We start from the raw sequence: 109025 nt of genomic DNA, 5'->3' as shown, positions 1-109025 counted from the left end.
AGAAACAGCAAACGGGACGGAAAGGAGAAGGCATTAAAAGAAGAGAAGAAGTGGAACTTGGAGACCAGGAGAGCTGCTGCTGCTGCGTGGAAAAAAACGCCCATGCGTAATGCGACTATTCTTTAAAAAATCCTGGACGCCGTTGGCTCTGGTGTGCGTATTGTTTTTCATATTGATGCATATTCAGTGCTTAGATTTGCATAGCATACATATGACGAACCTATTGTGCATGAATTGGGCTATTCCGTATTACATATCGTAATTGCACTTAATTTTATTTGATTAATTTGAGTTATCTTTGTAAATATGGTAAAATTGCTGGTGTGTGGTCCACCAATTTAAAAGCGTGTCAGTTGAAATTGGCGATCCATATCCAGCATGCATGAACAAAGAGCTCCCTGGTGGCTGCATAAACAATAGGACTGCGCTTCTTTTTTTTTCAGACAAACGCGGAAAACATCACACTCTGTGAAAAACTAATAACCTACAAAGTCTCGTGGTCGGACTTTAAAAAACAAAAAAACAAAAACAAAAAAAAAACACCAGTGACGCAGCGTTGACATTTACTATCCAATTGCTCCGACTCTAAGCGTTGCACATGCACGCGCGCAAGGATGCAAGGGAGAGCGCGCAAGTGCAAGCCTGGTACAGTATTGTGGGAAAATATCTAAAATAGGAAATGTGTGAGCAATATAACGTTTAATGTAACTTTTTTTTTCCATACTTTTCTTTTTCCTCTATCTCTCTGATGATTTATTTTTGGTCCTCTATCCAAACTTTGTCCAATTCTGCAGTTTTCCAAAATGATCCAGATTTACAAATGCTGCGTCTTACCTCCAGTTAACACACATCCGATGCTCCTACAGCTCTGCACCATAGATCAACTTGATATATAGGCCGCTTTTTGCTTGATGGAGTGAAAACTTTCCCTCCTGTAGCCAAAAGCAGATGCAGTGTCCTATAGGCTACTCCCCTTCGTCACTGAACCTTGTTCTCCAACTGCTGGCAGTGGCCAGACAGACTGGCTCACGTAAACACAATCAGAGCCACGGGGATGTCTAACTCCACCTGTGCGTGGAAAAAAAAAGGCGTTTGTTTCTTGTAGTTGAAAATGATGGGAGCAGGTGACTCAAAAGCCACATTTAAGTAAATCCTATATGCTGCATTTGAAAGATAAAAAAAAACTTTTTTTTCTTTTATTTTATTTTTTTACGTCTTATACAGTAAGTCGTCATTACCAAGCTTCATTAAACAAAAGCAACCAAATTATGGTTAAAAATAAACAAACACGTTGCTTTTCCCTATTGTCTTGTACCTCCAAACTCTGCAGTGGGAGCTGTCACTCCAACTTAAAGGAGTTACACAACCTATTGCTCGAACCAAGATTAACAGTTTCTGAAAAGATAAGGGGGTTTCATTGCATAAAGAAAAAACAATGCACTCCTTGGACGGATAGACACTTTTTTTCAAATTAATTAAAATAAACAGATGCGTTGAGAACGTCTAGAGTCCCTTAAAACAACAGTTCGTGCGGATATTTTACATGTTTTATTTCTTTTAACAATTCATTAGCCGTTAGGGCTGTATGTAACAAAGAAGAGTTTGTGGCTCAAAAATGTGTATTTTGTTTAAACTGTCTAGTCAAACAGTCTTAGGCAGCAACCTCGAATTTAATAGAATATCTAAGCTTGTGTTGCGGCGCATTTAGACGCACCTAACTTGCAGACCCTGCCACACATAAACAGACACCTTTAGGATAACAGCCCAGAATATAAGATTATTATTATTATTATTATTATTATTATTATTATTATTATTATTATTATTATTATTATTATTATTATTATTATTATTATTATTATTATTATTCAGAGCAGAATGGAGTTTAGGTTTTTAACACTTCTTCAGTTGTCTCTTCTTAATCTCTGCCTATATTTTGCTCAGAAGTTCGCCTGTAAGACGCACGTCTTGCTTTTATATTTGAAGATGCATAAAAAAAGAAAGAAAAAAAATCTTTAAGAGGTTTTGTGAAAACGCAGCGGCTGCAGAGGATGAGGATGACGGCAGATCGCTCGGATGTCAACAACGTGGTTAAATGATGACATCTAGTGGTCAATTTGAAGAATGCACACAGCGGGGAGAAATAGAGGTCACGAGTTTCCAAGACATTTAGAGCTTAAAAATAAAATCCGGATTGTGGATTGAAGACATTGTTTTCATGCATGCATGCAAAATACGTTCTAGTTATAGTCCGTTAAATTTTTTCAGTTTAGAAATGTTGACCTTTTCTCTGCAAATGCGGCAAAACTGCAGGAAATGAGTGGCGGGGTGGGCAAATAAATTATATGGCTCTTTTATCCACTTAGACTTTTTTGTTTTAAAAATATTTTGTTATTTATGAAATTATTCTTAAACTATTCTCGGTGTTTATTTTTGTTTATTGCTCATGTGATCGGTTTGATAGATTCACTTATTCATTTTCTCCATGAGTGGCGATTTCATTCATTTAAATATTTCTCAGCTGACATCGCAAAAAGTTAACATAAATTCAAGTGAAAATCTGCTCACGTCAAATAATAACCTGTCCGTTTAGATGCCATACGTTCTTCTTTAAATGCTAAAGATATTGTGATAACAATTGAAGGTGAGGCCTATTGCCGATCGCATTTTCATCTAACAATCCCATAAAATCTTTGGATTAATATTTTTATTTTTTCTAATTAAAACACATTTTCCATGTTTAGATTATTCAAATTGATACGAAATTAGCTGTTTTTCCCATATCAGATTAAAAACACATTTAGGCCACCTGCTATTTTTTATTTCTTTCATTATTTGCTGGACCACATCAATTATTTATGTTGACTTAAAATGATTAGCACTCATGGAGTTAAAAAATGCGATTTTGAAATAATTACTGCGCAGCAATGTGACCAATAGAAACTGAAGACAGTTCGGATACAATAATAAAACTGAATCTATGTTGTTCTGTATTACTTTTCTCTGGGAAAATAGAAATATTTGTGTAACAAGAGAATGTGAGCTCAGAAAACTGAAAGGCCTATCCTAAAAAATGACAGTTTAACATTAAAGCCACTAATCCGATATACCTGAGACGACATGAAATAAAGGGGATCGAAACTGACACTTTTGTACGTTGTGTTTTGTCTTTATTAACACTTAATTACTCTTTTTTTCCACAAATGTTCAAGCAGAAGGTCTCATTTTAGCGCAGAGAGAATTAAGAGAAAAGCACCTGGAACGAAAGAACACTTTAACGCATCTTGTTTTCTGTGGTTTGTCTCCATATGTGTTGTTTCCTTTTTTGTTTATTTCGTTTTTCGTTATAGAAGTATTTGCTACGTCATCTCACCAATGTTCAAGCAGTTTCCCTTGAAAGCTCCTTATATTGGAACAATGCAAATGCGCCATCCAGTGACGTCAACATTACATGATTTCCATAATGAAGCTACGATTCAGCCTCATTATTTATTTATCTAACAAAAATAAACCATAAAAAGGCAGGACCACCATCGGTACAAAATAATAAAAATAAAAACATCTAAACAAAAAAAAAATATATATATACATTTTTTTCAACTAAACCGACAATGGGATGAATAAGAATATGCGGTTGGTGGATCATTTGTGAGATATAAAAAAAAAATCTAAAATGCCAAAAAAAAGTCCTTTCATATTTTACTGTTATTTATGAGAAATGGAGGGCAGATCGATCATATCGCCTTTTTCTAATTGGCTATATTTCAGCGTCAGCAGAGCAATAATAACCATATTAGGCCTATACTGTAAACTTACAGACGCGTCATCAAAGGAAGGAGGTCAGAAGGACGAGTTTAATGATGAGGGAAATAAAGCTCAGCTACACTGTTGCATGGATTCATTTTATACAACACAATAAATTGATAGTCGCTAAATGAATATCGGCTTTTGACTATATTTGAGGATCAAATGGGCTACATTTAGAGTTTCCATGTTGTATGAAAATAATTATGAATATAGAAATAAAGCTTATCTAAAAATATAGAATATAGAAATGAAACAATCAGCACTCTCTTAACACGAACGATGAAATCTTAACACCAAAATCCAACTAGAAGATGGGATATTGGAGCCTTTAATTATTTTGAAAAAAAAAAAAAGAGAACTGAAGGCTAAAATGTAATTCTTCTTTATGTTTTTTTTTTTTTTTTTTTTTTTTTTTTTATAAATGTCCTTTAACGTCATCATATCAATGAACGCTTCTCCTGATAAGGCCGGTTGAAATGGAAGCACACATTCACCATTAGAGTCAGAATTGTGTATTCTCCTAATAAAACCAGATTTAGCTAGCATGGTTTTCTGTATATATATATATATATAAATATATATATATATATATATATATATATATATATATATATATATATATATATATATATATATATATATATATATATATATATATATATATATATATATATACATACAAGTTTGGCATTTAGTTATTTATCTATAGAAAAACCTGATGCAGTCACAGAAAACACCCAACCAAAACACTGCATAATTGCACCATATATATATATATGCTCTGAGCTTCCATATCAATGTGTTGTTTTTTTTTTTTGCACCAGGTTTTTTTTTTTCTCCCACACTGTTTACGTTTGATCACTGCTGCACTTTAAGAAATGGGAATGTCATGATAGCTGTACGAAATGAAATTTCGTCTTGTATTCACTCTGTGTACAAAATGACAATATAAGTCTGAGTTATGTGTATCTATCTTCACTTAGCCAATCATTTGTGTCACAGCCTGTACATTCAGGTTTCTCTATGTATGGTTTTCTGTTGCTGCTGATGAACAAGTGTGTTTTCTTTAATTTGCAATAAATACGTTTTTCTATCAATTTAACATGAATAATAAATCTTTCCTGTAATTATAACTGAGATAGAAAAGTTACACATTTAATGCTTTTATCAAAGTAGTATGTTAGTGTTAAAAAGAGGAAAATCTTTGTTTTAGTGGGTGTTAAATATTTGAAATTATTATTTTTATATCAATATGCTTTTTCTGAATGAGGAATAAAAATACTGTTTAAGGAAGCATGTATAGAAACAACTCCAACACAATAAAAACACACCAAGTCACATCAGGATAACTAAGAAAGCCAGTAACTTTACTGAAATCTCTGCAAAATACAAATAGCCTTTCCCCCCAGCAGAGGAGACTTGGACTCCATTCCCACACAATTTTTTTTTTAAACTACATACAGCTGAAACAAATCCCTTGAGTTACAGAGATGTGATTTACTTTAAAACCATCTTAGTCTCAAGTGGCGACAAAGGCCAGCTTATGCCGCTGAAAGCCGCTTCCTTGAAAAAAACAAACATTACTTCCAACTTTTCTCCCATTTTTTAAGGTTTATACAAGCTACATTGATACTAAAGACTGACTTTGAAGTATTTTTTTTAACCATATTACACTTTAAAAAAATGTTTTTTTTTTCCAGATTTTTGACCACAAATTAAATAAACCACAAACACAGTGGACCAACAAAGAGTCCCATGTAAATTCCAGGACATTTAGCAATGTATTTTATTACACATGGCTGTACAGGTATGGTCTCCCCGTTTGTACTGCAGGTTATTTATCAAAAATCAACTGAGGTACTGTTTGGGTCAATTTTGAGGTACCAACATCTACACCAGATGTGTTTAAATTAAAAAAACACTATAAATTTACCCCGTGTCTTTGGTTAGCATAATTTAAACTATGAAGTAGTGACAGGCCTGGATGGATTTCTTGATTTAAGTGCAAAAAAATATTCAGATTTTTGTTGTTGTTGCTAATGACACATTTTGCAATGTGATGCACAGGGAGAGAAAAAATAAAAGAGTGATCAAACAGTTTATCTGTTAATGCAGAGTGAAAAACCGAAAATACAACCAACTAACTGTGACGGAAATGTAAAAAAAAAAAAAAAAACAGTTGTACATTTGAGCAGATTCTTTTATTATCCTTTTTTCAATTCTTGCAAAAATCAAATAAAATAAAAACATAAATGGATGTGAAAATAAAAGTTGATTTTACAACATAGACATGCCACTGGCTTTGGTTTCTCCACACTTTTATGCTGCCTGAAACATCATATTTATTTATTTTTCCCGACAGTTTTTTTTTGTTTGTTTTTATTTTGTATTGAAGTCTTAGAAAATAAAGAAAGAACACCGTTACAGAGGCTCTGCCTCGTTTGACTACACAGACTGTATACAGTAACAACATTGTGAACCTGCATGAAATATAGACACAAAAATAGTATTACACTTAAGTGACAGCAGATACGGAGTGGGAGGCAGAGAAAGATATGTGGCTAGTTTCATTGTTTAAAAAAGAAGAAAGAATATGATAAATCCAAAACAACTATTTACCTAAAATCAATAAATTGTGCTTCTCCCATATACCAGCATGATCAGTTTCTGCCTTTCGGAGGTAAAGCTGAAGGATCAGTGGCGTCGTGTGGAAATTTGTTTCCAAGACTGAAACATGAGGAAAGAGCGCGTGATGCAGAATCAAATTAGGTTGGCAAATGATCAGGATAACCAATGGGATTTCATCATGATGCATTTGCAAAATTGCATTAGTTAAATATGATTTGAAAGAAACCATTGCATTTTGTGTGAGCTTGTCAAACATGTAGAGCGGCCATTTAAGATTGGATAAGACCTGAGATTTTACAATAATGTCAGGAAAAACTGCTTGATGCAATAAACTGGGTGAAATTGAATCATTTTAAAATCATAATGACTCAACTAAATCATAAAATGCATCAACGTTTGGGTTGTTTTTTCTTCATGAGTGAGAGGGGCAGTCTAGATGAAGCAATCTATGTTATTCCTGATATCTCCACCTTCAGCCATGTGACATTTTCCACAAGAACGCTGTTTTCATGTTAACTTTTTTTTCAGCATTCAGGTCCCATCTCCACCGAGTTGCACAAATCCAGCTGGTTTTTTTTTAAGTTACCCTAAATACAAACCCCTTAAACAGCACTGTTCAGAGTTCAAATGAAACAAAAAAAAACCAGACATGTGCAACTGCACATAGAAACTCCACTAAGAAACCAACAAAAGAAAAACATTATTATATATATTCATATATTAGAAAGCTATACACAAGCATGTTAATTTCACAGATTTTTTTTTTAAAGATTCTTAATATTACCATTATTATATATAATAATTAGAAATACACATTTAAAAACAAACCTCTACAAAGATAAAACAGTTCAGCAAAGCATTGGATCTCAGTCTGTTTTTCATGGCTTAGGGCATTGAAGCCCAGTCATCCCACAACCCACTCCCACTTTCTGGGTGAACTATCAATCTGTCATTAGCAAAGCTATCAAAAACACATTCTGGCTTATAGAAACTACAAAAAGCCACAAAATGCTTTGCATTGTATTCCTTTCATATGAAAATATAAGCAAGTGTATCGTACATTTTTTTTTTGTAAGTTTTTAGATTTTTTTTGTTTGTTAATCAATACTGAGTAGTTAATACTAGAACCCGAGTTTTTCTTGATTACAACAAAGCAGCTCTTAGGCTGAAGGCTCCATTTTCTTAGCGGAGCGCTAAAAAAATCAACACTTAGCATTGGGTTTCTGCGTGTTTACCTGTACAATCCTTCAAAGTTGCATATTAACTTTTACATTTATTGAGTTATTGAATCTTGAAATGTCTGGCAACATTTTAGGCCCCTTCCTGCAGCACCATACCCCCCAACCCTCTGAATTTACCCACTATTTACATAAATACGTTGAACCTGCAACATGACATCATCTAATGTTTACAAACGTTTTTGCAAGAGAGGACTGCGCAGAAGGTTTATAAGCAATGAAAGTGATACTGTACAGACGTACTTTTTGTCCAACTCAAGTGCAAGATGTTTTTTTCCCCTGTAGGACACACTCACTCTCATGTTGGTGGTTTTTTTTTTTTTATCAAATTTTCTTTCTATCTAATAATACATTGCTGAGGCAAATTGTAAGTACGTTTTATGAGACGGAGTACCTGACTACTTCTTTTTAATTGCTGAAATGCATATATGTACACATAAATACGTGTAGAGATATACGCATGTGATTCTTTTTTATCCAGATACAATACCATTTATGCATAGTTCCCCAGCAAAAAAACAAACAAACAATCCAAACCAAAACCTGCCCCCCTCCGCAAAGAAAAGCCCATAACAACACCCCACTGGTTTATATAATTTCAATATGTAAAGTATACACACACACACACACACTCAACAAAAAAAGGAAATAATAATTAAAATGAAATTATAAAGAAAAACAAAATATTTTTTGAAAAGAGTTGTCCCTTTTCCTTCCTTCATCGTTACAGAGATACAAGGAGAGAGGCTGTGGGGTTGAGCGATGTGTCACAACGAGATGGGAGCTGACTTTCGGGGCATCAAAATGCTGCATTGTCTTGGGCTCCGAGCAACATGGGGCACAGCCGGGGGCGTTGACAAAGTTATCATGTCGCCCAGCCTTCTGACAGGCGCACCCGTTTGATGGAGGGGCTCTCTCGCTCATCCAGGGCAGGCCGGGCCAGTCCTAGGGGCGAGTGGAACTCGTTCCTGTGCTCGTCGCGGTCGCTGCCCTCGTGGGAGCTGCTACAACTGCTCAGGCTATCAACAGGGGAGCGTCCCGAGTCCTGGCGGGACAGGGGATTCTGGCTGGGTGGCAGCCCGCCGCCGTAGCCCCCTGGTGTGCTGCTGGTGTGATCTCTAGGAGGAGAAACAGGTTCGGACTTGATGTGCAGGCTTTGAGCAGAAGGCAGGGACAAATTTGAACCCTGACATAAGTGAGAGCTAGAGCAATTTCTGTTGGAAGGAAAAAGGAAAGGCAAAGGGGTTACAGAGTTACAGAGCAAGAGACAAGGTGATTGTAAAGTCAAGTCATCCACACAAGCATGCAGGCAGGCACACTCGCTCACACACATGTGAAAACACTAAGGTGTCATTTAATTTATGACCTATCAAGTGAAGATGTAGAACAGTGAAAAAGTATATGGGTGGCATTTAAAACAAAAATCTGTTAATAATCTATGTGTTATCATGCATTCCCCAAACACAAACAGAGTAAGTTTCCAGCACTCACCCGAGCTGGCTGAGGGCGGAATGCTGCATGTTTTGCAGATGTTGCTGCTGCCAGCCACTCATGGAGCCAAGGTGCAGCGAGCTGCCGCTGTTGAAGCCAGACAATGAAGACAGGTCTGCACTGTTCAGAGAATACTCTGCATATAAGCACACCAAAGGACAGAAATGTTAGGAGAGATCCCAAGTTTCAAGTGTCAAAGAGTGAGATACATTGGTAAACTGTTTGAATCCTGATCTCTGATGATCAGTAATGCTACAGCACCATCTGCTGTTAAAAGGTTGTATAACAACTGAAAATTTTGAAAGGTTGAAATTGAAACTTAAAAGAAATCTTCACAAAACTACACTTATTAGACTAATTTAATTTAAAATGTAAAAATGAAAAGTTACAGGAATTTATTTCACATAGTTATATATGTGAAAAAGTTATGTATTTCCGTTTAGTTAAGAAAAGCTAAAATGTTTTCTTTTTTTTTTTTTTACAGAAAACTTCAATATTATGTAAAAAACAAAAGTACAAAAAGTATATTCTGTTATCATAAAATGATATGTAATAATGGTCTAAAATGTTCTTGGAAAGACTGCTGACTTAAAGTTGGCCGAAAAAATTTCACTCATGAAGGTAAAATAGGAAATTAAATCATGCAATTTGTAAAATTAGGGTTTCTCCAAGAAGGAGAGAGCCACAGATTACAAAATGTTTGAGATCCATGGTGAAATTTTTCTAAATCAACTATTAGTTAAGGAGCCATGTCTTTAATTGCTGTATGTCCACTGGCTTTTAAGAATGGAAAAGTAAATACAGAAATCTCCAAACAAGTTTAAGAGCACTTTTCCATCTATCAAGATGCCGATTTCACTTTCAAGCAGGATTTGGCACCTTAATATTACTGCCCATGACTGTGCATGAGCATTCTAGATTTCCCCTCAAGCGAAACTTCATCTATCTATCTATCTATCTATCTATCTATCTATCTATCTATCTATCTATCTATCTATCTATCTATCTGTCTGTCTGTCTGTCTGTCTGTCTGTCTGTCTGTCTGTCTGTCTGTCTGTCTGTCTGTCTGTCTGTCTGTCTGTCTGTCTGTCTGTCTGCATTCTTCAATTACATATTATTGGTTAAAATGTGCCCATATACAATAAAAACTATTTTTATTGTATCCTGATTAATTTGAGTTATATTAATACAGAGTCAGAAAATAAATAAGGATTATTAGGTATTGTTAAGGGTAAAAAATAAGGGAAGAGACAGAGCACTGTATGGTACATACCGGTACCATAAGAGGTAGAGATGGCAGATGGGTAGCCGCCCATGCCTTGTCCAGGTAGCGTGGGAGTTGCTACTGAAACCACGGGAGTGGCCAGCGACTGAGCAGACTGGGAGTTGTTTATTCTCTGGTTCTGTGATAGGAAGGAAAGACAAACAAGACACAAGGACGCATGAGGCCATGGATTCAACTTCTGGCTAAAATCTATAACAAAAAAAGTCAATTTCATCTTGTCTCCTTTCTTTCTCTCAGCCAGCAGACACTGAGAATCGGTTGTGGTGCCAACTTCAGGGGAAATAATCACTTGACAAGAGGCTTGGTTGAACTCTGCCAACCCCATCATTTAGAACCCTTTTTATTTTACAAGGGCTTGTTGTCGCTATAGTAACAACACAAGTTTCCATAGCAACGCATGGTAGGGAAAGCCTCATGAAGGGAGGAGGAGAAAACAATGGATGTTTGATGTAAAAAGTAAGTGTAAGCTGTTTTTCTTCTCCTTTTGTTTGCCTATTTAGAGGACTAAAATCTCTGTGCATGTTGATTTTAAAACTACACCATAGTTTAAAAAATATCTAAGAAAAAAGGGAGGATATACTGACTTGGTTGTGTCAGAAAAGAGGACAGGTTGCCTTTACTCAGACACACCACTGAGTGGCACTATGCACTTTCACAAAATATCATAAGCAGAGTCATAGCGAAAAAAGTTTCCCAATAGATGTCACACTTCTATAAAAATCAAAAAAACACACACTTCACAATAAAAGGAACAGCAGTCGCTTTCTATTCATCTAAGGCTTAATGTGTTCACTAAAACTACAGAGGTGGTTTATGAGGATACAAAAGTCCCTGAGAACTTTCAAAATTTCTAATTTGAGTGGCAGTCTGACTTACCAACAGCAGGTCAACATCCTCAGACTGATGGCATTGAAAGGGGAGGGTGATACGTTCAAATTAGTGCATATGATTGAGCACATTAAGGGAGCTCTAAGGGGTGTAGCTAATAGACGACCAAACCAATCAAACCAAAACTAATTGAAAAAGAAATTCTGAAAACTACTGAAGATGTACTAACTAAAACTAAATAACAGATTATAAAGAGATAAGGTAGAAATGCCAGATCACAAAGCGTAAGTGCCAGTGCAGAGACACAAACCAGGTTCTATAGAGGACATCTGACAGAATATCAGCCTTGGGCTAAGGGAAAGTTCTGAGACAATGTTTTGCTTTGAAGGGGATTTCTGCAATTTTTAGGAGGTAAACTCCTTCTTAGACCTTTTAAAAAAGAACTATTATAACAATAAAAATGGAACATATATCAAATTTGAGACATTTCTAAAGGTTAATTTACGAATGGATTTGAGGTGCTTTAAGCCCTAAAGGGGTTTAAGACTTTTTCAGGATTTTTAGGTTGGGCAGAAACCCTGTTTAAATGAACCTCGTCATAAACGCAAATCAATCAACCAAAGTCTGATATAAAAGCAGCGCTGGAGAAAGGGAAAGGAAGTAAACAATACCAGACACAGGGCATTTCACATACAATGGGGAAAGATGATGAGGAACAAAAAAGATGTCAAATGAAGGATGCAGAGATTACTCACAATGGAGGGCATGTTGTTCTTTGCCCCGGGAGGGATGAACATGCGTAGGTCAGGCTTGCGGTTGTTCATGCCCAGGTTCATGGGTGGGGGAGACTTTGTCTGCATGTTCTTGTTCATTCCACCTGAGGAAACTAGCAGGCCTGGAGAGTTGCGATGGTTCCCGTAGCCATTTCCTGAAAGAACAAAAGTGTATGTGTAAAATCATTAAATATACTTGTTTTCTTCACTGATATTTAAATCAAACATATTGATATGCTTGATATTAAGCCTGTTTGAAAACTTTTGCAAATCAACCTGTACTGCCACTTTCATAATAATTCATTTCCGCTTTCCTGTGTTAGGAATTATCAGAACCATTTGTGTATATAGGGGTTGATGGATCAGATAGCCCTAGAAACAGATGATTTCATCAGTAACAGTCATTTGGTTCGAAGCTGAATTGAAAAAAAAAAATCTCTTTTACCTCAGTCACTTTTAACGCAGACTGCAGCAATTTAATAGCCTTTTAAAAGTATATAATTATGGGTCACAAGACCAAAGAGGAAATAGGTCAATCAATAAATCAAAATAAAAAAGAAATAAAAACACTTTTCTAAACAAAAACCCTTTTTTTGTGTTGCTTAAACACCTAAGTCTACACACGAACAAATGGTTGAGTAAAATCCTGCCAACATCATTAAAAAATCTGAGTGGAGAACACTGCCTTTGTTTCCAGCTTCGTTCCTCTGGCTGTTTTTGCCCTTACTTCCCTATTCGATCTACCGACTGGGTAGAACACAAGGCGCTGTGTGGACATTCCCACTTGAAAGACAAGGAGGAATTATACGTTAGACATAAATAAATTTCCTAATCATATACTCCGGGGGGAAAAATGAGTCGCAGATGTCTTCCTGGGCAATTTCCCTTGCTGATCTTTGTTTAATTTGAGAGCGAGTTTTTTTGCTGTTGTTGTTTGGAAATGAAAAGTCTCAAAAGCTTAATTTGAACAATTTGAGGAGTAAACGGCTGCTGGCGGTGAGAGAAAATGAGGCCAGCGAGAAAACAAGAAAACAGCATGTCGCTCCTGGTGCGAGCGTCATTGATGAAAAGTGTGATTTATAAGCACATTTAAGCTCTTGTTAACATAGATGTGTGTCATTTTGTGTAGGTTCTATAATACATTTCTCTGTGTCATTCTGCTTGAGTGTGAATCCACATATCACTGTTTTTTTCCCCTCTTATAAACAGCAGATGCAGTCTTGCAAAAGTATTCACAAGCTTAACAAGTTAGATTGCAACATAAAGCCTTAGCAGGACACAAAGCAATGAAAAAAAAGACAACATGAATTTAAATAGACTACATAAGAGGTGGCTTGCATTAGTATTCAACCCCAGGGAGCCAGTACTTTGTAAGAACCAACCAAGTATATTTGGATATACCTCTACCTGTGCACATGTACACATTTTCCAATTGTTTATGACAGAGTAGCTCAAGCTGAGTCCCACTGGGTGGAGGGGAGCTGCGATTGTCAGTCTTTGAGTCTCGCCACAGATTCTCAATTAGATTTAGGTCTGTACTTTGTAAGGACACATTTAAACACACAAACACCTGCCTGTATGTTTAGCATTGTTGTCTTTCAGGATTGCCTTGTATAGATCCCACCGTCTCAAACTAACTTTTTATCAGCTCTCCTCTCTCGGCTGAAGTAAAGCATTCCCACAACAAGAGGCAGACACCATCTTTTCTCAAAGCAGAGGATGTGCGACGGTAAGGTTTTGCCACACAGCAATTTAAATACAGGCCAGAATGCGCACATTTGATCTTGTCTGAAGAAGGCACCTTATTTTTGTTTTTTATTAGCTGCATTAGACACACCACCCATTGGAAACTACAAACAAGACTTCTTATAGCATTTTTCTTTCCAGTCCATAAGGAACATCTTGTTGTTGCTTCTCCAGAATTACCATAGGTCTATTTCCTTCTTTTCTTTATCTGACCTGTTGAGGTGAGGGCCATGTCTTATTAGGACTGTAGTTGTGCTATACTCTTTCCATTTTCAGATGATGAACTGACCAATGTTCTGTGGGATATTTAAAGCTGGATACATTGTTTTATAAACTGTTTTAAACTACTCCACAGCTTTTCTTTGACCTGTTGTGTTCCTTAGTCTAATACTGTGAGTTTACAGACCAGCTGCCCTTCAAAGAACGGCTGAATTCATACCGAGATCAAATAGCACAAGGAGTAAAACTATTTATGTTTAGGTGGATTTTTGAAGGCATCTGGTTTTAATTTTTTTTTTAGGGCAAACAGAAAGCAAGCCACAATTGTCAAATCAGCCATACATTGAAATTTGTGGTCCACCTAATGTGGGAATGAAAACTTTTGTTTTGGAATGCACTGCCAGATCAGCATTGTCCAGGATGGCATATGGATGCTTCGAACACTTGCATATGATTGCACATGTGTTTTTGTATTGGAAACCTCCTATTTCCAGTGTCTTTCTCAGACTTGTAAAGAGGCAGCTGCCTCTTCAGCTCTGCCGCTCTCTCATTCTCATGGCAAGGCCTTTATGAGACTGAGTGGGTGCATGTGGAGATGGATGAATGAAACTTCACTCACACACAAAACCCAACGCTCCACACATACACATGCTTTGGTAAATAACCCAGCAGGAAGTACATTAGTGTTTCTCTACAGATGAGTAAAATAGACAATGGACTATAGAGAGATGCTAATACATACTTTGGTCAAGAAGACACAGATTTCATCATGGAGCCGGTTAATCAGACATCTGTGTGTTCCTGCCCTGTAGAGATGGCTGCCGTCCAGTCAATTATACGCTAGATGACTGTAATCATGAGTGGCAGAGGCCAGTCCTTAAGCACTTCAAAAGTAAAATCGGCGACCAATTACACTAATGAAGCGAGAACTGTGACTCAAATCTCTCCATTCTGCAGCTGATTTGAGGGTAGCTGCATTCAACAGAGGCGCAATCCCAATATCAGCTGAAGATATGATACCCAGAGTTCATTTCTCTCCAGCTCCTCTTGTGCTACTTTGCAAACCTGAGCTGCGGCGCAGGCTGGCGTCACCTATTTAGAGGAAGTACCAAAATTAAATACAGCTTATCGAGTAGCCCCGTTTTTTTTTTCTGCTGCTATGTTAAACGCTTGGACTGAGAAAAACATCTGATCTAAGACTCAGATAAACAACTTCATGCTATTTCTGAAGAGTGCATGTGTGGAGGTCAACGACATTAAATTAGCTCTACGGTTACATAGGGCTTGTGTTTGACAAGGCCCCTCCAGTGTCTTCATTCACTCTTTTCTTTCCCTCTTAGATATGTTGCTCACACACACACAGATACACACAAAAAGAGAGGTGTGGTTAAACTCATGTACATTTAACTGTTACTGAACAAATTTCTGATGTCCTGTTGTGGTCTAACAGGCACGCTCCATTCTATTCCCCATGCTTACACACTCTTCCGTTGCGGTTTGGCCAAATGTGCATTCAACCCCAAAATCTCCAACTGAACCAAGGTGTCACACTCAAGCTTGTGACTTTCACAGTTGGTGATAGGTTCTGCTCAGACTGAGGCAGACATCGGTTAAGCGGTTGAAGGCCACTTTTTGTCAGTTACCAGTTACAAGGTTTTCTATTTGTCGAAATATACCTGATCAATATGCTCCACTTGTTACTGATTTAACCTAGTGATAGGTGGCTTGATATAGGTTGAGAGGTGAGAAATTTGGTGATGAAAGCGCTTATCGGAACATGGTGGACAATTAGTTTTACTAACAGCAGTGGTTAGGCTCTAGCAAGCTGGGCCTTCAACCGGATCTCTGCTCTCCGGGTCTCTTTCTCTTCTGTTCTGTCTCTTTCACCACCTCTTATTCTCACCCTGCAAGCTAAGGGAATGACAGATTGAAGATATGCTGCATTATTAAGCAAACATGCACAAGTGCACACACATTGCCTCCAATATTTCCATAGAAAAGACATGATGACTAAGCCTTTCAATGACATGCCCCATTTACACTAGACTAGAATTACCTAGGGAACTTAACTGATTTTGAATAAACCCCCACATCTGGGCTTCATGTACCATATTTGCGCAAGAAGAGAAAATGGGTGTTTTGGTTAACATTGCAAGTCTATTCTCCAATGACTCGGTCTGCTGTATGATTGAAACATGAAGTGTTTTACAGCTACTCTTTCAAAGAAAGAAGACCTATGCAAAAAATGCCAGAAAAAGGTGGTATCTACATGCATGTTTGAAAGACACATATCCAAAACATGAACTCATAAGGCCAAGGTTTCTTAGGTTTGCCAATGCAATAAATATGCAGTGAGACAATAAACTTAGCAATTAGCTTAATAAAAAAGTATACATCTCAGAATCATCAAAGGGCTCTTTAGGGTGAAACAGTACTTGAAATACTTTCACTGTTCTATAGAAGTTTTCACATTCCCTTGAAAGTTTTCACAGTTTTCAACCACAGGTTTTTAGGCGATAGATCAACACAGCTGCAACTCTTTAGGGATATTTCTTCACTAGATATATATGGCTAAATATGTATAACTGGAGACTAAAGTTTGAGTCCATTCTTCTTGATTTAATAGTTAACTGAAATTAGCTAGGGATCATCTATGGTCATGCATTTTCTTCCTGGACTTACTTGATTTTATGTATTGACTTCAGCTGGGACATTTTAACACAACCTTTGCATCTAAACCACCTGAGCTGTGGATAATTCTAGCTTCACTTCAGCTACCATAGGAATCTTGTTGCTTTTCTTAGTAATGTTCTCATTGTCATCTTGTCAGTTGTGGAAACTCATGTCTTGGTTTTTCAAAACTTGGCACGACTCTGCTTGAACATTTCAAAAACGTTCTTTTTGGTCATTCTGCTATGTCCACCGATTCTAATGAAGCTGTTTTTTTTTCTAGTATTTTGGAAAAAATATTTACATGCTTAGATGAAGTTGCATTGCAAGTCATCTTTATGGTCAACTATTGGCCAAAGTTTCTGTAAAGGTAACCAAGTAAAGGAAACTGAATATTAAAGTATGTCATACTTTGACTTAAAACAATAATCCTTCCACTAACATTCTTGCCCTATTTTGTGTTAGGCTATATAATTAAATACCAGTGAAATTCTTTAAAGTTGTGATTATTCTTTGAAAATATTCAATGATGCATGAACACTTTAGCAAGGCACTGTAACTCTGACGAAGTTTGAGGAGCATCATTAAAATGGCTGACCAAGTTCATAGAACACTTCCATCTGTGTTCCCCTACTGTTTTTCATTTGCACACATGCTTCCACCATCAGTGGATATTTATCACCGGGTTCTCTCCCCTCCAAGCCCACCACACAGTCTTTCTAGCCCCTTCACCCCCACTCAAATGAGATTTAAGAGAGTACTGAATGGAATCTTTCAGCTTCCACATGACCCTCTCTCTCCACGTTGTGTTTTTCACGGCTGCTGAGCAACGCAGAGCCCTTCACAAAGTGCCTCTGTTCCCCCCCCAGCGAAGGCAACACAAAGGCTGCGTTTGAGACACGCACTGCTGAGCGCCGTCAATGGAACGCCCGCCGCAACAAACGGCACTGTTGTTATGCCTGCACGTGTTTGTTGTATGCGACAAGCGACTAGACAGAGAAACCAGGCGCTGACCCCTCGTGTCTGAGTCCCTGGAGGAGGTGGGTGTTAGACGGGGCTCCCCAGCTTTGCCCGACCAACGCCCCGATTCTCAATTTCTGCAATCCACACTGTATGCTGTAAAATTTAGCTATTAAAATCAGACTCCCTTTACTATAAAAGTGTACTGCATGTCCTCGGGGGTACAAACAAAAGCTATCTCATATGATTTCTTTAACCTGCTTCTCCACTGGCATGCTAATGCTAAATACATTTGAATTTTTATAGAAAAAATAAAATGGCCTCATCAGAACATGTAAAATGTATCCAGACATTTAGAACGCAGCTTCTGCACACGGTGCAACTTTTCAACTTCTGTTTCTTCCCCACTTGTTTTACTGTTTTATAGCTGAAAGCAGGCAGGATGTGTCACAGTCGAGGCACTGAGCAAACATTCCCATATGAACTCCACGACCACTAACTTCAACACATCATGGACCAAATCTCCACTTAGGTTTGGGTTTGTGTTAGTCATGCATTTTATGGCCCCAAGTGGGTGAGTGGGTGACATAGATGTGTGTTTGTGTGTCTGCAAGCAGACATGTGTGAGAAGAGGAGGCCATTCTTACCAGCACTGGTGCCTGCGCCAGTGGTTAGGTCAGCACCCATGAGGCCACCTGTAAGATGAAATAACGAGCAAAGCAGAGGAGAGAAAACCATTAGAGGATAGACACCTACACAGCTCCCATTCCGCCTCCCTGTCTCTCCCACTTTAATCGCAACGTGTGTCGGTGCAACACGAAAAGCAAGGCTTTTTCCCACACAAAAGCTTAGCACATTGAACTACTGGACGACAGAGCGGATGCATGAAGGTGCTGTCCAAGAAAAATGACACATTATTATTTTTAAAACATGCGAGGTGGAAGAGTGGGAGGGTTTAGAACGATTTTTTTTGTTGTTGCTCTGGATGCAGTGAGTGCCAAAGCTCATATTTAGTTTGCGCTCTGCATTTCGGCATTCAGTCGTAATGACAGGGTTGAGGGTGTGGGCAACAGCCTTTCAGGGCTAGAGGGACAGAAAAAAAAAAAAAAAGACTTCGGACAACAATTACAGACCAACAGTCAAAATTGCTTATAGGTAGAACCGGAGTCTCACAATAAATGTCTGTGGGCTGGGATTTAATATTGTTTTACATAATTTTGCTGTTACCTTTGACAAAACAGTAGAGCAGGGAATATGTGATTATATGTGGGAGGAAAAAAACTCCAGCTTCATTCACCGCCTTTAGGTGGAACATTGTGGGTAGCTGTCATGAATTAAATTACACGTTTTGATGTGTCTGGGTCTATTAGCATGACAGACAGGTTCGCACGCGCGCTCCAAAAGACAGACAGATGGGATAACCGCATGGATGGGGAGGTTGCACAGGTACACATGGGGGCACTACTTGCATTACCTGCACTGGGGGGTCTGTGTGTCACGCCTGGAGACATGCTGTTTCTCTGTAGACCATGGTGCGCTAGTGGCAGCAGATTGTGGTTGCCTAGGGACCCGCCAGGATGGGTGTAGATTAAATTGTTCTGGTTGCTTGTAGGGATAGACACGGGCATGTCATAGTTTGATGGGGGCACAGCCTGCTGGGAAAGAGATGAGAAATATTAAACAAAAAACAAGGATTAGAGTGAAAATAATTTTCAAGTGAGTAAAAGATAGATTAAGGCTTTTAGTAAAAAGTGGACCAAAAGAGATGAAATGATGATTCAAAATACTTCAGAATCCCAGAACAAAGAGAGAAATAATAATAGTAGGTAAGACAAACACATCATATAATTTCAAAATGGACAAAAATTATATTTACTGGACATATACTGCACATATCAAAAACACAAACAACAGAGAAGTAGACAAAGTGAAAAATAGGACAAGAAGAGACAAAAACACAAAAGGAGTTTCTTGTTAGTATCTCTTTTCTTGGAAACTCTTCAACATTCCTTTTTAATTTACAAAAGTTCACAAAAGTTATGTTTTTTATGTACTTTCTACTTGGAAGGAAGCAATAGTGTCTGTAACTTAAAAAAAAACTAAGATGCTTCTCAAACATTTGTTTAAATGTCTGAATTAGTCATGGGCCTAATACATAACAAAACCTGAATAGAAATATTTCTTCTATAGGACAAAAAACAAAGAATAAAAAATATTCTATATGAAATATAAAAGCAACATTATTCTGACTTCTGCTGTAATAGTATAATCAATTAGTCATTACACTTGTAGTACTAAAATGTATGTAATGTTTTCCTTCAGCAGGCTACTAACTGGGGAGTGTTGGCCCAGTGGTTGTGCTCTGAGAATGTTGCAAGTACCTGGTTCGATCCCCACAGCCTCCACTCTGAGTTCCTGAGCTAAACCCTTAACCCCTGAATGCTCCCTGTAGGGCCACACAATAGCAGCCCACTGCCCCCCAAGGGGATGGGTTAGATGCAGAGAACGAATTTCCCCATTGTGGGACAATAAAGGGATTTACATTTAAACAGACACGCAGCCTGTAGTTTGCAAACTGTAGTTTTATCACATTGCTATCTTAATAAGAGTGATGAATAGCACTCCTTTAGTTCTCACATCGTGACAGTCAGTATAATTTTGACCTGAAATATTTCCCTATAACTTGATTTATCTTTCTTGAGAGGCATAGAAAGTGCATTAAGCCCTCTATGCCAGCGGACAAGCAGTAAGGAGCAGCATGTGGGGGAGGGGTGGTACTTCACTACCCTGGGGAATCTCATCCGGCATCAAATTAAAACAACTTTAATCCAAAGGAATGGCAAGTCTGATTTTTCTTGTTTTAGTTCTGTAACATATCTGAATATTTCTGGGCTGTTGCATAAAAGACAAAAATAAAGTCTGTGGTTCATTTGGAAAAAGATTTGGCCTCCTGTTGTTTTGAAACGGTCTAAATGAAATACAAATACACTTGTTTTTACCCTTTGAAAGTATTTCCTGCATAAGTTCCTTCAACATTAAGTATTTTTTGCTCTGAAATTTGTTGTTTCAATCAACTGAGGCAGATCAGTCAGCAGATTCATCAGGAACACGAGTCGAACTAGCCCGACAGCCCTGAGGCATCCAGTTTGTCATATTTATTGTGTCATTTGGCAGAGGGGCTTAACCTTGGGAGTGCCCTGGAAGTGGTTGATCCTGTATGTTAGCTTAAGGAAGTAGAAAATAGGGTTCTAAATTACTGCCATGTGTCTTCAAGCTGTAGAGGCAGCATACTGGATGAGAGGATTAGCCTGCTGTACATGGAAACAAACGAGGTGCCTTTGTGCCTCCTATTATAAGATTTTTTCTACCTAAAACATTGCTATGGAGCATATTATTTGAACACACAAAAATAATTGCTCTAACCATTATTCGTTGTGATTCTTTTTATGCTTCACTGTAACTTCTAAAGAAGCCTCCCTCCACCCAGTCTGATGTTTCTTCCATTATAAATTCTTCGCTGGATGTTTCACATCTCCTGATTACCTTGCAATGCCCTCTTTTTGTGGAAGATGTTGACACTCCCTATTACTGGGAGCAAAGGGCCCCGTTTGTGAGCTGTCTTCTAGCTGGTGCCATCCTTCCTGTTTTCACTCATCTTCCTCCCTTGCCTTTCCCCACAGTTCCCCCACCCCCTCGCCTACAGTCCCCTGCAATCCAGAGGCCCAGTGCTTGGCAGCCGCCCTGACCACACGCTGAACTGCCACTTGTTGTGTACAGAGTCCACCCCTCGACTCACCAACCCCAGCCTTATTTCTAACCACATCGCCTCCTGCTCTACGTGAGCTAGATACTACTGTTCTCCTCTTACTAATATACTGTGAAATTATGACTCTCTATGTAAGCGCCAAAGAGCTAACCGTTCCAATATGCTGTGTTCCGAATGAGGAGCAGGGTCAGTTTAAATGGAAAAGAAGTCCATACTTTGTGGTTTGTCTCAGCTTATTTTGTAAAATTAACATCATAAATCTTGTAGACACTGACTTGACATATGTCCACAAAGAGGTCTTCAATAATTTCAGCATTATGAGAAGCATCTGCTATAGTATCACTGCCATGGCGCCTGCACAAACCCCAAGGAAGCAGGCAGCACGAGGATAAAACACCCCCCACCCCCAAGGAGACAGGCAACAGAGGCATAAGCAGAATTAATTTTAGGTGGAAAAGTGAAAGTATTTTTCTTTTTTTTAAGAGAAAGTCTACAATTACAGAAAACGCCTGAGAGCTGTGGTTACACTACTGTCAGATTAGAGAGTTGTTACTCAAATGTAAGCAAGCAAGTTTGAATAACTGCAATTTTGTCACTGTAAATAAACACAGTAATCGCAATGTGAGCTTACTCTCACCCTTTTTGTGCAATTAGTCCAGTTAAAATCAACTGTGGTTAGCCGGGTTAGCTCAACAGTTGCCACTGAGAAGCTGCTGAAAAAACGGGTATGTTCCCTAAGTACTTACAGGGATCTTATGAGTTTTTATCATGTGATCAAACTCCTCATTAATCTGTTTGTATTTCTCCTCAGTGCTGGGGGTGAGGATCAGAGCGGACTCGAGCTCCGGGCTCTCCCCACCCTTGTTCTCCTTCTTGTTCAATGCCTGGCCAGGTCCCACGACCAGAGAAAATGGAGTTGGGGCAAACATGAAGACATGAAGGTACGGATATATGACGAGGACACAGAGACGAAGTAACGGAAGGAAGCATGGAGGGAAAAATAAAGAGGGAGGGGGAAAAAGAGGAAAAGAAAGGTGAGAGGAAAGCTCTGGGTTTAATGACAAGTACTTACACACAGTCTCTGTCTGCTGATCATCAAATCAATGTCCTCGTTTATTTTCCTGTACTTGTCCTCGGACTCAGGGCTGTGGCCCACCGAGTCGTCTGCGTCTGGGTCTGGGCTGTCGCAGCCGTTTAGGCCCTTCTTTCTCAACGTCTGAAAACAGAGCAGTTGCACAACATAGTTGAAGGGTTTTTTGGGTAGGTAACCAATAGTCCCAATTAAAACCTGCAGTTTTATTTCTTTTTCAGAAAAAAATAATAAAATAAAAATAATCATATTCTTATAAACTGTTCCATGCCAAGTGCATTTTCAATCAGCCACTGTTGAATATTAGACTCTAGGATGTTTTATGCACAACTTAATATTCAACATTTATAATGACACAGATGTTTAAAAAAAACTAAAATATGATATCACAAATGATTTCAGGAAAACTAAAACAATAATAAAAAAAAAATTAACTGAAGAATATACATAAAGACCAGGTGTGAGGTTATTATATTCACACATTTCACGATATAAATGCTCTGTTTCTTGAAAAATTTAAGCAGTAGACCAACACAAAGATGTAAATAATTATGATGTGAAAAAATCTTTTTTTTTAAATGAAACGTAAGTTTGTGATGTAAAGTTTGAGCTGAAATGGTTGCTGCCACAACTGCTACAACTGCTGCAACTATTTCATGATATGTCTATTCTAGCTTTGCATATCTATACAGTAACATTTTTGTTCTTTCTTCACAGATAGCTCAGGCTCACTCAGACCTTTGATTATTTTTCCATTTTCCAACCCACTGTTATCAGCCTCCATGTCCCCACAGCGTGTCACCATGCGGCTGTTGTGTTCAACTGCCTGAATTCCCAGGACTTTACTTGCAGTGATAGGCTTATTTTTCTCTATTTAACATGGCAGTGCACAATGATGGTGATTGCACACTCTGAGCTTCACACACAGTTGGCCTCAGTTTACTAATTAGTTGGCAAGGCAACTAGTTGTTCTAGATTTCACTTTAAAGTATCAGAGTAATGTTTATACAAATGCTTTGTTGGTCCATTACATAAATAAAGATTTTTTTTTGTTATTTGAAAAAGTGTGAAAGGTTAAAACCACCAGGCATAATCTGGTATTTAGAAAGGCAGTTTCTTGTTTTGGCCACCTGATGGCCACCTGTCCCCATTAGAGTGGGCAGCAAAACAGCAGAAAACCACTCATTGGCTCACCACTCCCTCTCACTGGAGGGGAGACTAAGACAAAGAAGGCTTTAAGGTGGGTGGGTGGGGGCACATGAGTCCTTTTCTTCTTTTCTTTTCAATTAAATTGTTGACATCCGTAACAATGAGGATGAGTTTCACAGTACATTTCTTTGCGTGATAGCATGAGCATACGTCTGCCTTGCAACGATAGGTGCTATGTTCATTTGCCTTCTAAAGTGGGGAGACAAAGACAGAGTGGGAGAGCAGAAAAGTACAGTACCTGACAGTTACAGATCTCATCAAAGACACCCCCTCCTCCTACTGTTCTCCATCCACACCCCCACCCCTTCCCTCTCTCCTCCTGGCTTTAATAAAGGGAGATTAGTCTACAGGAGGAATATCACGGGCCTGCTCCTGTCTGTGCAGTCATCTCTTCACACTGCGCTCTCCTACTTTCATCTGAAGCTCCATATCAGACAGACGTAATTAAATTTACTTTAGCACACCCTGTATTTGATGCTGATCAAGTGTATGTGTGTGTATGTGTTTGTGTGTATGCGTGTGGGAGGGGAAAGAATGGGAATAAGTCTGTGTTTGCATGTGCACATGTGGGTGTGTGAGAGTGGGTGTTTGAGTCAAGCAGAAAAAAAAAGAAAAAAAAAAAGAAAAAGACAGAAAAAGAAACCAAGCATGTGAAAGGAAGGGAGATGGATGCTACGATAAGTTAATCTCTGTGAACTTCTCCCTCTCATTTGTTTGTCTCCGCCAGTTCTCACTCACAGAAGCGATACAAGTGCGAGCAACTCCATCACAAGCAGCTGCAGAAATGACAGGAGCGATCTGCCTGCTTAGAAAACAAATAACAATCCAGTTATCTCTTATGTCAGCACAACAAAGGCCTGTTTAGAGTTTGGTTTTAGTGAACTTAGAGGGCTGTTTTTGTGTGTGTGTGAGATAACTGTTTGATTCTCAAAGAGTCTTGTGGCTGAGGCATCTACTGTAAGTGTGTCAACATTTGCTGGCTTTCCATTTTTTTCTCCAATACCTCCCTTGGCCCCTAGAGTGGAAATCTGGAATTCTGAATTTAAAAGCATGTCTCATATCTTCTGACAGTCTTAAGGAAATTATACCAAACAAATCAACTAAGTTGATGCAGGAGACCTGCAGTGAATCAGGCAGGCTTGCTCTATTATAGCAGGCTATGCAGAAAGGGGTGACAGAGGTTCAGCATGCTGCGTTTTTGTTTTTAGCAAAAGGCGTCAGATGTAAAAAAGTTTTCGATTTCTTCTGCCAAGCTTCATCCGTGATCTTGGCGATGCATCACACCATGCTGACAAGAGCTGAACATTGGCCTTTCTTCAGTTCACATGAGAACGCATACAAGTACCAACAACATTTCATCCCACTACCGCAGATTTCCACCTACTGCCACCAGCGTGAAGAGGACTATGGATTCAATTCCTTTCTTGGAAAAACAGCAGTGCAGTGATGGAGGAGGAAAAGAGCAAAGGCTGGGCCAAAGGTGTCATCTCATATGGGGAAACTAAGCTGGTCATCCTGCAGCGCACTGGGCAATGGCTGTATCGGGCGTCAGTTGGGGTGCAGACAGCCAGCACAGGAGTGTTATATGACTATGAAGTATGTGGCTCAGGCATAGCTCTTTAGAGGGACTCAACATATTTAGGGTAGGGTTCAAGGATGCTATGTCATCTATCCCAATTATGCCCACCTGTTCAGTTACTGGCCACGCCTGTTGCCACAGAAATACAGCCTATCACCCAATAGGATCATTTGTACCCATAAATGGACATTTCAATCTTATGCCCTAAGTCTATTATCCTATGCTTTTTAAACTGTTTTCTAAAACCTATTCTTATTATTTGAAAGAGATCCCAAACTCTTTCCAAATGTTTATAGAGATAGTGTTTTTAAATTGACAAGGTAACACAATTTGAAGAAAAATAAGTTCGTATTAGGGGAAAGGGGGATAACCTATCACTAAAAGGGAGAGCTTAGGAAACCCAGGGTTAGGGTTATGCAGACGTTTTATACTAAAACTTTTGGGTTAAACTTTTGTCTAAGACAGAAATGCAGAATAAAAAATGCTAATAAAACATTGATAATGTTTTATTAGTATTTTATTATCAAAAGTGTAAAATGCACAAATGAATCAGACCATTATCTTTGATTGGTGAATGGCTGGTCAAATATAGTCAAATCTGATTTTGTTTTTCTGTCTATGAAAACCAGAAGCTTACAATGAGCAGCAATCACTTCGGAGGACTATCCAGTGAACCAAGGAGTGAAAGTGAGCCATTGATGGGCAAGATGTTAAATACCTGGCCCCCTTGCCTTCTGGTCATACTGTGAAAGATGAATTTTGTTAAAGCAAGAAGAAAAAAAGAAAATCTAAGTTGGCATATATATTTCTGATGTCACAATTGAATTTTTTTTTTATTTTTATTTTTTTTTAAATAAGGTGAGTGATAGAAATTGTGTTTGTATCTATTTTTCATTTTTATCAACCTGGTTAGTGTTAGTTTCTGGCACTGCCACTCCCAATGTTGAAACTGTGTGAAGAAGTGCTGATGAATTTTCATAGTGTGAAAGTGAACCAAATCATAGAAAAAGTTTATACTTTTTGGCAAGTCCCCTGGACTTATCTTAAATTAATAACTGCTGCTTCTTACTTTACACTCCAAGAGAATTATTTATAAACAGTCAAATGTATCTTCCTTTTGAGAGATGGCAAAGTGTTTTAGCCTTTTATTAGCCAGTCAGAGGTGACATCAATAGATATGAGAGAGGCAGCACTGCATTTCCTGAGCTCTGGAGAGCCTGAGAAAACTGGTTACTGTGGCCATTTAAGGCACTAACCAAACAAACCATATGTAATATTTTTACTTCTAGAAACTGTAACTTTTTAAACAACTTGGGTACATTGACACTGTCGAGCTGTCCATGCCTGTTGTTTATACAGTACTGGGATAATAGAATCAGAAAAGAACTAAATATAGGGAAACTAAATATTGCAAACTCATTTAAAATGTGTTTCTTTATAATAGATCTAAAATATTAACAAACAGTGTTAATGCTTTTTAAAATCTTAGAGCTGTTTCATGAAAACAAGTTCTGAAACTGTAGAGTTGAATGTGATTTTAGAAATTGTCTATATGTATTAAAGTTGGCAACCAGCCCATGCTGCATCTAGTGATTTGGAAAAAGGCCAAAATCTAGGGTTAATATAATAAAACTTTGCTAGGATTCATTTCTGCCAGCAACCTGAATCATCAAAAAGAATCATACAATTTTTCATGTAATACTACTAATCTAAAATATTTCTAGATATAATCTATTCTTTTTCACCCCCCCTCTTTACACACCTTATCTGACATCTTCTTAAAAGCAGAGAGACAAGACCAAATTTGACAAAAGTGTGAAATGAGGAATAGGTGACTAAGAAGTGAGTAGGAGAGAATGATAACTTCAGAAGAAAAAAACACAAAAACCACAGGATGCTTCTAAGAATACACTGAACACTCAGTTTGCTGTGTGCTTCTTAGCCATTACTCCATAATATGGAAAAAGTCCAGCAATGTGCAACTTAGAGAGGACCGGAAATTAGGATGATATGGTTAAAAAAAAATGGAAAAAGCAGTTTCTTCTCGCTTCGCTCAGTGTCTTCCTCTGTGGCCCCTTGGGGGGCTTGCTCCTAATTAAACTCCTTCTTCATGACACTCCCTTATGACTCTGCTCACACGGCCTGTGAGAAGCAGGCACAGCATAGACAAGGTGTCCTACATATTTGAGACGCAGTGTCTCTGTGGTATCCTTTAGCTTCAGTAAGAGGAACCACTGGACAGCTTTGAGAAAACTGAGTGAGGTGACTGAATCTATTAAGAATCAGAGGCATGTTTGTTTCTAAGGCACATAAAGACAATTATAAAGTTGGTCTTCTATCACCTGAAGAACATACACTGGTCTAAAGCACTACCGTCACAGAAGAATCTTTAAAAAAAAACGATATTTTAACTTGAATTACTCACTGCAATTTTGTTTTCACCGGTCTGCCTAAAAGTCAATACAAACAGCTGTAATTGATCCAGAATTATGCTGCACCCATCCTCACCAAAACTAAAGTTGAGTTCCAAAGTCCTCACATAGGCTCCCTGTATCTCAGTAAATAGAGTTTAAATATATATGTTGATTTTATAAATCACTAAATGGCTTAGTGCCAAAATATATTACAGAATTGTTGTCAGCGTATAAAATTCTTCTGGCTCACGTCTACTGTGCATACCCAGAACCAAAAAATGGAGGAGTAGCTTTTAGTTACTTCACTTATTTGGAGTAATTTTTACAAGAGCAATTGCTGAAACCACAGGTACTTTTAAGATCAAGGTTTAAAATTTGTGTGTTTAGTGTTGCCTTCGAATGTTTTATTTGAGCTGCTTACGAAAACATTATTAGTGTGTCTGTATTCCACCTCTTTTTAACTTGCCTTTATTGTACCACTGCAATTTGCTTTTCTCTGTTTATATTTTTTGTTTAATATTAATGTACAAAACTTTGATTTTTTTTGTCACTGAAAACTTTCTACACAAATTAACCTATGTTTTCTTGCCCTGTTCACTGAATAAACATCAGAAAACTCTATAACTATATAATTGAAGTTCTCTAATATTTTAGGCTAATAACAGGAAAAAAAAAAAAAAAGCTAATTTTAATAGTTTGGGTTGTGGATGCCAACTTAATGTCACTCTCGAGAAAAACAGCGGAGGGTATTTGGGTGTGAATTCAGAGTGGCCCCAGGGGGTCTGCTAGGGACAGATGACGCCTGCCCAGAGCTCCCGCCATACCAGGATCCGTCTGCTCAGCAGTCTGCCACCATGCTCACCCTCTCTGCCCCTCTATCCGTCTTTCTGCCCCCATGTCGCAGTCTCAGTCTGCTCCTCAGTCTGTCTTGGTCTTGCTGTCGCTGTCCTACTCCTCACATTTTTTGCACTTCAACCATGTCTCGAACTGTATCTGAATCAAAACACTGATGGCTTGATGGGCACATCTTTATTTCTCAGAGACTCTGGCTAGCTTATGGGTTGTGTTTGGAAAGAGGTTCAGTACTGACCATTTCCCCTTTGCAGTTATCTTGGCAGTGGCTGAAGGGTCTGACACATTCAATATTGTGTTTATGGCTACTGGTGACAGTCGGGCCAGTGAATGTTTTTCAATGTCCTCAACCCTGACTGACAGTACCAGTACAGAAACATGCCATTTATAGATGCTTGCTTTACATGTGGTTAATGGTAACATCTTAATGGTAACAAGAGGACAATGGCTGATACCCAATTACATGGAGTTAATTCAAGGTTTTAAGGCAAGGATATGGGTGGTTGAATATAAAAATCTTTTTTTTTCTCAGTTTTGTACAGAACAGAAGTAGGAAAAATGATACTGCCTTACATCTAAAAAAATTGGAATCTTAATTGAAATCTGAAAAAATCAACCTTTTATATGAAGACATCTACCAATGCTTAAATATGGCTAAAATTTTACTGTGGTCGTGAGCTGACCAAGCATGACTTTAAATTCATTAAGGGTCAAGTGTGGATATTATGTTAATAGTAAAGGTAAAGGTATGCAGTCTGAGCCAAGTAAAGACAAGGATTGGATGACTATGACTAGCCATATAAAAGATGTCTGCTTCTTTTGGATCACCATAGTGATAACTAAGCTTTAACCCCTAGAACCCTACGGACCCACCGGTGGGTCCAGCTGCTACGTGACCTCGTAATTTTAACAAACCCCCTGTTTTGATGTAAAAAACAAATTTGGCACAGTTTGGTGACATTTTTGGATAAATGAGCCATAATGGCCCCTCCGCCTAAGAAATTTCTCACTAATACCATTCTAAAATAAATATGATTCATCTGATTGAGTCCAAATTTGGTATATTTTTAGACAACATTTAGATTTAAAAGTGTGTACTACTTTTTTGTGCTATAAATAATATTTTGGTAGTGTTTTGCAATGTTTATTTCAAAGAAAAGTTTGGCGAGATTGAAAAAATGCAAAATATTTAGTATTTTTTGCCTAATATTTCAGGCAGGGTCAAAGCTACAATGGTGCTGACACCAGAAAACCATTCTATGACATCTTACCTTTACAGAGGTACCAAAAGTTTCTTCTTAAATCTAATAGCTGTGAGGCTATAAGTGATTTACTTTTGTGTGTTTTTGACAGGCAGAAATTTATTTATACCCCCTTAGGGTGTAAGAGGTTAAGAAATTGACAATGGAATAAATATGGTGGCGGTAAGTCTTATTTATAGCTTTTTGATAATTATGGGTAGAGAAATAGAGTAATTAAATTTCTAGGAAATGTCTGAACACCCAGGTGTATTTAAATAAACATCTTTTATATAAACCAATCCAACATACAACTTCAGTATAAAGAGGAATTAATACTCCCCTCTCTGTACAATGAAAAAAGCAAAAGCATATGTAATATTTGGTAGATTCCATATGAATTATATTACAACCCAAGATTAAATCATGATTAAAATTAAGGAAAGAAGTTCTTAAAGCCCACAAGGAGCAGAGTTTATTTTACCAAATGACAAACTTCATTGAGTCAGTGCATGCTGGTAAGGTGTAATGTGGTTTAATATTTTGTAAGGGTGAGGCAAGTAAGAGAAACACTGTCTCTTCCCATTACAAATCAGATGGAGGTAAGTCTGAAGTGGAAAAGTTGTGGATTAAGAGCTTCCAGCACTGGTGCACCATAAGCACAATCGGGGTGGCCTTACCGTCAGCAAGCAGGCAATGAGTAATAATATATTTGAGATGTTCTTTTATTCCCTATGCTTCTACTTAATGTTGGCCTGTTTGGTCTTATTCTAGCTTGGTCTCATTTTTTGTCTCTCTCTTGCTGTCTTGCACTCTGTCTCTCTGGCTTACTCTTTTGGTTCTGCGCTTTCAAAGCAAAGGGAACATCAGAAGAACCAGGCTGGCTTAGTTTATTAGAAGCAGATGGCAGACCAAAGGCAAGAGGGCCACAGTTTCATGAAGCGTAGTTTGAACATGCCAGGACCATGTCGAGGGGCATGCCCATGGATGATGGTGGCATGGTGTGTGTATCTGTGTGAGCGATTGGGGTTAGATAGCTGATTTAGTAGGTTAGCCATCTGAGAAGTGGGACTCCTAATCACAGTGTGTCCCGCTATGTTTTTTTTTTTTCATCTGCGTATCCACTAGTACTCTGGTTGAGATCTTTACTATTGCTTCATTTACTTTGGAGAGATTTAGTGCCTTCGAAGAATCTTATTAATCATGTTGTGATGCATTTTAATCCCAAATCTGAGGCCCTTTTCTAAGTTTTATAATGTTTGAGCAAAGTTTTGGTGTTTTTATGATTAAGACAACAATTTGTGCTGTTTCTAACTTTGGAGAGAAGTCTTAGACTCTAAAGGGACTGATTACACTGACAATAATATGTAAAATTTGCAAAGGTAAAAGAAGTGAAAATCGTATGTAGAGAGCAAAGTGGCTTTGAGCAACAAAGAGTTTTCCACATTTCTTTAGACGATAGCCCTGTTTTGGTGCCTGTGCTAAAATTGCTACTTAGAAGAGCGCACTCACAGACACACACATTTTTAGCTAGCCAGTACACAGCAGAATACCAGATGGTGCAGTGTTTCCCATATGGAAGAGACACACACTTAGCACATGTCAGAATCCAGCACTGTTTGCTGCAGCAGCATCCCGGCCGCAGGAACAAAGTGGTCATTCAGACTTGTCACTACACTGTATAATTAGCCAGATAGACATTATGACACACAATGCCAGCTCAGTGGAACTGCATAAAGAGGGCACTTATGTCTTCACCCTTACCATGGCCATCTTTCATCCCGTCTTCGCTCTACTCGCAAAATACTTCTCTATTCAAATGAGAACAGATCCATATGAGCTTCTGATGAGGAGCAGAAAATCAATTAGCTGAGGATAAACTGTGTGTGTTTTGCCACAAAGTGTAGATTTACAAGCTTTATATATGCAGTAATGGGATATGACCAGTTTATGTCAGAGATGCAACTCCAGATGAGATACAATAATATCAATATAGTTTTAAATTACAGGCTCAAAAGCAAAGTAGCGAGCGTGTCTTTGGATGAAGAACTGAAGTCTCTTTTTTTTGCTTTTACTTTTCGGTCCTCCTAACACCACTAATCTTCACTTAGCGTCTTTTGTCTCTCTGTCTCTTATCGCGTGGCACCATAGCAGGAAAAGGGAGCTGGAGGGGGGCCTTGAGTAACAATGACCGGCCCGCTGACCTCTATACTGTGACCTTGAGTTTCCACACTCAAGAGGGAGGGAAGAGGGGAAGGGGTGGGAGGGTACTCCCAGGCAGGGCAGGGAATGCCATCTTTAAAAATAGTTCTTCATTATTCTAAAAAAAATTTCCACAAATAGTTTCAAAGCACAGGGCATCATTTCATCTTAATGACTGGCGTGAATTGTTTTGGGCTGTGCAGTGGAAAAGCCTTGCCTTTTTGGCAGCATGGCCTCAGAAGTGGCCTGCCTTTTGCGCTGCAGCCTCACCACAGGGACCACATATTGGCACATTTCAAACAGTCTATTTTTAAAACCTCCCATTTGTTGTTGTGCGAGTACCTCAGACTTCCACTTTGGTATTGACCCTAAAAAACACCTCTCACAGAGATGCAAGTGGTATAATTTTTTGTCTGAGGTTCTGCTTTTCTGGTCAGCGGGCATCTGATGTGGAAAAAAAGTGCTGAGTCTGTAGATCACATATATTATCAACCAACTTGTTTAACTTCTTTCAAGTCAGAAAAGGCACGCAGTCTATAAAACAGGAACTCAGTCAACGTCTGACGCCAATGCCTCTGTCTGTGTCACTTTTATCTTCTTAAAAAAAGTAAGCCTACTGACAAAGACGATATAGTATCCAACAAATGTATTTTTTTCTGTAATAAGTCAAGGATACTCTGTTTGCAGAAATATATTCGGGAGAGAGGTAGAAAAAGAGAGAATGCAACATGAGAGATAACTAATAGATTTTCTTATTCAAGGGATCAAATGTATCAAGGCACCACAAGGTCTCACACCAACGGCCTTCTGGTTGTGGTCGCTGGGGAGCAAATCTTCTTAGCCGTTTCTCCAAAAGCGAGAGAGTTGATGAGAGAAGAGAGAAAATGAGATGGAGGGCTGGATGAATACCCTGATACTTTGCTTACTCACTCCTTTGTTGCCTAAAGCAGCCCCAACTGACCTACCCTAAAACACAAGGAGAGGAAAATTAAAGAGAGAGAGAGAGAAAGAAAGTGATCCCAGTCCTATTCTTCTATCCCTTCCTGGCAAAACACAGTCAGCTATATTTAGCTTCACCACATTTTATTTTTAGACCTCAACAAATTGTTTGAGACGTTTATTAGAAGGAGAACACTTCAAATGAAGTTGTGCTGTTTTTTTTTCTGTTTTGTTTTTTTGTGGGGGGGTGTGGGGGGGGTACATTTTGTGGTGACATCAATTTCTGAGGCTGGTTACATGACTGCGAAGCATACATTAAGGGCAACAAAGAAAATCTGTGTTCTAGGCATCAAGTTAAAAAAAAAAGTGAATGGCCTGGGGCATAGGGTATACAAAACTCAACATAGTTGAAAGTGAAATATCACATCATTTTTGGTCAGTTTTAGCTTTGGAAACATTTTTCTACACCTTGTAAATTTTCAGATGTTGTCAGGTTACAAACAAAAACTCAGTTTGCTGAGGTTTAAATCCACTTTAAGTTGTAAAACAATCCACCAGGCACCGTTATACTAATAGTTGATAAAACTAACTGCTAACCTACCTGGTACCTAACCTGGCAAAGAAAACCGCATGTGAAAAAATAATTGCAAAAGTAGCCAACAGATCCGCGGTAACTTTGTAGAGAGATCTGTAGCTCACATGGAAAATGTTTAACAGCTTACCTCAATTGCTCTCAAAAACCAAACTGTATGGATGAACATTATTAAAGAATAACTCTAGTTACTAGCGATTATGCCAACAAAACTTACAAATAAAGCAACAAACTATTCACTCAAGATGGTACAACTATAACATACCTCAAATCTTTGGAAAAAAAAGTTGGTTTGCAATGTTTTCCACCTTAAACTGTAGTAAGTGACTATCCCCCCCCCCCCCCCCCCCCCCCACCCCCCCCCCCTTTAGGGCCTGTGTGCAAAAGCATGTGCAAAATCTGCCATCCAAATCTTTGTTTTAACAAACTGCGATACTCTTAGCTTGCCAATGCCAGAAGGTTAATTTACTTAGTCCGTCAAAGCAGCTTCAGCTCTTAATCCTCGTCTCACCAGCAAAAACAACCCTTGTTGTCGATCGCTAGTAAACACTGAGGCACTGTGAATGCCATGACAACCCCACCCCGTGTTACGCCACATGTGCCCTATTCTGAAACCGCAGAACGGCTGCACGCAAAATTACAGTGGACAACTGAAAAAGCAAAGAAGATATGATATGACCCCCGCTGTTTCTCTTGGATGCTGACACATTTAAAAGTAATGGAGGATAAATTACATTCAAGTCCAAGTAATTATACAGTCTTTGAGAGCCATGAGAAGAAGCCATTCAGTGAAGCCGCTCAACAGAGAAAACTCCCCAAGGCTAATGTTCTCCACGCTGTTTAGAAACTAAATAAGCACACAGAATAGCATACATGCTGGAAAATATTTTCACAAGAGCGCAGCAGAACAGGAGCACAATGGCAGCTCAGATTAGGAGATCACATGTCATATTGACTTGGAGGAACTTCATGAGAAAACAGAAAAAGAGGACAGAATTAACAAAAAAAAAAAGGCATTTTTGAGGTCAGTGATCTTGCCCAAAAAAGACTTTTTAGAATTCTGTAAAAAAAAATGTCTGTTGCAAGTGTAAACTGAGCTGGTGAGCCATACCTGGCTTGATGTGATTTCTTTTATGTTTCTTCATTTGCACTCCCCCACAGCACCACCCCCTCCCTAACACCCTTCCCTCTTCTCTGGTGGACTGTCACTGGGATGAAATCACACCTGTGCTTCTCACACGTCTTGGTGCACGGGTGAAACATACGCAGGGTGAAACATGGTGAGGGAGCTTTGCTGAATCTCATTAGCCAAGCAGGTAGTCATTAACAGAATGACCTTTGGAAATAATTACCAGCCTTTCTCCCTCCATCCCTCTTTCTCTCCCTCCCTCCTTCTCTTCTGGCACTCATCTATCCCTCTGTCCCTTTCTGTCTCCATCCCTCATTCATTAGTTCCTTCTTAGAGAAAATGTAGGCAAAGGAAATTGAAAAAAAAAAAGAAGCAGAGGTTAGGGTGAGGGAATCAAGTCCGTGCTGCTCCTGTTTAAGATTACAGGGTGATCTGAACTTTCCGATTAGGTTAATCTGCTGGAAATGGGATAGGCCAGTAGCCCTCCTCTGGCAGGCAGGCAGGGCACCTAAGTTCCATGCTTCATGTGCTGCTCCATGTGATACTTCAGGCACTGACAAAAAAAACTGTGTGGTTCTGTTTGAGATCATTACAGCACTCAAAACAGTTGTCAAGGTATCCATGTAGCAATGCTAAAAATAATATCATCAAACAGAAATCAGTCAAATTGTACAAGTGAATACAACAAATACAGGCATTATCCACTGAGGTTGTTTTTTGCTGTAAAGGACACATATCTTAACCACCACAACAGGAACAAACCCTTTAGTGGCATCATAAACCTGGACTCTTTGTATAGGCAGTAGGAAGAACAGCACATTGTGGTGTAGGGATTTGGCATAGCCATGAGTGTTTTTTTGGATTTGAAGGTCTTTCAATCACAGCATGAACTAGCCAGCTCTGCTTTGGGAAATCATCGGGAGAGGAAAAAGAAAGGACTCTTTCATGTGCAATGGTAATTACCAACCCCCCTTCGAACCAGAAAAATAAATCACCAATAACGATGGGAACAGTGATTGTTCTTAAGTATGAATACAATAAGACTGAAAATGAGAAATGGTTCTTTTCTCTCATCTTTTCCAAACACAGCTCTAATGTTCTTCACATGTCCAGGAAGCTGGTCTGGCAAACAGTGAGTATGGGGAATATATCTGCTTGCATATCTGTTTTATCTGGAGCCAGGCTCAGAGTGAGCCATGGACCTGCCAGCAGGACACACTTGAACCCACTATGGATATCCAGAGATGATGGATCAATGTCTGTATTTGCTTTTATTATACTGCGAGAGCTGAGATGAGTTCAAATGTTTCTTTGAGCATTTATCATTAATTAAGAGGACCTACTCTCTTGTTTAGGCAAGTCCTGATAACAGTGTATATTACATGTCTTGTACTACAGTGATATAAGACATGTAATCAAATGGTGGGATTAAAAATTAGAAATATAAATCCTCTTAGGTTGCTTTAAATTAATGAAATTAAGGACATTTTTATTTATTTTTTCCTATATTACATGTGACTTGATTTCGTATTTGTTATACGAACTGCACCCTTTGTCAGCTCCTCATTTGCAATTTAACATGCTTTATTTTTTTGAACACAAACATAGCTTTTTTTTTTTACAACACAAACTGTGTTGTTGTGTCTTTAAGACTTGTTTATTAGAACAGAACATAATTCAAATAAAAATGTTTGGTTTTCACAAACTAACAAACTAAAAAGAATAGGATTTTAAATCTGAAAATCATAATTTAGTATAAGATAATCCAGTTTACATCTAAAATTACATTTTGATAGTCAAATAAACTCCTGTCTGATGTAGAATTCTGATTTTAAAATTAGCTCTAAGCAGACAATCATCATATTTAATAAATATGAAGTCTTGAAAACATCTGTCTGTCATCGAACTGTATAATATTATCATAATGTCATTTAGTGAATTGAAATTCTAAATGAATAGTGTTACTCTGAGCTATTTTCTGTTTATCTGAGTACAATTTGAAAATTTTTTTTTTTTTTTACCCAAAGCACCTTCATTGTTATGTTCAATTATTAAGTGACCTAGTTAAATATCAATGCTTAAAGTGCACAATTTAATACATAAAAGTGTTTTTCATTTTGTCCCTTGATAACCTTCGGTTTATGGGTAATCAGGAGCAGCAGTGAAAGCGACAAGCAAATGCACGCCATAAATGTCCAAAATTCTTGATTAGTTTCACACTTGGTTTCAGTTAACTTTTAAATTGCACAATCAAAAACACTACAGAATATTCTGCTGAAGTGCATAAATCTGATAGACGTTTATTGTTTAGGTGTAAATTCCTTCTTTTTGCTAAATCAAATCAACAATCCAGAACTGAAATGTGTCTTAGTCTGAACTAAATATGGCAAATGTTCTTTTTTTAAGATGCATAGCATATTTCTCAGAATAGTTTGAAATTGTTTGGTGTAGCTAAAAAAAACAAAAAATTGTTTAATAGTTCCTGTGCCGCTCCTAATGAAATTACAACCTAGGTGGTTAGCCATAACACTTAATTTAAAACCCACCACTGTGCTATGGACTGTTTTTTTTTCTGTTTTATATATAGTTATAGAGGTGTAGTCCAAGATAAGACTGTGCTCAAAATGAGTCATCGAGACAGTTTGTCATCGCTTTTTCTTTTGTTCGATTACCACTCTTTGTCCCAAAAATACATATGCATTGACTCTTTAAAAATAAAGAAATAAAGAGAAACTTTGAGAAGACGTATGGTCAATCGAGCACAGAACTCGAAAGACAGAAAAAGAATGAGAGGAGGTAGAGAGATCAGCCCTTGAGTCTCTTGTAAACATGCTGTTGCTAGAGAGGCAGTGCAACGTTCTTAGTGCCACTCTCTCAACAACGCTAATTATCAACCAAAGACATGCTAATTACATAGAGCTTTATTGCTAATGTAGCAGGTCTCTATGCCAGCCGCCCACACTGTGAGCTCCGTTCCCATATCTCTGCCTCTCCTCCCACTACAACTTCAGGCACCGCAGTAATACAGGGAGAATGATGCATGCAGTTCTGCTGAAGACGAGAGCTTTTACAATTTCACGTCAGAAATGACACATATAACATGTCATGCAAAAAACATCATTCTTTTCTTACGGAGAAATATTAGTTAATCTACATCCCTTGATCTAGCTCTTTATTTTGTTCCTAAACTCCTCCTCATCAGCCATTCATCCCTACAGGAAGTCTGCTTTGCTCTTTCCTCCCTGCAAACTCAACAAGCCTCCCACGTTCCTGCATCTGTGACGCTGCTAAACAGCATAGTAAAGGGTTTCAAGGGAAAAATCCTGAACCTTGCTCAGACCCCCCCACCCCCTTATAACCACGATAAACGTGCTAGTCTTTGCCCTGTGGCCAATCCCTTTAGTACACCGCAGCTCAGGCTAGAGGCCTTTTTAGATCGATTCTCCCACAGTGAGTTGCTCAAAAAGCGCACAGTCCTTTGGGGATCAAATTGTAGGTAGTGCACCGTAGCTCTCTCCCCCGCTAGGCTCTTTAGCGTCTTTCCCCTGACACGGCTGTTTACACGTTAGCCATCCTGTGCTCCCTAATGGAGTCACAGTTGAAGGAAGAGCTACAAAGAACACAGACACTTGCAGAAACATGTGACAGCTATCTTCATGGGTTCAGCAGCGGCAGCTTTATAGACTAACTACACTGGTAGTGAAGAGCTAGATGCATTAACAACAACACTGCTCACATGGAAACTAGCCTTTCAGACTTATATCCTAAATTGATAAGTGTGATTTATAGCATGTATGAAGCCCTAAGCAGAATAACATTTCAAAAGAGCTTGCTAGTATGAATTATAGGTTAGTATTAAAGCAGGTCTGAAAAAGTGAATAAACTGTCATGCTTTTCAGTACAGTCCGTGATAATGCACCAGGTCCATTCCATTTCATCAGTCAGGTTAGTCATATGTTGAGTGCCTAATGCAGGAACTGCATCAACACTCTTCACATTTGACTCTACAAAATGGAAATGGCTGTGAAACTATCCACTACCGAAATCAGTAGCCAATGTTTGAGGTTTCACTTAATGTTACATGTTTGCATATGCTTGTTAATTGGAGAATAATGCCAAAAACATATGACAAAAGTCTTCAGTATCATAGGCATTTTTTTGTGAAGTATGTACATCGATTTGATGATGCATTTGAAGGAATATCTGACAGCAAATGAACGGTTTGTTTGAGTTAATTTTTTATTTTGCACTGAGCCAAAGGACTCTGTTACTTTATATCTGTTTGTTTGCTTTCCAATAACAGATTTAAATACCTTTGTATGTGTCCTGCATGAATTATGAGCATATCATTATGCTGCTGTTAATCAACAACAACAAATGCAACTATATATAATCCAGCATTCCTCTACCACACTGACAGTTAAACGGATAAATCAGGATTTTCGATTTGAGGTTCTTATAAAATGCTCTAACCAGCTCATATCTTACATACAGCAGATAACTCTCTTGGTGTCTTCATTTAGTATAAATTTAGATTAGTTTACCTCGGAGGCTAAAACCAACAACTGGTCTAAGAATGGACAAGACCAAAGCAGACTTTTCAATCTTAAAAAAGCTCTAATCTCAAAAATATTGCAGCGCTTCATGCAGTTCCTTTTTTAAACCTTTAAACCATTGTTACCTTTGCATTTGGTGGTTGGTTACAAAGAGGTTGATTCACAACTGAAATGGAGGTGGAGGCTATGAACCACAGATTATTTTACAGTTCAAAACATATGAGAGTGTTTCTGGTCAGAGTAATCATCCGATATTACAATACCGTGTCAAAAGCTAATATATTGTTGGTTTAAGTGATTGCTTTTGATATTTATTTTATCTCCTTATTTTTTAAATCTCTGAAGAGAACGGCTTTAGAAGTTCAATCATATGCCACCTCCAACCTCTATTTTCTATATAACACCAGATTATTTAGCTCAGTTCCTGGATATTACACAAGAAAATTAAATGTATCCTTTACTTTTTTTATTTTTATTTTTTGCATGTCAAATTGAGGGGGAGTTGTTTTAAGAATGCATAAACTCACCTTGATCTTAACTCCTCTTTGGCTAGCTATTTCCTTTAGCCTCCAGTTCGAGATAATCTGCTCATACTTAACGAAGACTCCAAGAGAGTAATAAACAACCTATAAGATATAAGCTATTAACATAACCGTACCTTATTAATGCTGAACTATCACTCCAACGTGATATTTTAGAAGTCAATATTACCAGATAATTACAAAGAATAAGGTTATGAATTAATAAATAAATATTATGCTGGCCTGGGCAAAGTAAGACCTTGTTATATTTGGTAATAATTATCGTTTTCATTTAATTAAATTGTGATAAAACAACAAGTCCGGGGCTTTTAACTTCGGATTTGCAGTTAAACAAAACATTAACAAAACTTGAATATAGAAATGCCTTCTATATCTGCGCCCAATATGAAAATGGGACATACACAAAACACTCAGAATAATAAAACATAAAAACTTCAATCCTTAATAGAATAGAATAGAATAGAATAGAATAGAATAGAATAGAAAATGGTGTTATTTTCCCACAATGGGGAAATTCTGGTGTTTACAGCAGCAAAGAAAATATAGAAAAAATGGTCACACAAATATGGACCTTAGAAAAATCTAGAATAGAATAACATAAAAAAATAGATCTAATAGAATCTAAATTTGCATATATAGCATAATATATGTGGGTTCTATCACTTGAAAAACTGCTTTGCATAGGTGTTTGGACATTTTCATATGCATGAGAAAAAAAAATGGACTTTAAATGACTCTACTTTATACTTGGCAGAGTTAGACAGTGGTACTGTAAGGCTAAATTAAAAGGAGGGGGAAAGGGCAGAGAGATATAAACCCTGCATGAATGCCTTTACGTCTGTTACCCACCAGGTCTGATGGCGCTCCTGTTGCATAACAGGTTCACGTTGGAGGCTTAAAGCTTCAGGAGGCCGCGAGCGTCATTTCCTGCTTGATCTACCTGCATCCAGTGTCTGGGCTGGTAGCGCTGCTTAATGTCGCCTAGAACCACTTTGGCGACATGTGTCCAAAGCAAGTCAGATCAACATCCTCCTCTTAGAGGCACATCGATGATGACAAGACACCAAGGGCAGGGTGCAGTGATTATGCACCACAGGGGACAGCTGAGAAACCCTGATCAATAACAGGCAACCTCTTTTTTGCTGGGAAGTTTAAACTGAAAGAGGAGGCCATTTAAAGAAAAATATGTTCTTGAAACTCATGACATAATGCAAAGCTTTAAAATGCCTTTTCTGAGAAAATGATTGATATTGCTACCAAGCCCCTTGGGGACGACCGTCAAGCTATGGGAGCAATTATTTCTTGCACTCTTTTAGGTGTGAAATCTAAAAGAGAGAAGTGAGGGTTGCTGAACGAGTCACAAGCGCAGTTACCATCTGTCTGCTTCTTCTACATTTGTGAGTGCTTCCATGTCAGGATATGTGTTTATATGTACACTATATTGCCAAAAGTATTTGCTCACCCATCCAAATTATTGGAATCAGGTGTTCCAATCACTTCCATGGCCACAGGTGTATAAATTCAAGCACCTAGGCATGCAGACTGTTTTTACAAACATTTGTGAAAGAATGGGTCGCTCTCAGGAGCTCAGTGAATTCCAGCGTGGAACTGTGATAGGATGCCACCTGTGCAACAAATCCAGTCGTGAAATTTCCTCGCTCCTAAATATTCCACAGTCAACTGTCAGCTGTATTATAAGAAAATGGAAGTGTTTGGGAACGACAGCAACTCAGCCACGAAGTGGTAGGCCACGTAAACTGACGGAGCGGGGTCAGCGGATGCTGACGCGCATAGTGCGAAGAGGTCGCCAACTTTCTGCAGAGTCAATCACTACAGACCTCCAAACTTCATGTGGCCTTCAGATTAGCTCAAGAACAGTGCGCAGAGAGCTTCATGGAATGGGTTTCCATGGTCGAGCAGCTGCATCCAAGCCATACATCACCAAGTGCAATGCAAAGCGTCGGATGCGGTGGTGTAAAGCACGCCGCCACTGGACTCTAGAGCAGTGGAGACGCGTTCTCTGGAGTGACGAATCGCGCTTCTCCATCTGGCAATCTGATGGACGGGTCTGGGTTTGGCGGTTGCCAGGAGAACGGTACTTGTCTGACTGCATTGTGCCAAGTGTAAAGTTTGTTGGAGGGGGGATTATGGTGTGGGGTTGTTTTTCAGGAGCTGGGCTTGGCCCCTTAGTTCCAGTGAAAGGAACTCTGAATGCTTCAGCATACCAAGACATTTTGGACAATTCCATGCTCCCAACTTTGTGGGAACAGTTTGGAGCTGGCCCCTTCCTCTTCCAACATGACTGTGCACCAGTGCACAAAGCAAGGTCCATAAAGACATGGATGACAGAGTCTGGTGTGGATGAACTTGACTGGCCTGCACAGAGTCCTGACCTCAACCCGATAGAACACCTTTGGGATGAATTAGAGCGGAGACTGAGAGCCAGGCCTTCTCGTCCAACATCAGTGTGCGACCTCACAAATGCGCTTCTGGAAGAATGGTCAAAAATTCCCATAAACACACTCCTAAACCTTGTGGACAGCCTTCCCAGAAGAGTTGAAGCTGTTCTAGCTGCAAAGGGTGGACCGACGTCATATTGAACCCTATGGATTAGGAACGGGATGTCACTTAAGCTCATATGTGAGTCAAGGCAGGTGAGCAAATACTTTTGGCAATATAGTGTATGTTTGTGTGTGACTGTGTGATTTTTTTTGTAACATACCTCCACAATATCAGAGTTGGTTCTGCTCTCGTGGGGCTCGTTGTACTCAGTGTATTTAAGGAGGACCTTGTCCATGTCTGTGCTAGCATACTGGAACAGCTTGTTAGTGCTGTTGAAGATGATTAGGGCAATCTCGCAGTCACACAGCACGCTCAGCTCATATGCCTTCTTCATCAGGCCAAACTTTCGCTTTGTAAATGTCACCTGGGTGAGAAAAAAGAGAGAAAACAAAATAGGATAAGATTAAAGCAATACCAACTCAAGCAGGGAGGTGAAAATATTAGAACGAAATGTAATTTACTTAATTTTCTATAAGTATAGATTGTAGAAAGAAAATAAAAAGCACACAGATGATGTACCAATCCTGATTTAATAAGGAAATAAAACAGAAATCTAAAATTATAATTTTTGTTCTCTTCAAAAAGTATCTGTTCTACAGGAAACATCATTAAAGATAGAGTGAAGTCTGCTGATGTTTCAATCTACTCTGACTGTAACAGTCCATCCACCATACCAGGAAAAAAGAAAAGAAAAAAGGAAGGAGGAACTGAAAATACTCCGTCTCAGTCAGATAACGGTAAAGAGGATCAGTTACTGCTTGTACATCAAAGATCACAGGGGTGTACTGTGGAACATGTGTCGAGTTAAAGTTTCCCCTTGGAAACAAGTACAGTGTCTTGTGAGAAGGAAGCAAAGTTTAACCCATTTAGATCAATGTGTTTGTTTGTAGATGTGTCCAGTGAACCGGATATCCTTGGTACCTTGCAATTAATTAACATTTTTCACATCTTATTTTCCTTTGTTTTGATAAAAAAGAAAATAGAGACAGAAAAATAAAACATGATCTCTATTTTTTTTTCACCAATAAAGTAGAAAAAAAAAGAAAAAAGATTGAAACACCTTTAGCCACTAGGTGTGCTAGACCTGTAATTTCCAGTTTTAGTGAAACTGCACTGTCGCAAAACTAGACAGTCTTCCTCTATTTTTGGAATCTGATAGCAGAGCACAACAGAGCTTTTTTTTTTTTGTTACTTGGAAATGGAGGCCACATTCACCACTCAAGATTTCCCCTAAAATATTAAAAATAAGGGAAGCAGAATTGCATGTGCAATTTTTCTTTTCTAAGTGCAATAAGTAGGCATGTTGCAGATGATCAACACAGATTGCAGCGCAAATGTTAAGACATGCAAACCATTTTAGTTCCAACCCATTAAAATGAGCTAATTCCACGTGATAGCTGGCAGAGAGTGGCCCAAAAAGACAGATATCGCAAATGATGCTAATACAGTACTTGGCTTAAAAGTTACACAGCGTTCCTTCTAGTTTTCTGACTCAACACTTTGCAGATTCAGCCTTGGTGGAATTGCAGCTGGAAATGTTTCGGAGTTGTTTTTCTTTTTTTTTTAGCTTTCCCAAATTTAAATACTAAATCTTATTTGCAAATAGCATAACTTTGGTCAGATTTAATGTAAATAAATCTAGGTGATTCTAACATACCGGTATGTATAAATGTACTTTGATTTAAAGTTGTCCATTTAATTCTTGTTTGTGTGACCCACTTCAACAATCTTTGAGCCCCCAACAAGTTCCTTTCATTGGTAACTATCATACAAAAATTAATAATACAAAAATACCAGAAATCTGATGGTTTCCATTTAACATTGACTTTCTTTTTCCCCACTTTTACTTAAAAATACATATCAGTTTAGCTGGAGTTGGGTGTTTATCTGTTTCAATTTAGAAATATTGGAATTTTGGAATAAAACCAGATATTATTTGATAATCTAAAATATAAGGATGGGATGGTTGATCTTTCACCTAACATGGTTGTAATATGCCTGCTAGTAAAAGCTAGCAACTGAGAGACAAAATTCTGTGACTGCTTGAAGTTGTTTGCATATGCATGGTAATCTACTCAAGATAAAACCACAAGAACTGTCTCATGCAACCCCTCAGTCTGTGTCTCTTTATGTTGGTATGCAACTACATCTGTGTATGTCTGTGTGAGCCCCAAGATTAGTAGCCTTTGTTACAAAGGCATACAAAGTGGTCACATTGTGAAAATAGAACAGCCTCTATTCCTCCTATTGTTTGGATCAAAACTAGAGCAGTGAAAGTGAGTTAATTCCAGTGAGCTGCACCTGCTTTCTTTTCCAAGCCATGTGTGCAAGCTCTTTAGTTGTGCCGGGAGAAGAAGAAAAAACTGCCACTGCCAGCTTCCCTGAGCAACACTCCGTGCTGTTATTGGAATCTTGTTTTTTTATTTTCCTTTGTGACCGTGTGTGTATTAGAGATCTATCTTGACCAAGCTTTTTAACAGCGAGAAAATGCTGCCAGAGCCAAGCCCAGCTGGTAGCTAACCATCTGAGTTTGTTGATTAAACGCATGTTTGTCTATTCTCCTCTGTTTAATTGGGTCAAAAGATACAAAATAAACGCAGAATAAATGGATGCTCAGAGTACAATAAAGAGACCATCACCTCAAGCATAAAGACCCTTTTAAGCCTTTACAGAAAAGGTCTCAGTTTGTGGCAAATCTGCACCATGAATGGGATTTTGAAGTTTATCTGTAATGTGCCACAGTTTACAGTTTGCTTTCATGACTGTAAAAGAAAGAAAAGCTATTGATAAAATTGAATTCTCTGAAATCATATCTTCCAAGGACCACAATGAAAATTCAATATTAAATCTTCCCCCTTAATCTAGCATTTATTTCTTTCTGTCTTTATTTTCAACTAAAGTAAGCAAAATCCTGATATTTCCAGGGCCCCTGTTTAACTCTAAAGCTATCCGTGAGATGTCAAAGCATCATGCTGAGCTAGCTGTCAGGCAAGAGGCTGAAAGAGACATGAACAGCTTTCCAACTCCTGACAAACTTGTGTGAGCAGCGTCAGGTCACGTAACTCAGAACATTCGTCTGATTCAGTGACGACACAAGGAGAAAATGCTCCCCTGGGCTCTAAATACCATGCTGACATTTACACAGTCACTGGGAAATGTGAAAAAAAAGAACCTTTTTCTCATGTCTTCAGATTAAATCACACCTTTAGACAATGTGATTAATTGTCATATCCAACACACCTTTACCCGTATCGTCCACAACTGAAACTGAAGTATTTGTCTCCAAGGGATCTGGGAGCCTCAGTGACTGAACTCCAGTAGAAGTTACACATGAGCCCCTCAATAAGACGTGTTTTGCACAACATAAGGTAAAAACAGATTGTCGAGGAACACAGCACATAGGGTGTTGTCCTCCATTTCTGTTTAATGCAAGTTGTAGACACAAGGCACAGCTAACTGCTATCATAGCTCCATTATCTTTTCTGTATCCATTTACTAACGCATCTGGCACCTTTAAGTATTTAAAAGATGTTCCAATGTGAAGGGCCCAATTTGAAGGGTCAAAAGTACCTCATCTGCAAGTGAACTGACACCTCTCATATTGTGGCTGGTAGTTTTTTTTTATTATCATATCTCTAAAAACATGGGTTTAGTAAGTAATCTGAGCACGGTTTATACAAACAAGTCTCAAAGTATGAAATTAGATCCATATTCAGTTTAATTCTGGTGCCTGTTAAATTGAGATTAAACTGACAGCAGTGTGGTTGATCGCTTCATAGCCAACTGCTAAAGCATAAAAGATTAATCATAAAAAAGCTAAAAGTAAAGAATTTACTTTATATAAATGGAGAAAACAATCTTTTGTTAGCTCGCTATGAATAAAAACTGCTAGGAAAGCCTGTTAGGAGTTGAATGATCAACAAGGAATATTAAACTTTAGAAAGAGAAAAGAACATTGGTCAAACATCTATGTGTTAATTTCTGTAATTTCTGTTATTTTATTTTTGTTCAATAAATTGCTAAAAATAATTCTAAATGGGTTCATAAATAAAATAAACAGTTGGCATTGTCAGCAAAGAATTACAGATAAATAAGATCTGAATTTAGAGTAAGGGGTCTTCAACCCTGGTCTTTCAGGACCCAAAGTCCTGCTTTTTTTTTTTAGGTTTTTCTCTACCTCTAAACACCTTATTTAAATAAATGGGTGCTTATCAGGTATTTGAAGCCCTTATTGGCTGCTGAGGAGCAATGCAATCATTTGAATCAAGTGATCTGAAGCAGAGACCTATTTAACACAAAAAGGATATAATGAGTTATGAGGACCAGGGCCAAAGACCCCTGCTTTAGATTTCTACTGCCAAAAATAAAATTGGCTTTGGTTCAATACAAAATGTTAGCATAAAGTGCCATTTTTATAGCTTTTAGGTATGAAGCGATTTTTTTTAAGGTCATCTATATTTTTTTATTTTGTCATCAAAAATATCTATAAATCATAAACTTTTAGACAAGAAGCCTCATTTTAACAGCTAGAAAAGGAAAATCGAATCAAGGTTGTCTAACTTAAAATCATGAATGTGGAACTGCATGCATGCTTTTCCCACATATCATAATTCACACATACACTGTGTTTAACAGTGCTGAGGGAATAAGTGTGATAACAAAAAGCCTTAACTGACCAAACAATAACAGCCACATAAATATCACACCACGCCCACATATCTCAACCTGACACGTACAACCTGCTACCTTCGACATAAGTATAAAATTTTTTTTAAAAACCAATCCGCACGCATCCTTAAACACACACGGTGCAACGGCCTGAACGCAAACACACAATTTAAAAATAAAGACAGTTGGCTTGTACGTGAATGCTACCTAGATGACAAATGGTTGGTAAAATACTATATGTGAGATGTGCTAATTTGTGCTGCTTCTCATCGACTGAATTTTTATGTTCTAAACTTTTCTGTCACGGCTTGAGGATACAAAAATTTCCGTCCTCATGTGGCTTTCCCATTGCTATATGAGAGATCTTAAATTTGCAATATAAAAAAACATCAGCAACCCCAACCGACAGCTGTGAACTGGCTCTCCGACATAATTTTGCATTAATTGCACTTGGTGGCCCAGCAAAAGTTAGTGAGGGGAGCTAAAAAAAAACTCACTTGGCCATCCCTGCACTCTGTTTAGATCCTTTTTCATTGCTTTCATAGGGACGGGGTTCTGAACCTCGTGAAAGACTCGACACGCTTTCTGTATGAACTTTTTCAACTACTGCTATGAGTAAAATGGCACCGAAGCAATAAAAACAGAAACAGCACACTGACATTCTCAAACTGGTAAAATGCAGAACTGCTGTTAAAAATCTTTATTCTATAAGAATTGTGCATATATTGTATTCATTGAACAAAAAATAAATATATGTAATTTCTCAGGGATTTCATTTAATGTTTATTTTATCTCATTAGTTATTTTTTTCAAAAAGGTCTTGTGAAAAATCATATTTCCCTGTTTACTGAAAACATACTAATTAGATATAATTAAATTCAAATTAAATGTTGTGTTCATTAGGATAAAAACTATTAATATAGCTAATTTGCAATGTATTGGATTGATGAGAAATGCACAAAATAAGGGGTAAGTTTGCACACCCATTTGCTCATCAATGTTCCACAAAACCCTATTTTATCATCACAGTGCCTGACATGATGGCACTTTGGTTGCTGGGAAAGTGGACTAATACAAGTTTGAGTGTAAACCTAGTCTTTCTTTTCACAGTATGCTGGCAACTGAAGCGTGAAGCCTGTCGCCACATACACAAAAAAAGAATGCAAGCATAAACCGGTACAGTTTTCAGAGCTCTTTTCATCCCCATAAGCCACAGATTTCAGCTAATGGAGATTAAAGAAACATTTTAAAAGAGCATTTCAAAATGTATTTGCTAGGCTATGGGTAGCCTACCAGTTAGAATTTGTTGTAATCTAAGTCTCAAAGATTTGAAATTTTGTGAAATAATTTTTATTAATCTCTCATAGCATAAAATGGAACTGCTTTCTAGAGTGGAAATTATTGAGCAGAAACTTAACACTGCATGAAAAGTGGGATTTTCGTCAATATACGGCACTGTAGATTGTCGTGGAACTTCAGGTTAGCGGCAGTTTACGGCAATTTGCAGGCTTCGTCGAAAACTCCCGTAAATTGTCAGAAATTGACGTGGAATTTCTTAGGCAGTGTTCCCCCCATGCCTCCCCCCCATGGAATTCTAGGGGAGGCTTTAACATGTAAATGAACATGCTGTGAGCTAAACCAGGGTTGCAGGGGGGGTTTTACCCCAAGTGACATCTTTCTGAGGAAGAAAATCTCTGATACAAAGAGATCAGGCTTAGTATAGCCTCTCACATTTTAGCTTGAATTTATTTATTTAATTAAAGTATAGAGACCAAAACAGATCTTTAGCTGACAGAGCAATACATTTAGAGCAGTAATTATTTTTAAAAAAATTTGCATTTAAGATAAAAAATAAAATGTTGTCTGTCAATATGCTCAATTCACAATTACTTAAGTGGAAAAGTTTCAAGAAATGAGTCTGAGATGATTCACTTTATAACATGGCGCATTATCCTGTTGGAAGTAGCCATCAGAAGATTGGTACACTGTGGTCATACGGTCTGGCCAGGTCAAGATCCGCAATTGCAATTGCACCAAACAGGAAAAAGAACATCGACAAATTCCGGTTCGTCAAATTAAAATATAGCAGCAACAGATCGGTGACTAGAAATTATAGCACAATTCTTATATATATATATATAAAAAAAAAAAAAAATAACACCGTTTATTTAAATGATTGGATCCAAACTATTGGTTATTCACCAACGAGGAAGCAGATTTCTCATCTCCATCAAAATATTTATTTTATACCGAGGGACTTAAACTTTAATCAAATCCATTCAAAAGAAACTTCTTATTACAGGAATGAAAAGAGATGCTGAGTTTGGAAGTAGTGAACAAGTTCATTAAAAAAAAAGCAGTTTTGAATTATCCTTATCCCCGTTACAAAAATCTACAAAAATATAAATATATATATTTGGGCAGAAACTGAACATGTGCTGGATGATGGTGGGATTTTTTTAATATGTCATATTAAATTAAGCGCTCACAGGGTTCATACAGGAATGAGTGACTCTAATTTAATGCTATTTTAATGCTATTTTTTAATTATTTTTATTGATCCGCGGACACCCTGGTTCATCTCGCGCATGCTCTGTACGATCTCCAAGAAACCCAGAGCGGCGCGGTGTGCAGCCCACGTGGAGGATGTATGCTTTGCTTTGTGCAGGCGGTCAGGAGCGGAGAATGGGGGATTTCGGGGTAGGGTGGCCATATATATATAGCACCAAAAAGGAGGACATTGTGCGGTATATCAATAAATTACTAAAAGAGGATGCTTGTGTAGCTGAATAGAACAAAATATTAAAGAAATGTAAAAAAGAATTGGTTCCCAGCATTTGTATTTATTTAATACATTGTGGTGTTTAAAAAGTGACCATTTTTTAACACGATTAATTTGCGCAGAACTCCTGCAATTGATCATAAAGCAGTTGTTTGCAAAAGAAGCTCGAGAAAGAGCTAGAGAATAGGACGATGCAAACTGCAAAAAGTGGCTGGAAAAGAGGAATTCATGACAGGGCCGCAGCCTGTCAAGAGTAAAGATGATTTCACCATGTTCTCTATCTATCCATATCTATATATATATATATATATATATATATATATATATATATATATATATATATATATATATATATATATATATATATATATATATATATATATATATATATAAACTTGAGTCATGGAACTGTGCTTACAGCTCCTTATTTCATGTAAACTAATAACTTGTGTACATGATACTTGTTGATGGCATTAAAATTATTTCTAATAGCATTAAAAGAGCATTAAATTAGAGTTCCTCATTCCTGTATAAAACCTGTGAACGCTTAATTTAATCTGACATATTAAAAAAATCCCCATCATCATCCAGCAGATGTTCAGTTTCTACCCAAATATTTTCTTTCTGTTGTGGATTTTTGTAACAGGATTAACTAGGATCATACATAGTTTGTATGAACTCTGTTTATTCTCTGCTTCCAAACTCATCATCTCTTCATCCATTCCTGCAATAAGAATTTTCTTTTAAAGTTGTGAGATTCCCTCTAGAATCTCACAACTTCTTCCTGGTCTGTTGAAGCACCAATAGTCTGCATCCGATTATTTAATTAATTGCTCTTAGTTTTTGGGAATATATACAAACTATGCTCTAATTTCTAGATACCGATCTGTTTTTACTATAATTTAATTTGACAAACCGGGTCTTCTCTACATTCTTTTTTCTGTTTGGTGCGATTGCAATAGCGGGTCTTGATCTGGACGGACCGGAGGGGAGCAAAAAATAGCTCAGCTCCGTATTTTGACGGTGAAGGACGGAGAAGACGTACGTGGGCGGTGACGAGCGGAGGATGTGGAACAGCTCTCATTGATTTACATGACAGACAAGTACTCCGTACGTGAGCGGGGCGGAGCGCTGACGGAGTATGTGGAATCTGGGAGTAAAGGAGGACAAATACACGTCCGGCTGGGTGCAGCGCCGGACGCCGGACAGTGCAATGAAAATCCGGACTGTCCGCCCTAAAGCCGGACATCTGGCCACCCTAACCCCCAGATTCCACATACTCCGTCAGCGCTCCGCTCCGCTGACGTACGTCGTGCGGAGCGCTTGTCTTTCATGGAAATCAATGAGAGCTGTTCCACATCCACCGCTACTCCTCCGCACGTCTCCGTCCACGTACGTCTTCTCCATCCGTCACCGACAAATTACGGAGCCGAGCTATTTTTTGCTCCGCTCCGGTCCGGCCAAGTCAAGATCCGCAATTGCAATCGCACCAAACAGGAAAAAGAACCTCGACAAATTCCGGTTCGTCAAATTAAAATATAGCAGCAACAGATTGGTGACTAGAAATTATAGCACAATTCTTATAAATATCTAAAAAATACAAAAACAAAACTAACACCGTTTATTTAAATGATTGGATCCAAACTATTGGTTATTCACCAACCAGGAAGCAGATTTCTCATCTCCATCAAAATATTTATTTTATACCGAGGGACTTAAAGTTTAATCAAATCCAGTTAAAAGAAACTTCTTATTACAGGAATGAAAAGAGATGCTAAGTTGTAGAGAACAAGTTCATAAAAAAAAAAAAAAGCAGTTTTGAATTATCCTTATCTCTGTTACAAAAATCTACAAAAATATATATATATATATTTGGGCAGAAACTGAACATATGCTGGATGATGGTGGGATTTTTTTAATATGTCATATTAAATTAAGCGCTCACAGGGTTCATACAGGAATGAGTGACTCTAATTTAATGCTATTTTAATGCTATTAGAAATGATTTTAATGCCATCAACAAGAACCATGTACACAAGTTATTAGTGTACATGAAATATGAAGGATCTGTAAGCAGAGTTCCTTGACTCCTGTATGTATGTAAACACACACACACACACACACACACATATATACGTATATATATTCTCTAGCTTTTTCTCCGCCTCGAGCTTCCTTTCCAAACATACGGCTTTATAAACAGTTCCACGCAAATTAATAGCGATATAATATCTGACGAAATTGTTTTTAGAAGCATTTTTATTAAAGAATCATAAATGCAACGATAAACATATTTAATAAATTTTAGTGCCAATTAAGGCCTTGATTAAAAAAAGAATTATGAATTGTAATTATTTTTAATGATCCGCGGAAACCCTGGTTCATCTGGCGCATGCCCTCTACGATCTCCAAGGAACTCAGAGAGGAGGGGAGGGGACCACAGCGGGGCTGTAGGCTTTGCTTTGTGCAGGCGGTCTGGAGCGCAGCGGGGCGGAGCGGAGCGCAGACGGAGTATGTGGGATTTCGGGGTAAAACTCCTCTTGGACGCGATGGCGACTCTGCATCGAACAAGACGAACTCAAAGAAGAGATGCTAGCGGTAAATATATGTTCGATTACTGCCTGCTAAGCTAAAAGCGGCCTAGCCTGAGCTATGGCTAATAGCAGCCTAGCTATTAGCCTATCTAGCCTAGCCTTGCAAGAACAAGCTTTATTAAAGTGCATTTTTTGTGATTTACCGGAAGCAGTACGCCGTCTTAACAACTCGGAGACTAATTGCAGGCGCTATGAACCGGAGCAAGGGTAAGATTTAAAGAATATGCTTTCATTCTGCGGTAAAAGGTAATGGATACCGATCATAGCTTTACATTTTGTTTTCACAGACCTCCTTTTTGCTCGGAGCCATAATCAGCAAGTCCAGATTTGCACGATGATGATAAAGACGACATTGTGTGTAAGTGACTTGTTTTAATGTTTTCTCCTTCCTTGTTACTGTGACTTGCGTTTGATTTTTTATTTATACCGCTCTCATTTAATTGTTTTCCAGCTGCCTGTAAGACGTATTTTCAGACGGTACGCAGGAGCTTCAGATATACGCAGCCAGCCAACACGCTGCGTGCGGAGGCTATCTGCTCGGAGTCGGGCCAGAAGAAAGAGGGTAAGACTTTATTTGGTGACTATTTTTCAGGTGCATTGATAGATGTGTTGTGTCCATACGCAGTGCGCTGATTCATTGTTTTTTTTTTCAGCTGCTGAAAGCGAGGCAGAGTGTGCTAGCAGATGAGGAAGTGGAACTCTGGAAGTCCGCCGTCGTCGGCGGTGTCTCTGGATGGATTGTACGGTCGCCGCCATTTCGTAGGCCGGATCCCTCTGAACTCTGTGTTAAGCTGCAGTCCCGGTTAGAAGCGATGCCGAAGTACAGGGCCACGCACACTAGGCGTCTGCACATCGGACCTGCCTCGGAGGGAATGCTGCCAGTTACCTCCAACCCCGAGGAAGCAAACGGACCGTTCACGGACTTTTAATTTTTAGAAACGCATGTGTTTGGATACGCGTTGTATATAGTTGTGTGTGTTTTAATAAAGCTCTTTCTTTGCATAAACAGCTTCCTGGCAAATGTTCATTTCCTGTATAAATTCATTCATGTCCTTGATGGTAGCATAATAATTGTGTAGTAGTGTATGATAACATAAATACACACCATATGAATGAATAAATATATGAATGAATAAATATATGAATGAATAAATAAATATATATATATATATATGAATAAATATATATATGTAAATATATATATATGCCAACCAATCACGAGCGACTTTACTTGTTTAAAAAGAAGCGGTTCCGTCCAATACTCAGTAAGAAAATTAAAGCCTGGCGTGGCCACGTGTGGTTTTGCTGCCAATCACGAGCAATTTCATTTGTTTGAGAATAGTGGTTTCAGCCAATACTGAGAAGGTTATTCAAGCCAGACCTGGCCAGCCGCGCGGGTTTGCTGCATTCATATGCTAATTAGGGCCATTAGTACAGCAGATCGCTCTCCACATACGTCACGGTACGTTTCCGACAATTTGTGGCACGACAAACGCGGACAAGCACGGGTTGCAAATTGTCGGAAACTGACGAAAATCAGGCAGATCTGCGGGAGTTTACGGGGGTTTACGGGGACGAAAATCTCACTTTTCATGCAGTGTAAAGGACGCTAACAACTTTTCTTTTCACTCATATCCTCCTCGTCATCCTCACCACCTTCCCAGGGGAGATTCAGACATATGCAGTTAAAAATATGCACAAATTCATTCACACACACACACACACACACACACAAAAAGCAAGTTACCTTAACTGTTGTCATATTTCTCCCATACAAATGATTCTTGCATTTTTTTCCTCTATACTTTCATAGAAGAGATATTATAAGAACAGAAATGACAACATCAAATCTATTAATATATTTTGATCAAATCTGCTATGTTTTACCTTGCTGACCTGTTTTTTATTAAATTTTTGTTTAATCAAAACACTTAAGCAGAACATAGGAACACATATAAAATGAGGGATACAATCTGATTATGTGCCACAAAAGGCTGAGAAAAGACAGGAGGGACAAGGAGGGAGAGAGAGAAAAAAAAGTGGGGGTGGATGCACAGGAAGCACATTTGTATGCATTTCCTCTCATAACAGGAAGAGGCCAGTGGCTTCCCCTTCACAATGGCTTCGCTTCTGCTTCCCACCTCCTGCCTTCTTCCCTGGGGGAGAAGGAGGTGAAGGAAGAGGAGGAGTGGATAGACAGGCACCCCAAAACGTCTGGTTAATAAACCAAACAGGGCCATATGAAGACAGAAACACACACACATATTCACACCTACACACACACACACACACAGATGTCAGTCACCTATGAAGAATTTGTCTCAAGACAAACACTTATCCTATTGTCGCAGAGGAGCAGGAAGACAGGGGCTTACGCAAAAGGAATAAGAGTAGTCGGAGACCTTGGGCTGAACTCCGCATCACAGCCAAAGAAGCTGTTAAGAGAGGCATAATGACAAAAGAGGCTTTGTTCCACCTCTAATATATTCTATGCTCCCTTTTCTCTTCAAAGCCAGACTTATCATCCTCTTCTGTGCTTTCTTTGTATGTATGAACTGTGGGTACTAGTCTTTAAATACTTTTTGATTCATAATCAAATAAAGAAAAGAAGAGCCTACCTCAATCGCTACCTGTTAACCAAAGAAAGATGACAAATAACTAAATTAGCCAGTTTTAGTTAGCGGTCATAAACTGCACTTAAGTTCAAGTTTTTAAGCTGCAATTATGCTTTAGTGAAGCTGTGAGTTGGCTTTGCCTGTTTATGTTCCTGTTTATGTTAAATACTGTAACTGGAAGCAAAGAACTAAAGAAAGTGGATGTTGCATCTCAGGGCCCAAGTTAGTGGTTGGAAGGACAGAAATAACTCTGCCGTCATTTGTCCTACGTAGATAAAGTTTCAGAGCAGCTGACAATTCTTCGTGGCATGGTAAATTAGTTTCATACTTGAATTAGATTAAGGTAACATGTTTAAATGAAAAAACAAATATTCAAGCATTACATTTTGATTGTTTTATTGGTTAAGCAAAGCTACATTTAGTAAGCTAGGGGTAAAAGGTGTGAAGATTTAAAAATAAGTAGAAATAGAATAATATAAGAAAATCTGATGAATCGGTTGCTTCTAAACAAAGTGATGAACAGGTTTTTCTCTAATCAAACTTGTACAAAACACATGGGAATCTTTTAAGTGATGGAATGTTTTTAAAATGTCCTGACTAAAAATCATAATAATGACTTTGTGTTCTTAAAAAAGAAGCGAATGACGTGGATAAAGAGTGGTAGCTTTAGCATGAAAACTGGCCTGCATGAACCCCTCCTTTGGGGTTCATCCAGAGGAACATGAACTGAGATTTTAACATCAGTTTTGAGGAAAAGTAAGAATTTGTTATCCACACTGTGTTTTAAATATTTTATAAAAATGTTCTTGAAATTATATTATTTGTCTGAAGTTAAGTTTGTTTAATGAGAAAAAATTTTAGTTTGTGAATTGAAAGATAAAACTCAGGTTTCTACATCATATTCTGCGTTTTAACAAATCTCTTTTTTGCACCTAATTATTCCTGTTTAACCAATCGTGGCCTTTTAGAATTTAAAGTAGCTAAGCGAATGCAGATTTAATTTAGCACCGAATAGGAATCTCATATCCGACGCTATCTTAATCACAAATGTACAACGTGCCCTATTGTCTTATAGGCTTACACTGTGTGTGTAAATAGCAATGTGAAGAATTTGTGCTACCTGGACACAATGGCACCCAAGGTGGAGAGCCATATTAAAAAGAAACAATCTCCTGCTAAAGGTATTAAAGGTACAAACATGAAATAAAATAAATAAATAAATAAATAAAAAGAGGTGGAGCGATCTGAGTGGACCCCTCTCAGGTGAAATCTTGTAGTGGCAAACAGATGACATCGAAGGAGTGCTGTGGTAGGAGAGGGAGATGATGGAAGGTGGGAAACAGGGAATTAGAGGAGGAGTTCAGGGGTGAGGAGCTACCCTGTGGGCCTCATTATTTTCCTGCTGTTAATTTTTCTCACACATTTTCTCACCCCAGCGCTGTTGATTGGGAGGGAAGAATGCTTTGCAGCCTGAAACGAAATGTCCCTTTCTTTTGGCTTTCTGCTTTAGTTCACATGGCGAGGAGGGGGGTAATGGGAGAGCAGAAGGACATACAAACACACTTTTTAAATTTTCCTCCCCTGTAAAGTGTGTGTATGATTGTGCAACTAATTTTGTGGGAGCTGGGAGATCAAGTTGTCTCACTTCCTGTTGCTGATGACCTGATCCATGTTTAACCTTTGGCCCCTGGGTCCCTTTGGAGACCACATGTCCCACACAAGGACGAGCAGACACACACACACAGACACACACACACTCAAACTCAAACAAACAAGTCATCCTAAATTAAGCCCACTGAGTGTACTGACTGGAGAGGTAACACTAATTAGAGCCAATTGCAGTAAATTAGTTGATCCCCATGATGAGGTTGACAGAGAAAGATGTGTTTTAAATGTTTGCATGTGAATGAAAGCATGTGTTTATGAATTCTGGGTACACAAAGACAGTAAATGTACCATGTAAATTATGTATGTGATAGTATAATCAGCTACGTCAACGTGTATGCGCACCCACACCTGTACTTGTATCATCGACCATAGGAGTGTGAGCCTGCCTGTGCGTTCAGATCAAGAGAGTCTGCACTCTGTGTGCAGCCCGTGAGTTTATGACACAGGGGTTCTTTCATGTGCTCCAGGCTGGGAGAGGGTATGAGTGGTTGGGCGGCTTGGAGCCAGAGTTCACACACTGCTGTTCACTGTCCAGAGCTCAGGGCAGCCAGTCAACGCCAAGGGAGGCCTAGCCCTTCTGCCACCGCTCTGGGGAAGTGTTTCAGGGCCCGGGGGTTGCAGTCCAAAGTGGCTACCCAGAGAGAGCCAGGCGCTGTGCCCAGTGTGATCCTGCCACAGTGAGAAGCAGAGGAGGGAAGGGGAGGCAGCACTGCTTCGTAGGTGGCAAGGTAGCGCTGACAGCTCCACAGAGTGGTGCCACTCCAAAGACAGAGGTGTTATGGAGTGTGTAAGGAAAAAATTACTGCCAATCTTAAAATAAGGCATGGAAACACCCTTTTCCTGTTTTGTTTTGTTCAAACTAAAAGCAGTGGTGCAGTAAAAGGACAGTTAAAGCTATGTAAAAAGCAAATATGAAATTCAGTTTTAACCATACCGTACTTTATTCTTAGTTACTCTGATCTGAAATTTTTTGGAATCTCAGTCTGTGTTTTACAAAGGAATATCACCAGTGGTGCCTTGTCTCCTTCAGCAGTTTCTACATGATTAATTAAAAACATCGTTAGAGTAGTGGTGCATTTTGATATGGGTGTTAAGTCTTTGCACCTAGGGTACAATTTTGTTGGGGTGATAAAAGCACTCCCAATAATAATAATAATAAAAAAAAATCTTCTGGCTTCATAATTGTCCAGAACACATTTTAGGATGATTTCAAAGTCTCCATGATGTTTTTTAGATCGAAGATTATTATATAACTAATCAATATTTTTACTGAATTAAGATGACAGAGGACATAGTTGCTCCAGTTAAGATGATAACATAGGATCTTATCAAAACCCTGACTTAAAAAAAAGAAACCATTAATAAGTTCATATAAGACAATTTCTCATTCTAAAAAGAAAATGCAGCTCAAACTTAAATGAATTGCTTTAGTCAGTAACAAGTAATTAAATCAAATTTATCCAACTTAATTTACTAAGTTAATAAGTAGAAAACCAAAATAAATAAATTTGGGAAAACTTGATTGAGATAATTGTTAAGAATTAAGGAAATTAATTTAAGTTGTAGTTGCATTTTCTTAGAGTGGTACCTTAATATCCTCATTAAAAATTATAGTGTCTTTGTATAAAAACACCCAATGAAAATCTGACAGCAGTCTAAAGCCTTCCAGAATTGTGTTTGGTTTAATATTTATGACACTTCAGTGGCTGAAAGTTGGTTGGGTGGGGAAAGTCTGCTTTGATCTTGGCCCCTCTACAGCCCTCAGATTCTGCCCTGAGAATCAACTAATATGCATTTACACCAAATGAAGACACTTAATTTGAAGAGATGTATCTAATAAATTTAAGATATTAACTTAATTTGACATTTCAACAGTCTCACTTCAAATTTCTGATCTATCTCTTTTAGTAATGTAATGATTTTAACTACAAAAAGTGAAATAAGTCATGAAAGTGAGGTAGAGCGCAGCCCTATACCGAGACCTCTGGTGTTTATTTGGCTTAGGCTTGGGACATTTCCTCAAAAAGGAAGTGAAAATATGCAAAGGCAAAGCTTCTGTTTTTTTCCATAAAAGACGAAAATTTAGGTTTCTGTGTCTGCCTTAGTCTTGTGATGATCTCCATGATGTCACCTCTTTAGGCTTCAGGTTCAATGAGACAGCGGTGCTTTCCACATAAGTCATGTCTGGAAGGGTTGTTACATTCATAAAACAAAAACTATTAGTGATTATTATCGCTTGAAAGATCAAGACAAGAAAAATGCAGCAAATTATTGATTTTCCTTTCTGTGAACCCTTTTCTCTTTGCCCTGTTTCTTTCTCCTTCATTCTCTCCCTGTAAATAAAGCCAAGATATCTAAGGCATCGATTCCCCTCAGGTGTCCTTCCTGTCTCCCTCTTTCCCTCCTTATCCTTAGGAGTCAGAGAGCTCGGTGTAGCTTGCAGGCACAGGCTATGGCGGAGGTGAGAGAGAGGGCCTGAGATAACACTGAGGCAGAGTGGGTAGTGCAACACGATAGTTATAGTCCTCATGTAACATTCCAGTGACCTCCTCCTTGTTCTTGCTTTGTCTCTTGGTCCGCCTGCCTGTCTCTTTCAGAAACAAAAGACTTTGGTATAGGGGTAAACGCTTTCACATATTGTATTTGTAATCAATTTTTTCTTGAAATGTATTTCTTTGTAACCTCTTAGGGAGACAATTTCAGTTCTCTGAAGATAGATTCTGTAAAGGTATTATGAGTCTTGTGATAGAGATATGTCATACTGTAATGAGTTTCAAGTAAACTGAATTAGGGCTGTTTGAATTTTTTTCTGAAGGCAAATCAAATAGAGCTTTGGATCTGGCAATGTTGTCAAATCCAAATTATTTGCAATTAAGAAAACCAATGAGATTTTCTAACTTTTGAAATGCTAATTATTGTAGCATTAAAAGCTGCAGAAATTTATCTCAATGTTATTCCTCCAAAATAGCAAATTATGCATTAGATGTTGTGCAGCACTTTGCCTGCCACCGATCTAATCAGGTATAAATGTGTTTACAGAACATTAATAGCTGCAACTTTAGATATGTTTTACCTCCACAGTTGGAATTCTAAATAACGAGGGGGCTCTCATTTTTTTACAACAGGGAACTGTCTGTTAAACTCCCCAGAACCGATAAAACATTGGTAAACATTGGTGGAAAGATAACAGCTGATTTTGGCTATCTTAAAAAAAATCTAAATGGAAATAAAGGTGTTCATAGAAACATACCCTTCTTCTCTTGTGAAACCGTAGGTGGTCAATCGTCGACAAATATTGTGTTTTGTACCTATGAACATAAATATGCTTTTGTTTTTTTATTGTTTTTTTTTTATTGCAAAAGGAAGCAAAGTATTTTTGTCTTGCTAATTCTTAGGGAGATTTAAGACCAGTCACTTTTGGTCAACTTTAAATGGACTAGAGTTTGTTTCCCCCGTTTTTTGTTGGTCTTCTGTCCTGCGTGAATACACTTAAGTGAACCCTGATCTGCACCATATCACTGGATCGAGACAAGGAGTGGGCACAAATGGAATATCAATGTATATCTCAAAATAATTAAATCCAATAATGGTAATAAGTCATTTAAACATTTTTTCAATATTTCAATATACATTACCTTCAATGATTAGAGCATTTGCCATGGACTGATGTTCTGGGTTTTATGTATTTTTATTGTTTGGTTGAATTTGAACTGGCCTCGATCGACCAAACTAGGAATCATACTCCCTTCTGGCCTTAACAAGCCAATGTGGGAGGGCTTGTAGCAACAGCCAAACTTATTAGTCATACCTTATTTTGCTTTACAATGCTGCATCAAGCCTTGATTCTTCCACTTGCAGCTTGCATTTACTGACAGCATTCCAAGATTAAAAAAAGAACCTTTGCCAAACTTACTCTTAATGAGTTGCTTTGGACATAATGGTTTTGCAGCACAATATGCTGAACAGGATTTCTATCAGAGTTTTCTCCATTTCTGAAGCTGTGCGTGCTCCTCTTTACTCGGTGGTGGCAAAGTTTGTTAAAAATCTGGCTTTTTTTTTAACAAGTTGTCATTCACTCCAAAAAGTACAATTGAAAGCAAGCCAGACATAAAATCTTAAATGAATTCCACTTTTGTTCATGGGCAAGGAGGCCAACCAAAGGACACACTGTTGTGAATACACTATGAGACGTTTGGTACTTTGAGAATGTGTTCATTTTTCAATACAGTAATCACAACATAACATATTCTAATACAGGTGAGGGAACTAATCTCTGTGAACCTCTCTTAAAAAACAGCCCAAGGTGATTATGTCCTTAAGGTCACTGCTTGATAAAATCAGGACAGAAACAACAGGCGATTCCCGTATCTACCCAAAAAATAAAGAAGGCTTAAAAGCAATAGAAATGGGTCTCTGTATGTGTTTGACCTGTGATCCAGAGGCTACCTTTGCACCGTATGGATCCAATTGAGACTGCCAGGAATCTAACAAAGTGTCAGTGGTCAGCCATGCCACAGGAAGTGATCGATTTTGGGCCTCAAGGGCACTGAGAGAGCTCTGTTTCTGTCCATTTCCTGCCACTGGAAGCTATTGGACACAGACTAGTGTCTTCTAGTAATTCTTTGTCCACTTCTAGCTCTATTTAATATATCTCTCTCAAGTAATGCCACATGTGGTTTAAAAATTGTTTACTACCACATTGTTGTCTAGCTTAAACTGCCTGATTTTAAAAGCTACATATCTTAGCACTGATTCTACTTAAGACAAAATAGTGTTACCGCAGTTTAGTGTAACACCTAAACTATCCCATACTTGTTTGGCTGTTTATTTATATTTAACTCCACCCTGACTCTCTTATGTTTACACCCTCTTCCTGGTAATATTCCACTCATAGAGAGCTTAAATGTGTAGTGTGATAGGCCGGGTATGTAGAGGGATACTTCAGCTGAGCGATAGTGAACTAATGATTTTAAATTGTACTAAAGTAAAACCTCATACATCAAACGTCACTCAAAAACCTTCTATAAGTAAAAGCATTTAATTATATGTCTCTGTGAGATTTACAATTATAGACCAAAGTTCTATTGTTTTCTTTTTCTTTTTTTTTTCACAGTAGCTCAAGCTCAGTCTGATATTATAAGAAATATCTATGAAAATAAATGTTCAAGTTTTGCCAGGGATAGTCATTTGGATTTTTTCTGGACTCAAGTTGTGCTATGTGAACATGCTTTGCTCTAAACCATCCTTTTGTGACTCTAACTTTATGTTTAGTGCCATTGTTCTCTGGTAGGTGAACCTCAACCCCCCCTCACACATTTCCTGGATCTGTAAACGTTTTTTTTTTTTAAGGGATTCACCTTTTTTCGGTTATCAGTCTTCTTATCAAATCTGATCAACTGCATTCAGAAGAAAAGCATCCCCACAGAATAATGCTCCTAGGACCAATATCTTTAGAGGTCCAACATTTTTTTCTGAATCTGAACAAAGCAACACATCTTGTCAGTCTCTAACATATCTTTCTACATTGCAGACCAGTCCTGACCAGTCTGGTATGTTCCTTTTTCTTTATGAAGATGTTCACTCATGTTCTTGGGCAAACCAGTAACACCCTCTCAATTTATTTTGAGGAAATATATTTTATATCATAATATCCCTTATTGATTGACTGCCCTTTTGTGATATCCTAAAACAAGAAATCCTAATAAAATTGACTTTTTAGTTTGGGTATTTTTTGAGTTATATGAATACATCTGCAAGGCACTATAATAACTAGTTTTCCTGGATGCACCTTTCCTTTCCCCAGTTCACATATTGCCCAGACTCCCAGAAGACCTTCATTGTTGAGGGCTATTGGGGGTGCAGGGTGTTTCTCATACCTTTCTCCCTCCTCCAGCCCTTCTCTCCCCCATTCCCCTACTCATCCATCCTCCCATCCCCTTGGGACTTACCTGTCTGTTGCGTTCATCCATAATCCGCGTGATCTGAATCTTTTTCCTCCCCATCGTCCCCGTCTCTTTCTTTTTCTTCTCTTTCTGAATAACTCAAAGCTTTCCTCTTTTCTCTCTGTGTCTCTTTCTCTTCTTTTCACTTCTCTTTCTCTTCACTCTTGCACTCCTGTTATCTCTTATCTGTCTTTTTTCTTCTTTCTATTTGTTCCAATCACCTCAAAGATTCCAGCATCTGTACCTGCAAGACAGACAGGGAGGGGCAAGCATGGAATAAGCATTGAATGAAATGAAATATGGCAAAATAGTGAGAGGGGAAAAAATATATAAAAGTACCATCACAGCAGCCACAAGGGAGAGTGAAGAAAGACAAAGAATCTGTCAACAATGTTGTGAGAAACACTGTGTTTTTCACTGTCGATATCATGCAAATCAGTTTTTTTTTGCTATTTTTTTATTCTGAGGCACCCACTATGAGAGAAGACAGCGCTGTCAGGATCTCGCCTCATTCTTTGACAATGTTTTGGATGTGCCACTAACTTAAATGCTCTAATCACCAACACTGTAACATTACCTCCACTGTGAGAAACACGTTTTGTTTCTTTCCCTTGAAACAGCACTGTATATTGACAGAGGAATTTGCCAGGTACATACTTTTACCGTTCTATGTGGAGAGCCCATAACCAAAAAGGCAGACGTGAGTTGCAGAATAAGATGCAGATTTTTAAACAGATCCTGCTTTTTTCTCATCTTCATGCTAAACAAAGCCACAAGAAGGGTACAGAAAAATATTTTTGTGAAAATTGTTTTAGGATCGAGCGGAACTTCAGCTTACACTTAATCCAGCTGGAGAAACTGCAAGTCAGACACCACCTGATTAATAGTAATTTTTTATTTTTTTCCCTGTGAACAGCTGAGGGTGTAGAAACCCTCTCTCAGGTGGAGCCTTGCAGGTTTGTGTTCAAGAAAGAACCCACAAGGAAAAGAGGATCATGCTCCAAAAACTTTGAGCGGCTATCCATGTGCATTTATGTGCATGTGTGTGTATGAGTACATGTGTGTGTGCACTCTAGTATGAGCCTGGCTAAGCCCGAACTCTAGTGCATCTCTCTGGAGTACTAAAGTAGGCCAACCCAATCTATCTCGGGGAGGAGCAGAAGAACTGTTGTTGTGTTTTCTTTTGACAGTAGAGGTGATAACGTCCCTCGTTATGCAAATGAGCATCCCATTATTTAAGCTCAGTGCAATGCAGGGGAGCTGTCAGCGCCATCACATAAAAAAAAAAAAAATCTTCCATCTACCCTGCCTTTTTTTCTCTACTTTCCCCTTCTTCTCTCTTCTCTCCTTTCTGAACCACATTTCCGGCACCTGGCAGCACAAGCATCAGACATTGATGTGGAAGACGACACCACTTCACCAAAAGACATGTCAGTCTCAGTCTCTCTCTCTATCACTCACTGTCTCTCTTTTCTCAAACACCCTTGCTCTTTTTCCTCACTCTCTTCTTTCTTTATGCATACATCCCAACATATATTCTTGAATCCATGTATTTAACCCCAATCCATGTACTTATAAGGTAGCCTGCCCAAAGATAAACCAGAAAGATTCAAACCCGTTAGCTGTAGTGCAGGACCCTGCTATGCACTTGACCTTTTTGTGCTAGAGAGTAGGACATTGATAACGTAAGGTTGTAATGGAGACATCAGGGGATATTTTGACTCTTGGTGACGGACCAAGGCCTGTGGCAACAGAACAGGGCTGTGGATCCTTTAATGTGCAACAGAAAAGGCCCAGCTGTGAAGGGACTTTATAATGAAGATTTTACTTTAGCTAGGAATGCAACAGTATAAATGGGATGAGTTGCAAATGGGCCCAATAACAGTATTATGGTATGTCAATGCATTTGTTAGTATTAGGTATACTCATACTTCAGTATTAAGGTATATTGGGGTTTTAAAACGTTACAGATTCAAAAACATTAACTGTGCTGTTATGTTTTGTAACATTCTAAAATTCATAACTCATACTTATACTAGTCCTAACATTTAAAATAGTTTTTAAATAGGGTCTCAAAGTACCCAGCTTTATGGAGCAGAAAGGGCTTTAGTATTGCCCCACCTCCAGCTGTTGTTGCACATTACAGGCTCACTGATAAAAAACTACTATCGTTTTGCACAGTTTAAAAAGTAATCAGATCAATCTTATTATTCAGCTTATAACAAAGACGGCTCAACAGATAATTTCGAATTTGGAAACATCCAATTTTCCCATGATTGGCTCTGCTTTGAGATCAGCAGGTCTAATACTGAAAAATCAATTTTTTCTCCATTGCATGAATGCATGAAGACTAAAACTTGCCAGATTTTCAGTCTATTAACAAATCAACTAAAAGCAAGTGCTTATATTCACTTTTCTTTGCTCGATAAAAATGATGTGACTGTTAAGGACATTATCACTTAAATCCCATTATCATAATCTCATCTATCGATGCACCTGCCTCACCCTTCTTCATTTATATGTGTAATAATTAGTCAAAAGAAAAAAAAAAAACTATCTGACACAACTACAATGGTTGGGTCGGACAACTAAATTAGTTGTTATCGGCCAGGAGAGGCCTGATCTCCATTACTTGTACCTTGTTACAATTGATTCGCTCAATAAAAAGCAATATGGTAAGAAACTATTCAATTTATTCATTCAGTACACTTTTGCCCGAATAGATATCTAACCCAAATTAAGGGATATACATTTATTTGTTGTTGTAATTCAACCAAGATTTTTTTTTTTTATGAAATGGTGTGGAAAACCTTTTCTTAACAATATAAAAAAACAGAAAAAAAACGTGAGACAATGAAGTCTAAAGAATAATGAAATGATAGACAAAAAAAAAAAAAAAACTTTTAAAGATTTGGAATACACCCACCCGTTAAAGTATTTGAAATGCTTATTTGGCAGCTAGCACAACGATCAGACTGCACCATTATAATGATAACAGTAAGATCTTAAATAACACTATGGCAGCTCTAAAGAGGCTATCCAAAACATCTTAGCATTGCTCTGCACAAACACACCCATCCATAGACAGGAAAACAAAGAGCTGCCCTCTGGTACTCAACAAAAAAAGATGTTGTCAGACAAACTAGGATTACAAGCCAACACTAAGGCGCTTGGCACAAGACAGCCAGACAAGGATATCAATCAAGCCGGCGTACCTCAATCACACGCTGACAGCATCATCCCCTCCCAAGTCTTTGTACTCAACATTACCCAGCCTGGGCATCACTCCAAACAAGGGAGGCATTACCTCCATGATCCCTGCCTCCTGGCTTCCACCTCCTCCCTCTTGTTCCTCGTGCAGCTCACTAAGCAGAGCTGAACCTCTCAATGTCAATACCCGCTGGGGTAACACCTTAGGCCTTACGTAACGTTAACACTGAGATTAAGCCTGTGTCCTGAACATTTAATCTCTGATTCTGGCTCTCAGCATCAGCCAGCATTCCCCTGAGGTGAGGTTCTGCTGCCACTTAGCCTTGTATCGATGATTTCTCGGCTCAGCCAGCTTCCCCTACGCCTTTTCATGTATGCTTCGTCTACCTCCTCCTACACAACAGGACAACTTGTCCCCGCTCCCGATTTCTCTTGCCACAGCCCCCCCACCCCCACCACAACTTTACCTTACACCCGCCCCCGTCCCATATGAGAGCCAGACAGCTTCTGGTTAAGAAGTGAGCACCCACCTCCTCATCGGGCTCCTTTCCCTTCTTCTCTTCTATTGGATGGAGCATCATTTTACTTAACAGACTACCACTGACTCACTTTGCCTAATATAGCCTTATGACGCCAAAATAAGAAGAAAAAGCCGAAAGGGAACTGCAACAAACAAGTGATGCTTGTTGAACTCAATTAAGTTCCACAGGAATTTGGTCCTCATCTTTTGTGTTGCAAGCCTCTGACACAGAAATCTGGCCTAAAGTGGACCATTCAAGTTAGAAATACCATTGAATTAAAATTTAAAAGCCTCTATTAATACTTTAAGCATTTTTGGAAATTTAAAAGCAAAGAAAGAATGGAAAACTGAGAATTAAAATATTTTTAAATACTCTTTTAAGTTCAATGTGCTTCCTTCCTTCTTGCCATTTCTGTAGCCTCTTTTACTAGACAGATCTGTCATAAACCCATAAAGATCAGCACCTTTATGAGCTGAGTAAAAATCAAGCAAAAAATCAAGTTGAACTCAGCAGTTATAATTGAAGTTTGTATACTGAATAGGAGTATCAAACATGTTCTATTGTACTGGGGGAACACAGTGACATAGAACATGTTCTTTCAATGGACTCTTAGCCAATCAAGTGGTTTAATCTGTTTCTGTGTATTTAAGCAAAACCTGTCCAATGTGAGTTACCCTTAAGAAGTATTTGTCAACAATCTGCTCTGGCTCGAAAATATTTTCACATTAAATCCCAGAGCCAGCTTCAGCGCTACATCAGCTTTTTGAGCCAGGGAGAAGGTTCACTACTAAATAGGTCAGCCAACATGAGGCTATGACTACCTCACTTGGTGTCTCACATGCGTTAACGACATCTTGGTCCATTCATAAAACACACAGCGGTGGCAAATGGTGCCTACATCTCAGGTTTTAAGTGTTTGTGAAAAAGATGTGCTTTTTAACAAGCAAACCGGCTTTAAGAGCCTAATGTAGTGATTTCAAACAGTCTGTGCGACCAGTTGGCTGCTGGATATGCAGTAATAATACACGCAAACTTACACACATAATTTTTTGGCATTAAAAGCCATAGTCTGAATCAGACTAAAGGCAGAATGGACGCATAGACTTAAGTAAAGGGTAGTTTCTTTAGTAACAGTTTTTCTAGAAAAGCCACAAGCCAGTATCCTGCTGAGATCCACATCACTCCTCCTTTATGTAGAAGTTGAGGTTTTTGCCGTGCTTTCTAAAAAAAACTACAACACTTTTGTACAAGTTACTAATACTTCTGTACAAGATATCAGCTACTTGACGAGATTCGTCGGTCAGAGGAAGTTTAAGGAGGGGTTTGGACTAAGGTTATTCCTATACTTCTAAAGGCCAGTGGAAGACAGTAGAAGAAGAGTTGTTGAGGTCAGAGAGCACAGCAGCATCAAGCAAACAGGACAATGGTTGCTCCTCTGTTTGTTTAACGTCTTTTGGGTTTGAGTTGGAGAGGTGACAATAAAAAGCAAGAAGAGTGTTGAAAGGAAAACAGAGAAATTGAGTGAAGAAAGGGAAATGGAGAGAAGCATGAACACAGATCTTTCGAACAGGCACCCTACATCTCCAGTGGGAGGGGGAAGAGCTGTGCCCACGACCCTCCCATCTGTTAAGCAGACGGAGGGAAAGACAGAGAGAGAGATGACTGGGGGAGGATAGGAGAGACAGAGAAAGAGAGAGAGAATATTCAGCACATAGATCTAATGAGCATTTTCTCTCCATGTCTCAGAAGTGAAGCTGAGAGGACAATGAGAACATACACACTCAGAGCACCACAAGGCTTGATTCTAGGTCGCCTCTCTCCCAAGTGTTTAGTCACCAAAAACTAATATACAGCGCATGGCGCTTTTTCACAATCTAATAGACCTGTGTAGACTGCTTGTTAATGTGACTGTGTCATTTAGGACGTGCAGCATGATGTCTCCTTTCAAAAATGTGGACACCGAGAATAAAAAAAAAAAAGTCCATGTTTGTCTCATGTAAAAGACAATCATCATTTTGACAGACATCTGATTTCTTTGTGATTGAAGAGAGTTGGCATAATAAGAAATGTTATAGAGCCCTAGTTCCAAGAAAAACAAAATAAAAAAACCCCTAAAGAACCAATTTCTGCATTTAGAGAATCGTGAAGCAAAATGTTAACAAAACGAAACCAGTGCCCCACAATTGAAAATGTACTCTGTGCACATTTTTGCTTAGCCTGCTGTTTTTACACCAAAATTCAACATGTTATAGAGAATTGGGGAAGGTTATTTATCACCACAGGATTGGAGATGTTTTTCCCAGAAGCTCCACCTCAATACCTGGTACTTCTGGAACAATTTGCTCCTTTGTTTGCATGAAACTGGTTCATACAATCTAGGAAAAAAAATTAGGATCTCGGTATTCTCATAGAGCATTTCAAATACTAATATGATATCTTTTGAGTACACCTTTCTGGGGTTTTATGGAAAATCCTTAAATAAGAGACTTTTTACATTACCTTTAAGGAGAGACTATAACTTGGCTTTCAGTACACACTCGACAAGTTCTATTCCAACAAATTTTAATATTCTCGTTTGACATGTTGAACCCTTTTTATTGGTGGTATAGACTTTTGAAGGGTTGTACTTCCTGTTTTCACAGAAGTCCCATTTTTTTTATTTCTTCTTTTTCTATTTTTATTACACATGTGGATTTGTTGGCAAGTATATTCATGTGTTTATGCTTTTGATTTCTTACTCAGGGGGCCTTATCTCTGGTAAGGTTGGATGGACACATACTTTAACAGTGGAAATGAGAGGAAGTGAAGAATCAGAAAAAAATTTGTTCTAGGTCTCATTGTATCTCTAATGTCATTACAGGCAGTGACTCCTCTATGTGGCACCATACTCCCCATCTGTCAGATCGAGATAGGCAGAGTGACAAATGGCTATCACCGTTACTCCTCTGAACTTCCTCCACCCCCTTCCTACTTTAGTGTCTTTTTTTGAATCAAGGAGTGAGGAGGGGGTGTGACCTGAACCTGGGCGGTAGCCCACATGTAGGTGGGCATTTATGAATCTGAATCTCAGCAGATATTAGAGCTAATTTAACATGTTAGCAGCTAAAGAGATTAGCGACATGTACATCAGGGGATTCGAGTGGAGCGTTTGTGGTGGATCATCTTATTATGTGATCATTCTCCGTCTTTTTTTTTTAACCAGTGTGTTTCTAGCTCTGCTTGAATTTCAGATGTTGCTGCCTATGAGAATGAGTGTCTCTGTGCATTGGGAGTTTGTCTTCACCTGTCTCTCTCAATTAGATCACTGTTTAGTTGGATCATTAGTGAGATGGAGAAGGCTTCACATATATTCTATTTTCATTCTCCATGTGACAAAGAACTGAGACACCTGTGTATTGATAAGGAGAAAAGTAAGCCAATAGCCTGAGGTTGGCACGCATTTCAAACATTCTATCAAGCCCCAATAAATGTGACAAACGTTATGGAAGGAAATTTACAGTTATAGGCAGCTGCTCCAAACACTGTAGAAGTTTTTAAGTAATCATGTATTCAATATTGTCTCTTTTTTCAAATGAGCATTGAATTGAGGGTTTTTTTTATATGCTAGTGTGATTTCATCATAACATTGCATTCCTTCTGTAACTATAGTCAACTAATTTGTTTCCGTTATCTTGGAGGACAAAATTACATGAAACACACACCTACAGATAACTGGAAGAATGAAACAGGCAGGCAGAGACAATGAGAGGTGCTAAAGGTGTTTCCTTCCTTAAATTAGTCTGATTGCTAAATATGGAATAAAGTTCCATAAACAACTCTCATGAAAAAAAATGAAATAAACAAAACCAAGGGACTTCCAGGATCGAAAAACGAAAAACAAAAAAACAAAAAACTAAGAGCCCTCAACTTGCATGTATGACATTCACATACTGTTGATTTTTGTTTGAGTTCTAATAATTTGGAGATTCATCCTTTTTTAGCAAATTGTTAAAAAACAAATAAAAAACTATTCAGAGCCCAAAATACATCAGTATATTTAATATATCTAAATATAAAGCATTTCTATTAAAAAAAAATCTCAGAATGACATTTACATACTAATTAATATGTAACATTCATAGTTGTATAAACCAACAAACATTACCTTAGAAATGTTTGCAAAAGTTGTAAAGTGCTGTCGAATTCAAGGATGCGAAAATGTTTTATAATTCACTGAGGCAAGTGTTTATTTGTACTGTGCACCTTTGTAATGAAATAAGCACAGTTGAGGGCAGAAGTGTGTTCTTGGTTTGGCCAGCTGTATGTTTCACTCAGCACCAGGAAAGGCAGGCCTTGGGCCGTCACAGCAGCAACACTGATAGGTAGCCATCCGTCAGAGCCAGTACAGAGACAGGTGAAAGCCATCTTTCCATAACCTGGTGCTGACTTCCCCAAGGACGAAATGACTTGACATAATGCGTCAAGCACCCCTCCCCCCTCACACACGTATGAAAACAGGCCAAGAGCTGTAAAGCTGCAGCTGCTGGACCAAAGGCAAACCAAGCAAGAGGCCACACATGAAAGCAAGGAGAAGCCAAACAAATGGGGTTATGGAGATAGGCTAGCGACGGCAGTTCAAAAAGCATTTTTTTCAACTGTCAGCAACTTTGTGCGGCTACAGTGGCTCACAAGCAGTAGTGATAAACAAATAAGCGTAGATGACCGCAACAACATAAATAACCTTGTGCCAAACGGGAACAAAATGGTAGTAGAAAAAAAAGAAGAAGTGGCAAAAATGAAGAAGCAAATGCAACCCACAATTTGGAAAGGCTCAGGAAGGCGGGATGAATCACCCTTTGGTACATAAAATCTTTCCATGGCAAGAGAAATAAGAAAGGAAAACATTTCAACAACATGTGGGTATAAACAGATATAACAATGAAAATGATAACTTTATCTTACACAGAGGGGTTGAAGCAAATGCAATGAGAAGTATTGACGGGGTTCTGAATATGGAAGTGGTGCTGATTGCGGTGAAAGTCACATCTCATCTTTAAACACAAATAACTTCACCAAGTTTCGCTTTATTGACGTTACAGTACTTTCTGGCCCTTTTCCCTTCTGGGGCCGTCTTATTCTATGTCACTCTACAGTCAGCAGAAACCACTGCCTAGTTCAAATGTTGCCTGAGCATCAAGCACAAAGGTGTCACCCAACTGCTGAAAAAACAGGAACAGAAAATGTCCACCATCAGCCTTTGTGGCAGAGACACAGCTTGGATGCAGCAATAAGAAGTTTTCCCCCACCAATTACAACAAGCAGATCAACTACTGCTAAATAAAATAAACAAACCAATGCAGTAGAATTACAGCAAACTCCTAAGTAATTTTACCCAGCCCCCACAAGAACAGCCGGGAGTCATGTCTCTAAGAACACAAAGCACTGACATATTCACCCAATTATGTACTCTGCGAGTATGACAATGTCTCAGGATGTTAGCAATGTTATACACTGATGGGTGTGTGTAGGGTTGTGTGTGTTTGCATGAGTTGGTGTTTGTTACAGCGGTTTAAAAATGAACCCAAAGTATCTTGCTCCATGGGCCATTTAAAATATCTCTGTTTATTCACAATTTATCTATAAAAACAATATTGAATTGATGTAATTCCAGTTCTAAGAACATCTGGTCTAAAAGGAAACCAAAAAAAAAAAAAAACACTCAGGTGTCTGTTAAAGAAATATCTACCCTAAAATAAACTCTTGCCGCTTATCAACATGCCATCACAATGACATAGCTATAATCAGAAAGAACACATTTGAGTTAAAAGTTATTTTTTTATTGCTGTGCATTGCTGTAATGCTTCTTAACTTAACTGTTTGCTTAAAACCCTTGCTTAAGAAGGGCCTAGAGCTAAGGGATTTTTTTCTAATCCCAAAATGTGTTCAAGCAGCTATACAGACATTGGTTCAGTCAGATATTACTTTAAGGATTTCTTTTTATATTAAAACTTAATCAAATTGACCTTTCTCTCATAAACTGCTGCATTTGTAAAGTAAGAGTCTGCCACTTTTTTGAGCCTCAGTTATGAAGGTAAGTACTTTAAGCTTGAGATCTCTATGTTTAAAGTTCTTATTTTAAAATAATTATTAGAGTCCAGTAATTAGCAAAACAAAAGTTTGCCTCATGAATGATGTACAAGATATAGAAGCTATGTAGGAATACTATGACTGACTAACCATAAGATGTCAACCAAATGGCTAAGGGGCTGATTCATAGTTTTCTAATGGGTCTAGACTGCATTTGATCTTTTCTACTTCAAGATTTGGAAACTTTAAAGCTGTTAGAAAACTAGGCAAAAAAAAAAAAAAACTAAATTCTTATTTAATTTGGATTATTTTACACCAGTTCAAGATCATTTAAAAACACTGTGTCTACCTTCAGGCCTACCAGAAAAACACTTTACAGACGGTCTATGATGAAAATGTCATTTTTACACCTGAAAAAAAAGCTCTTTATTGTTTGGTATTTGAGCTTTAAAACACTGATAGCCATGAATATATATGTTTTTTTGTTTTTTTTTAAAAGAAATACTGTACACGCTAATAAACTAAATTTTCGTCATATTTGGCCAATAGTTTTGGTATATACCAAAACTATATTGTATGATGTAATAGATTGCTACTTACTTGGGGCCCAGTACTCCACCTCTTCACCCCACAATGTATCACCAGCAGACATCAGATGATTTCCACTGATGATTTCATCACACACCCACCCTTTACTCTTTTTTCTTGCCACAGTATTCTAATCACCCTAATTAAAAGCTTTGTTCATTTAGAAATCTCTGAAGACAATTTGTTTCACTCTACCCTACAGCAGTGGTAGCAGTGAGGAGAGGAGAATTAAATTTGATCTTGTGACAGCAATTATTAAATGCTCCCTCCTGGCCTCAATTAGGGCCTGAAGGCTAATGCTAACATGGCTAAACCTCATGCAACCATTTGAAGCCTTGTGCACTTTTTCTTCACCTCTGTATTTCAGGGCGCATGGAGGAGGGAGCCTGTCTGCTTGGCGGTTTTGGAAGAATGGCATATCTTATTAGCTTTTATCTGATGTGCATGCTTGCTAAGGAGGAGGATAGATGTAACTTATGGGTTCTCTAGCTGCATGTCAGCTTATGTCGAATAGAAAACTGGGAGGAAGATGTGAATACATTAGTTTTCCTTGCTTGGCTTCATCAGCAAGTTTTGTATTTACCATGTAAACTGCTAGTTATGATGTTATGAACATCTTGAGATTACAGTGAAATCTAGTGGTAGTGGTTTCTGTCACTGGGATGCCACTACAGAGCCATGTTGGAGCCTATCGGTCACAGCCTTGCTGAGCTGAACAGAGACGTGGCACTGCCTTTGACTATGTACAGTGTGTGAGTAACTTGAAGAGAAGTAGAAGGTTGCACATTTCAGCAAGGATGTCCTTCACAGATTCGACCTTCTGAATTTTTCTTTTTTTCCTCTCCTCTGGTCCCTGTGCTCCACTAGGAAACCAAGTAACCTAGATCGCAGAGTAGGCAGACAGGGGATTGTGAGAGATAGTCAGAAGAAGCGGAAAAGTAAAAGAACCAGTTGAAAGAAGAGGGATTTCGGGGGGTTTTTTCAACCACAAAAGGATTGTGCTGATTATTTGTGAACATTAGTATCATTAAAAAGAGATCGGTCTGCTGATATTGTTTGTCTAAGAAAGACTGGTTTAATCCTCGAACCCGCCCACCCCACCCCCCTGCCACACCCCAATGTAAATTTGGCACAATCCATCAATGAATTATGTCCCCCTTGTAGGGTCTTTCAATTACCTTAAAAAGCATATAAACCACTAAAATAACCACATTAAAACCCTTTTGCTGTTAATAATGTCAAACTGAAATTTGCTCAAAGAAAGCACACAGCTCTCAGAGTGTTACAGTTCCCAGAGGAGAGCCAGCAACGTGCTACATGAGGCGAAAGGTTGTGCGTGCCGTGCGGAGGGCGTGTGGCAGCATACGGTACCTACAGATCAGCCTGTGTTTAGGGGAGTGGCCCCCACTAAGGCTCGAGCCAGGCCAGACTGAGTCCAAGCCTATCATTACTCATCGGCTGGGTGCCGCGCTCCTTTTTGGAGTGGTTACAGAGGGAGGGCATGGGGGGTGGGGGGGTGCAGGGGAGGCGGGGAGGGTGGGGGTGGGCAACTGGTGAACTGGTGAGGGTCTGGCAGCTCTACTGTACTCCACTCCCAGCGCCATCACAACCCGACCTCATCAAAGTGAGCGCTCGTAATTTGTCACAGAAAGCAGCCAATTAACATATGTTAGGGGAGGGAGGGAGGACAAGAAGAAGGGAGGAGAAGAAGGAGAGGGTGAGTGAAAAAAGATAGCGTGTGATTAAAGAGTCTGCACAGCTGCACAACATCAAGATGGCAAAGAGGTTTAAAAGAGACCTCAGACCCAGTAATCTGATAAAGCGTGCTGCTCCCCCCCCCACACACACACACCCCAGGAAAGAGAGAGTTGGGGAAGGAGAAAGGGGAAGATTGAAATAATAGAGACAAACAAATATTAAATTACTGCTGTGAATCTACAAGCTCTGGCAGAATGCCTTTACTCTGAAGATGTGGCTACAGTAAGGGCTGCTGAATCAACCCCCCATGCCAAAGCTACTACTGTTTGACCACACTCTATTTTTAGCTCAACACTTACCATTTCTACAGGAATACACCGGCAACCTCTACTTTCTTCTTGCTCTAAACTATAGCTTCATCTCCCAATGTAAACGTGTGGTTGCAACTCTGCATTTTAACTCCCTTTCTCATGAAACAAAGTTTTTTTTCCCTTTTTCTTTCTTTTTTTTGCATTTATTTTTTCTGTCGTAAAGTCACATACAAGTTCCTTACATTGTGACTTGTTTGTTTGCTTTCAAATCTTGTTCCCCATGGTTGGTTTTTAACATGCACGTGTGTGTGTGTGTGTGTGCGAACCAGTGCGAGTGCACAATCTTTTACGTGTCTGGTTCTGTTGTTGTTGTTGTAGGAACATCTTGTGAAGTGAGTCGTGTGATATTTTGCCTTGTTGTTGGATACGGTGGCAGGCTGAATGCTTTAGCATCGTGCACCGATGCCGTTCTGTGTTCTGTCGTCTCTAAGCCACCCCTGCCTTGTCTCTCTCCCTCTCTGCCTCTACAGCGACTGATCACATGGACTGACAGGCAAGGTTCGGGTTTTTCGTATGCCCCGCCATCCTTTGCAACGTTACGGATCCAGCTTCTTGGGTGAAGACATTGACTGGCAGGAGGGGTGAGGGGGTGAGGGGGTGGGGGATTTTTCAACTTTGCAAAAAGACAAAAAAAATGTATTAATTTTTGTTATTAATACAAATCAAATCCGCCCTTTTTAACAGATGAGCACTGTATTTGAATCATAACCTTCTTCCTGCTCCTTCTTTCTCTGGCACATTTATCCTTTCCATCAAGCATCCATCATCTTTTATTTATTTTTCCTATTTGGGATAGGAAGGCTTAAAGTGGGAGAGCAGGGGAGTAAACTAGTGTGGGGTGGAATATCAGTGCATGGAGGGGGCAGTGGCAAGTTGCTGCAACGTTCAAATTTTCTTCTCTCATCTGCTTTGCAATCTATTGCTTTATAGAAGGACCTGGGTGCCTGAATCCAACCCCCGCCCCTACTCTCCACTCAAATCCCTCTGCTGCGAGCACAGCTGCACCGTTCACATAACCTCGCCTGCCCCCTCCTACCCAACACCCCCCCAATGATAGCAGAGCACGTCCCATACACTAAGCAACAGTTTTTCTTGTTTTTTTTTTTTGTTTTTTTTTCCCAGTCCACGTACGCAAGAGCAACAGACAGAAACAGAGGCTGGTGGGCACACAAACATTCCCCCCTTCCCTCCTTTCGGTTGTTTCCCCTGTCATTTTCTTCTCATATCATTCAATTCCTTTCCCTTCTCCTCACCCTAAGAAAAAATCCCCGGCCTTTTGACCCCCAGAAGGCCTGAGAACATCCATGAGCACTCACAAACAAGGATACTTATACACTCACACACATACACACACCCTTAACTGAGTTCTTTAAATACAAACTGCCCATTTTTCTCCTTAGCAAGTGACCTGTATTACAGCTGAGAGTGGGAACTTTTAAGGGAGGGTGTATAAGCTAGGACTATTCTGAATAAAACAAAGTCTAAACTGTTATATGTATAATCTATGTCCACAGCCACAGTATTATGCTTCAACCACCACCTTGGATCACAAGAATAACATATTCAGTGTAATGTGCAGCTTTAAATGTGATTACTTTTATCAGTTTGCGCCATAAACATACCAAGCTACTTTAACTGTGAAATCAATAAAAGAAAAGACAATCTATGCTTCATTTATCTTTATTTAGTTTGAGTTCAAAACAATTTATTTAGACATTTTGGAACAGTATATGTACCTATCTGTAGATATACCAATTCCCACCAAGGATGTTTCATGTACATCTTCGGTTTACATGAATGCGTGCACCATACATGTGTACAGTATATGTGAAAATGTGAAAAGGAGAGTAGGGCGGTGAGTAGCTCTGAGCTTCTTTTGCACCTACTGTGTATTATTCCAAATAAACAGCTCATTACACGTGTACTTAACCGAGGGGGAACCGGAGAGCTGTGCAAGCTAATCCCTATTATCGTTCCCAGCGTTTCTCTTCCGAATAGGCTATAAGGAAGAGGAACCCCCCAAAAGGTAGGCTGCTCAGTTCAAGAGGAAGCAAGGAGGAGAATGAAGAAAGAAAAGCTCCTAACTTAACTTCATACTATTACCTCCGTTCCCTACCTCTCTTCCCTCTCCTTGTGCTACTCGCATTTTCCTCTTCCTTGTTTTTGACCAACCCTTAGAACTGGGTCATCGACAGTTTGTAGAGCAGCATTTTGAAGAACATGAAAAAAGGCCAAAAAAAAAAAAACCAGGTTATTGCTTGAGAACAATCTAAGATTTCTTTAACAAGTAGCCTGGTTATCAAATTAAGCTGTCAAAAGCACATTAACAAGGGAGGGCACAATTCCCTGCACAGAGAAAATGGGGAGAAAAGCACTCCTCATTTGCTGTGCAAAGAGACAGTCCACCAAGGGCAGCATAGTGTTTTGCAAAGCCTCGCTCTGTCTTTCTGGCCCACTCGTAACATGATTATCGAGCCCCTATTATGAGGGCCAAGATGCAGAGTGTCAGTCATTTAGCTGGAGAATAATATCTTGGGCTAGGATGCAGAGGGGATGACACTCATTTCTTTTTCTTTTTAAAAGAACTGCAGATGAAAGAGCATCTGAGGGTGATAATGTGGCTTCAACAGTTAGGAGGTATGGTCAAGGAGTTCTGCCCTTTGAAGAATAACAAGATTAACCAAGAGGACTGCCATTTGCCCACATAATAAAGACAGAATTATCAGTTTGGTTGAGGATAATTCCTTTAAAAAAAGTGTAGGGTAGTAAAGGTATAATTAGGCTGTAATTTTCCACTGTAGTTCAGCTCCAAATGGCATAAAAAAACTGTATTTAGGGCACATGTTATAATTCTGATGTTTACCTCAAATCATATTTAGCTAATTCTAGAAATTTAAAACAAGTCCATCTGCAAATGTTAAATTATTTTAGGGCACTGACCTATTTTAGGCGATATTACCTGTCTGCAGTTTCACAAGACACTGTTAAGTTGTTGACTGTGTTCTAAGCTGAAAAGACATTTAAAGCTCTATCACTCCAGTTTGGGCGTACCTCATATAAACTGAAAAATCTGTCCCTAATGAATGTGTAGATGACATATATCTGATTATTTAAAACATGCCATTAATTAAGATCTTTTCAGTTTGTTTGCAGTTATCAGTTGAAAAAAACCTGTTAAAAGGGGTCCCATCTTGCTAACTGTTTGCCCCTTACCCCTTCATTCTATAAGATAACAATAGGGCTTCTTTTTTCTGGAGGTAAGGAGAACAATACCTAGAAATTTAAAGATCCTTACTTTCGAAACACATTCTTCCGTTACTAGTATATATTTGGCTAAAGGGAAAGGAGGGTAAACAATGTGACCCTACAACCACAAAACTAAAAAAAATATGTTTTAAGGTCTATGATGTTTTGTTTATGGTATTTATGTGTTTTTCTTTGTCTTCTTTACCCTTATTATGTTCACAGTGTTTGTGTAGATTAATTTTCACACTCTTGTTTGTTAGTATGTAATGTGAGATCTAAGGCTTAGATCATGGCCCTTTAATGTTTTTTCACATATCCAGTCAGCTTTCCATCCTGTTTGCCAGGCCCTAGGAGGAGATGGATCATTGAAGAGGGCCACTCGGCGTTGGCTCCACAGTGCATGGATATGACGTGGAGGAACTGAGTCTCGGCTGGGGGGGAGGCCGGAGCCATGACAGGTATTGCCCCCCCGCCCCCGGACTTCCTTGGCTATTTATAAAACCGTAAGTCCAGTGTCCGGCCAAAAATAAAGACAGAGGCCATTTTTATCCGTAACTATGACAGTGGGAGACAAATTATGACTCTCAACAGTTTCTGAATACAAACACACAGGAAACTGAAACATAACCAAGCATCAATAGAGCTAAAAGTTAAAATGTTCTCACAAGACGATGAAGCCATCTATGTATAAAGGCCAAGCTGCAGAGATCCCTGTTTAGGAAGTTTAGCGAGGGACCAGTATTCCCCTCAGGATCATCTGACCTGTCGCTGCAAATGGCACTCTTGCTCAAACGCACCACTTTCCTTTTTTTCTCACCCTGTCCTCACCCTTCTCTAGCTAATCCTTTGCTCCATTGTCAGTACTCTGCGTGTATCTCTTTTTCCCAAATCAACAAGGTTATTTGTTTTTCCACCGGCTCCAAGCATAGTGCCAGGTGAAAGCATCTGCTGGCACGATAAAGAAAGTGGCTGGTGTGCGACCACAATCCCCACCCCTACCCACCCACTCTCCTCTGGCCCGGCAAACCTTGAAGCAAGCACTCGGACTGGAGTTTCAAACAAAGTGCCCCCCTCATTCATTATACATGCAACTGCACTGAAAATCTTCTCCAACGCCATCTCTTCTCTCTCTTTCATTTTCTCTCTCTCCATCTTTTTTCACTCTGTTCTCGCCTCGTCCCTCTTCGTTTTCTATCTTTTTTCTCTCAGACAGAGCATCCATAAAGTATGAATAAAATTAATGACATCACGAGCTGCACTTTGGAAGAGCCACTGTAAGGAAAAGCCATACATCAAGGGGCAGAGGGAGTCAAGCAAAAGTAAAAAAAAAAGGAAAGTTTTTAGAAAAAGAAGAAGAAAAAGAAACAGGAGTGGGCGGTAGGCGTCGCTTCGCTCTTTCCCACCCTCAGGGTACTTTCATATTGCTGTATGCTATTGTGCTTATTAAGTTTCAATTCTAATATGCTTTTGTTGAAGTTTAAATACCATTCATCTTTTAATCATTTTTTATTTCATCTTGCTCACTTTTTTTCCTTTGATTCTTTGCCTCTCTCTGTTTGGTAAGCTTAGTGATGTATGTGGTCTCAACTGCCCTACGCAGCACATCATTACATAGGCTGGCCTTTGGCTTGAGAATTTCACAGATGACAGTGGAAAGGAACAGTTTTGTGGACTTTGGCCGTATCCTGTCTGCTTAAACTGCATACTCTGAGCTCTGAGTATGAGTTGTTGCATATTGTTTTTTTTTCTTCCCTGAAATGGTGTGAACAGATTTATAACAGTGAAGATCCCTTGGAGAACAATGGTAAATTTCCTGATATGATTGCCAAGATGTCTAAAAAAGATAAATATTTTTAAATCTTTCTTGGAGCACAAAGAACCTACGTCCAAACCTGCGCTCATGGCCCGTGGAAAATTCTGTGCCGTATTGTTTTATGACAAAAGAAAGATTCACAGCAAAGAATGACTTAGTAAATTCCCTGTGAATTCAGCATGATCACAAGAGCTTCTAAAAATACTCTGTATTCCAACTCAAAGCTTGCATGCAGCACATGGAGCAGTGGCAGCAGAAGTAGAACCGCGAATTGTGGCAGCCGCCCGAGCGGGGCGTCAGATGGATGTGAGCCTGTGTGAGGCCAGGACACAGAGCTACCTCTGTGAGTCTCACCGGACTCTTCCAGAATGACTCGGCTATGTTGCAGTTGTGACAAAGACAAATTACAGTCGTTGGAAGACGTTCTACTTTTTTTTTTTTCCCAACCTCCTTACTTGCTCTCTCTCTCTATGTATCTGCAGCTCTTTTAATTTTGTTGCTACTGGATCTTTTCCAAATGTGTCCCACACCAAAAGGGGTAAAAATATCTTAGGTGTACAATTTTGGCCCTTTAATATTTACAGATCCGATACAGTTCTTTAAAATAGAGCATACTCTCTTTATCTTCTCACACATTAATTACATTACTGAAAATCATTTTGCTTCTTAAACATCTGGATTAGTCAAAGAAACCCCCCCACTAATATTAACTCTTTAATGCTGCTTACTAAATTTCCAGTGCGTACAGCTCTGGCCTTCCGCAATCTGCTGCTGTGCACAGGAGGTCAGCTGGCTACTTTTTCCTCTCTTTTAAGAGAGATTAATTTGTTTGTCTCACATTGTTTTCTGACAAAAAAAAAAAAAAAAAGCAAAAGATCACTGCTTTCAACACAAGAGGTAAGTATTGTTGTTTTTCCTAACTTAAAAAAAGACAAAACGTATTAGTTATTTTTTTATATTTTATACAAAGTAATGTTAATTTATTTTAACACATTGTTTTATATATATATATATATATATATGTGTGTGTGTGTATATATAGGGAAATATGCTTTACTACTTTAATACGTTGATTTGAACAGGGTAGTGTCTTCACTACTTGTTGAAATTATTATTACATTTATAAAAACAAAATTTAGGTTTCTCCTAAATGCCTTATAATCCTTAAAAAATAAATAAATACAAGAATTGGCTTGTCAGAGCTCAAGGAAAACTATTACAAACTGATATCAGGTTGAAATAGTCTTATCAGTTTCTTTGTTAAAATTTGTTCCTAACAAAAAAAACTAGAATTCCAGAGCTTAGGAACCATATGAGCTACTTTATAAACACTTCCATTCTTATTTATATTTTACTTTATCAATTGAATATTGATAGAGGCTTTCATTTCGATGTGTTTAGACAAAGAAACCCTACCGCTACTCCACTCTAAATATTTCTCCTTAACTTATCATTCACTCCCCCAGACTTTTTGCCTCCCAAGATTCTCACTGTCCAAATATTTCAGAGAGCTGGCCTCAAGTATGGTGAGGTGTCTCGAGCTTCTCGTTAGGTGGGCTGCAGCTGACGATATGATTGTGTGGTCAGCACTGCCGAGCACAGACCACCCAGCAGGCAGCTGCTGTAATAATGACCAACGGTGCAGGAAGGAAACAGGAAACAGGATGAAGAAGGCAGGACATCCTGTTCATCAGGGTGCTAAGGATGACATCATGAAATCATCACTCTTTCAAGAGGTGCACCTGAACGGAGGCTGAGACTTTTGTCGCTCAGTTCCTAACTATCCTCAAACGTCTCTGTTTGTCTCTTTTCATCAGCATCAGTCTTCTCAGTCTGCCTTATCAGGGCCTTGCATTGACACCGTTTTCCAGACTGCTCCATCATCCCAGACATCAAATCATTTTCTGTTCAGCATAAGAAGAAAGGAGAGAAGGAAAAAACAACAACAACAGGATTTTGATTTGAATATACACCAACAACCTCACAAAACTAAGACAGAAAAAGCACAAACATTGTGATACACAAACGTACTGAGACAAGGTGCAGAGTCGAACACGGGCTGGCGCAGACACACATATAAACATAGAGACAGACAAACACACAAAACGCAGAACAGCAACCACAAAGCACAGCACATCTAGAAGTCTACTTTATGCAGAAATATTCTAAAGTGTGTTTTACAATACAATTAAACATCAAAGGCTGATATATTCCTCTGTGATCTTTAACACCCCAGCGAACACCCCCCCATATCCCCACCCCATCCATCCGCTTACAACATACAGAGAAAGTTGGAGAATGTCACTCCTAATTACTAGATAGGGACAGAAGAATGCTTTGCATTATTATGCAAAAACCAGGACATATTCAAATGTGTGCATTCAACACATCCAAGGACTGACTTGTTTATATTACTGACACTTTTCGTAAGTTATTTTTTTTGTGTGAAGTGATTTCAAACTCCTAGGAAGATATGACGACTGTAAGGCAAAGATCCGTTTAAAGAAAGAATTCCAACAAGCACCCCAGTTGGGACAACGGAAGAAAAGTAGTTTGAAAATGACAAAAAAAAAATACTTAATACTTAATAATACAAACTTAAGTGGTGCCCTAAACTTTTCTGTGCTTTTCTGTGCAAAAAAAGTAAATAAATCAAATAGAAGAAGATACATTTCTTAAGAAATTAAAGAGGAGGAAAAAAAACAAGACGCAAATATTTGAGGTATAAGACATTAACATTCTTCTGCTCACAAATAGATATGCAGAAGAAATAAACCTTTGTGAAAAATAAACCTCATGAAAAATAAACTTTGAATAAATTACAGTGTTTCACATACAAAATAACATTAATCTATCTATCTATCTATCTATCTATCTATCTATCTATCTATCTATCTATCTATCTATGGAGAAAGATAAAGAGATAAAGTACACAAAGACGATTTTAAGTTGTTTGAAGATATTTTTCTCATGATCCAAAGTAAATAGAATTCTCCACAATTGACTCTTATATTACCTTTTCATTTGAGCCAAAGGGCATGAAGTCCAATTACAGCTCCTCAATATCTGCCTCTAGATCTTGCCAGCCGGCAATCTGCAAATGAATGTTTAACTGTGCAAACTGTGCAAACTCCTTCCAAAATATTTGAAACCATTACTGGAAAAAAAAAAAAAAACTTAAAAGCATAGCAAAAAGGGGCTATTAAACTATTTGCTTTAACATAAATACATTTGATGTTTTCATTAAGAATGTTTTCACAAATCTGGTTTTCCATGATGAGGGAATCTGAACTGAGCCTTTTGTGTCATATTGAATATCTCTGCTCAGAGCAGCATAAACAGTAGTACTTCTGCTAAAGATGGCAAACATTTCACAGCTTTCAGAAGTTTAATTTCTCTTGATATTTTACATTTAGGGCTAACAAATTGGATAAATTGACTTAAGATCTGTCGATTCATTGCAGACTTTGCCTAAGTTCTATTAAGACACATGGCAAAACCTCACAAAACCCTCGAGCATGGAATACAGTGTCCTTTCCCCTCACTTAACTAAGCTCTACTGAGCCCCTGGTGTACAGCAAAGTGCCCTGACAATCGGCTCAATGCCCTGGCCAATCAGAGGGACACATGACCTTCTAATCCTCCTCTGTGAGAAGGGTAAGAGTGTGTTGTCATTGTTGGTTTTGTGAATCGGTGTCCAAAATCCCAAATGATTTGTCAAGAGGTGGTAGGACTTAGGCAAAACAGGAGAAGCAACTGCAGCGGGGGCCAGATAGTGTGGATGTCAGTGCATGCTCAGATGCAAAAAAGGGTGAGTGCGCCTGTTTGTGTCTATGTGTGTTTAAGGGAAGGACAGAGAGGGAACCTGGTTTCGCCTTTGCACTTGTGTGTGTGTTGTTCGCTGCAGACATGTGTCTGTGTGTTAAGGGTCTCTAAGATTACAGAGCTTGGATGCCAGGAGTCCTCTGTGTGTAATCGCAGGTCCACATGCGAGTGCTCACCTTCCTTTGAGCGGATTAACCTAACGCTAAATCCCAAGAGAGCAACAGGCCAGAGAGGCCACACAGAACAGCTTCATTGACAGCGGTCAAGGAAGGCCACGTGTCAGATCTTTCTTAAGATCTAATAAATCTCTAATAAAAATTGGGAACAATTACAAACTTCGCTGATGCGACATAAAAAGCATTTATCCTTTAAAAATTGTGCCTTGGAATTCAGAATACTTTATATAGAGAGTATCTAATCTATTTTTTAATAAACAGCAAGACGCAACCATGCACTGACTGAAGGTATGTAGTTCGCATTAGAGAGGCAAACAAACGGCACCGACATCCCGGGAAATTCAGCAACTTCAAATATTAAATTCTTAAAAGTCATTTTATTTTACATTTTAAAGTTTGTCAGATTGAGTAAAAATTGCTAACTCACTAAAAAAAAATATATTTTTTTTTTTTCAAAAAGTGTAGCTTGAGGCTTTTATCTCTATGACTAAATCATTTTTTTTTGTTAAAAATAATATGAAATTCCACCAGTAATTAATCACAAAGTTCAAACATAAGAAAATATACTAAATATACAAAAGTTTTTCAACAATCCACGATTTACCATTAACGCATCTCCTTTGTGTATCATGCCTGCATACTTCTAAAAATGAAGCAAGCCATCAAGGGAGATTTGATTCAACTCCGAGGCTTCAACCTGTGAAAGTTGCTGCAAGTTAATTATATTTTCCTTATTAATCCTCTCAGTGCAACAGGTTCAGTTGTGCCAAAGGAGAGTCAAATGTGCTCACCTTGTAAATATATTTCACACTCCTTGTAGTGCCAACAGTAAGTTAGTCTCAAACACAAAGTCACAGAGAAGAAATTGTCAGCTCAGCCTGAACACCACTAACACCCTACCAAAGGACTGATTTACAAAACTGTTCTCTTTAAATAATAAAATAAATAAATTAACACCAGAATTAGTATACAAATTGTGTTCTGTTGAATTTCGAGAATCATATTTCCTAAGTAAAAATGTTTAAGGAACATTTATGTTGGATGTAAAACTTTTAATGCATGATAAGGGATTGTGGTGACCTCAGTTGGCATGCTTACTATCTAAAAATGTAAATCGAAGGTAAAAGTACTGCAATAATGAAATTTTGGTTATTTAAAGATTATATATATATATATATATATATATATATATATATATATATATATATATATATATATATACACATACATAAATAGATCTACAGACAAAGACTTGCAGTTGCATGTAATATTTATATTTTTATATTTACTGGGGCACTTTTTTTAGTTTCTGTGCTGAAAGCTGGACAAGGTCACCCAAACATTAACACCAGCAAATACCAGAGCCTCAGTTTGACTCCTTTTAGCGGACAATAAGGGGCTATTTGATGTCACCTTGTAATGATAGTAGAGTTGACACCGGCGGAGGTCACAACAAATCGATACGCGCAGTTAGAGCACTTTGTTGAGGACCAGCGCGCCTCTAAACTGAGCCGCTAAGTTTCCCTTAGAATAATAATTAAAAAAAACTAGATTTAAATCACGCTGCGTTTTTTGTCCGAGTTGATGCCAAGTGTAAAGGCGGCGTGTACTTACTTTTGTTTGCAATGAAATCTTCTCCGGGCTGATGAGAGAGAAACAACAAGCGCGTCCGCCGGTTGTTTGGCCCGGCTGTTTGACAGGAAGAGTGAAGCCGCTGCCTGCTGAGGGGGACGGAGCTCTCAGAGACGCACTTAAAATCCAGGAGCGCAACTTAGCAGAAGACGGAGCCGGGTAAGAAAAAAAAGTAACATACAGTACGTGGTAGGAGTCTGTATAATATCAGACCAAACTACTCTCTCTCTCCCCTCTCTCTCTCTCTCTCCCCCTCCCTCTGTGAACGGACAGAGCCTCTCTGGAGGCGTTGAGGACGCTTCTTCTATTCCCTCCTAGAGCTGCCGGTGAGCGGAGCGGGACTCTGGGCTGGAGCTGGAGGCTGGTGCTGCTGAAACACAGGATATCTATTGGTGTAGAGAGCGCCGTTTCTGTCGCTACCCGACAAACCTCGTCCGAAACCTTTACTCTTTCTCCTTACGAGGAGCAATAATCACTTTTCCCCCCTCTCTCCTTTTTTTTGACTCCTGAAAGGGGGCGGTCTCACATTTCCCAACTCTACTTTAATGAACGAGGCATGGTCTCTTAATACTTTATTATCACGGCAGTCCCGATAGGGTGGACACACAATTAACTGCTCTGTGAGGACCACTAGAGGAAGATGATGGGCTGGTGTCTAGTTAAACTAATGGACCAATTGAGAGCAGCCTACTTTAAAATAGCCGCTGAAGTTGTTGAGCCAATTGTGGGAAAATAAGTGTTGTTTTTATTCCCCCCCCCCCCCCCCCCCCGTCCCCCCCCCCCCACATCACACATTAAACATAATCTGTCTAACAGCGAGGAAAGAGAAAATGCTGTTTTTATGCATGAATTTTGGAGGATAGTTGTTGCTGAATTGTTTAAAAGTTAGGAAAACATATCAGTTTGTAAATTTGATAATTAGTTTATTCAGTAATTTTAATATTTCAAATCTGCAGACAACACTTAGTTAAGACAAAAAAAAAAACTTTTCATGTTTTATTTCATTCACTGTGCACTATAAAATTAGTTTTGAACGGTTTGAATCTTATGAAAATTTACTTAAACCTTTACCAAGCTTGTTTGTTTGTATTATGTTTGCGTTTATTATGTTTCCTTCACATCCTCAACTTTTTTATCTGGTAGAAGTGTTGATATAGTCAAATGTTCTGTTGTCCACTACAGGATATATATGTACATTTGTTATTAATCTACAATGACTGATTAAATCAACTTAATAAAGGCTAACAATGCCGTTTTTTGTGTACTGGAATTGTAACTTAAATTTCTGTGTGGCTTTAACTAGTTCATTGACACTAATTATGCCAAAGCTAGCAGCCAATGAACATTTGCATTTACATTCCTCCCTGTCAGAACAGATTTTAAACTTTATAAAGTTTAATGACTGCTTCTAATGCAACGAACAGGCTGTTAATGTTAATTAACAGCAAATTTCAAAAGTTCTTTTTTATGCGAGAAAAGGATCATGTCCTATCTTGCAAGAATAATAAACTTAGGTTTCAATACCCCCAAATTAGTGATTACAATCTCCCAAAGAAAAACTATGCACATTGTTACCCATTGTTACTGGTTAAATTCTAAAAGCTTGTGTTGCAGGAAAGATACATACATTTTACAGGGACCTCACATGCAAAGATAAGTAATAAACTGGACTATTTACCATCATTTCAATGTATTTTTCTTTCAAAAAATGTATTCAACATATGTACACTCTGTTTTATACAAAGTATAAAACATAAGATCTGCCATTCCATCTTGAGTACAATCATTTTCTTTGGTTGGTAAGTGTCTCCAACCGCTGCCTGTATTCTCAGACCCTCTCCCCATCTCTCCTAGGTGTAGCTATCTCATGTAGATAAGCATTGACACCAGACAGCAAGCATTGGGGAAAATACCAGCTCTCTCAGCGAAATGATCTACAAACATCCACTGCATTAGGGTCAATTAGAAGAGTAAGTTTGCCACTTGCGATAGGACAGAGAGCTGTGACTTTTAACTTGTTAAATTCCTAATGTTATTGTATAGTTTTATTATTCTCATATGTGTAGCATAAAGGCTGCCCTTAGCAACTGCCTTCTTTAGGTTCACAAGGATAAAATGAGAGAAGACAATAAAAAAATTACCTCCTTTTCCTGGCTGAGACTCATTTTTGTTTACTTTCACAAATATGAATTCTAAATCCAAACTGTAATATAATCTTATTTAATCCACTTTTGATTAGTATACAACATACTTTGGTTTTCATAAGTTACAAGGCAAAACAAAAATATATGTCTTCTGGTTCAGTTTTTCTGTTTAGAGTTGACTAGTCTCTGTATTTTATAGATGTTGAACTGGAGCTGACCCAATGCATTCCAGATTGAGTTTAGCCTTGAAGAGTAGGTCAAATAATATTCTGCACAATGCCCACATAGTCAAAATCAGAATAACCATTGCTCCAATTTTATGGTTGCTGGATCAGTGTCTACTGTCTCTTTAGAAATATATATTTGTTTTACTCTAATACACAGTCGTGCCTCACTTGTGTTTGAAGCTGTACTTTGTTGTATCAATATAGAGCCTGAAATCGAAACCAAACCATGAAATTCTCACTTATGAGCTTAATGCATACAATATGAGCCCCTACTCTTTGCCTTTCTGTAAGGTATGAAGTTCAATCTCGTTGCCTAGGTAAAGACTGTAAGAAATGGGGGGAACATGGGTTGATAAATAAATCAAGCTTGCTAATCTGTTTGACAGGCGGACATTACAGCATGTAACCGAAGCCACTGGTGTCTGATGACTCTGCATGCCACCTTCACATCACCTGACCCTTAAATCTTTAATAGCATTTCCTCTGGTCTCCGGTCCTCTATGATAATCGATAACGTAGTCTGTTAGACACCCTGGGTTCATGATGTGAACCTAGCAGATATCAATACTACTACATATGAGCATGTCAAACAATGAATAAACAGTTTTTTACAGCCTCTGCAGACACTCTTTGTACGTCAGCTTCTGCATAGACTCAGTAAAGGACATGTTGACGTGTATGGGTGTTTTCCGGTGCTATACCACATTCAGCGTTCCTTCGTCTTCTGTCTTACTTCGCCTCGCTGTCTGCCAGCAGCTCATTGGAGAGGTTCCTTCTGCATCGCAATGCTTTAGGTTGTCATTTAACGGCACCTGGAAAGAGAAACAAAGTAGAGAAACATGATGATAGGAAGTATGAAACTGCCTTTGTATTGGTGTACATATACTTATATAGAGTGAGTAAAAATCTTTTTCTATTTTGCAATATCTAAGTGTATTTGGGTTTGTGTGTGTAGAAAGACATAATATGGGTGTCTGTGTGTGGAAGTGTTTGCTTAATGACTACATGCAGACATGTGAATGAATTGGAGGCTGTGAATTGAATACATTTGAATGGTTAAAAATCATTAAACAATGTAAGCTTTAGCTCCTGCATATTCATATAAGGGTGCCTGACTTTAAATCTATAATAAAGACATAGCCCTTTCTTATTCAGTGCTCTCACACTTAATGCAAAGCAGGAAAGACTTACTGCATATTTTGCAGATGTTCTGCATTAAGCTACATGGATAAGGGAAATTAAGAAGTTGTGAGACAGTAACTGACTGAAAAACATGTTAAATATTATTGATATAAGTTTTTCAAGTGAGATGCTCTCGTTGTAAACGATGAATATCTAACTTTAACTTGACACAGCATAAATTCAAATTAGCTGGAAGTTTAAGGCCTCCCCAAGATGAGTCACAATCAGATCCTGCCTTTAATGTTTTAAAGCCACTCCAATCTCAACATAATCATTATGGTTTATGGAAATAATTATTTGCTGAAAAATGTACCAATTTTCACATTGACATTGAATGGTTATTTACAGAGAGGTTAATAATTATCTACATTGGAGATTAAGGATACGAGCATTCCATCATTATTGATTTTTTTTTATAAACATGTATTAATAAAGGACATTCAGAGCATTTCTGAGTGGAGTAAAAGTCTAAAGCGGTACCGCAGTGCACAATTAAGTCTAAGTGAACGGTTTTTATACATTTTAATAGTACCTTACCTTTTATTCAGGTACATAGTGTAATGGGGAAACTTTACATGTTCATTTGCCAGTAAGTGTTTCACAGAGGCATGTCAATGGTAGGGCACAGCATCCTTGCTCTTTTTCACATGTCAATAATTATTGGCATGCATGTAAATAACCACCCAATGCAAGCATGAAAACAACTTGCAGGTTCCTGAAATGCCCCTTGCATAAACCTCAATAAAATTTTTGAGATGATGGTTTTTAAATGTTTGCTCAGGTTCTGGCTCCTCCCAGACTAGCTGTTAGCTTATTTGAGTCTACTATAGGTAACTCTTTAACAATTCTTGAACTTTCTCTTTCAAACTATATTTATTAGAACATAAAGAATGAAATGCTTAGTTTTTTTTCCACTTGAAACTTTTTTGTCCCAATTCATCCTTCTCTCCTACTCCTGTAAGACTGAGTTAACATACAGAGGAGGGTGTTTGAGTGTGTGCTCAAGTGTAAGCTTTACAGTCACATCAAGAGCCCAGTGGGGAAAATAAAATTTGTTTTACAGTTTGCCAACACAATTATGCAATTACAATATGTCATAGTGTGCACGCACTTGTTGGGCTGACGGCTAAATGTAGTTTACTGTGGGGTTTGGCATGTAGAGAGAACAGGGGAAACTGCAACTGGATGTTAAGTCAAACACATAAGTGTGGTTTGCCAATATTGATCTTGCCTGGATTGTTTCTTAATCCTCTCCTGGCAGTCACTTTATAGCATGTGTCACACAGACAGGCTCTGACACACGCGCACACTCACTCAAATGCAGAATGGTTCATCTTAAAATGTGTGTTTTTTTGGTAATAGACAGAGAGAAAAGGAGAGAGGGAAAGGAATGCCTCTCTTCAAGCAAAATATAAACACAAACACATTTCCAGGGCAAACAGGAACAGCCCGGGCTCAGTGCAATCTGTTGTCGATCACGCTCACGTGAAAATACAATCTGCCTGTCACAGTCGATGATGTTGTCAAGCACTCTGCCTCACCGCTCCTGAGAATTAGCCGACTATTACAGAGACACTGGGAGATGAACGGAGTATTTGTTGTATCTTGGATATGTCTGAGGATGCTCCCATCTTTACTTGGTATTTACGGGTTTCAGTCGCTGCTTCATGTGCTTGTTTCCCTAATGAATTTAAGAGACGTTTGGTGTTTTGACAGTAGATTGATGCTACATGACATGACGACCAAAGCCTTCATGGAGCGGACAAAAAGACCTGCAGGCCATTTCAACTCACAGGCTCAGCTGGGGAGCTATAGATTTCCCTTTTGCACATGGGTTTGTATATTGTTTTGTGTTTTCTGTCTTGTTGATAAGAGTTCTGCGTGTCTGAGGGGCATGAGGAGTGTCAGTATTTTTGGAGACATGTATCACAATGTTAAGCTTATTATTCTGTCTAAAAGTTGGTGCAGAGAAATGCAATTTCTATTCTTAAAATTTTATTTTTGTTTTTTTTTAAATATATGATTAGTTGTTCAATTTTTTTTATTTAATGGAATAATTTTCTAGTGTTTTATATACCGGTATGTGAAATACCTTTAATATAGTTAAGTTGATTTACTTTGCTTTAATGCATACACTTTCATTCATTGTGTTGAATTTCAAATATACATTTGGGTCCAACCCAAACATCTGAAGAAACATCCCTTTTTCAAAGTCATGTCACATTGCAGAAGAGAGAGTTCAATTTCTCTGCTCTCTTGGATATTGTTGACCTCCTAAAACCTTGTGAGTTTATGCTTCTTGTTAATCAGAAAACAAAGCTCAGAGAGAGCAATATCACCAGTAATAACACTGCTTGTAGTTTTACTATTGTACATATAAAAAAGAAAAGTCAAGGTGTTAAAATCTATTCTTATACCTTTAAATCATAAATGCGTATATTTGTGGTATAATGATTTTATTTGCATAAACTAAAGAAAATATCGTTCATTAGATGTGACTTTTTTTTTTTATTCAAATTATCTATGAAGGTCATGTTTGTAAGTGATTCTTCTTTTCAAATTAAGCAAATATTCAGAATGGCATTTTTTTCTACCATGAGATAATTTGCCAACCAAACCTGTTTTGATAAAAGTAGCAAATCACATGGCCAACAAATATAAATAATTGTTCTGATAATTCCAGGAAAGATAACACTACCAGAATTTTATGCATTTTCATAGATAGCTTATCTACAGTAAATATCCCTCTTGTTGTTTAGATCCTGGAACAAAGACTGTGTTAAACCTAAACAAATGGCAACTCATTCAGTTTTGAAGTGCCTGCTGTATGGAATATTGTCTTCCTGTAATAGTTCTACATTCAGCTGCATGACAGATATGGTTGCTTGTATGATTCTTTATTAATAAGGATGTAGCTCCCATATAGTACACCCCATGCTTTTCCATGTTTTAGATATAACCACAAAGAGGAATTTGTCATCCTTATAAGGAGAAGTAAATTAGGCCTCATTCAGCCTGCCCACCACCAGTACACAACATTTGGAGGAAGGGACAAGTCTGCATCATGTCAGGTTTCATATAATTTAAGAAAAATCTTGTCAACTGTCTGGCTTCTCATTGAAAGGATTTAAAATCAAATGAAAAGTATGTCAGAAACGTCAGCTGTCTCAAATCTGTTGCTATTTTAAACTTGCCAGTACTTACATAGCAAATAACAAGAACAGATACACTAATTAAGATCAATTTATATAATTTTTGAATCACCTAGATAGTATAAAAATGATATCATAATTGGATGTATGTCATCAAAACCATAAAATGTCAAGACAAACGAAATACTTCCAAGTGATGGCAGATCATGTGTGGAGTTCAAGTAAAAATCTGAGTGTAATAACAACAAAGTCAGGAGGACTCCAAAACTGCAATGGCCACAGGGCAGACCCTCTCTGTGACACGTGGAATTTGCATGTGGTGCATTTAACAAACAGTGTTCTGTCTGTACACCTTTTCTGCATTATGGATGAATCACAAGCTCAGCAACAAGCTCTGCTTTTTGTTGCACTCTGGGCTCTGGTTACAACATCAGCTCAGCTCTTCAGTCCTGTGACCATGCAAACAGGCTCAGATGAAGCTCTATCAGGTAAACTGTGGATCAGACCTGTTGCTACACCACATTTTTTTACATCATATAAATCAACTATGTATAGTCACAGATGAATAAATCATCTTTATGTCACTCAAATATTATGCAATTAACCTTTTGTTTTTTATGATTTAACTAAAATGTACACTTAACATCTGGATATTGAAAGGAAAACAAAATAAGGTTGGACTTCATATTTCATTAATCATTGGCAGAGTGATTTTGTTTCTAATCAAAGCACTGTAATTTTAGATATTGCGTTAATGTGTCTACTGTTTGACAGGTGCCAGCGGTGTGCCATCTGCTTCAAATTAAACACACATTCACCCTGCAGTTAAGTCTGTGGCCTGTAGAGGAGGTCTGCACTCTTCTCAACAAAAAAATAAAATACTTCAGTATTTACATAGAGGTATTCCCTTATGCAAATTTAAATCAATGTGTTAAATTATACACAAATAGCTTTTCTAAAAATGTCCTTTAGTGGGTCCATCTAATGTTTAAACAAGGTCATTTTAAACATGGATTAAATACTTGTTGCCATTATCCTACACACAGCATTCTAATTATTTTCATTTGAATTCATTTGTCTATTATCTTTCTAATACTTGACACTAGTGTTTCTCTAACCCCTATTTCTGCTCCCAAGTCTTCTAGATGAGTAGCTGGTCTGCCATTCTTTCATTCTGTATGTATCAAGGGCTAAATACTCTTTCTGTCTCCTGCAGATTGCTTTGAGAGGATAAAAAAACCTCACATTCTGTTAATGATTTTTTCTCCGCTTTGAATGGTTGGGAAATAATTCTGTAGTTGCTACAGAGCAGGCACAGTTATTTCATTGTTCTAGCTGCCCTTTTTCTAATTGTACTTAGAAAGGGGAGATGCCAGAAGTACTTTTTTGGGTGGTTTAAGGCGTCTTAATATTTATTACAATAGTGTAAAACCTACATATTACAAAGTGTGGTGAACGTTGAAAGAGAACAGAGACTTTATTTGTGTATGTAGAAGAAGATTTACTCCCCTGAAGTTTGCTTTAGTCAGGTTTTCACATATACCAGTCACTGGCTATGTTCAATGGACCTGAATCTTTTTCCTGTGGTGCTCTGGGATTTCTCCCAAGCACTTTCTAACCCACTGACAAATGTCCATCAGACATTGGGTTTCATTGTATTTTTTAAATGTTAAAGAAATTTGGGGTTCTGCATTTCAGTTGTTGACCCTGAGTGGTATTGATTTGCTAATCCACCTACTGCATTTTATCACTGTTGAAATGGGAAGACCAAATATAACACCTAGGTGAATGCCAAGATGCATTTCCCCTAACCTGAATGTTTGCATTTTAAATTCACATGGTAAAATACATTTGCTAAAATAAGTTTTCTTCAGTTGAGCTTACTCAGTGCAAATTGACAACACATCATCCCAAGGTGCTATACAAGAAAAAGAAAACTCAGTCAAATAAGACCGATTTCATGACAACTACAAGCATGGTTTTGGTATTATATGAAATTAGGCAGCTCAGTTTATTATTCGAATGGGTTAAAAAGTTTTCCACTCAAGGAGAACCAGCAGATTGCATCGAGTCATTAACTTGCAGAATTTACGTCTACTGGATGAGAAGGTAGCTACAATCGCTTGCATTGTGTCGTTGACTTTGCACAAATCCCTCCTACTGAATATGGCTATAGCAAAAGTGGAGAGGAAAACTCCCCTTTAACCGGGGGGAAACTTCCAGCAGAATTAGGCTCAGTGTGAACGGCCTTCTGCTACGACCGACCAGGGATTTGGGAAGACAGCATACACAAACAGAACACAGAGACAATGATTTATGAGTCCTTTTTGTAAAGAAAAAGTAAGAAGCTAATAGCAGCACCGTCCCCTTTAGTGGTTTCAGTAAGGAGAAACACTGCTAAGCCTATAAGCTCCCGGCCAGTTTTCAAGTCAAATGGGTGAAAGAGAGCACAGTCAGTGGCAGAAAATGCTCAGCAAACAGCTCTAAGGAGAGAGACAGAGTTAACCACTGAGAGACACAGCCATGTTAGTCATCTGTACAATGAAAATGTAAAGTTTCTTTGGTTGCATTAAGTTTCAGTTTAACAGGTAAGAGCAGAATCTGCCCAATATTACATTCGGCCCTGATGAAATCATAAGCTGTTTGTGTGTTTTGAGAATTTAACATTACCATTGTTTGTTCAATAGCAAGTCAACAGTGTTAATAATTGTATCACCAAATGTGCGACCCACTTATTTTTCATAATACATTAGTTATTACATAAAAAGCACTTAATAAATTGCAGTAACAAGGTTATATTTCGGAACAGCTCATCTTTCATCTCATCGTTATCTGGAGAGCATTTTAATCGCCATTGATGAAAGCAGACAAAAATACAAAACCAGCAAAAATAAATCACTTGTATCTGTTTAACCTAGAAGCCTTTTCTTTTCCATGACCATTAGTTTATTTGTCAGCACTTCAGAACCCTCTCTCTTGGTGTTAAATTTAGGTTTTTTAAAGTTGTAAAAGAACATGATTTACTTTGTAAGCAAGTAGGGTAAAAATACGTTTTGTGTTCGGTTGATAAAAAAAATTTCAAGATATTTCAAAGTTTTACTCTTTCAAAGTTTTTGGTTTTATGATACTTTGGAATGTAAAATAAAATGTATTTCTAAAATCAAATGTCTTTATCTTTCACTCTTTTATCAACAATGTGTTGAAAACAAAATTAAACGTTAAACCAACTTAGAGAAGCAAAGAGATTCATAAAAATGGACAACAAACCTTAGGTCTTCAGTGTAAGCAACAAAGTCCCATGTGTGATGAATGTGATTGTTATTGTAAAACTTAATAAAACACCAGTAATATTTTGGACGTCCTAGATTGTTTGGCCTGAACTCCAAAAATGCAATTTAAAAAAAGACAGATTTCTTTTAACACAAAAACAAAGAAAAATCCTGATTAATGGTCTACCCTTTCTTCTTGTTATTCTTTATTCCAGAAATTTCCATTTTCAACTCTTTGAAACACCTATACTCACTATGACTTAGCAAATTTTCCTCCCACAGCTGTTGACCTCTGCCAGTTCCATGCACAATTAAAGATCACTTGGCGTGAATATACCGTTTCTCCCACACTCCTAACAAGCAGTCGATAATATCTCGCTGTGAAAGAAAGGAAGTGCAAAGGAATAAATGTGTCTAAATGAGGAATCCCCAGCTCATACGTGCAATTGTGAGGCTGTAGCGGCCACGGGCTTCAGTTTGTGCTACATGGTAGAGCTTGGCAGACGTGCGGCAGCGTCTAAAGCTCTTTGTGCCTTCAGGATCACCCTCAACTCATTCTTATTCATACATGATCAGAGGGGAAGCAGGCAATTGAGATTAGCTGCAGATCAAAAGAGCCGCCTAGCCGCAGCATTTGTTTTGTAGATTTAGGCGGCCCCAGCACACAAGCGCTATATGGCGGCAGTAGAGAATCATACTGTTTTCTAGCCTAAGAACTACTTAGACTGGCTAGAAGGAAAAAGAGTATCATACAAGGGGCTGTACCACTGCTGGAAATCTCCCAGAGTTAAACGCTTTTGCTTTCCATGTTGCTATCAAAACTGCTCCCATATATGCATTGGGTTCAGGTTGAGTTGTATTTTATTTGAAACTGAATGAAAGAATTAAATTCAGGAGGACTTATTCTAGTGACACAGTTATTATAACTCAAGGGCATTTGGATAAGTTTAACTCATAAAATGAGCAACTGAAAATGCAAATTATAAACAGCTCTTTTCAATACCTGCCTCTTCAAATTATTCTGTAATCAGGAAAACAAATTTGATGTAATCAGTTATAATTGAGTTACATTTGGTGGCCATACCTAATCTAAATACAAATTGATTCTCACATTGAAACACTCACACTTTACCAATAAAAATAAATCGACCACCCCCGACAGTTTTTATCTTGCCACATAAAAATAAAAACAACTTTTAAACCAGAAGCAGACTTTGAGGGCCAAATGTCAGAATGACGTGACTTTCAAAGGCGGAAAGGCAAACTGTGTGAGAGAATTTACCACCCTACAGAGAAAGAAAACAACACGTTTCCTCAGCTCTGCTGACCATCAAAGTCAGGGAATTCAGAGGCAGAAAAGCTAATATGTGGAGGCTAAGCTGTTCCTGTAAACTGGGTCAAAGTTTCTAAGGTCCTACATTTTTGGGAGTTAGTGGTTCCCCCAAAAGGAAAGCAAATTCAACAATAACATGCTGTGACTCCTACTTGTAGAGTTTCAGATTGCTTAGTTCTTTGGTGGTTCTGTTAGAGTTGACGAAATTGGTGAATTTTGGTAAAAAATAAATTAAATAAACTTTCTAGAGAATAAATACCTTTTAAAAATAACATAACTCTAAGTCAATGTTTGCTACCATGGAAAAAGGGAACATTTCAGCAAATGGCTGTTTTTCACCATCGTTGAATCTATCTGGATATTTTTTTCTATATTCATGTTGCTTGTTAAAATCTACTTTTTTTTCTGAGTAAATAGTCAAATGTTTAAACTGCTGAGCTATAAGTTATTAATGTTATAGTTTAATTTGTTCAGCATGTAATGGAACTAGTATACCACAGGGCAGTTTTTTTTTTCATAATTAGAATAACATTCAGACAAGATGGGGTTAAAAGGGAAGGAAGAGGTGTCCTGTGAAAACTCACCTGTGCCTTTTCTCTGCTTCCCCAGGAAGTCAAACCCTCCAGATCCAGCTGAGGCTGAGTTTAATTAAATGTTTAAAAACTTTAGAAAAACTTGAAAAAGTCAAAACAACAAAAAAAGATGTTTTAAAATTTAATTAAAAAAAGAGACACAAATCGATGTAAAATCAATGTCCTGCATGAATTAAAGCCAGACCAGCTGGCTTTGAAGAGAAACCCCTATTTGGGTTGTGTTTTTGCCCTCGAACTCTGCCTGGACTGAAATCTAGTCTGTTTCTTTCCGACCACACTGTGTCACTTTCCCAGTACAGTGCACCTGCCCCTATCAGTCTCACATAAATTTAGCTTCCAAAGGATCAGTGTCTCTTGTCGGCACTGGCATATGTGCCCTCCCAAGAATTCTGCAACCTTCACACTGGTAAAAAAAAGACTACCTTCATCCCTTCACAAAGTTCCTAAATTTTGAAATAAATAGGCCATACATATTTTATTACTTAAACTAAATCTCCCTCTTCCGTGTCAAAGCATTTTACAGAAGAGTTATTTGTTATAATAGATAAAAGAACTAGTTAGTTACGATCTGGGTAAACGTTAGTTTAGACATTTTGCTTGTGGTAAATATGATGAACTAAGACATTGCAGTTTCAGAGCAGGATGAAAATAAATGCTTCTGGATGTGACAAATCCTACCTCTTTCATAACTGGAGTCAGTGTACTCTACTTGAATCATAAATAAATTAGCCACTGGAAGAAATTACCGTGCATTGATAACATCTTGACAAATATCAAAATACCAGGTGCAGTGGTATACACCTATAATTTGGTAATTATAAGCCCATTTATCTGAGTATATCCATGACTAAAATCCGCCTACACTCTTGCTTTTTCTAAGAACCATAATGCTCATAAAATGTTGTTTTGTCATTACTGCCAGATAAAAATCGTGTTTCCTTCCAAAGAATAACTTTGGTTTCCCTAAGCTGCTGGTATCATGACTTTAAGCAAATTTTCCCTCTTAATGACACATTCAGCACAGTGCAAGAATCAGCAAGCTTGAATCATAACATCTTTTGTGCATATTTGTGCGGTAGCTCAAATTTTTGTGGGGGTGGCACAGAGGTAATTGTAATTTTATCAAATAATTTCCAGTCACGCTCACGTATTTTTTTGCCAAAGTCTTATATACAATGGCCCACTACATAACCTTCTTAAACAGGCAGACTGACTTAAGTGGCGAATGATGATATTAAGGAAAGATGAGCAGAATATAGATTAGTATTTTCCCAGAACATATCCAAAAGTGTTGATCTAGAAAGAGAGCAAACAAACGAGGGGCCACTGGATGATTGGTATTTACTCCTTTGACAGTAAAATATTGTTTGTATTGATCCACTTGTGTTTTGTTTCTGGGCAAGACAATAAGGTAATCTGCTTTTTAGGCCAGTTTCTATTACCATTACTACCTTTACTTGAGCAGCATACACTAGCCAATTAATGTTTACCCTTTCTGGTTTATATGTGACATCATGCTCTGCAGGAATTGAATAATGTTTGGGTGGGAATGGGGTGGAGAGTGGATTGATGGTAACGGTTTATTTAATTATGTTAGGCTTAAAAGAGACAGAGATTTTGTGTGTTGATCAGACATGGCAGAATAACTATTGTGTATTTAGTGGCTGTATGTGCATGGCAAAACATATACTCTTAATTCAGCCGAGCTCTATATCTCCTGTTTGGAAATAGGCAAGAACAACAAACTGTTATACACAGTGACTTAGATACGTATTGAACATAAATTAAAGTTACCCAAGTACTTGAATTAATTAAATGATGATTGAATGGATGGATGAATGAATTAATGGATGAACAGAATAAATAAAAACAAATTATTAACTGCATTTTTGAAATAAAGTTTATACAACATAGCAACTATTTGTATTACCATAGTTACTGTATTCAACACCTGGATGATTCTAGAGGCGATGTTTTGTCAGGGGCTTAAATACCCATGGCAGGGTCTCCCAAGGCAACAGGCCTTTATGAAGACTACAAAATGGGAAATTGGTTTGGCAGAGCTGGGACCTTACCCTGGAGCCAGGCCTGGGGGTTGGTTGTACGTGAGCCCCTAGTGGTTAGGTTCCTCCTCATGGGATTTGGCCAAGCCCTAATGAATGAGGCTAGGACATCCCCCAAACCCGTCAAGTAGGTTGAATAAAAAAAAAAAGAGCCCACGCATTTAGTAAACCTTTAGACTACAGCTTTATAATGCTAAAATTTTAACTTTAAGTACATTAAAGTTAGTACATTAGATTAGGTTCGTAACATTAGGCATGAGGCTGAGATATGAAGCCATGAAAACATGCAGATACAGCATAATGGCAGCTGATATTGCAGAGATTGTATCACACCTTGCCTACATTAACAGATTATTTTTGTTGCCATCAAATCTTTTATGTGTGTCTTTTTTTAAGTCATCATTTTATTTTGGACGAGACTTTTAATCACTGTGTAACTCTTGATCTACAATGGAGTATTGAGGCCTCTGGCAAAGGCGTAAAATTCTGCTAAAAGATGCTTTTCTAGATCAATGATGCATTTTTGTAACAGAGAATTTGGATGTTTTCTGATTATAGTGAAGTCTTCAAATGGTTACCAAAAAGAATTATTTTTCATGATGATAAAGAGTAAGAAGTTATTCAGAGGATGGAGATTATTTTGCGGATGTAGGATCTACTGTAGAAATTTTCTTTCAGAGATTTTCTCTTACTGCTGAGCCAAAATGGCTGCCACCTTCTCTTCTTTTAAATTATACTTCTGTCAACCAATTCTGGCTATGGTCTCCTAAAATTGGATCAAACTATTAGTAGGGAATAGTAAAGATAGAGGATATGTCTGTGCATACTTACAGAATACAATGCTAAAAACTGGAAGGCAAATACTTGTATCTATAGCATCATCAGGACCAAAACTTCACGCCACGAGAACAGTTTCTTCCCATAGTGCTAGCAGCCTTATCTCTTCCCCATTCAGGACCTACAAACTAAAAACTTAGCATCTCCAGACCAGAAGCTATATACAATATATTGTATGTTTTATATTATATATATATATATATATAGCAATAGATTCTGTAATCAGTATTTATATCTTTGTCTGCACAATCAACACCAAGTCAAATTTCTTGTAAGTGCAAACCTACTTGGCAATCAACTTGATTCTGATTCTTATCATTTGGAGTTCGATCAATATCTTTAGCCACTCATGTACATTTATATCAAAAATAAAAAAACATTGCTGGTAAATTTAAAATAAGATTTGTGTTCTTACTTCAATTAGTACATACTAGTGATGGTTACTAGCCTGACGTAGTCCTACTCAATTCTAGTCAGAATATGAGTCTGATACTGCTCCATAGAGCTGTGATTATGGGCCGTGTTTTGAACGGACCAGGAAAAAAAATGCCTCTGCACTCAATTGGATAGACCTACAACCAATAAGAGCAACGGAGTGCGTGACGTATGTTAAGCCAGGCATAGTTGTTGTCAACAAAAATCAAAGCGTGCAGTTGCGCGCCTAGAATAAGAAGATGAGCCGTGAACGCGTTTCTCTTTTCCTCTTTTAAAATTAATTTGCTGTCGATATCTTCTAGAACAGACCTAATAGCAGAATCTACTCACCTCAACTCTCCGGCGGCAGCCATTGTTGTTGTCGCCCAAGCGCGCTTTGGTCACGTGGTTGATTACGTTACTGTTGATCATCTGTCCATCATCGTATAAAGCCCGTCCTGACAATTTGATTGGATCGCCAGAGGGTGGGCGATCATACTCGCGCTACTATGGAGCAGAGCCAGACCGAAATTCCCGACCTCAAACCTTGTGGGCGGGACTAAGTTCGGAATGGCACCCAGGCTAGATGGTTACAGTATGTATATTCCATCCATCCATCTTCCTCCGCTTAACCGGGGTCGGGTCGCGGGGGCAGCAGCTTAAGAAGGGAGGCCCAGACTTCCCTCTCCCCAGCCACTTCTTCCAGCTCTTCAGGAGGAACCCCAAGGCGTTCCCAGGCCAGCCGAGAAACATAGTCTCTCCAGCGTGTCCTGGGTCTTCCCCGGGGCCTCCCCCCGGTGGGACGTGCCCGGAACACCTCACCAGGGAGGCGTCCAGGAGGCATCCTAAACAGATGCCCAAGCCACCTCAACTGGCTCCTCTCGACGTGGAGGAGCAGCGGCTCTACTCCGAGTCCCTCCCGGATGACCGAGCTTCTCACCCTTTCTCTAAGGGAGAGCCCAGCCACCCTACGGAGGAAACCCATTTCGGCCGCTTGTATCCGCGATCTCGTTCTTTCGGTCATGACCCAGAGTTCATGACCATAGATGAGGGTAGGAACGTAGATCGACCGGTAAATCGAGAGCTTCGCTTTTTGACTCAGCTCTCTCTTCAACACGACGGACCGGTACAGCGCCCGCTTCACGGCAGACGCTGCACCAATCCGCCTGTCGACCTCCCGCTCCCTTCTTCCCTCATTCGTGAACAAGATCCCAAGATACTTAAACTCCTCCACTTGGGGCAGGACACCCCCCCTGACCCGGAGAAGGCACTCTACCCTTTTCCGGCTCAAGACCATGGCCTCGGATTTGGAGGCACTGATCCCCATCCCGGCCGCTTCACACTCGGCTGCGAACCGATCCAGCGAGAGCTGCAGATCACGACCTGATGAAGCCAATAGGACCACATCATCTGCAAAAAGCAGAGACGCAATCCTAAGGCCACCAAAACGGATCCCCTCAACACCTTGGCTGCGCCTAGAAATTCTGTCCATGAAGGTAATGAACAGAATCGGTGACAAAGGGCAGCCCTGGCGGAGTCCAACTCTCACTGGAAACGAGCCCGACTTACTGCCGGCAATGCGGACTAGACTCTGACACCGGTCATACAGGGACCTGACAGCCCATATCAAAGGGCCCGGCACCCCATACTCCCGGAGAACCCCGCACAGGGCCCCCCGAGGGACACGGTCGAACGCCTTCTCCAAGTCCACAAAGCACATGTAGACTGGTTGGGCAAACTCCCATGCACCCTCCAGGACCCTGCTGAGGGTGTAGAGCTGGTCCAGCGTTCCACGACCAGGACGGAAACCACACTGCTCTTCCTGAATCCGAGGTTCGACTATCCGACGGACCCTCCTCTCCAGCACCCCCGAATAGACCTTGCCGGGGAGGCTTAAGAGTGTGACTCCCCTGTAATTGGAGCACACCCTCCGGTCCCCCTTTTTGAATAGGGGGACCATCACCCCAGTCTGCCAATCCAGGGGGACTGCCCCCGATGTCCATGCAATGTTGAAGAGTCGTGTCAGCCAACACAACCCTACAACATCCAGGACCTTCAGGAACTCCGGGCGGATCTCATCCACCCCCGGGGCCCTGCCACCGAGGAGCTTTTTAACCACCTCGGCGACCTCGCCCACAGAGATTGGAGAGCCCAGTCCAGAGTCCCCAGGCCCAGCTTCCTCAATGGAAGACATGTTGGTGGGATTGAGGAGGTCTTCGAAGTATTTATGTATATTCAAGTATGTATAGGTAAAACATTCAGTGCTGCCTTCACAAAGACCAGACTTTGCTGTATGCTCTAAAAGTTCCATTTAACTTGAATATGCATTTAAGAGGTGTTTTTAGACATTTTGGGGAGACGTTAACAAGTCAGACAGTTGACTGTCGAAACCGAGATGTACACTCTGAGACGGTGAAGCAGCATACAGCAGCTTTGTTGACTACACAGGGAAAATGGCTTTCTGATCAGGAGAAAGAGTCCAAAGGGATGTTTACACTTTGGAAAATATCCTGATGCGCACCTCTTAATTTGTTCTCCTAAAACTGAATGTCTGATTCTGTGGTCCTCAAGGGTTCACAGCAGGATTTTTGTTATCAGTGTCTTGATTCAATGTCAAACTTATAACATCTTTCTTTTTTAAATCTCTTTTGATCTTTTCTACATGATGGAGGAGTATCCTGATTAAACTATTTTTGTCTCTATTTGGCTAATATAGCTCTGGTAATCAATGTCTCAGAGCTTTGCTTTCACGAACAGACCATTATGACCGTTGCCATAAGGTTCTGCTTGATACTTGTATATAAGTCTTTATTGAAAATTATTAGTATACACTCTGTGTATATAAAATGACAATAAAGTTTGTCTAAGTCTAAGCCTAAGTAGAAAGACACTAAAATACATACATACAAATACATAAATTAAGTTTTTTGTAGTAATGTGAAATGAAATAAGTATTGAACACACAAACTGATATTTATCTAATGCTTTGTATTACTGACATATATACATGCTTAAGAATTTGGACTGACACATAAACAACCCCCTGCACAGGATGTCGATTAATATTAGATTTGAATGACCATCACTCTGGGTCTCAACCAAAGACATTCTCTGTATTAATACCCAGAGCTTCACATTACTTGCCACATGAAGAGATAGTGAGGACAGAAAAACTAAGAAATAATACTGGATTTATTTTAGATTTTAAATTTCTATAGGCTAGATAAAAGCAAAGTTATTTTTTAAGTATTACAATGATAAATACTTTATCATCAGAGTCAGACAAATACCCTATCAAATTACCTATTTGACAAACAGCTTCTATGTGGGCGGCTCTGTTAAAGACTGCAACCTTCCTCAAAAAAGGTGAGCAGAAAGAGGTCAGTAACGCTCATTGAACCCTAGTTCACGCATGCTCAGTCAACTGTGAATTTTTCCTCTGTGCTTAAAATCAAAACCATTCTACTATGAGCTGTGACTGACGCTGTGGTGCTTTAAAATAGGGGTTGAGTCTGTTTTGATGAATGGCGAAGCAAACATAGTCAGTGAAGCTGGCCTAAGACTGCCTGCTTTGTCAGCAAACCCCACCCAGACTATAAGGTGAGCCGCATCATAAATGTTAAGCTGTCTACAGGTCAAGTGTATCTTTTTGCAAATCAAAATATGGTCACTATAAAATAAACATAGGTTAAAAAAACTACAACCTTAAGGTAATTGTAAATTAAAAAAGCAGAATAAAATGAAATTATAAAACAATGTTGCCCTTCAAGCTGCAAGTAGCTTTGTGTTTATCTTTTATTGGTTCATGTTTTTGTGTGTTGTTGTCTAGTAGGTTGATATACAGTACTAGGGGAATATTTCAGTAACAATATTTGGAACACAAGGTGCCCACATTTGATTAAATAACCTCATTATTTGGGGAGTTACTAAGGACTTACTAAGGAACACAAAGCTCAGCATTATTAGGGGACTGTTGGTTGTTTTTCAGGAAATAATGGACACTATTGGTCTGTTACAACAGAAACAGAGACAAGATCCCCCCATGATCACAGCTATCTAATTGTCACAAACCTCTCTTTTATACACCCATGTATTGAAGAAATAGATCAGCAATTTTATCTGACCATCACTTAGTAGCAAATCATACAATTTAAATTACCAGTAGGGTAGTGGTGCATCCCTCAAAGTCTTTTCTGTTCCGTTCTTACACAAATTAACCCCCTTATCCAATACTACCTTCCTAAAATAATCAATCTTAAATTGTTTGGGCACTTTTACTTAAGTATGAAGTATTTATTAGTATTATGGAACAATAAAAACACATAACTATACCAAAGAAATTGTATCTAATGGATCAGTTGGAGGCATATTTTATTTTTAAGAGATCAAAAAGGAATTGGTCAATATTGGATGATAGTCATGTACTGATTAAGTAAAGATTGCTTCATCAATAAGTACCTGGTATGATCATTCACTTTACTTTAAGGTACAGAAAAATGGTCTGTTTCTCGTTAAGTATTTTAATGGAATTTAATTTTACTTTAGGGTAAACAAAAACATTGGTTAAAGGGCATGCACTATAATGACTGATTCCTCTGTAAGTAAATGATATTGGTATGCTTCACTACATGAGGTTACAGTGAGTGATAGTAAGACAGTTAGGATCACAGAAAAACAAGAATATAAATTGATGTTTTCAAAAGAGATATTTTATTATAATCATTATTCACTAGGAAACAGGTTTTGTAGTAGTTAATTAGGTAAATATCCATAAGTGCCCAGTAGTACCTGATTTATCTCGTTTATAGATAACTAGTAGTGCATAATTATGCTTGGCTATCAGTACACATTTGTAAACTTCACATTAGTTTTAAGCTCTTTTATTTTACATGTACTACTACTTGCTACTATTGGTCACTCAATAAGACTGGGCTCTGATTTGTTCCTCTTTGGTTCCCTTGGTAACTGCCCATTAGTCCCTGATTAGATCTAAAAAAATATGCTTAATGTACTCCAGCAGTATTGGACAAGGAAAGATCTATATTGTTATAGTATTAGTACATAGCCTTCTCTAGCTGCTGTTGGATCCACTGAAGCAATATTTATAGGTTCAGGATAAAGCAATTTATAAAATAGGTATTAGACTCCAAAATGTTTGTTCAATACATGATTTAATCATTATCTAATAAGTAATTGGTACCTAAGACAACTACTATGGCATGGACCTAAAAAACAGTGTAGACCTTCAGTTGTGATGCATTAATATGTGTATTTGTTCTCATATTTGTCACCGCGGGTGAAATCTCGTGCTGCCGCTCACAACACTGTGGGGTATGCCAGCTTCAAACTACAAAACATTATGTCAGCTGAATGGGTGACAAGCACTGATCCACAAATATTGCATGAAAATACTTCTTTAAAAACAATGTGCTCTTCTTCCCTTTTTTTCTCCCATTGCTTTATTATTACAGTAGTTAAAATAAAATAAAAGTCATTCTTGTAATAAACCAAGTGAGAGGTTTATGTAACTATAAATATATTTAGGTGTTTAACAACTTCAAGTACCCTGGGAGAATGCCACTAAAAAGCTTGTAGCCATGCTGATTATGTTTAATTACTTATGACTACATGCATGTATATTTGGGTTAGTTTAGGATAAATGATAACATTAAGCAACAATGGATGCTTTGCAGTACATATTATAAAGTGTTTAAGGGTTTCATTGAATTAATTGTTTTTAAAAGTAATTTTTGTTTATGAAATGAAATGCCATCAATGAACCTTGTTGAAAATAGATTTGGTTTGAAATTGATGTCTGGTTTGATTCCAATATGCATGCTATAATATTTGAAACTGACTAGAAAAGCTTTTTGTCTGAGGTTACTGCTCAGTTATCATGCATTATTTGAAACACAATACTCAACTTTTTGAGAATCAGGAAAATTAACTTTAGACATTGGAGTGCTTTACATGAATTAAATAATACAATAAAAAAATAAATAAAAGCAGTCTAAAAAAACATGATAAAACAAATAATAAAGCAATAAAAAAACACTTGGACCGCAAACTTGAACTAATGACACCCAATGACAAATGGGTTTTTAACTTTGAATCTTCTGGGAGTTTGTTCCAGATAAGTGGAGCATAGAAACTAAATGCTGCTTCACCATGTTTGTACAAAGTAGGCATAAACTAGAAGACCCAAGGGGTCTGGGAGGTTGATACGCTGACAGCAAATGATTTATAGACTAACAGAAGGATTTTAATGTCTATTCTTTGAGCTACATGGAGCCAGTGTAAGGACTTCAGAACTGGGCTGATGTGCTTTAGTTTCTTGGTTCTAGTTAGAATATGGGCAGCAGTGTTTTGGATCAGCTGTAGCTGTCTGATTCTAGATCCTGCCTGGGCATTTTCCTTTAGTCCTGGAATATTTAGTTGGAGAAAATTATGACACACCCACATATTGATCTATTGACCAAATCATCAGAGAATTGGTTACAGTGATTCGGTTTTACTTACCACCCAAGGCAGTGTGTGAGGCATTGAATGGTAATTATTGCCCATGTTCAGTTCAAGAATTACTAACAACAAAGTCACAGGTGACCTACCGGTGATCAATATTTGTTTTATAATCAAGTGACAGCGGCATGTCAGCGCCCTTTCATCTTCTTGCATGCAGTTTGCAGAATACGTGCTGTTATTGCTTGGTACTACCGCTTGTAGCCCTCTAACTGTTTTCGATCATAGCTTTATGTGATTCCTTTCCTCTGGGGGCTTTGAAAGGTGCTCTATTTTTCTTTAGACTGTCATTGTTCTCAGGTGACTGCTACGTTTGCTTCATTGCATATGTTAAATTATTTGATTTGCCTGTGGCATTTTTTGTGCTGAGTTCTGTTTAGCTTTTTTTTGACAGTTTTGACTGTTCGCCTAATGTTTTTAGATTTGATTGATTAATTGACTCACTGAAACCATGTACTGCTTGTGCTGAGTCCTTAATTTCTGAAAGCGTTTTATTGTTTGCCGTGTTTTGTCACATTTATTTGGTTACTTGGCCCAACAGTTGCATTATCTACTTGTACTCTCTTGTCGGTTTTCTTTATTTGTATTATCAACAATGTTGAACTTTTTGCCTTATTTTGAAATATTGTTTTGTTTGTTGGCTCACTGGTAGTTTGTGCTAGGTCATGCAGGTTTCTCCTTTATTTCTGTCAGTTTTTCACTGTTTGGCTTAATTGTTGATTTGTTTTGTTTGTCAGCTTTTCATTGGTGTTTCCTGCTTGTGCAGAATCCTATGTTTCTTGTTCTGAGTTGAGTCTGACTAAACTATGATGCTGTACAAACATTTGTGCTATTTGACTTGTGTGGTTCCACTTCAGTCTGATCAGGACAAACATGACTTGTGCCCTTCCTGTCTTGGTGGTCCACATCTTAGAGAAGCACTTTTCAAAAATACCAGTTCCAATTGTACCTTTCTGTCCCATACAACATGGCTAATTTGTCAGACATAGTGGAGCAGCCTAATGACAGGACAGTCTGTGCCCACTAGAGCTCAATCATCTGGAACTGTTTTTTAATATAACACCATTTAAACCTTTTGGCAGCTTTACTGTTGAACTCAGCATACCAATATTACTGTTGTGATTCTTTTAGGTTTTATTGGGATACATGAAAAACAGAGTTACAGTGCAAACTTTATTAGCCAGATAAAAGAACATCACTGTTCTTTACAAAATATTGTATTTGAGCATGTTCTTACGCAAAAAAAAATGCTAAAATGTTTACCTTAAATGTAAATAGTGCAAATTTGGAAGTTAAATATACAGTTTTTCCCCAAAGATGCCCCTACAATAGTCTTTTGTATAAAGGAAGCTAAAATGAGATAAAATGCCAAAGATATATCAGAAATCTAAAGAAGTGGGGGTTTAGATAGATAGAAATTATAGATAAATATTATAAAACAAATCTCCAAAGAGAATTCAACGGCAAAGCTTGAATAAAGTGCTTTGTTGTTATATGTCATATGGTTTAAATAGTCTTTATCATAGCAGAAACAGTTTTTGTAATGTGGCCAAACAGCACAA

At 38.4% G+C, this 109025-nt stretch overlaps 1 protein-coding gene across 19 annotated transcripts; it reads right to left on the bottom strand.

Moving 5' to 3' along the window:
- Positions 1 to 5153: 5153 nt before the first annotated feature.
- On the bottom strand, positions 5154 to 97896 carry mef2cb (myocyte enhancer factor 2cb). Of its 19 annotated transcripts, none has more exons than XM_038269836.1 (13): positions 97622 to 97896; positions 88803 to 88913; positions 62591 to 62828; positions 42476 to 42679; positions 22484 to 22627; positions 22158 to 22295; positions 19120 to 19300; positions 18293 to 18340; positions 12033 to 12205; positions 11326 to 11349; positions 10438 to 10567; positions 9165 to 9300; positions 5154 to 8887 (listed from the first exon to the last, which is right to left on the bottom strand). In XM_038269836.1, exons 3-13 carry the CDS (start codon positions 62642 to 62644, stop codon positions 8539 to 8541), a joined length of 1581 nt encoding a protein of 526 aa, XP_038125764.1. In that variant the 5' UTR covers positions 62645 to 62828; positions 88803 to 88913; positions 97622 to 97896; the 3' UTR covers positions 5154 to 8538. The 19 variants fall into 19 exon arrangements, with proteins under 19 accessions (XP_038125764.1, XP_038125769.1, XP_038125767.1 ...); XM_038269841.1 differs by having other exon boundaries at positions 5154 to 8791; XM_038269839.1 differs by having other exon boundaries at positions 19120 to 19297.
- Between the last annotated feature and the right edge of the window lie 11129 nt (positions 97897 to 109025).

The sequence above is a fragment of the Cyprinodon tularosa genome, unplaced genomic scaffold (assembly GCF_016077235.1).
Source record: "Cyprinodon tularosa strain WSP-4 unplaced genomic scaffold, ASM1607723v1 ctg74, whole genome shotgun sequence".
Taxonomy (NCBI): Eukaryota; Metazoa; Chordata; class Actinopteri; order Cyprinodontiformes; family Cyprinodontidae; genus Cyprinodon; species Cyprinodon tularosa.
The sequence above is the reverse complement of the archived record's forward strand: the minus strand, read 5'-3'. Positions and strand labels throughout refer to the sequence as shown.

Bases quoted from the DNA above. Each gene is read 5' to 3' on its own strand.
- mef2cb (XM_038269836.1), bottom strand. From the start codon at position 62,644: ATGGGGAGGAAAAAGATTCAGATCACGCGGATTATGGATGAACGCAAC. The intron at 11,350-12,032 runs GTGAGTAATCTC...CAATGCCATCAG, and splicing joins AGAACAACATGCCCTCCATT to TCTGAGGATGTTGACCTGCT. The intron at 8,888-9,164 runs GTGAGTGCTGGA...TCCTTCCAACAG, and splicing joins TCCGCCCTCAGCCAGCTCGG to AAATTGCTCTAGCTCTCACT.